The sequence below is a fragment of the Hirundo rustica genome, chromosome 5, assembly GCF_015227805.2.
Source record: "Hirundo rustica isolate bHirRus1 chromosome 5, bHirRus1.pri.v3, whole genome shotgun sequence".
NCBI lineage: Eukaryota > Metazoa > Chordata > Aves > Passeriformes > Hirundinidae > Hirundo > Hirundo rustica.
In genome coordinates, this window is record NC_053454.1 from 58,728,749 (window position 1) to 58,872,927 (window position 144,179).

Genomic DNA, 144,179 nt, shown 5'->3' on the forward strand with positions numbered 1-144,179 from the left:
TGAGAAACAGCCATGCACAATGAGGCCAAATTCAGGGAAAGGACACTTATTCCCTCCTTTACGCAGTTTGACCAACATATTAAAAAAACGAAAAAAACTACTCTGCAAAAACTATATCCATCTTTCAGCATCAATCTGCTGTTCCAGAGTAAGGCGAGGGATCCTCAGCCTCATTGCTGGGTAAAGATTGCATCAAACTCCTCTAGCTGATGCTTGCATGAGATGTGATCCCTTTTACTTCTCAGGGGCTTTGTCTGTGCTTCAAAGGTTCTCCAGCACACATATGGATATGTGTACATGTTGTTTTCCACTCAGATGTGAGCTCCAGCTGCCTGTGCCTCTCTTTGGACAGATGTGAAACAGCTCTAAAACAGGAGTCATGTTGCTGTGGTTAGTGCAGAGACCAGGCTTTTGTATCTCTGGACCATATTTATTCCCAAGCTAACTACAGCTACGTCCTTTCTTCTTCAGAGAAGGCTCACATCGTGCCACTTGCAGGACGAACTGTGAAAAGAAAAAAAAAATCATGATTTCCTACAAAGGGCAATGTCTGCTTTCTTTTATTTTCCAGTTATTTCTCTCCAGCATGAGAAGAAACTGTCTTTATCCAGAGAGAAATCTCACCACAGCCAATTGATAAGCAAAGAAGGCCTTGCTGCAGCTGTAGGTTATCCTGGTGGGTGTTTAGGTTTGCCTCCTGGCAGCATTCCAGCTAACAAGGCTGGCTTCAGGGTACGTACCCTCAGGGATGGCTGTAGGCGAGCAAGATCAGCGCCTTTCCAACAGGCTTCCTGCTTTGTAGGACCCAGGGCTACGTGCCCTCTCGTGTCAGCCCACGCTTCAGACAGCTCTCAGCTTACAAAATGCTGCAAATCCACGCTGACACCCCCCTTGTTGATGATGGTAAGTGCTCTCCAATGAGGTAAGCCCACTGACAGGCATCCACTTGGTCTGCTCAAGCAGACTCTAAAAGGCAAAGAAAATTTGTGTTGTTCTGCATGTCCATCTTAAAAAGAACGAATTGAATAAATAATAAATAGCAACAGGGGTTAGAGTGCAGCTACTCTGACTTTCCAGGTCTTGTCAGCTGGCTCTTCCTACACTGCCAGCTGACCCACTTGGTTGTAGTGCAGGTGCTGTGGGCATGTTTTATGGATGATGTTTTGTTTGCTTCTCTGTCATCCACTCTTGTCAGACTACAGCTAACTGGACACAAGGTCTTCTGACTGCATCCCCAGGAAATAATGGTCAGGACAGTTCAAACAAAAGTTTTCCACAGTTACCTCTTCTGTCCTTGCCTTTAGGTAGCTGTTTGTCTTTCCACCTACTTGCCCACCCACTTATGTTCCTCCTTCCTGGGCACGCTTTCCAGTGACAAATGTTTGTGAGGGACCTGCACTAATACTTAACATCAAACACCATTTTGCTATTGAAAGTACTCCACAAAAAAAAAAAAAAAAAAGGAAATGTGTCTACGCTTGCATGCAAAATAGAGCTATTGTTGGGGGGAATTGTGTTTGCTTGCATACAAAACAGAGCCATTATAGGGTGGGGGTCGTGTTTCCCTTTTATGTAGCAAAAGAAAGTGCTTTCCCATCAGAATCAAAATGCTTTGCAAGAGTTATTTTCCACTGAACCTTAACCTGTATAATCCCTCTTGTCCAGTGTTTGCTGCTTGCCAAAGGGAGAGTGGAGTGCAAACACAGAACCTCTTCTACCTGAGAAGCAGAAAAGTACAACACAGCCACTTCACCTCAGACTCCCCAAAGACTGATCTTCCACAGACCTACATGCTAGGAATGACCTTCATGCCCCACAAAAAGTCTTTGCAAATTTTGGACTCCATTCCAGCGAAAGGAATGGGAAGGAGAAGACAAATCTTAAATTCTGCTGTATGGGAAAACCGTTTTCTAGTCAGCTTAAATGCAGGCTAATGAAATTGCATCTTCCAGGAGTTAGCTCTTCCGTTTGCTGGTTTTGCTTGGGGGTAGTTAGGCACCTATACAGGTTTGAGAATGAAAGTATTGTAACCACTTATTTCGAATTTCCTCTGTCTCCCTGAATATTTTAATTTTTCCCAGTGATTGTTACTGTCTGCAACATATAGGAGTTAAGAGAGAGATCTTCCATGACTAAACTAAACCAAACCTACCTCTCAGGTTTATCTGGGCATGTTCCTGCAAAATTATTATTTTCTGTCTCTAACTGACTTGACAGAAACCTGTATGTTTCCAGAAGTGGTGAAATATCTTCTTTCTGGCTATAAAATCTTGGTCACAGAAACCTCAGGGGGTTAGTTCTAAACATAAAAATGAATAGCCTAAGCTTCAGTTATAATTAACTCCAAACTTCAGTTATTATTAACTCCAGCTTCTAGTCAAAGGACATAAATATATGTATTTTTATATTAATTTCATTTTGTTGCTTGATATATATCAAAATGTAATTTCTGTAAAAGCCTTTGCATTGCTTTACTTCCATAGTAGGGCAAATAACAGATTTGCTTATAAGACAAACTTAAAACCTAAATATAAAGGAGTGGATATTATGTCAAACTTGCCCTCTGCAAAGTTACAGCAAAATATTTTTAGCGTAATAATGAGGGCAGACTGGAGATTCTGGTCTAATCCATTTAGTCTCCAGTCAAATTCAGAGAATCCAAAATGGTCATAAGCATCTTTGTGATTCCTTGATCTTTGCTCATTACACAGCAGGCTGGACCCAAATTTCAACTTGAAAGACATCTGGGACTGTTCCTGTATGACTTTGACTGCCAGAAGACCATTCTGGCACCACAGGAGAGCACACAGTACAACAGCAAGTCAGCTACTCCCTCTTTTATATAGGTGCACAAAAGGAGTCCTGAGAGAAACTATTTAAGGCATCTTCAAGCTTATTTTGAGTCTTAAAGACCTACTGATTTAGTTGCCCTGACTGTAATTCCTGCTCTGAATATTCATGCTGGCTGTTGTCCTTTTTTTTCTGTGTGTGGCTCTTTCCAAGACACAAACAGCACTGAGCAGTATTTCCAGACAGCCTTTGATCTTATATTCTCAGTAACCTGGAAGCATCTTGACAAGGAATAGTCTTATCTCAATCTGTCAGACAGTCACTGATCCTGTGTCGGCATGGGGCCAATATGCAGCAGTGCCTCCATGTCCTGAAGATGCCACCAGCTGCCATAAGTCATCTTTATTCTCCACATAGTGAATGGGGTATAGCTGGAACATATCAATGGTCACTGAAAGAGGATGATGATGTCCAAAGTGGGCTCCTAACTCGATCCCTACGCTCCAAATGGAGGCGATTGCCTTGTGGGTTGCAGCCAAAGTGGCCATGTGCTGGGGAGCGGCAAGGGGTCCTTTCTTTTCCTGTCAAGTGTGAGTGAGTGGGTCTGAAAAAAGACCTAGAAAGAGTTACTCGCAGAGAAGGAGCTCTCAATAAATAAATTTTAAAACGTGGGCCCAATTTTCCAGTTGAGCTTTGCCCGTAGCCCTGGAAGGGGCACAGGAAACGGAGGCTGAGACGCACAGGCTGGTTGCAGCCCCAGAGCACTGAGGTTGGAGGTGTGGGACAGCAGAATCATAGAATAATTAGGGTAGAAGATGACCCCTCAGATCATCAAGTCAAACTATCAACCCAGCACTGCCAAGTCCACAACAGAACCTTGTCCCCAGGTGCCACAGGTGTCCTTTAAATACCTCGGAGTCTTGTGACTCCAGCAGTTTCCTGAGAAGTCTGTTCCAGTGCTTGACAACCTTTTCAATGAAGATATCTTTCCTGATATCTAATCTATACCTCTCCAACTTGAGGTCATTTCCTCTCATCCAGTCATTTGATACCTGGGAGAAGAGACTGACCTGGACGTGGCTACAGCCTCCTTCCAGGGAGTTGTAGAGAGTGATAAAGTCTCCCCTGAGCCTCCTCTTCTCCACACTGAACATCCCCAGCTCCCTCAGCCACCCCTCATCAGACTCTGCTTCAGACCCTTCAAGAGCTCCATTGCCCTTCTCTAGACATGCTCCAGCACCTTGATGGCTTTCTTGCAGACAAGAAATTCCCTGTGAGAGGAGCAGGGCCGGGCTGAGCAAGTGCATGGCCAGGGCTACTCCTTCGCCTTGCTTAGTTTGGGCTTTCACTCAGACATCTCCTTTAATCTGCTAACCATCCATGCACAAAAAGCTCTTATCCAAGGGTAATTTGGTCCTTTCAGACTAAGTTAGTTGGTTCACGCACAGCTACAGGCAAGATTTCCCCTCAGACTGTGAACATTCGCTCTGCTGAGTGGATTTAGGCTAAGTCATGCAAGTGCTGACCGACCTCCAATATTTTTACAGTCTCCTTAAGTGCCCCAAAAGTGACTTAACTTTTCCCGCTGTGGGAGGACTCATGCCTTGGTTTGATGCAGGTCGGGGACTCAGAGGCTCACAGACGCTCTCAGCACCAGCAGTGGCTGGTTGTAGCAACACCACAAGGGTCACCCCGGCGTGATTAACACCCTCATCTTGTAGTGCTCTTCTCCAGCTCCTAAACATAGCTGGGTTAGAAAAACTTCAGACCTTGGTCAAAGCTTGGGGATTGGTACCTTATGCCAAACCTGCTTTGGAAAAAAACCCGCAGCTGCACAGCAAGTGTCCCAGTGACGGTGCAGCCAATGTGGGACATGCACCACCCTGATGCCAAGGATCCAAAACTGTGGTAAACACTCTGTGGTGTTTTGGGATACCTTTGCTGGTAGCGAGATTGTCTTTGAGTGCCAAATGAGCAGCCGATCCACTGCTAATTGTTAATTTTTGATGCACATCTGGCCCTGCCCTTGTGCACGGGTGCCTTGATTCATTACTAGCTGTTGAAACAGTGCTCAGCCTTAGCTCTGAGGCTGTCCTTCAAAACACGGATTTGCACTTACAGGTGTTGCATTTTAGCTCTACGTTCTGTAGCTGTTTCTGGTCCCTTTTCCCTCCCAGGCTCAGTGAGCAGAGGGCACAGAGCATTTAGTTGTTCACACCAAGGGGTCTAGTGACCCCAATCCATATGCATTTCCTAAATATTTATTGTAATTGTTGGCATCTGTGTTCAAGTCTGGATTACTCATGTGTTAAATTCCTTGCATAACTTAAAACAAAAACAGAGCTGATGTTTCCAGGATCCCCTTTGGAAAGTTTAGGGAAACATGAGGAATGCTGTAAAAAGTGGGAGTAATTTCAGGTTCCTAAGGACTTAAAGCCTCTGCCACAGCCAGGAAATTATTTAAGCCAAAGCCAAATTTTTTCCTGCATATCTGCTACCATATAATAATATAAATAATGTATTGAAAAAGGAAAACCAAAATCCTGTCTGGAAAATGTCAAAAGAATTTTGATGTGCAGAACAGTGTGGGACAGGCCTGAGAAGTACCTGGAAGGGACTCACAGGCTGCATAAGACACAGCAGCACTTGCTGCTTTTTTGTCTTAGCCTGCCATTACAGAAGAAGAATTGAGCCCAAGTCTTCCGAGATTTCACCCCAGACTGCTGACCCTAGACCCCAACTTCCACTTCCCACCTGTGGAAAAAGTGGCCAAAATCTTTTTGAGCTGTTGAGGCCACCTGATTCACCTTTACCAGCACGGCCAGGGGGTCACCCTGAGCCACCCCTATATAAGGGTGTGAGGTAATGTCTACCAGTGGGTAGAGTCATGGCCATAGCACTGCAGGGAAATAACTGGACTGAGATCTAGCTACTAAAGTGACCCAGATACCATGACAAACTGACTGTCAGATTGAAGCAGTTTGCCAGCTTCAGATCTGCTGAAAAGCCACAGGAAACAGACTGGTGGCAAGCAGTGAGGACCCAGCTCTCCAGGGACTGCCACCCTGCCACCACAAACACTTGCACAGAAGGGATGCAGAAGGCCACCCCTCAAATCAGCAGTATTTTCTGCTCTGCAGTATTTTAGAGGCTGCAGAAGGCAAACTGCAGGTCAAGCTACAGAGAGGCCTTTCCCTTAATTTTTGAGGTCAGCGATGACTATGTGGTCAGAACCTGTACATTTAGATTTGTCTTTTAAATACTCTCTGCTCATCCAGCCAGAAGTCTCTCATTCTGACATCATAAGGCACTGCTGCAGGGTACATTTTCCTGTCACAGTGAGAAGATTAGAGATGAAAGAAGGCTGTGAAGAGTAAGAATTCAATGCGAAGAGGATGAATTTGCTCTGTAACTTGAGTGATTAGCAGAGGTATCTAGAAGTAAGACACAGAGGTTAGGATTCTTTCTTGGACCAGGAGCAAATGAGATAAAAAAATGTGGAACGGAGACAGTGACAAATCAAGACACACGTGTTCACTAAACACAAACCGGCATCCTCCCACCTTTTCAGCTTCTCACTCATCTGACACAGTGGAGAGCCTCGAGAGAGCCAGAGCTTTAAGCTGTGTTTACTCTGCCCACCCCTTCTGCACAAATGCCTGAAACGCAGGTAACGAATAAGGAGACTGAGCCCTAACCTTCCAGATGTGGATGAAACCTCATATTCCACAGCTTTGCCTTTATGCTCTTTGACTGTGCATGAGGGAATGCCTCTCCCTGTTTACCCTTCTGTTGTCATGTGAGTAGCCCTGCCGGGCTAATCACATATTTATTCAAGTAAACCTTCCTTGGTAGAAAACACATTGCACTTTATTGTTATTCTGAAGACGCTTGCATAAACATTGTGTCATTTCTATAATTACACACCTAAGTAATTAGGCTGCCTGATTGAGCAGATTGTTTACTGTTATTCTTTTTTAAATCTTTTTATTTCAGTAGTTTTCTTTTTAGCAACATGATAATATGTGCTTTCACTCTAATACCGTACAGGATGCATGCTAGGAGGAGCAGATTGTTGACTGTTGTTTTAATAAATATTTTTATTGAGCTAATTTGTGTTAAAGTGATCTCTTCTACTAGCAGGGAGAAAAAAGGTTTCTAGGATGACTAGCCAACATCAACAGACTAATAGCCGTCATTTGTAGCAGTACCTTCAAACAATTACAGCTGGAAACACAAGTTGTTTCACAAAAAAGCATGTATTATGAAATGCAAAAATTGCATCATGTTTTAGGTATTCTGCCTACAGTACGTGTTACTGAAGTGAAAGGGCACATGTGTGTTTTACTTATTCAGATGACTATTTTATTCACTGGATGACGGCAATTTATTCATTGATTTCTGGATCCCAGATTGCCAAGAAGATATCAGATATCTGGTTGATGTTAAAGAACAGTTGGATTATTTATTTGAATCTGGTTTCTTGTAGCTGTTTAAAAATCATAACTGAATATCAAGTAAATTAAAAATAACAAGGAAATACAAATAAGCCATCATGTATCACTGTGATCCCTTGGAGAGAACAATATGCACAGATTTACTCACGTGACATTTCCCACACACTGTAAAAACTCACTCGGCCTGTGTGGATACAGAAGTTAAGGTCTGGATCGCAACATGAAGATGTTTCAGGGGATGGTAATAATTCACATTTCTGCCTTGCGGCGCCAAGGGCAGGTTGCCAGCACCACAAGCAAATAATAGACATGATGGAGCCTTTATTTTAACTTTAATTTCCACCTTTTGCTGGCAGTCCAGGAGAGGGGAGGTCTTGTGGTCTCCTTCCCAAGCTAAGAGCAGGAAGATGAGCGGACACATTCTTCCTGAAAAACAGATGTGATAGTTGCCAGACTACCAGTACTTCACCCCAGTTCCACTTACAAATGTGTGTGGGCTGGGAAGGTGGGGAAGAATCAAGGCTGGCACTTCAACCATCATGTGCCAGTTTTCTCCTCGTGGTCTGCTTGGCCTCCATGACTGATTGTCACCTCTCTGTCCAAGGACCACATCCTAACACCACACCTTGCAACCTGACAAGCAGAGTTCCAATTGCAATTTTCACCTCTGAGGGATAACAAATGCAAAGGAAAGAGAACTGCCTAGAAACATGAGAAAATCCTGTGCTTCTATGCAAAGTATTCCTTTCGCTGTGGTAGAAAACATCAACGTTTGCTCAAGTTACTTTGTCCCTCTCCCTCTTGGGGAAAGATCATACAAAATTACAGGTTTTCCACACCAAAATAAATCTCGATGGAAGTATCAAAGGTAGAGGAATTGTTTCTTCTGGGGCAATATGCGACATTTTATTTACTTTTGCCTGATCAGCTCCATACAAAACACTGTTCATGATTAGACATACAAAGCCAAAATGGAAAATTATTCTTTTATTTTTCCTGGCCTGTGTGGTTAAGGCAATCTCAAAGCCATAGTGGATTGTTTCAATTAAGAGGAAAGATGACTGGTATCAATCAGATAATGTGGAAAACACAGTATCCTCACCACACTCTTCCTTCTGCAAAATCAAAGCAGACCATCCACCACCAATGAGTCTCCAAATATATTCACAGCTGAACAAACACGGAGGAAAACAAGGGGAAACAGGGAATAGCACTGGTTGGCTCCCACATGTGCCAGCGTGTCACACTGCAGGGAGGAGCCTCAGGGACTGTGGTGGCTCTGAAGGAAGGGCAGCAGAGAGGGGAACCTGTGGCACCAGAGCAGGCAGCCTCTGCCTGCACCAGTGATGGAGGGCAGGAGTTGCCAGCCAAAAAAAATGTTGTTTTCTCTCTCTCCTGCTCGCTTGCTCGTTCTCCCCTCCTTGTGCGTGTGCATGTGATTTAGCTCCTAGCTGATCAGACCACAGCAGGCTTGGCCTTGAGTTGTGGCTTTCTCCAGTACCGCCGCTCATCAGGGAGTTCAGTCGCCCTGAACAAAAGGTTTCTTGTTCACTTTAAACACATCTTTGACTGCTCCTGGACATGTTTACTATAAGCCCTTACCATATTTGAGCCTAAGAAGTGGCAGAAACATAACCTCCCCCACCTCACCAATAGTCAGAAGTCATAGCTACAACCAAGCAATCAGTGCTGTGCTGCTGTCAATGCTCTCTGCCCATTTCCTCAGGGATGGAGCTGTGATTATTAAAAAAATTTACTGGAGGGGAATCTTGAAGGTCACCTATCCAAGTCCCTGTAGCTCTAGCTCAAGTCAGCCACACCTGTGCCAATGCAAGACATGAAAATCCCCAAGGACTTCCCAATCTCCCTGGATGCCATGCTCCAGTGCTGGACACTCCTCCCAGCAAGGAGTTTAACTCTTGCTAATTTCTTTCCAATATTAGACAAAGCAAGGTACGAAAGCTGTCCCTGGAACAGCAGAGATTACCTCTTCCAGGCACTGCACATTCCTGGTGGTACCAAAAAGCAAGGAAGCCAGGTCAGAGACCCCTCTGGGATGTGTCAGCATCCTCTCCCTGGTGCGACTGCTGGCACGGCCAGCCCACACAGGAACAGCATAGGATGCCTTGCAGCTGCATGGTTGTGATCTTGTGCGTCTATTTGAGAGAGAGAGAGAGTAAAGAAAAGGAAAAAAAAAAAAAAAAAAAAAAGAAAAAAAAAATTGGCATCATAGAAGGAAGAGTGTGGTAAAAGCCATAATTTGGCTGGGATTAAAGAAACCACTGGAAGTTCCTTAGTTTTAAATTTTGCACAGATGTCAACTATACTTGTTCCTACTGTCTTTAATTTAACGTCTGGAATATTGTGGTAATGTAATTCAGATGACACATGACTGGGAACCAGCCAGACCAACAGATTTGTGAAATTTTCTTCTTATGTTTAGATTTAATAAAAAAAAAAAAAAGTCTTTCATGTGTGGCTTTTCTACACAGCAGTGAAATAAAATGCTTTAGAAAGCTATGAAAAGTATCTGCTAAGTGCACTTGAACATGTCTGCAGACAGACCAGAAGGCAGGGGTGCATCCTGGCATTGCTGTTTTCCCAGCCCAGAATACCATGCCTCTTCCGCTGCCCACCAAGGAGAAGAAAAAAATAACAGCACACTCTTCTTTTCCTTCAGCCCCTCAACCCATTTTTTCACCAGGACCTGAGTTGAAGAAACATATGGGCACCTACCCTGAATTGCTCCAGCTATTTCTAAAGTGATCACCCTGGCAGGATGCTGCGTGTTTTGGTCCATGTTATGCATTCCAAAGCAGTTTGGTATGATACAAATATCCTGAATATGGTGTTTGGTGGTGGTTTTGGGAATAAAAGACTCAGGGAGACCAATAAGCAGGTCAAACAACCATGATAAGACTTTTTTTCAGGAGACATGGATGAGCTAAAGCCAGGGTCGTGCTTATCTAACTTGGTCATGCTTAGACCTGTCTGTTGAGTTTCCACAGCAAACGAGAGCTGGTGTCATCTTAACCTCGTAGAGATCTAAGAATTTACCTGCCAATATGGAGAAAACAGATTCAGTGATTGCTTTTTAACAAATAAAGATACATGGCAAGAGCCAAATAGCTTTTTAAAAAAAAAAAAAAACATTCTTGGGGTTACCCTGCTGAGTTCTTTTTTAGCCTTTCGTCTTACATGATGTATTACAAAATATATTTAGAGGACATTCTGCATTTGGAAAAATAATGCTAGTTTGAAGAATCCTTCAGTAAATTAGTTTAAAATGCCAGGCTGGTCTCCCTGTGCATGCAAGTGATTCAAATTTTTTTGGATCTGTTTGCATTCTTGCATAATGCAACTGCAATAATACAAATTTCTCCTCAGAAAGCATCTTTGAGCCCTGCTCACATGCAGAAATAGGCTACGGGTCCTCTTCCTCAACTTTCTGAATTAGCTCCTCTTTCACTTTCTTTAAGTGGGAATTTATTGGCATATTTGTTGTCAAATCATCCTATTCGATTTAAAAATATACAGTAAATTATATGGTTCAGAATCTAGCCGCCAAAAGAAAACCATGGCAATCTCCCTGTATCTTTCCGCTGATCACTTTCAAGAAAATGTAACACACACAATGGCCTCAGCACCTTTGAGACTGAAACTGTTATTTCAAGAAATTTACCCCTTCACTGAATAACTGTAGGTCTACAAGCGCCTACGTTTTTTCACTGGAAATGTTGACTCGGCTTTAATCTTAAAACATACGGATGTCATTCTCCTCTTGCTCAGAGGCACTGATGCAACTGAAGAAAGACATTAAGTTTCTGGAGGGAGGCCAAGCTGAATAGCATCAGCGTAGAATATACAGTGCTTCCATTGACATCAGATCTGGAAGCAGATCAGATGTGAATGGGAGACCCACAGTGAGTCAGGTTTGCATGTAAACCTCCAGTGAGGCTGGATGAGCTCCAGCAGCAAATGTGATGTCAATGAAAGAGCTGCGCTGTATCCACTTCCAGATACTCCCGCTGCAAAATCAGATTGGTTTTAGTTCATGGATTAAAGTTCAGCCAAACTGCGGGGATAATTTTTTTTTTTTTCTTTTTCTTTTTGGATCCATTAAAATTTCATTAAAGGATTTTTGAGATATTATGCCAACCAATTAAAGCACAGAAATCCATGGTTAAAGAGGCTACTTAAATCCTACTTAAAGAGGCTTTAGTTAAAAATAAGAAAAAAAAACTAAACAAAGGAGATATTTTGGACTGCTATATCAGTTTTACCTTTTACCTCCACTTGACAAATATTTATTTTCAGCAGAGTTTTCTTGTTATTATTTTTATGTCCTATTGGCAACTGCAGGTGTTTTTATCCCTTGGTTTCTGATTGATGGATTTATTAGTTCCTGAAATCCAGGAAGATTTTTGTCTTGGGATTAGAACAATTTTGACTGAACAAAATGTAATTCCTTCCTGAACAGCTTTCAATTATGAACATGTAGACGATCAACTATTCCCCTGATTTTTAAAATACGTTTTCTTTTATTGTTTTCTGAAATGTATCTTTTATGATTACATCAGTGCTCTTCTCCTGATCTCTGAAATCTTGCACCAAGGTTTTGAAATAGAATAAAACAAATGGAGAAGACAGGAGGAAACAAAAGTAGCCCAATTCCCAATAATAAAGCACCACCTTCCCTTTTTTTTTGCTGTAAGCAACCTGCATACCATGTATGTACTGCAAACTCAAAGTAAAGTACATAAATGTTACCAGATCCTCACTTCTACTGGAAAGTTATGGCTCTTCCTTTTTATAACCTTACCGTCTCAGAACTTCTTACTTACTGATTTCTTTCTGCTTCTGCTGAAGAGGAGGAAAGAAATACGGATCTATTCTCATTTCAGCGAGGGGTTTTAAAGGTGCCTCTTACCCACCCAGGAATAATTCCTGCTCTGCAGTCTCATCCTAGCGCACCATGCTGAAGTCTGGCTGGGTATGAATGTCATACTGCAGAGCACTGTGAGCTTGATACTTGCTTTCTTGCGTGTGCTTTACTGTGTGTTAGTTGCATAACATCAAGGCATTGCAAAAATCTACTACATTTCATGACATCAAGTCAAGCTCAGAATAAATTTTGTTGCCTTTGCAAGAACCCAGTACAGTTTAAGTGTGGTTAATTTGGGTTAGATTTGCAGCCAGTAGGTTAAATATGAGCAGAAGGTATAAACTCAATTGCTTGTGCCCCAGATCAGCAGTGAGTGGGTGAATTCTACATTGGAGGGTTGCTCTCTGTCGATAATTATTTATGCCACTGTAACAAAAGTCTTAGGCTTACAAATAATCATAAGATCAAGCACCTCATTGTGGATGTAAGATGTTTGAGGCTGCAAAGTCAGATATATGGTTCTTTTCATCCAGACCACAAAGCCAAGGTGTTACTCTGTCCCCCCTTCTCAAGTTTCAGGTATACTGTAGGTACCCTCTTCTGTAGGTTTGTCTTGACCCCGGCTCTGGGATTGCCCAGGGGTTTTGCTGTTTGTTGTCTATGTTGTAGCATGGTGGCAGCCTCAAAAGAACAGAGTTACAGGATGTTATTAATAATTTTGGGTTTCGTATTTTTGTAGCATACGAAAGCTTCCAACAGCAAACAGAGATTAGTTCTGCCCTCAGGAGTAGACATTCAACACCACATTCATTTAATCATTCCTTTTTTCATCCTATGGCTAGGATAGAATTGACACCCACCTATTTAAAACATGCTGAACCTTAGCCATCTTCCTGGTTTTAGAACCATGCTCATAACCCAGTACCTGAATTCTGCTGAGATCTCTGGGGGAAACTCCCACTTCAGACTCTTTTTGGGAAGTAGCATGGCTCTCTGCTCTTTCCAGTTTGTGAATTTACTGGGTTCTCTGTTCCCATCCACCTCCTCTCTCCTCTTCAACTGTTATGCATGAGCCCAAGGATCACTCCTGACATGCCAGCTGGATGAAACCTTCCCCTTCCCTTCCTTGCAAGGGAACCTGATAAGCTCTTGTCACATGACTTGCTGGGAAGGTTCTATGGTGCTTGGATTTCCAGGCTCTCAGCAAATACCACATCTTTTCTTCAGTACATTCGTGAAATTCAGCTCACTGGTTTTAGAACGCAGCCGAGACAGAGTCTGACACTAAAGTCTTTGTATGTGTGAACCTTCTAGGTAAATGCCAGCTTGACTCATGCCATAATTAAAACTTGTCAGAAGGAGATCCCAGTCTATGTATTTGAGCAGAGTTATTGCTCAAGGGACAAGCATAAGCCATTCGTCTCAATTTGATTGAGATGGCAAAGGAATAAGTGAGAAAGACGAGCAACAGATGCACTTTTGTTTTCTTTGTGCAGTGGATAAACAAAATAGAAACTGAATCCCTGAGTTCTTATTTTTGTATGCATATGAAGAAAAGATATCAGACTTGAGTCAAGGTTTTATCTAACCAGTGCGTTTCATGCATTAACCCACTCCTTTTATGCACTGCAGGGTAAATGATGTCTCTCCTCAGTCATGCAGGAGCTCTGTACGCAGGGAAAATGGTTACAGCTCCATGGAATCAGAGAATGCCTTGAGCTGGAAAGGAATTTGATCATTAGTTCCAATTCCCCAACTTCCCTCTTCCCTGTGCAGGAGTCATCATTCAATTCCAAATATAGGAATAACCACCTGCTACTGATGACCATATCAGGGAGGCAGTTATTATTAATAAAATCCAAGGATGGTTCTACAGCCCCCAAAGCTATCCTTCATCCACAGGAATGTCTGTGTGTACATGACTCAATCCAAAACTGTGCCTTTTTTATCAGTTTCCCCATGCACACCTTGGAATACCCTGTGTGGGAAAGGAATAATGCCCTGGGAGTGACACCTCCTTTCTGTGAATTAAGAAATCAGGCTACCGCGTACACCCCCTGCACAAGAGGCTGATGAGTTGAGCAATAACCTTCTGGCGGTGTCAACTTTAAGGTGGGTGTAATCTGGACCACTGGTCCTTTGATGCACAGTTATTCCCATGTGGTTTTTATCCCAGAAAGTAAAGGTGTATGTGGTCTTTTTATCACCCTGGTAAAGGTGAATGTGGTCTTTTTTTCTGAGTTCCTCTGAAGTAAAATATATCACAATATATATTTCTAATATATTAAAAAACTGGCTGTCCAATTCAAATGCTCTGTCCCATTTTCCGTGTGCCTCCAGTGCCTCTTCCACATCCCATTTTTCTTTTAGGGCAGCACTTACTAGATTACTTTTTTGAGGCTCTCAGCTACACTCAAAAGCCAAAGAAAATGCACAGAAATCTCTGAAATGGATTATCATTTTTTCTTCGGGGCTCTTGATCTATTGACCTCCTCAATCTTAAGGGTCAGCCACCACAATAATTAGCTCCTACCTTGTAACTCAGTAGTGACCCTGACTGCATACAAGCTATTCCTTGTCGCCATTCTGGCAAGCACACTAAGCCACTTTGATATTACTTGCATAAATTCTCACATTTCTGGATGCTTATGGGATCACAGGCTCTGGGTGGGAAGGCATAGGTCCTGAATTCACCTCTCACTGCAAAGAACTTAGTCCATGAGAAGCAAAAATTAATGCTATATAAATCCTTCTCATAAATGCTTCTTATATACTTATAAATATTTCTTATAAATGCTTCTTATATACTCTTGATACAATGCAGTGTAAAAAGTATGTCCTAGTATTACCAACTGCTGCGGCCTCAGAAGTCAGAAAGCAGTTGTTATAAGAGGAGAAATGTCTGTCTGCACGTAATTGGTGTGTCTCCAAACAAGTGTGTTTGTCATTAAATGAATGTATTTCCACCAGTGAAAGAGTATTAGCAAAATAATTGATGATACTGGTAAGATCATGTTCTTTTTCATATGTGAGTGGAGCACGGAGTGACCAGGTGGTTGTTTCCAAATGGAGGTTTGTGAACGCTCACAAAAATGGTTAGACAGCAACACCAGTTGTTGATTCTGTTGACTTCTCCAGAAAAAAAGAAGGAGGAAAAAAGATGGATCCAGGCATCAGTCCCTACAAACACAGTTTAAACAATGTGATTTCACAGTTGCTTAAAAGTCACAGAGCAGCTGCGTTGAAATTGTAAAATCTGCAGTTTTATTATGCCAATGACTTTCTATTGGCCTCAGTCATAAAACAACATACTCTTCCCTGAAGTTCTGTGCTAAACAAAAAACACATCCAGACTGACTAAAAATCAAATTCAGACAAGCAAAAAACAAATTGGCCTTCATTTCTCTGGGCCCAATTGGTCCAATAATAAACAATTTTATTTTTCTTCCTCACTGCTGCTCCTACTGATAATTACCTTATTCCCAATGGAGAATGTAAAGTGTTGAAAAGTGACTATTGCTGTGAGGAATTCACAAAGAGTACCTTGTCCTCCTGCAGGAGTTAATGGCATGCTGAAATTCTTCTAACTTTCTCTGCTACTATTTTTGCACAAATTTTAAATCCGCCGACTGCAAAAGAAGATCTGCTGAGGAGGTTTCTCCCCAGCAGAGAAGACAAGAGAATCCTAATCATTCACTGCTACTTGGGAATTCAGGTGATGGCTTTCAAACAAATTCTTTCTTCTAGAGTAGTAACTATTTTTAGCCTACATCCTCTGTGCCCATGCCTGGAGTTAGAGGGTAGATTAAGGTCTAGTGTACTGTTTACTTTAGGCAGAATAAAAATAGTTTCTAAATATAGCACTAACTTGAATGCAAAATAGATGCTCTGGATAATACCCCAGGCAGTGAAACTACTACGACGCTGTACTGCTTATAATGTCAGGGAAATGGAGAAAACAGCCTTTTTCATGATTTCCATGACGACAGGTAATGTTTGATTCCCATACTTCAAAACAACAAGGATATAGGTAGGAATATTGCCCTTTGTTCAGTTAAAGCTGATGATCTAAATCTGGTTTCTTTGTGCTTTTTAACCTCGATTTTCTTATACCACATGTGGGTTTTTTCCTCCTTTGTACTCTCTGCCAGCACTGACTTGTCAAATATTTGAAGGACTGCATGCGGGGATAGATGGGGGTACAAAGCCTTCTTGAGGAGCCTGTAAACATTATATTATGACTTGCATCAAATTATTCTTGTATGGGATTGAGTCTGTTAATTTTGTATTTGTAATGGTATTTACCAGCCATATGACAAGATAAAAAGGACATGGTACACTGTGGCTGCGATCAGAGTATCAAATATTGAATCAGCAGGAAGCCCCAAAAGACATTCTGATTATCCATTTACATTTCTTAGATTTAATTCAGTCTGGTGTTATGCATACCCTTAGATTTAGAAAACAGTGAATATTAATCTTCTGAAAGTATAAATAAAATTGATCTCTGTGGACATTATCTGATGACTCATCTATTGGACTATGTAGAAATTCAGTTACTATCAAATAAATTTTATTTTTGGAACAGCTACAGCTAATGCAGTCATCATGCTGACAATGTGTATCATTTAACCTTAGGGCTTTACATTAATTTTACAGTGGGACTAAAACCAGAGACCACGATCATTTAATAGGCTGCCTAGGTACACAAGCCTTGAGCTGAATCTAGATTTTTGTGCACTCAGAAGGACCCTGAATTGCTGCTCTTCAGTTCCAGGGTTAGCAGCCTATTGAATGGGAAGGGGCCTTTCATACACATCAGATATAAGATTTCAGATTGTTTGCAGACTCAGCGTGATCTTCTTAAATTGTTTCTGCTTTTATATTTGGATGACAATGGCAAATGGATTACCTCTTTGAAGTCAGCCAGAATTATTTAGTCTCCTGTCTGCGTCCCACCTTGACCTTCCACTTCAGAACTGGCACACAGAGACTGAGAGCACCAGAAGAATCTCTGCCCTGAGACCCTGGTCACAGACAGGTTACTCTCCACCAAGCACCACAGAACCCTGCCGTGAAAAAACCTGACAGCTAACAAAATTTATTTTGCTTTTTAATTATCTGATGTGAGGCGTCACATCAGTTGCCAGACAGTCCACACCACCCAGAGCTGTTGTTCCAGGTATGTGAATACATGACCATAAATACATGATTTCTCTGAATATTAATGACTAATGCTGTTCTTCCAAAACCAGAGTTTCCAATACCAAAGAAGGCAGCTGGGGAGAAATGCTGGTAGGGTGCACCACCATGTGTTTCCATTTGATCTCTGTACAGATGGATAAGGAAGTGATCATGAGGAGCACAGGATGATTCCTGGAAAGCTGTGATAAATCACACGCAAAATGATTCAGAGCACTCTGGTGCTTGAAATTGATGCTTCAGTGGGTTGCCTTCTGGATTCTTCATTAACTATACGGGCAACCAAGGTTCTAATTTAAGTACCCAAGCTCTCACGTATAATACTTGTATTGGACATGCAAATTCTCTTGGGCAAAAATACTGAACTCAGGTTACACAGATCTCAATAAAAGACATAAGGTTTCTTGCCATCTTTGTTGATTTTTTTTTTCTTTTATTTTTTTTTCTTTTTTTTGAATCTGTAAAGCTTCAAAAAAACTCTGGATGTTTAAAAAAACTGACAATGAGGATAAGATTAAAATATTAGTTTGAGGGAAAATAATATTTTTTGGATAAACTGGGTGTTCTGAAATTTCAAAGTCTATACCAGAAATGCAGTATGATTTGCCTGCCTTAAAACAAGAGACAGACATATCTGAGCCTAATCCTGCTTCATTTTCCTATTTTCCTTCCCCAAATGTGACATTTCACATAATTAACCTCTGTTTCAGGTTTTATTTTCAATAATCAAAGAAAAAAACATCATATAGGAATGGACTGCAAAACAAGCTGTTGTCTAATTCAGTGAAACACAATGCATGATTTGCGTTTTCTTTAGCTGATTTAAATCAGAGCTGCATTGCAAATTCCTCCTTGTCAGAGAGAATGTAGTCTGGGCAGCTCTGGAGTTCTAGCAAACCTGAACGTTGACCTTGCACATCTTTTCTTTCACTTTTTGAATGCTCATGAACTTAATTTGAGTGTAAATGTTTCAAAGATCAGTCTGAAACAGTGTTTTTGAACTCAGCTGGGTCATAGGAACTTTCTCAGCACTCCATTCTAATTTGCAGTTTCACTATAATAAAAGCCCCAAATATATTGCTACTGTCTAGACATTTTATCTGAAACAAGTGTCCTTTGTAGTCTCAGAGGACTTTTCTATTTTATTTCCAGTAAATCAAAGTCTGTGAAGAGCTTTGGTTCTTATTAAGACATACCCTTCACAGTCCAGCGACTGCCAACAGAGACAAGTCATTGACAGTTCATTTACATATAAGTGATGACTTCCATCAGGTAGCTGGCTCAAAAATACAATGGACATTTAGAGCATATCCAATATTTCTTGTTCTTTGATGAGCATCAAGTGCCAATTTATACGTAGAAACTGACTATTGGAAGGTGAAGTCTTCTCTTCACTGACCTTACACCGCTTTTTTTGCAGATCTGGAGGAGTGACACATTGTCATTCCACTAAACACCATTTAATTCCTCCAAAGAGGTGTGTAAAGCAAGCTGGTACCAATAAATATCAGAACAACTGCAAGTTTCACAGAAGATATGCCCTGGCTCCATTAATTTGCAGTACAAGATTCACCAAGAAGAGGCCAGTAAGGTCCAGTAAGGTTTGGATTTAGGGGAAATGGGAGGAGATGGACCCCAGCACCTGGACCATGCAAGGCAGAGGTGTGGGGGCTGCTGCTCTCTGGGAACAGCTGGACAGACAGCTGTGGGCTGCAGCTGGCTGGGAATAATGCAGACCAGTGTTCAGTCCTTGATATGGCATTATTTACAAGGTCAAGAGTGCAGCAGCAGATTTTTTAGAAAATAATAGATATATAATAATAGAAAATTTTAGTTCATAGTAAAAAATAGGAAAAAAATATTAGAAAATATAACAACAAAAATAATTAAAAACTGGAGCAGGCAATTCCTTTTAGTAGATGAACAGAGCCAGATTGTGTCCCAGAGCAGCATCTATTCACAAGATTGAATTTTGCATTTCTTTTAAAAAGCACGGAGGGAAGCAGAAAAGAAGATTTCCAACCACCCTACTCTTTCCACAGGGAGGAAGCGGGCAGAATCCACGCAGCAGCAGCAGCAGCAGCAGTGGCAGCAGTGCTTCAAGTATCCCAAATTTCTCTCTGTACTCAAGTTATCCTCAAAACTGAAGCACTGGCTTTTCATATGCAACCTGCTTGCGCCTTCAAACTAACCAGCAGGAGGGTGGTTAACTGGTAACCTCTCAGGCCATTTTCAATTTCAGACATGATAATCGATTGATTTCCTTCTGCCAGATGCTTAAACATCTTGTTTTGGCAGGATGAACACGAACAGCAGGGGATGGACTGTTGGAAACTCCTAAAGGGCATCCGCTCGCAGAGGATAGATACTCATCCCCCAGCAGCACATCTCTTTTAGGGTTCCCACTGCCTCTCACCTCCAGGTGAGCTGGACGCTGAACCAGCTGCTGGTGTGCCTGTGTAGCAACGGGGAAAAAAAGAAATCTCTGTGAAAACAATATCCCTTAACAATATATATATATATATATTTTTTTTTTGTGTGTGTGTGTGTGTCAGTCATCAGCTGTACATGCAGGAAGAAACAAACTCGTGCAGTGCTCAGTACTTGCCTCCATGCTGCACAATAGGCCAATTTCAGAGACTGAGGCAGAACTGCACCCATGGAGGAAAATTAGGGATGCCATTTACTCTTTTAGGCCACAGATTCTGGAACATTTACTGCATTTTCACAGAAGGATGACTGTCAGGATAAAGGTTTGTCCCTCACATGGCTTAAAGAAAAAAAGACCTAAATAGACTCACTGACTTACAGGTTTCTCTAGGAATTGTACATTTTCCTCATCAATTCACTATAAGAGCTTTGATTTTTGACCCCAATATGTACACTGCACACTGATTCACCCTATCATATGCAAATTGATAAGTTTTTTTTTTTTTAAGTGCTTTAATATTTTGTAACCTGCTTGATTTTCAGTTTCGTTTTTATGTCCTCATTAAGAAGGTTTTCAGCATGAAGAAATCCTGTGTCCTGCTGAATCTCAAATATAGTATTTTTTCCCTGCAAAGAAATGTCTCTACACTGGAATTGATTTCTAAAGACGTCAGCAGTTACTTTTCACACAGTGGCACCAGAAATCCTGATAAGAGAGGTGATTTTCTTCTCTCACTGATGAAGTTGTTAATGCAGCTGACACGTGAAAATAAGCTTTCTTTGGCTTTCAACTGGAAAATGCCACAGTAAAGAAACAGTAAATAACATTTATTAGTTAGAATAAAATCATAAGTTTAATAATTAGAAGCTTGATAACAAAGGTCAATAATTTTTTCAAAACCAAAACCCCAAGTGCTATGTTATTTAGACAAAGATAATAAATTTCTTTTCCTAGCTGAGATTATTTAGAAAAATCAGGAGGACTTTTCAGGTTGTTTTCAGTAAGATGAAGCTCATATTCTTAACAAAGAAATCATTAGCCAAAGTGACGACTTGACTTCTTTTATAGAACCATGCTGTATCTGCAAGCAAACCTCATTTCCACTGCCCAACTAAGATGTGAAGCTTCTAAGTTATTCCTTGTTTCAGTTACTGGATTCTTCTAGGGCAGTAAGTTTTCAGGCCATGTAGAACTCTTTTCCTAGTGATCAAAGAGGAGCTAGTGCTGTTTTGGATTGCTCTTAATTATTTTTAAAACTTTTCTTTTTCACTTTATAAACACCCTAACACATCCTTAATTTGGCCATGTTGTAACAATCAGTTTATTCAGTTTTAGGATTTGCTAACACAGTTGCTCTGTAATGTTTTTGACTATTTTTAGAAAAAGAAAATTAGAGTCAGACATGTAAAATGCAATCCTTACAAAAAGAAAAAGAGAACATTTTAACATTTTATGAAGCAAAATAATGAAGAAGGAAGTGATTTACCATGTGGTCCTGTAACTCCTGAAGTCTCCCTATTTCATTTAATCTTGTCTGATGTTCAGTCTTACTTCAGTGTGCAGTAAAGGGACAGGAGATCTTGTGTAGGAAATTTTTCCAACCCTGACCAAATCAAGGAAGAAAAATATTACCAGAACATGGTAAGAGGAAAGACTTATTAGTACCCAATGAGAGGGAATATAAATGGGACCAAAAACACACCATTGTACATCAGCCAGTCATCTACAGAATGATATTGGAGTTGACACAGAAGGTCTTGAGTGGTAACCTTTTATTTTCCCCAAACTGAATACCCTCTTCTTTATGTACCCTGCAGGAACACTCCTGAAACGCAAGTGAAAAGGGAGTGCTAGGGAGCCAGGTACAATTACATTGAGTACATAAGGTCATGCTTCACATTCTTCTTCAAGAGTACCAAGAAAACCCATATTTTTTACAACTGAAAGGTAGATTCACAGTACTAGGAGGGTTGCATTCGTGAAGCAGCCCCTTACAAACTCAGCTTGGTGCACAGAAGTGCCTCAGACAGTAAATACTCACTTGAAAATAGGACCAATACCATCCAGAGCTATGTTCTTGGTATGTATTTTGGCTCACTTTAAAGTAAAATAAAATTACATATATTTAGCTTTAAAATGGCACATATTTGGCACAGTTGTGATGAATAGGAGTTTACCATGTGGATATTACTTTCTACAGAAAATAGACTATTCAAAAGGAATAACGAGAGCGGGATGCTCTCTAATATGTTCCAAAAGTAGAGAAAACAAACACACACACAGAGGCAGGCAAACAAACAAACAAACAAAGGACTTTGTTCTGCAAATGCTTTCACATGTGAGGAAACAGCATCTTGCTGCTTCCATGACAGTGGTTATTTTTGCAGGAAGTAGGACCAATTCCCTTCCAACAGGATTAGCATTATTGCCATCACAGTAAAAGGTAGTCAAATGACTTCCACAGCCATAAAATAAGATAAATAAGGGGGGTGAGTTGTGTTTGCTCCTTTGTTTTGGGGTTTTTACTTGTTTGGGTTTTTGTTTCGTTTTCATTGGTTTTGTTTGTTTGTTGGGGGGGCTTCTTTGGTTTGGTTTTTGTTTTTTAGCTATCTGTCGTTACTAGAGCAGAGGATTCAAATGATGCACACTCCTATTTCACACTTTCACCCAGCACCACCCCATGGGAGCAGCTTGGGCCAACAAGTCCCACAAATGCCATGGTTGCTGACGGTGAGCTGCCAGGGTGAGTTTGGCGGGAGGTTTTGTGTTACAGACAGACTTTGTGGCACAGGTTAAGGACTAGGCAGGAGATGTGGAGCTGAATAAGAAGTTTTCCTTCCTGCATCGCTCGTCAGCTCAGCCAACACCGTTTTGGCGACTGCGTTACTCCTGCTGCGTCTCGATGTCAAACATGTTCCTGATGAACCCTCTCAAAAGATTATTTGCACCTTTGACATTCTGGCTGAGCAACACAGCTCTCTGCGATGGTCTCCAACTGGAAAACACAATTGGAATCGCAGGAGAATAATTATAAAGAGTATAGAAAGAAACAATTGCCAAGAACATTTATATTATGATTTCAAAGTCTAACCAAGCCTCTCCTCCATCAGTAGTGAAAACAAGGAGACAAGAGGAGAATAACAACAGAAGGGATAAGAAGGAGAAGCAGCTGGAAGAAATAAGCAGGAAGCCCCAGAATGGAAAGTCTTTTGGCAGGATCTGTGGAAAATACACCCATATCCATAGAGCTGAACTGTATAAAATAATCCATTACCAAATAAAGATTTAAATAATACACATATTTAAACTTTTCTATTATCTATTCTGCCCAAGTAAAAATAATAATAATAATAATAATAAAAATAAAGGACCTTTGATAGTTTGGAGAACAGTTCAAAAAAAGAAGTGTCAAGAGAAAAAGATTTCTTCCTCTGCAGGGTACACTTAATCTCTTCAGGTTTTGTGCATGGAGACTCTCCCATCAAAATTCCTCTTGCTGGGTACTGTCCTGGTGACTTGTCAAAGTCTCATCAGCACTGGGCTGTGTCAGAAGTGGGGCTGGATAGTAGGAAGCCACAGGAAGCAACAGCAGAAACATTTTTTGAAAAAAGCCAAAACCCACAAAAACAAACACATTGTTAAATCAACAAAAGAACTGACCACTCAAAATATTCCCAATTACTCCTCAGGGTAATTATAGAACAAATAAAGAAAAAGCTTCCATAAGCCAGCTCTCCAAGGTAAATCCATGCTGCCTGAAAATTGACTTGTAGTGCACAAGTACACTGCTCAGCAGAGGAAGCCACTCAACAATAGTGGCACCTTTTGAAGGGATCCTGATGCCAAGTATTCTTCTTGTTGGCAAAAAACATAGGAAACTCTAAAACAGATCATTAACTGGATTTGAAGTGGCCATTTCTGTGACCCTTAGTTGCTTTTGCTAAATGCCTTGAACACACTTCATGGCTGTGGTGGGACAAGGTAACATTGTCTTGGTCACCTGCCTCTGTTTCCTTATCTTGAAAGTCAGGAAAATAATGTTCTGAAAAAGTTAATTAACTACAAAAAAAATTTTAAAATTATTATGTAATTGGTGTTAAAAGCGCATCAGCAAATGCATATATTGCATTTGTCAGCATCAGAGGTACAGCAGCCTAACCACCCCTGATGGATGTTACCTTGAACTCAATGAAAACATAACCGTATGACTTTGTCACACAGTCAGCTGCAAACCTAACTGAAACTTATAGCCACATAGAAAAGACAAAGAAATACAGATTATTTGTAAAGGAAAGAATTTTTAGGTAGAAACAGGAATAAAGGCATTCAGGCTTCAAATAGCCAGCCACTAAAAACTGCTGAGATGGAATGTGAAATCAAGTATGATTTCCTCCGGATGATTTCCAACCTGGAACACTGGCAGATGAAGCAAACTGGATAGGTTGGATTCCTTTCATAAGAAAGAAGCTAAAGGCTGAGATCTTTAGTGATACTTGAGATTCCTGGCTAAGTCTTGTTAACATGAATGAACCATACTTGCTGCTTTTCAATTTTACAGTATTATGTACAATACAGATGCATAAAGCACCTTGTCTGTTTAGAAGGATGCTGTTGCATCTGTTTACTTCCTTTAGACATTAAAAGGAAAGTTATACTCATTTAAAGGTTAATGAAGACATTTTTTGAACCACTAGTATTCCTGTAACTAGTTGTGAACACAACTACTTTTTTTAAATAATAAATAATTTCTTGTTTGTTTGGAGTATTTTTCTTTTCTTAGCTATTTCCTTTTTTACTTCAGTTCTTTGCAGAAGCAATGAAGATATGAAAACAGCCTCAGTCCTATGCTGGCTCAAGGAGATAACAACAGTATAATGTAAGTTTCCATTGGAAAAAAATCATTAAAAGCAAAGACGACAGCTTGACTTTCAGATCACAGGCAGAGTTACAGGGCTGGCATGTAAAGAAAAAAATAATAATATTCTTACTGGAGATGGAATTCTCTGAGATAATAAATATGGAAAACTATACTGACATTTTCGGTCAGTCTCTGTAATGAATAACCAGATACTTTGCTGTTTCACAACCTTGGCTGCAATTTACAGCAATGCATAGGCAGATTTCCCAAATCACCACACTGGCAACACAAATAAACAATGAGATATACAAAGGGATGTGAGCAGTGGGGAGAAGGCAAAGAATTCTAGTACACAAGCAGACATGGGGGAACAATAGAAATCTTAGACCTTTTGTCTGCTTTTGTTAGCTAGGTTGGGGGTTGAGGAGCATAGGGGTCAGGGAAAGGCTGCCAGCCCATGGAGACACAGCCTCACCTTGACTCCAGGGAAGCACCAAGGACCAAAAGTTCGGAAATATTGCCTGCCTTCAGAGAAGAAACATTCCAATACCCTCAGCATGTCATTTAAAGTTGGTTAATCCAATGGAATAGCTCTTGGAGAAAGGTAATCAAGTCTCTAAAAGCTTATGGGAGACAAATACAAAAATTTTAGAGGTAATTTATACTTAATACTTACTATAAACTGCGTTCAGATTCACAAATCTTTAATACATGCATTGATAAATGCATGTGGCATACAACAGTGTGTGTTAGCCATTAAGATCTTCCTAAAACATGTCGTGGGATCTTCGTAAAACATGATTCCCTTAAAAGCCAAGCATTTGGGAACCAGCTCTCTCACTGTACAGTTTCCCCAAAGATTTCAGTAATTACCAGGTATATAATATTGCACTGTGATCTAACAGCTTGGAAAAACTGTGGTCTAAAATAATCCATTATGGTTTTAAATCCAGAAGCACAAAATTTGAAAGAATGCAATTTTAAAGTGAGTCAAAGTGAAAAAAAAAAAAACCAAAATCAATAAACAATAAAAGACAAACTATACTGAAATATTAGCTAAGCCGCAAACTTGAAAATAATCTATTCTATTCTCTTTATATATAATACAAAGCCACATCATGACTCTTAGCACTTCCCAGACTTAGCTACACTCTATGTATGCTGATATGGGATTATGCTCCGTGCATTATGACTGGTTACATATTTCTCAAAACTTAATCCACTCTGAAATTTATTAAGCAGTAAAACTAAAATTCTATTAACCTTAATGGGATTTACACAAGGGAATTCACACTTAATATGGACGCAACACTGGCACTTAAGACTGTTGCCTGGAAAAAAGAAGAGACAGGCTTAGTGTAGTTAAAGCAAAGCCATTATATTTTCTATTTATGTAGTCCTTCACAAGGGTAATCCTCTGTGTATTAAGGAGAGAGAAGAAAGAGCCGCAGCCTGGTTGGTGTTTAAGCTCCTCAGATGCCAAGTGAGATAACTGCATTCGCCAATAAAGGGTGATCTTACTGCTGTGGGACCAATAAACATTGGTAGGAGGATGGGAAGGCATTTTCTTTGGTTTTCTTATGGGTCCCGAAAGTGCTACTGCTCACATTTTCTGTGGTATAATTCTGTACCATCACGCTGCTGTTCAAATATGTTCCCTGTATTGCAGTATACGTGGAATGGAATGGATATAAATTCACATTCTCCCGTACCAGCCATTCCTCAAAACCAAACTAAAGTGAAACTCATCAGATTTTTCTCAAGACAGTATTGATCCTTACAGTTTCCAGGGTAAAATTAATTGTGGAGCAGCCTCTAAGTCATCTAGTGGGAGGTGATTGACTTGATTTTGAAGGGCTGAATGTTATCTGAGTATGTGATCCTGAATTCAGTTTTCCGTGAAGAAATTTATCAGACCATATGTAAGCTTGCTGCAGAGATGAGATTTCAGTGGGAAAGTACAGGAGAATCCTGAGTTTTGTTCAAAGGGGATCACTTAATGATGGGTGCACCAGAACGAGGGCTGCAAAGAGAAACACAGGGTCCCTGGAACTAGATGCTTAAACTTGCTTAAACTATGCAAAGGAGGAATGGCATTTGGACAGATCCAGGAGACCCTGCAGAATCAAGAGAACATTTTGGCTCCTGCAGGTACAACTGGAAGGCTCCCTCAGCTTTCAAGCTGCCCCAGCAGCCTGATATACCAGTCTCAATGAAAATATTTATAACACCGAGGGCTAATCTTCTGCAGAACCAAGTCAAGCAAAAGACCCTGTGCCAATCATGAAGGAATTAGAAAATGAGAATCTTGTGTAAATTAATAGAAACAGCTCAGATTTCACAAGGTTCCAAATTTGGATTCCCTGATGTAAAAATAACAGCCTGAAAGAAAACTACTGAAATAATGCTCTAGTACAAATAAATTGTTACTTTTAGGATAAATCACATTGTAAATGCACTTGGGTATACTGACATTTTCATGCAGTCTGAAATGATGAAAAAGAATCTCTTCCTTTCCTATGCTACTTTTCTTTCCTTAGGAATTAAATATTCACAAAATAAAGCTTTTCCTAAGCTCTTACCATCTTTTCCATTCCTTGACAATGCAACCCTGATGTGCTAGCACCAACATAAAGCTTTCTAATATAGATTTTCAGCTGGAAATCTGTTTTGTTATTCTGTTTGTGTCATTCTGCCCAGAAGGGTTTGGAAAACAACCATTTTAAAGACAGTAAAGTTGAGTTCCCCTTTTCATATCATGATATGCTGTGCCAACATTCTTCATTAGTTAAGATAAACTATGCAAGAATCTGAAAATGAAATTAGACGGTGCAGAGATGAATTTAATGTTAACTATCTTCTGAACACAGAGATAATTTGATTTTGGTCTTACAGTAAGATGTCTCATACACAGAATAAGAGCCAGGCTGTGAATCTGAGCCTGGATCTTTTCTCTCCATGTGGGCAGAGGGTTCATTTGCAAGGGCATTTGCATTTGAGGATTTTGGGCTTCTGTATTTTGGACTGCATTCTCCTTTTCATCACATAATTGCAATAATGGAAGCATAACAGAAAAGGCTTCATCTTTCCTTATGCATGCCAGGAATCTTAAAAAGGTGACTGAGTCGGATCATAGCAACTGGTCTGGAAGAACAGGAAGTACAGGAGGAAAGTCCTGAGTCCCGAGGCAACCTTTCAATAAAATGTCTGAAACTGGGCAGTCGGGTACCCAAACCTTCATTTGAAATCCTCTCGACGCAGCATGAAATAGAAGAGATTCTTTCCATAAGCCCACCAAATTTAGTAGAACCCTTCCCTGCCATCCAATAACATACATGTCTGTGGGGTGGGTGAGGTCTCTGCTCCCTTGTTGCTCTCACAGGGGGGTGCTCGGGCCCCTTTAAGTTTCCTTAATTCTGAGTTTAATACCTCACCCAACGGTGGATGTGAACAGCAAGTAGTTCCCCATGGTGGCTGAAATCCTCAGCCACGGCTTAGAAGTAGTGTCTACACACCAATCTGGTTTGGAAAAGCAGATTAACAATCCCATAGAGCTGAACCTCCTGAACCTTCTCACAAGTGGGGTGGAAAAGCTGAATACTGCTGAATATTTATGTCATGGCCCCTTGTGGTGCACTAAGATCATTGAAACAAATACCACATTGCTCATCTGGTATTTCCATTTCTTTTTGGTAGTGATATTGAGGACTATTTTACATTCAAATGCTATCTGTCTTGAATTAATGAATTAAAGAAGCATGTAAGTACATTGCTATATATTTTCAGTAGCCCTTATGTTGTTTTTACCCTGTGAGTGTTCTTGAGGGGAAATATACCACAAGAAAAGACATATATGAAAGGAAAAAAGTAGTTATGCTGAGTTCTCTCTCCCTTCCTACTCATATATCTCTCTTTATTCTTTCAGCAAAATATCCACGTGGCTGACAGGCCACATGAGAAAGGATAGAGAGAAATCTGAGCGAGAAAGAAATAAATCGAAAAGGTTTGTTTCCCTTAAAAAAATGTGCATCAAGTGTACAACAGGCACAGTAATTCTTCCCTAGTATTCTAAATTCCTTATTGCTTCCAATCATATTCAGTGAGGAAACAGCCACTGCATCTGTACCTCCTCGCTAATTTATCATGCAACTTCCCCAGATGCTCAGATCAGGCACTGGTCTGGTTAAACACATACCCAGTCATCGTTCCATGCTGCTGAAAACCCACATACAAGGAAATGGAGGTGCATCCAGGTTTAGGCACCAGGATGCAGAAATTCCGTTGTCTGGATATGCGCAGATGGGACATCTGAAGGCTGGTTGCCCAAGATCATTTAATTTCTGCCTTATTTACTGGCTCATCAGTCATGTTTTTATATGTACAAATATGTATGTGTGAGTGTGAAATCTACACATCCAAACATATCTATATATGATTTTTTTCTCCAGCTTGCACCTGTATTACCTTTAAATACACAATAAAATTATCGTAAGTTTCACTGTATTATTTAAAATAATAATTACAAATTTCTATGCATTTCACTGCAGTTCTTGTAAAAATAAAAAGAAATTAATTTTACATAACATTGTAATTTATTTTAGTTGAACATTCAACCTTAATGTAATTAATATTTAACATATTTCTGCAATATGTCCAAGACTGTTTTCTAAAGAACAATATTATTCCTACTGCTGCATTTGAAGCAACAATTCCTTTAACTCTGAGAAACTGAGAAAGTTAGGAGTTCACAACAGAATATTACATCATGTCCTCATACAACACTCCTGAAGCATTCAAACATACCCACACATCTGGGAAGCTGTTGCTATAAAAACTCTTTCACACAAGTAGTCCTTACTCAGCCTTTAGTCAAATTCCAAACATTCAACAAAGCTCATCATTTCCTGAAAAGTCAACATTTTCTTTCAGAGGAAGTGGCCGGGGAGTCAGGTGATGAAATAGAAAAGTTGAAATAAAAATGCTAAATCAAGAATTTCAGAGATAATGCATACAACTCATTTTTCCAAGTTTTATTTCTCAATAATTTTTTATATCTGGGAGCAAAAAACTCCTGATCAATTGAAAGCCAGTACATAGTTAGAAATAAAGACATCTTTTGTCCTGTAATGATTTACCATTTTCTCTTGGTAAATCAACACTGACTTTCCCTGTCAGAATCAGCTGATCTATGTGAATAACTATAGATAAAACTATTTTATGCTTTTGGGGCTCCTAAGTTTTCTTATTCTCCGTATTGTCCCTCTCAGATACAGAAATTTACTTAGAATAACTCCACTCTGAGAAGGTGGGAAGATTAAACTTTGTGGTCCATAGATTCATGACATCAGACATCCACCATCAGAAAAAGGGAAACTTCTGTGCAAACTGCAGAGACTTCTGGCAACTACTTTTATCATTCCTGATCTTTCCCGAGCAAGCAAAGTAATGGAAGCAAGGTGCAAAGTATCCAGGGTTTTTTTGCAGGGATAGTGTTACTAGTTGATGGCAAATTGTCTACAGAATTGCTATGATGTTTATGAGCCTTGCATGGTTATAATGCACCAAATAAAAATATGTTCGACTGGGGTTCCTTGTCAAATCTCGATGCACTTTGTTTATTTTAGCTGACCTCAAATACCATTCCAATTATGATCCATATTTAGCCCTTTAAATAGGGCCATTGAAAACATTTCCATGCAAATTCTGTAAAGAAATTTAGGATCCTTCCCTATTAACAAGAAAAACAGAAGGTAGTGCTATTTGAGGAAAGGGAACGATCACCAAAAATGTAAACTGGGTAGTTACTCAGATCCCTGCTTTCATGTGCAAGTATTTTTACCCTCTTTAGTCCCCAGTAATATTTGTTATATCCTGGCCATGTTCTCCAAAGCTAAAAAAGTAGACTGAGACTAGAAACTGAGATTTTCCACTCATCATTGTTATTAAGGAAAGCTCCTGAAACTTTTAGTCCACCCTGGCCAAAGGTGCAGCAGGGAGCCCACTTCTTTCAGGACCATCAAAATATTTAGAAGCCTTTTCCAATTTTCTCATTAGCTCACAGAATCATGGAGAGGCTGAGGCTGGAAAGGGCCCCTGCAGCTCATCTTGTTGAAGCTTTGTTACAGGAGATTGTCCAGGACCGTGACTTTTGGATATCTTTGAGGATGCAGGCTCCAAAACCTCTCAGAGAAGGCTGTGACACAGCTCAGAAACCCTCACAGTAAAGAAAGAGTACGTGGATTTCCCAGAACAAGTCAGGAAAGGATTCCCCATAATGATGCTTTGCAGGCATTTTCTTGCTTTCCTGCAAATGCTTGGGGTGACTCTGCTTAAGCTGTTTTGTTGACTATCATAGAATCATTTAGATTGGAAAAGACTTCTAAAATCACCTTTTGAGTTAATGGAAATCCATCCATTAACTCAGCACTGCCAAGTCCACCACTACACCAGGTCCCCAAGTGCCACAGCTACATGCTTTTTTAACGCTTCCCCAGTTGGCAGCTCCACTACTTCCCAAGTCATCCTGGTCCAGTACTGTTCAACCCTTTCAGTGAAGAATTTTTTCCTAATATCCAAGGTTAATCTCCCCTGGTGAAACTTGATGCCTTTTCCTCTTGTCCTGTTGCTTGTTACCCGAGAGAAGAGACTGACCCTCACCTGGTTACAGCCTCCTTTCAGCCAGTTGTAGAGAGTGATAAGGCCACTTGAGCCTCTTTTTCTCCAGGATAAACCCTCCCAGCTCCCTCAGCTGCTCCTCAACAGACCTGTGCTCCAGACTCTTCCCCAGCTCCTTTGCTCTTGTCTGGACATTCTCCAGGACCTGTGTCCTTCTTGTTGTGAGGAGCCCCAAAATGAACGCAGGATTCAAGGTGTAGCCTCACAGTTCTGTGTTCCATCACTCACATCACCCCACACCTTTGCAGAAGACCCAAGCAGCACAGCCCAGCCTTGTCTTTTAGCTGCTCTAGTCCTTTTCTTGCAAAGGCCCTGAGTCCCAAGGTCCCAAAGCCCCTGGAAACACCTTTGCCAAGCAACTTCCAAGCCTCTCCCAAAAGATATGCCTTGCTGCCGCATTTCAGAGCTCTACCCTGTTCACAGTAGTCATTGAGTCTTTGCAATAAAATCTCTTAATGCCCATATGTGGCAAGCATTTGCTGTTTACACAGCCATTAGCCAATCTTTCCAGAAGATTTCTTTCTTGCATGCTATTTTCTAATTCGGGTTACAAGAGCAAAAAACAGAGGCCTGTAGTAATATGTTTTAACAGGCAAAAACTCAAACATGAAGTCACAGCCATATTTTTTTTTTTTTTTTTCAGATGTGCTTTTCAACATAGTCTAAGGGCAACAGAAAAAAAAAAAAAAAAAAAGCAATATTTTATTTTCTGCTTTCATGGTAAGATTTAGTTTAGAAGATCATTTCTTCAGGCTGATATCTACATTGCAAGCAAGATTTAATCAAGAATTACATTGCTTAATACTGTTTTGCAGAGCTCTGATGGATTGATTCAGCCTTTCCTGAGTCATATGACAAGTGACTGGAATAAAGGATAAACAGCCTCCCTGTCTGGTCTCTCCATGCTCCATGGCATTCACACCAGCCTTAGCAAAACAGATTTTTAAGATCAGTCTAAAAAAGAAAAAGGTCACAGCCTGTCACAAACTACTGTATCAAAGAAATATGCAAATCTTTCCTTGTTCCATATTCTCCCTAGCCGCCCACTACAATTATTAAATTACAGGGTATTAATAGAAACTAAATGAAGTGCTCTGAAAAGATGAATTCCAAAGATGCAAAATTCAAATGCCAAATAGAGAGCATGCAATTAGGTTCTTAAATAATTCTTATCACAGCTCATGCTAATATTAGCACTTCCAAAAAACAATAGAAAACTGCAATATTCCCAGAGACATCCCAGTGAAACAGCATAGTGAGGCACAGCGAAAGATTCTTGGTGAAATTCTGTATTTTGGAGTTATGCAAAAATAACATTTATCTGCCATTGCAATAGGAAAAAAAATATTTCACACTCCTAAAAGAATTTGTAATGTTAATGTGGCAATACTAAGAAAAAAGGTTGTGGGTTTTCTTTATCTGAACCAATGCAAAAATGAGGCTTTTCTGCTTAGATTTTTCAGAGAGCACAAATTAGCTCAAACTTTTACCTAATTGGGCTCTTCAAGTCAGTATTCAGCAATAAGCATTAGTCTTTCTTCATTGCTTTTTAAAACCTTTATGTCTATCCAGGTCCCATAGCCTTACAGATTTTAATGGCCTTAATGAAGAAAAAGAGCATTGTTATTCAATTTGTCCAAGCAGATCTCCATTCAGAATGACAATGTCGCCATTCACAGTGGTATTGTTAGAGTTGTGTCATCCTTTCTATTTTAAATCTTGTTTTTCAGGAGGTTTTAAGTTGCCAGAGATTTCTGTTCCATGAATCTCAGGCTTAGCAAATAAAGTTGGTCAGCGGGTTGGTCAGTCAGCCAGTCAGCCAGTCAATTATCTACACACATAATCTGAATTCCTGCAGTACACTTTGCCAAAAGACAGGACCATCCACCTGGTGAGTCATTCAGAATCCCGTTTCATACAGCTCAAAATCACCATTCTCCTAAAAAAGAGGTTTGGCAATTGATTTCCCTTCCATACAGTCAAATTAATTTTGAATTTCTGATGACAAAAACAATCTCTGAGTAGAGTGATTCAAAACAGAAATTTACCATAACCTGGAGTTAGATGCCAGCTCAGCATGATATGAAATATTCACTTTAGGTGACAATTTGTAATGACACATGCCAAGAACCATCAGGAACAGGAAAAGGAAGTTGGGTATTAGCTGAGTATCCTCAGTGGTGCAGCTCTCAGTGAACAAATTATTATGGAAGAAAATATTGTTTTCTACATGCTGGATCAACTTCTGTGAGGAATTGGAAGGTGAGAGGAACAGATGATCCTTGTTCAGACCAGGGCAGGCAGAAGGGAAATAGAAGGATTGAGAGAGAAAGAGAGTGGAAAAAACTAATACCAACTCCTTTCACTCTTCTCTGCTCCCTCACTTCTCAGAAAAACTGAGTAATGCAAGCCTGGAACAACTAGTGTGACTGCAGAAGTCACCAAAAGAGTACCACAGCCTGGAGAGAAAGCTTTCAGCCCATGAGAACTGCACTAATGGAACCACACTGGAGCCACCCAAAATGCTCAATAATGGGTTTCTGAAAGAAAAATACTACTTAAGAATTTAGGCTTAGATTCCTTCCCTAGAGCCGACCTCAGAGGTTACACCTACTTAGATATACACTTCTGTATCCTCCTTTCCTTATAGGTGCCTAGGGTGGAGATTTAAATAATTTCTTCTTCTCTGAAGGATATTTTTAATATCAGATCACCAGTGTATCAAGATAAAGTTTCTACGCATGCAGATCGAGCACTTACGTAGATCTATTGCTATATCGGTCTGAGCTGATTTTCTAATCAGAAAGTTTTTAAAACATGTTTTCTTGCTCTAAAAGGTGATCACTTTTTTTGCAGAAGAGAAAGTTTCCCCTTTGCTAGTTGGCAGTGCAGTCAGAATATAGTTAGAGCTGACTAGATGTATTATCACCTGTCAGCTATTTAGAGCTCCTATTAAGTTAGAAGATAGACCCGCACTGAGTCGGGGAAAACTACATCTGCTTCCAGACATCAAACTGACATTTCCTGGAAAGAAAACACCCCACCTGTTCACTGTAGTCTTTGGAGCTGCCAGTAGGGCAGGCAGACATTATTTTCAGGTTAACCAAGTGAAAACAGATTAAGGAACATTAAAACTTTGCCACTCCGTCATTAACTCCGGTGCGTTGCTCGGGATTGGGAGCATGTTTATTAAATATGGCACCTGCTGGAGACTATTCAGGAGAAGAAAGCAGATCGAGGAATTAGGCCAGTAACAATTACTCTGGGGGAGGAGAAATGCCCTGGCACAAATAGCTTCCTATTTTCCCCAGTACTTTGACTAGAAGCTGTCCTCTCGTTGGTGCTCAGCACTGTGTTTTAATGTGGCCAATGTTTTATTGATTTTTGAGCCTATTAATCCACGGGCCTGGTTTTAGGGGATGCAGCAACGAAAATAACTGCATGTATGAAGCTTCTTATGTGTCTCTGGGTAATCTGTCATACTCTCTAGGTACTGGGATGTCATCAGTATCTCAAACAATCTGTTCACCAAAATAATTGGTTCAAATTTCTTAATTTGAATTAGATGTCTTGAAATGTCTTTGCTGCTGATAAAGGGAGGTGTTCGCTAAGCAACAGTTTCAGAAATTCTCTTTGTGATTGAAATCCTGAGAGCAGTTATAAATACTAGAAGTGCCTGAGCCATAGAAGATATTCAGCAGACTGATTTGCTAGATTAAAGAATTCCATTGGCAGCAAAAGAAATGGATACGAGTAATGTTTTGCTTGTAGTACCCAAAGCAAATGCAAGCAGGCTTTTTAGAAGGATTAAAAAGCATGTATCCTACATTGATTTCAAAAGCAGATGAATATGTTGCATATTTTAAAATAATTTAATTTTTAAGTGTTACAGAAAAACAATATAAACATATTTGTGAAAATTAGCACACTAACTATTTAGAACAGGGAAAAAGAATATAAATAGGTGTGTGGTAATTAAGAGCAAATATGTTTCAAGAGCCAAGAGAGAATTTGTAGTTTCAGGATTTTAGAAAGCAACCTTGCCAACAGATTCTACATTCTAAGGGCTGCAAGCATGAATCACAGATTTGACAGTAGCAAATTTCTTGACTGCACACATGACATTATATTTCTGTTTGATTAATTGAATAAGTGTTTTTTAAAACAAAAAATAGCATTTAGCATTTCTAGTGCAATTAAGCTTCTCCTCAACACCCGACACCCTCTCCACCTCCCCATGCACACTAGCTTTGTTTTCTTAACCTTGTTTTCTTAAAATTATCAGGGAGATGCTAAGCTATCTCCAGATATCTATCTCAGAAGGGTAGGTGGCAATTTTGGAGTTAAAAACCATTTTGAAAATCGTGAAACACACTGTCTTGCTTACAGCTTCATCATTTTGAGTATCGTGTTATTTAACCGTAATATTGCAATTTCAGATTCTAATGGATCTGGTTTCAGGGTTACACTTGTAACCCATTCCCAGCAGTATTTTGAAATACAGCTGAAATACATCTCTTCTTGCTGTGGAATTTCAAAGCTTTTAAGTCATTAAAATTGCATGTCTTTTTATGTTTGCTATAGATATAATACAGTGCAATAATTTCTTTGAGACAATTATGATCCTCTGAAGTCAAGGTTTTGTTGCAACCACTGGAGTCCAACTTGAATGCCTTTTAGAATTTGATCAGAATTTTCTTCCTCTACCTACCCTGATCTGAGAAAAAATGTTAGCAAATCACCTGATTTATTGATAACAAATCTATGCCAGTAACTACATAAGGCAAATTTTGTATTTTCCTTTCACGTGATGTTGTAGCATAGCGACTAAAGGATAATATGGTGTTATTAGTCTACCAGTCCTTCATAAAGAACTTTATGCACTTTATTATTCTATGTGAATTACGGAACCTTTATTCAAGGGAGCTCTCCAATGGTAGGCGAGAACTATAACAAACTGCTCATATTTTGCTAGTATTTCTACTGTGCGTTGAGCTGACCAGTACCATAATTAATAACCACAGTTAATAAATGGGACAGCTTCATTATTTTTTCTGTTTGGGAGAAGTAAAAGCAGAGCTTCTTAGATTAAACTAACTTTCCATCATTCTGGTTAATGTGCGAGCAAAAATTATTTTCAGCCCTTTCTTTCATAGCAAAGATTTCTCCATGTAACTGTGGAGTTGTAAATTACTTCCAGAGCCTTCACAGAGTAAGACAAATATTTCTTATTCTGCCATTAACTCATCCACAATGTCTCTCAGAACTTTAAATCTTAAAATTAGGGGCAGAATTCCTGTGAGATTCATACTGAAGTCCTTGATGGTATCCTTGTAACCTCCTTGCAGACCTTTAAGATACTTTGGCTTTATAAACTCTCTAATGAAGTTCTCTCCAGATTTCAGTAAGGATTCATGCCATTGGCCCACTGGATTACTAAATAATTTCATTTAAACATATAATTATATTTTCTAAAAAAAAACCCCAAAACCTATTTTTTATACTATCTGATTATCATTGTGTAGAAAGGCTTATACCTTGTTTCACTATAAGCAAATCATAATCCAATAATAAACAGTGGTTAAGAAAAGAACATACAAATAATATTGGCTGTTAGCTTTGATATTTTTAAGATTGGTTTTAATTTACACGGAAATAATGACACTTCAGTTAAGTAGAACTTTTTAAAAGTGACAGCTTGATTAAAATTCTTCTCCTTTATTTTGAAGGGTTTGAAATTTGTGTTTCAAATATATTGAAGGAAATTTTTAAACAAAAAAAGTATCATTGAAGACTGCTGACATCTTTCACTCAAAGGATGCTGAAAAAGTGGTGCTGACTACGTCAGTCAAAAATAAAAATATTTTAAAAACTGGCAGCTGCTCTTTCCTTAAAGATTTTGATGTAATAAAATAAATAATAATTACATATGTACAATGTTTGTTTATTACATACTTATATAAAATGCATGTACATAAATATTCAGTTCTCAGTATTAAAGTGCTTTGGGAAGTTTGCTCTTAACAGATGCATCATATTATGTTTGTTATCAAAAACATTGAACGGAAATGCTACGCAAATACCAGTCCTCAGAAGTTGCAATGAATTATGCTTTACATCTAAGAAACACTAGTTAAGTCTAGCAGATATAGAGCAGTTTAGTAATGATCAAAAGTCTATTATTTCTAGAATTTTAGATAATCCTAGAACACTTCAACATGGTTCAGGCTTGATGTTGTGAATGCATGCCTGGAATAATTTTAATATTTAGTGGCACTTTTCCGTAATTACACCCTGGCATGCCTCTACATCTTTTGAGTAAAATTCCAGGTGAACAGGCCTGAGCAACAAAAATCCTATTTGAAAGTCAACGCAAAGTCCTCATGTTCCATTAGTTGTGTTTCATTGGGCTCCGTTAATCAAACCAGGAAACAGAAATAGAATTTAAGGTGAGGTTTAATCGAGTAGTCACAAACATGCACACAGCCCTGATTTCAAACTCTGGCTTTGCAACGTGATGCGTGAAATTTTAGAAAAATGCTGCCACTCCAGGAACCTCTTACACACAAAATTAGACAAGTGTTGACTTTACTCAAAATAATGGGTGTATTTTATCACTAGTTCATTACCAGCCTGAGTGCCACATTCCCAGAATCATATGAAAATAGGACTAGAAGAGATGGGACATTTCCCTTTAGCCTTCTTCCAAAAAAATGTCTGACACTTCTGTTCACTTTCAGTGGGGAATTTTTTTTTAAAAAAAAATCTTCCTTTTTGAGCAGCCAAGTTGTCATCTCCAATATTTCTAAAGGACTTTAAGGCTGAATTTCACTTCAGAGTCTTTTGATATCCAACAGAGCTCAGGAAGCTAAGGAGTGCTGTGATGTGAAATGCCACTCTTTTACATCACTCTCTGATGTAAAAGAGCCACAGTTGTCACCTCCAGTGAAGCACTGAGATGCCCCTGCATAAATATTTGTGTTGATGCGCAGCTTTTATGCCCTGCTGCATACGCTGAAACCATTTTGAAAACAAAGCCTTTGCAGTGGAGAGCTTGAGCTTTCATTTGTGGGTCCGAAGGCTGCATTCCAGTATGCTTTTTAGGGACGGCTTCACAATCCTCCACAGTACAGAAAGCTTTGCTGCCAGGCTACGACAGAGGAAGACGCAGCCTCACCAAAAAATGCAAAGGAAAAAACATAAACACTCAGTAGATCTTGCTGGCCTGGCCCACTGGGCAGATATTGTTGGTCACAGCATGGATCTGACACCGTGGGGTGTGTTTACAGCATGGGGTGAAGAGAGCTGCACACACAAACAATCGTGAGAACAGTATATTTTTTCTTATGTCAAACGCAACGACAATTTAGCCTGTTGGGATATAAATGGGGGAACGGATTGTTGTGGAAATTCTACTGGGGTTTTTTGTGCCTTTTAAGTGTTGGATTTTCTTTTTGAGTGATCAAAAGTGTCTTTGAGTCACAATAGTCAAAGATGGCAAAGACCACATATTGCTCTAATTCTGGTCTTCAGGACATCTTGTAGAGATTAATGCTTGAAAGATATTATTAGAACTTTTTATTCCTTTATCCCAAACTGACACCATATGAAATGCTCTGCAATATCTTTTTTTATTATTATTTTTGAAGCTATCCCATGTAAATTAAACTGGTAAAATCACATCAAAGCTAAAAGAAAGAACTAATATGCACTGCATACAGACTTTTACACACCTGTCATATCCTCTGATCCTCGGGTAGAAGAATAATCACTCCACCTCTTGAAGTGTCAGTGCTTCAGCCTTTCATTTTACATTGTTTCCTCTCTGCTTCTTTCCTTCCCTGTGGAATTTTTAACCCCCTGTTTACAAAGCTTCTTCTCACACAGAAGACCAAGCAACATCACAATTCCTGTAACTGGCAGGACACGGGACTTTCAGGACCTTCCTATCACAGGAGCTGGGTCTGCCCTGAACACCACCAGGAAACCATCCCTGGAGAGACTCTAAACACCCATGAGAGGCTCTGGTACTAAACAGTGGATTTCTAAATCTGTTTCTCAGTGAAAGGTTACTCTTCAAAAATCCTTTACAATCTTATTTTCCATTTGAACTAATCACTCTTAGCCCATTGTTGTACTATCAATACTAGTAATTTCAAGGTGAGTGCATATTTCCAGGTAGCAAAATAACTTTTTTTTTTTTTTTTTTTTTTTTTTGACATTGCTTCCTTGTTGCAGTAAGACATTGGGGAAAAAAAAAAAAAAAAAAAAAAAAAAAAGGTCTTATTTTACAGTAAAACCAAACAACAAACTCAAACCCCTTCATGGTCTGGTTCCATAGAGGAAAAATTTGTCTGTAATTGATAAAGCAAAAAAATTGTGTCATTCCTTGAACTATCAAGATGAAATATTGCACCACAGGTCTAATGAAGAACAGTCGACTCTATGTCATCACTGATAGTGTTATACTGCTTAGTGTTTGCTTCAAATTGCTCACCTGGCAAAATAAAAGTATTGATCAATCACCCACGCCATTATTTAAATAAGGAAACCATGCCTCCTTCTTTCACCCAAAGACATTTCAGAAAAATGAATTTGAAATACTGTCCTATTTTCAAATATTGAAACTGGCATATATGAAATGTTGAAATGCTTACAAAACTTATCACAGTGACAAAATTCAATGTGAATTAAACCTTGATGTCCTGGCTCTCTAATCAGTAAAGCAATCTGAACATAAGAGCTGGCAAATAAATTAAGTGGGAAGATGCATTTCCATACAGTCATTTTTGCCGAGGGGAAATGAATCTTATCTTTCATTTTCCAGTTAAAAAATACTCTGAAGATTACTCATCCTTAAAAGAGATGTTAGCACAGTACTTACTGGTAATGTAGGAGCAATAATAGTTGATACAAGTGCAGAAGTGTTATGAAAACATGCCTTGTATATCGATGATATGAAAAAGCTATTGTGTTTCAAAAAGCTTGAAAGCTTAATCGCAGCACATTTAAACACATTTTCTATTCTAATTCTTAGATTAGAAAAAATCCATAATTTACGTATGTGCTGTCAATATATATCCGTGGGAACTTCTGCTTGTGAATTAAACGCAATCACAGCTGAAGGATTATTTCCCTCCGTTTAGGTCTGTACCAAATAGTAAAAGCCCTGCCTACAGATGAGCTGGTAAGGGGATGCTCACTGTTTCAGAGTTACCCACTGAAAAGCTCATGGCATCTCAGAAGCCTTAAAAACAGGCACAGTAAGCAAAAAAGGGGGAACATATGAATCTTGTGGTGTTTATGAGTATTAGTGGTGGAACACACAATAGATTTCCAGGCCTATCCAGAGCTAAAATGCTTATTGGAAGAGGAGACTCTGAGCTACAGAAAGTCTTCCTTCAATAGATTGATCTCTTTTCAAGGCAACTACTGCATCTCTCTTGTCAACCAGCTAAATAACTGCTGTAACTCAGGAAAACACAAGAGCCTGGTCACTGAGCAAAAAATCTTGACAGCCTCCAGAGGCAGATCTTAGCATATGCATCATAATCCAACTTGGAGATCTGTTCTTGTCTCCTCCGTTATTTTTTGTCGATGTTGCAATCAAAATCTGTCAGGCCAATATGCTATCAAAGATCCAAATCAGCATTTTAAATGAAAAGTCAGTATCTAGAGTATTGACCAGAATGAGATGAGCAGTTAAGTGCTTCAAATCCTGACAGATTTCGATAATCTCATGCAAATGGCACCTGTCTATGAGTGTTATATACCAGCCTTGCTGCATTATAATCAACAAATACTTCCAGCAGACAGGGATCTGCCCCAAAGGAAGTATAATTCAACATGCCATAGCACCAGTCCAAGCATAGTTAAAGACGGTCCTAATGGCACATCATAAACAAGGAAAAGCTTTTGCATGTTTGCCTTAGAAGTATTTTTATGTCTGCAGGTAAAAAAATCCTTTGACATTTCATTTCCAATCAGAGGTTTACAGTTGTTAGAATCATGAATTATTACCTATGCAAAAACAGTCACAAAACATTAACTCAAATTTTTAAACTTATCTTTAAATATGCTTAAAACATATCTGACAACTTAAATTTTGAGTGAGATATAAAGTTATTTTTGAATAATAATTTCTTCAGCACAGCAGCTGTCATAAACACTCTCGTAAAAACTGATGGGAGAAAGAGTCTATCTTGTTAACATATCAAAGATGAGTATAACTCTCCTAATTTCAATCCATGCCTCTTTTCATCTGAACGCAGCACGAGAACACTAAATGTCTGGGAAAGGAGTGGCTCCCACTGTCCCTGTCATTTATTACTTCTTTCCACCAATCTTCTGACTTATGTACACATTTAACAAAAAAAAAACACCTGTAGAGGTAGGGGTTTGAGTTTAAATGTCCTAAAATTCCACATTTTGGGGCAATCTATAGAGAGTGATGGTTTTGGGCCAATATCCTAGAAATAAGTTTAGAGCATAAATGAATGGCAGGAAAATCCCATGAAGATGTGGGAGTAACCACCAAAGGTTTTCATCTTGAATTTCTAAAAGCATTCCGTTTAGATGCTATTAAATGACAAAGTAAGGGAGAAGGGTATAAGGACAGTAAATCACAGGCCATTTACCACAAAGATTTTATCTGAACCCTAACTTGTTGTAAGGAAAAATATTCTCATACTAAGGACTGAAGCCTGCTACACACTTCAGAGTTTTGTGGAGGCTTTTAATTCATTTTTTTCCTTTTATTTTCCCCTCCCACCTACTCACACAATCCCTGATCACATTCATCATCCACTTCTTAGTGGAATCATGCCCTGGGACAGATGAAGTGTATCAGCTTGGACTTTGCAGTAGCTCAGTCTGGAGGGACATCCTTCTCTCCTCTACCCTTTCCATCTCCTCTCTTCAGCACACACTGTGGATTCATTCTGCACATCCAGATGTAAATGTGGAGTTACTTTGCACAGGATCCTGACAGAAAAGTGCCATAAAAACTCTTCTACCACTGAATCTGAACCTTCAAAGAGATAACAACAGAACATGCCCTGCTTAATATTAACACACAGAGAAAAACTGTTAAGATTTTTTAAGAAAAAAGGTTAAGTGTGATGCTGAATTAGTTGCTGAATTAGTAGGGTTTGTGTTGAAAACTACTGAAAACTAAGTATTTTATCTCATCCCATGGAAAGCTAATAAGTAAACTAACTCAGTTTTGGAAATTACACAACGGTTCTTCAGCAGCAAGAGTGATGATGGCAAATTTGCTTGTGAAGCTGTATACACCACATACACAGGTTCCAGTCGATGATGTGATGGCAACTTCATGCCCTTCATTGTGTGAACATGCTTCTGAGGGGTCGAAAGCTTTACCCAATATCTTAGATCCATCTTTTTCCATCCATGAGAGGATGCATCCACAGTAGCAGCACTTCAATTAGGTCCTTCAGTTTTGCAGCAAGAAAAGGAAATTAAGTGAAAGCCATTTCAAGTGCTTGATGCTTTTTGTTGAGTGTTATAGCAGCAGTTGAACCTGAAGAATAGGGAAAAAAATGCATAATGACCAACAGCTTTCCTCTGATATACATACAAATGCAATCGACTTTCACAGTAATAACCTGTACAGATAGATTTACTTTTGTTACAAAAGCCAAACACATTAGGTGGAACTGGGAGCTCCAGCAAGTTAAAAGGTTGAGATGTGTGTAGGGTTATAAGTTGCGGCGCTGCTGGATGTGATTAAAAAACAGTACCAAGGTGTCTAGAATGGAGAGATTTAATTGATTGCTGTTCTAATACTTCAGCTACTTCAATATGTAGATGGCACTCACTAAATAATACAATTCAATCTTTTCTGAGTAGGGTCCAGTGATAGTCATGACTAAAATTTTCAGCAGCATTCAGAGCTTAATGGGAGATGAATGTGTAATTATTCTTCAGACCCTTTGAAAATCTTAGTCTTGATACTTACTGCTTGTTGGTCGCAAATTGATACACATCTGAAGTCAGACCATTATATTATTTGGTTAAATCAAATATTTGTTAACAGAATCTTATGAAAAAAAAAAGGCAAAAAAAAGAAAAAAAACACCCAAAAAATATGAGAAGCAAATAAAATTCCTAGTAAGGATCTCTTATCACCACACCTATCATACACTGATCTTCAATGGCTGCTAATCATGACTTATTTCTAAAAATGAGACAAAAAAAAAGGAGTCCATAAAGGAGTTTGCCCCTGTAAGTGTGTCTCACACATGTACTTCTGCCCGTGGGATGCCCGAGACCTCATGAGACCAAGGAGCTGTGGCTCTCACATATGAAGGGCTCACTTCCCTGGAAACAATAGCCTTGCTCCTGACCACAGGAACAGCTGAGGCAATGCAAATTTCTGGATATGACCTTTTTTGCAGCAGAAAGTAGAATAGCCCCTGTAGTGTCAGAGGTGAGAGGGGAAGCAGTTTTCCTGTCTGATTATCATCCAAGTGCAATACAAAGCCAAGACAGTGATACTGATGCTCAAATACCTTTGGAAAAGGAGAATGAATCTGGCTCCTTATAGAACTGCACTGCTGGGGGTACAGGTCTTTAACTGAGCACATCTGAGCCAACATCTGGAGGAAAATGGATCTATATTAGTCAAGAAATAAATTTCAAGGCCAACTCAACGCTGAGCTTCCAATGTTTTGTTGTTACAGTTCAATAAAACCACTTTGCGTTACATTCATTTATGTATAAAATAAAGTGAATGTCACATTTTTTGTCATATCATTTTTATTTAACAGGGTTTTTTTCTTTATCCATTAGTTAAAAAAGTTGTAACAAGGCAAATCATTTATCAAAATGAAAAATGCTTTACTCCTTGAGCAAGGAAAGGGAGTCTAAATAGAATGTCCCTGCTCTTAAATTAATGGAACCGTCTTACATTTAATATTTTTTCTTAAGTAGTTATGTAAGCACTCCAAGATCATTAATGAAGAAATACAGAATCACAATTTACAGCTGAAGGGCAAAACTGTTAAAAAAAGAATTTCAAAACCTTGTCATCGAGTGATATAGTCTAAGCAAATGAATGTAAGGATCATTGATCTCCGATATCATAATTAAATGTACATAACTCATGACAAGGAGAAAGGACAACAAAGTTCATTGAAACTTGACTTCAAGATGAAGATGCGGAACTAATCAAACCAATGTACTAGGGGAGGGTCAGGTTTATAAACAAGAAACACTTTCATTTTGACAAAAATAATTTTTTTAAAACCTTTTATTTTGTAAGTATTACAATTTTTAATAAGAGTAATGGTTAATAGTTGTTAATAATAAAGACAATTTGTATGTGTGCTTCTCCAAATGTACCCTTCATGTGTTCTGGTGAACTGGTGAAGTTGGTTCTGGTTCTGCTGAGCTGGTGTTGTGATATTTTATATTTCTGTCCCTGTGTTTCAATTGTCTTTTGTAAATCTAGCTCTCTTTTTGCCATCTAGACACTAACAAATACATTCTTAGCTTTCCTCCTAAATAATCCATCAGAAGAGATTTGCCTAGACTTTACTAAGTAAAGCAATAACAGACTTTTAATGTACAGAATGTTTATTGCAACAAAAGAAAATTCACAGAGATCAGATGGAATACATCCCAGAGTGTAATGGAACTTGCAGAAATACTCTTGGAGTCACTGGCTATTATTCTTCAGAACCAGTGGAGAAAAGCCAAGCTCCCAGAGCTGGAAAACTACAAACCATATTACCTATTTTGAAGAGACAACCACAAAAGCCAGACATCCTACTAGATAAATTGCAGAAGAGAAACTTCAAATTTGAATTGCCAAGTCAGCTAGCAAAGCAGTCAGTTTGCAACCTGCTACGAAGGCATGTCGAAACACGGTGATAAACAACAGGAATAAGAATTGGCAAAAGCAAAACATGCCTATGATATAAATATTGTTGAACATGGGGCTCCTGTTCTGTGCTATTGTTACCACTCAACAATTTAAGACACTTTCACATGTCGCAGCAAGTACAACAATCATTTTTACTGAATTTCAGAAGTGACAATCTCTCAGTCTAATTCTTCATTTCTCCCCACCACTTGCACAGGAAACCTGTATTTTGTCAATGTCTCTTTATACCCTTCAAATATTTTCATTAAACTTCCTTGCATTTTTCCAGGTTAAATTGCATGCTGAGTACACAGAAAGACTCACAACCTAAAATAGAAGACGGATCGTAGATCCATCACACTTAGATGTGGAATGTGGAATATAGAATATTCCAGTGTAGGGACTTGGTCTTCAACAGTAACAAAAAACAGTTCAAGAACTGTTTGTGAGGTTTTGATTTGTCATGTTTTAGGAAGGTCACGTGCCTAACAGTTTTTAAATATTTTTTTCCATTTTAGTAAATACATATTTATATATTTTAAGCTAAAAGTTAAACTCCCTTAATTTTTAAATCCCCTTCTTTACATGAACATGCATGGAATTGTATATTTTATCAGACAAACTATTTTAATTTTGCTTCCTCAGTACTGATAGCCTATTTTCTGGCATAGCATATATTCCTGTATTTGCCACATTGAAGTTCTGGAGGTTGGTACTCAGTCTGGACTAGGGACTGTAATCCTAACTCTTGCCAGAATCACATATATGGTGGAAAAGCTTATACGGGGACTACTTTTTTCAGAAAAAAAGGAAAAATTTTTCTTCTTCTTCAAAACAAGTGAGGCAGATAATTCCAGGCATGAACAATATCATAAACTAGAGAGAACACAGAAACCTATTAAGGTCATTAAAAAGTACATATTTAACCAGGGAGAATTATGCTGCTGCTAACTCAACATCTTTCACCTCATTCCACAAGCACTGAGTTAGTGCTATCTTCGCAAGAACTAGAGCATTTACTCTGTAATTCTATAAAATATAAATGTTTTCTACTACTGGAATCACCTGAATATAAAAGCCACAGCAGAATATTTTATTCACACTACTTCCTAGTGCTATTCAGAAATATTTTATTTACTGTAATTCTTTTTGAAGATGTCATTTTTTTGAAGACTTTCCTTCCTTCTTCTGTTAGCCATCCTGTATTCAATGAGAATACCTAAAGAAGTCCAGATATATGTATAATAAAAATAAAAATAAAAATAAAAATAAAAATAAAAATAAAAATAAAAATAAAAATAAAAATAAAAATAAAAATAAAAATTAAAATTAAAATTAAAATTAAAATAAAAATGCTTAATATAATAAAAAACAGCTAGGATGATTGGAACTGATGAGAAAGACCAACAGTACAAAACCCACAAGAATGTATGCTTGATTTGCTTGCCATTAATGCTGCAACTCTTTTGAAAACTATACAGTCTTGTATTGGAAAAAGAATTTATCCATTATTGTTTTCTTTTTAAATTTTTATAATTATTCTTCTCCTAGATTTTATTTTTTTCTTAAAAGGCTATACCCTTGCCATTAGAAAGCCCAGGTTTTCTTCTGAATGTTTTTCTGGACTCTGATTCAAATCAAGTGGAAGTATTGGGGCCCTTTTGCCACACCACATGCCACTTAGCATTTAATTTTTAAATAGGAGGAAAAATATTGGATTATAAAAATATACTAAAAAGAAATGTAAACAGGTGTGTAAGAGTGACCCAAGTTAATTCAAAAAAATATGCAAGTGAAACAAATACAGGTTAGGCTGAAATCTCAAAAGTGACATTTCTTAAAGGTGTACCCTGGGATTTTATTTTGCTCCCCTCTGTTTCTTTTTCCTCAGTTTTTCAAAACAAATGTAATTAATCTGTAGAACCAAATAGATTCTTCAGCTAATTTTAAATTACTTTTAAATGTTAATCTAAGGGGCAAAACCAGGACCCTTCAAAGATTTTGCTTCAAAATGGAGCGGTGTTGGAGAACTGCTAACCCTTCCTCACCCACTGGGCAAAGAAGCAGGTAAAATAAGACTAAAATGACCCTGAATCCTACATAATGGTGTCTTCTGTAAGTATTTAGAAATACATTCAGAGGATGAAGAACTCAAAAAAAAGCCAACACCAAAAAGAAAATCCAGCACTGGAGCAGAAATTTAAGGAAATCCACAGAATTTTCCAATTGCAGACCAGAACTCCATTTATGAAGAGAAAGCAAGAACATAGGTAAAAGAGAAAAGGCAGGGAACACAGATTTCACGTTGAAAAGGTAGATTTTTTTTTTTTTTCCTTACAAACTTTAGTCTTTAAATCTAGAGCCATGGTAAAAGTTTGGATTACGTGTGCAATGCAATGTGTAACTAAAATACATTTCATACAGTGAGATATTTGGAACAGATATACAATACTCCTCTAAATGAATTTTGCTCCTGAAACTCTGGTGGAATAAACTTTACATTTATTTTCATCAACATGGCAGACTTGTCTCATTAACAAGATTCATATTTGTTTTCCAGAAGATTTCAATTGTAAGTATTTGGTAGCCAACTCTGAAAAAAGAAAAAGTGTATTAATCACTCCCCTAATATAGACATATGAGAGCCTGGGGTGCAATAAAACTTGTATTCCCTCTGGTTTGGGAAAACTCTATTAATAACAGGCGGGCAGAGCCGTAAGTTAGATGTATGTATTTTTCCCAAACAACTGTCAACCAAAACTTTGTAGAATCCTCCACGTAGAACTGTGCTCTCATGTCGATGATCAGGTCCCAAGTCAAGCACTGCTCAAGCATCAGAACTCCTTTTGCATGTGCATTATGGTACAGCCCTTAATTTCACAGTCCTGTCTCCTTCGCTGCACACAACTGATGGTGTTCACCTCATGAGCAGTTGTTCAGGATGTTTTTTTGTCTCCTTTAGCAGTGTTATGCTAGGGCTTGATTACCATCCAGTACTCATGCTCTGGGCGGAAGAGAGAACTGGCAATTTCCTACTTCTTCATGGGACTCATCATCAGGGTATCAGATGTTCAGAGACATTAAAAAATTTACCTTTGTGACAGCTTCTGGGAGAAATAGATTTTATTACTGCCATTTTACAGCTTAGGAGTTAAGGCACTGAGGGTCAGATTTTTCACAGTTAAATAAGTACTCAAAAACGCATGAAGGAGCCTAATAGTTTTCCCAAAAGTGCTAAAACACTTCATTTAAAGCACAGGGGTGCTTTGTAGTTTCTTCCATGAGACTGTGCCCATCACTAGCCATGCAAATAAGTACATTTTAAAATCTGCCCCCAAAAAATTAAGGATGAGGGCATCATGTATTGTGCGTTCCAGCTCTCTGACCTCTCGGATCTCATCTTCAGTGTCTTTGGAATTCTACTAATATTTAGTATGCCTGAAACACAATCTTCAAGCTGCAGCAGAAATCTAAATATCAGTTGTAGCTCTGAATCCTCAGCATTTCTGCGTATCAGTCAACATGATCCCAAGTCAGGCATCCAAAAATACTGAAGACCTCTGCAAACACTTCTGCATAAATGAACTCTCAGCAAAAAGAAACCCTGTGGAGCTGCTGCAGGCAATTTTTGAATACTCTAACTAAGTAACCATTCTCTCCCTGCAATTCTCATCATCATTTGCTGCATACCTTCCAGCTTCTGCAGCAAAATGGAGGCGTCCTGGCTGCAATCTCTTTCACTTCAAACTCTGAATCTCTTGTACTGGATGGGGCAGCAATTTTTCACAAGGATACACATGATTGTGCAACTGAAAACCATTACTCTGTGTATATACATAGCAGCCAATTTGCATTTGTAGTGCAGCTGATGGGCAAAATACAGATCACTTGCCTTTGCAACTCCAACTGGGTTCTTTTAATGCTCTGCAGACTTGTTGTCGGGGGGCCGTTTTGTGACATTTCAAATATTAGGAAGAAAATACAAACAAAAAAATTGCTCTCATGATTTAATGCACTGTCACTCTGGAGTTCTAGGCAGGCAGCGAGCCATTTGTTGCCCCACATATATGTGGGTGCCCTTGATCGTAGTTTCCATGATAAGGAGGCAGAATTTGGGGTATTGCCTTTCTGGTAGATGTGCTCAAATCCAGCTTTATGATTCCACGGTCTTTAGAAGAAAACTGTCTCTTCAAGACACTTCATTTCCTCTATAAACACAAAGTAAATTCTGTTCTGTAGTTAAACAGATAGCCTTTTCTTAAGATAACAAATTTTTTGTTTGTTTTTTACAACTTTATTTTCCTTGACATATATGAGTTATCTTGAAATAAAATTGTATTTGTCATAAGGATACCAAGTCAATAGATCTAGCTCTGCACATGGAATCCAATCCAAAATTCAAGACCTGCAGTAGTTTCTTAATTTATTTTTGTCTCCTCTTGTATAAATGAGCTGAAATATTCCATCATATAAACTCTTATATTACACTAGAGATGTGCTGGCTTTTTACAATTACATAAGTGGTAATTATGAAGTGTTATTTCCACTAGCTGTTGCAGTTATTGCATTAAACTAAGATTTATCATATAAAAAGACCTCAAAACTTGAAGGGCATATGAGGACATTTTTGTTCCTGTAAAAGTAATTGCTTATCACATCAATTGCACTGACATAGATGTACAGAAGAAATAATAAATGAGAAGTCAAAATTGAAAGCAGCAGAGACTCCTGAAGTGCCGTGGAAGGATACTTGAATTGTTGGCTAACAGAAACAGAGAGTAATCATAAGCATATCTCCATCAACACTGAAATATGTGTAAGGACAATAAAACTATATATATATTCTTTTGTTCAACATCTTTGATGGAGAACTATCATTTAGAAATAATACATAATAGCTCTATAATGTATAATATATAATTATGCAAATAATTAGTATAATCTTGAGATGAGGGCTATTAGTGGCAGTGGATACTTTGAACCTTGCATATTTAGTCAAAAAGACCAATGACATCCAATCAAAGTTCCTTAAAATGAATTGCAACAAACAATGGCTGCACAGCTGCTATTAGAATTATAATTGAGTTTAGGAGGGAAACAGCAGCTGAATGCAAGGCAGATAATTAAGGAGCAAGCTTTTGTTAACACTATCAGTAGGGTCATGATTCTGCAGATTGTGAACTTATTATAGCTGAACAAACTGGTCTCTTTTTACAACAGAGGTATATTTCAGCTTTTTAAGCCAATAAAGAGTATTCTGGCTACTAGAAAACTGATTACTTATTTATTTAAAGCTATCCATTTAGAGAATGATAAGCATTTACAGAATCTAAGATTACCATGGAAACATTATTCTTAAATGCCGAGGATTATGGGAACAATTGGCTATACAATTGGATGGGTAAATAACAAGCCTCTGAGTATGACAAAGACTGTAGCTACAGAATTACATTAAGTAATTTCTCTCTTTCAGGCTAATATATATTTTATAATAACCCAGCCCTGAAAGGGAAATAGTTTACTTTCCATGGATAAAAAGTGAAAAGAAAACCTTTATGGTAAGCAGAAAAAAAAAAAAAAAAAAAAAAAATGCACTGTGTTGTTTTGGGTTCCTAACATCTAATCCAAGTGTTAGGGAACTACCAAACCCAAGACAGGGAATCAGAAAAGAGATTTAGAATTTGTGTTTCCTATTGTATGTTGACTAATGTTTGAACTAAGGTAGAAAAGACAAGCAGGCAAGAATCATTAAAGGATCCACAGTCACTCCGAGCTTGCTGCTTGGAGCCACAGTCAGGCAAAGCAAAATGCTTGACCACTTATAACCATGAGTCGGGGCTCAAGAAAAGGGAAGAGGGACATTAAAATCTCAGCAACAACTTTACATGCTGCAAGCAATACCACTGTCATAATAACATTTTTTCATAATAACTCATGCCCTTTAAGCAAACTGAAGGGTCTGAAGATTTACCAAAGATGCTTTCATCACCGTTGCACTCGCAACCCCTGTAACTCGCTTAGCACAGACTCAAGAACTTTGGTTTAAGACAATCCTGCTGACAACCAGAGGTCGTTTCACCAGCAAATCTAAATTTGTTAGGCACAAATGAGTAATCCTACTTCAGAATTTCATTGACCTCCATGTGTAAATAAAGCAAGCAGAATGTGTCTCGCTGGCAGCAAGCCATTACCGTGCTGTGTGCAATAAAAACACTAATATGTCAAAGGGATTTTACAAATAGGCCTTGGTATTCCAACCTGCTGAAAATTCTATTTTTGACCCTGAAACCTCCTGAAACAACATAACAAAAATTTTTAAAAATATTTCAACATTGCTAAACACTTGTACAGTACTAAAGTAATTTGTAGGTTTTGTGTTCCTGGTTTTGAATTTCCTGAGGTCTCATTTCACCTGGCTGTGGAGAAGGTAAGCAAAATCTTGTGCAGATTTGAAACTATTTTTGTCACTTTTTCTTTAGGAAATCCATTCCCAGCGTCAACATGGAAAAGCTTAATTTGGTCATTATTACAATGGAATTCAAATGTGCTTCAGTAAGACGTGAGAATGGGGACATTTCTGCCCATTTCCTTTTAGGGGAATCTGGAAGAGATCAGGTACCAGCCAAGAATACAAACATACTCTTCTGATCACATGCACAATGTGCTGTGAGCTCCACTTACACATTAGTCTCAGATGTCAGCAGAAATCTGAAGCACTTTCAGATTTTATAAAAGTTACGGTTGATAACTTACTACAAGCTTACTCTCTTCCCATTTGCAGTGGGAGTAAAGGCATGGATGTTTATCTAGAGAGGTAAGAGACAGAGCCAAATAGAGGTCAAACAAACGCAGTTTTTCCTAAGCATGCTATAACAGTGACCACTCAGCCCAACACCTCTCAAGAGCAGGATCTGAGTATATCCTGACTTCTACTCCATTTGCTAAGGAAATTTCAAAGGATTATTTGACTATTATGCCTTACTCCCTAAAGGTTCATAGCAGGTTTGGTATCCTGCAGAATAAAGAGCCCTGACAAACTGGCCAACAAAAAGTTTCAAGATTACTACAGATAAGGACCCTCTTCCTTAAAGGGCTCTAAAACCCAAATGAACTTTGAGCCCTGGCATTTCTTCTCATAGGTAAATTCTGGAATACTCTTGAAATGGATAGTTTTACTGGTTCTTCTTTTAAAACCTACTATATATTACAGATGAAAAGGCTCCTGAATCTGAAATTTTAGGAATTCCCTATCTAGGAAGTATAAGGAATTGTGAAAATAACTAATGGGCTAACATTTATATTCTGAACAGTTCAGAGAGTCAGTGTGATTGAGATGTGAATGAGGTAATGGCATATAAAATATGAAGTTAACATTTTTCTAAAGGCTATTAATAAATATATTTTTAGCACCTTCTGACTGGAAAATCTGGGAGTTTTCCTCAACATGATCAGATTTCATTAAGGCAACAGCACTGAGGATCTGTCCCTGTAAAGCAAGGCCTGTTTTCTTAATCAACCTCTGTAATAATAATTTCACAGTTTGCCACTTCAAGGACTTGGAGCCCAACAGAAAATCAACATTATCTCTTTGGCAAGAATTTTTGCTAATTTAAAATTAAAGACTGTTTCTATGATTGTATATGTTGTTATGATCACCAGGGAAGACAGTGATGCAGCGCGGAGAACAATCTGGAGCGGCACCATTTTCCAACTTCATTAGACATCACTCTATTGCAAGGCTGATATATTTGAACATTTAGACACACAAAACCCTCTAAGAGAAATATGTTGCTCACCAACAAATGAAATCAGCAACTTTTGAACATATTTAGAATTTCTTTTCTCTCCAACTGGATATGGTTTTCACAGTTCCTCAGGTAGAATAATGATTTCAAACATTTTGCACAAGTTTCGCTGTTGGGGTGCCTACCAGAAGCAATAAGCTCCTCAAACCAAACCCTCCTCATTCCTGTCACAATTTCCTGGTATCATCTCCAAAATTCTCCCACTGAAATACCTTCTACTTTTTATATGATAGCCTGATTTAAAGTGCAAATGTTTCCTGTTTACACTGAGTACAGTTATGATAACGGAAATTCAGCATTTCAATAAGAAAGTGAGTTTCAAAAGAATTAACAGGAGCACTTTTTTTTTTTTTTTTTCCTATTCAAAAGAGAAAAATAATCAGCCTTGCTAACTAAATAAGCTTGTAAAACTTAATCTGATATAGTAGAAGCACGTACAGTAGCTAATGAAGGCAGAATGTCTGCAAGCAGAACCAGCGTATCGGTAGGTTCCATCTAGCAGCGCAGTGCCCTCCTCAGCTGGTCTGATGTCCCGTCGAAGGGTAGGTGAATGTCGCCTGTGACACTTCCTTTTCTAATTCTTCTCTTCAATCAAGAATGTAGGTTAAGGGCTCTCCCTCTTGAAGGGTCTTTAGTTCAACAGAAAAGAGCCTGAGTAGTGGAAAATTCTGGAGATTTATCTCTCTTCCTATCTGTTGTTTTTTACCTTCTCGAGGGGCCATGAGTGAAAGGTCTGTCATACTGTGAGTAATTTAGATCTGGAGGATACCATATCCTTTCTTGCACGGCTGCAATGGATGTGTGCTGGCACCCCAACAGCAGCATTTCCCCTGAACAGATATCAGTGAGAAAAGGATTTGGTCTTCATGATTTTCAATACCATGAACGCATGATTTCTAATAATGCAGGACGAATAAAACCCAACCCCGATTTCCTTTGCTGTTGGGGAAATAAAAATAGATTTTCAGGTAAGCAGCAAAATACCTGACACATGATTAAACATGGAAACCTTCCTAATGCAATGTGACAGGATGATTTCTCAGCTGAAATCCTTTTACCCCTCCCTTTAGTCCTGAACAACAGTTAACACTATTGAACTGAACAACAAGTCATATCTGCAATTTTCTTTTTATTGATGAGAGCTTTCTCTCCCTAGTGATGTAATTGCTACTCCACAGGATGGTTAGGAGCAAAGTGTGGGATTGGAACGTCCCTGATCTTCACTGAGCCCTCAATGGATGCAGAGGGCTGCAAAGCATGTGCATGTCCAAGGAGAGCAAATTTTGTGTGGGAGGCTTGCAGGACACAACTCAGACAGAGTGGAGGGATGAGGTGTAGTACAGTGCAGCAATATTTGTAACTTATAGATCACTTTATTATTTTAAAACATCTTATGAATACTGATCAAGCAACAGCTTTAGTATCCCATGGGGTGGGATAACACCCACTGTCAGCAATATTGTGTTGGTTTATCTGATACATAAGCCCACATATAATGCTTGATTTAATAAGATTTACTAAGGACCTTGAATTCTATTCAGACTTTCATTCTACCTTCAGCTGTGGAACTGAAGCCCAGAAACACAAATATATTTAGGTATGCAACTTCCATGGATAGCAGTGCAGGTGAGGCAGATAACCTCTGAGAATCTGAAGTCAAATACTTTCAAGATATGCATTAGAGGACAGGACGAGCATTTTGTTTCCCCTTTTCATTCTCTCAGTATTTTTTCCCAATGGGAAAATTATGTGGCAGCTTTCAAAATTATTTTTCATTTTTTATTTTATTTCTGCTGTGCTTCACATATTTGATATTGAGGCAAGGTTAATGACATGCAGCTTGCATTTGGAATTGAAAGTGGAGATGTTTAAGGTTGTTCCTAGATCCTGTGGGTATATGGTAAGTATTGCCAGAATATACAAGAGATTAAATGATGCTTATCAAAAATCAATGTATACTAATTTTTTCCTATCTGTGCAAATTTGCTGGGTTCACAACGCAGTGGAGGTAATGCCTGCATTCCATACATACTAGCTACCCAAATTCAAGGTCAAATCCTAAATTACTTCTTGAGGCAAAACTCTCAGGTAGTTGATTAATGTTTTGGCTGTGGTAGCACGTTAGGTTTCACCTTCTGCAATGATTATATATGAGGCGTCACTGAAACCTTGTATGGAATCAAGGATGCTTGATTGATTCTCTTAATGCCTTTGTTTCCATTTAAAAATACTTCTGAAAACTGTAGCTGTAATTAAAGGTAGGATGATGGTTCTCTCTCTCCATAGAGAAGCATAAGATGAATAGCATCGGTGAAAAGAGACTTCAAATGTGTTTGTCACATTTTTGCGGGAGATTTGTAAACTTAATGTGTGCTAAAAAGAGATATGAGAGAAAAAAACTCTGACTGTTAACACAGTCAAACACCTGATTAGGCCACAGGGAAACCACATTCAGAATCTGTTTCTATTGATGATTTCTTGTGTGACTGTTAGTAAACCCCTGATTTTTCCATGCCTCCATGTTCCAGTAGAAAACCAGGCATAAGTCCTCATCTTTCTTCAAGAGATTATTGCTCAATACAACTGTGGTCGTGAGGCATTCACAAACTACGATTATGTAGGGGAGGGCAAATGAGGTTTTCCTTGACGTTTTTTCCCCTCTCATAACTGAGAGCCAGGCTACCATCACCCAGGAAATTTATGTATGTCTGGAGGCCCTCCGAGGGCTTGATTTACACTGTGAGCGTGGCTGAGCACAGTGCATATCTCAGATATGAAGCATATTGACCAAGGAAGCCATCGCAACAGTAGAAAAAATTAACTGCTCTGTTGGAGGGCTCCATAAACTCGTTTGTTATTGCTGCTGCTCCGCAGAGCCCCAACTGTCCAGCACAATCTCCTTCTGCCTGTACAGTCCGCTGGGAGCTCAAGAGCTCTTCTACTGAACAATTAATCTTTTTAGGGTTGGGGCTTTCTGAGTTTTTTCAGGTTTTTTTCTATATAATAGTGCACTTGAAGCAACGTGTTGGGCACTGTTATGCATTTATTTGCCGTGGTGGGTTAATCTCATCTGGGGAGGTATAGAAACCCAATCATGAGTGCTATAGTATATAAGCTAATTGCCAGGATAAAACGAAATGAATAATTACTTAACTTCAGAATGAGGCCTGGGGGAATTTTTCTTTAATAAAGGTTTAATTCACCAGTGATAATGAATGCAATCTCACATACTACTGAACAACACCATTAGCATAATGGCTAAGATACAAAAACTATAATTAGAACAAAACAGAAATGTTAATTACAGCCATGAAGGTACCCAAGAAAAAGGGAGTTATCCTTTACCTGTCAAATGGGTTCCTGCCTGTGTAGCTTTAGTAATCCCTGCGAATGGGTCATCAATTCTGCTCGAGTGACTGACAGGCAGAAATTAAAAACTGAGGCTTGCTTTGCCTCTTGATTCCAGAGGGGACTCTGATTCACACAAGAGACTTAAACAGTTAGGAGTACAAGTGAGGGCAGTAGAGACTGCACCTCTAATCACAAAGCTTAAAAATTAAGCTCCCATGTATCCGAATCCCATCCTTCAATTCCTTTTCACACAAAGGCAGCCCCATCATGTCGGCTGAGGAATATGAGATCTCCACCGAGTTTATTTGCTACCCCCAGGCGCACTTGCTGTGCACAGCACCGTGGTGCTGGATGAGGAAACGTGGGAGCCTCTTGGCTAGGAGCTGCTGGGAAGTTTGCTGATAACAAGCAGCTTCATTTCCGGCACTAACAACAATAACCAAAGCGCTTTTGTAAATAAAAATTTTCACAAACTCTTATATCTGGCTTAAATGAAACCTGGGAGATGTCCTTATGGATGAGCATTCTGTTGTGCTGTTTCTGGTGTGCATTTTCTCTAATCTCATGCTACTCAAATATTAAATTTGTCGACTCAAGAACTCAGAAGTTATAAAATATGAGAATGAACATTGCATTTTTTTCCTCTTACAAGAGTCAGTGCATAAAATGGACACCAGCTGAACGGGGAGTTACTCAGTTTTTCTTTTTATCTTCATCATTCTGTGTTTCATTCCAGACTTTATTTAGCACACATCACCAAAACCCTGCACTGAATGCAAAATTACCAATTTCTCCGTGGGCTTTTTTTGTGGTTTTCTCAGGGATTTTTTTGTTTGTTTTTTGTTTTTTTGGTGGTGGTGGTGGTGCTCTCAACTCTCACTATAATTAAGCTATCCTTCCAACACCTCTAAGAAATCATATAATTGAAGCACAGGGAGATGAAGGCCACTTTGCTAAATATTCAGTAATTTGGGTGCCTGCTTTGATACAAATGAGTTCTAATTCACGCAGCAGTACACACATTTAAAATACAGCCCCTATTCACTTGTACTTTACACATGAGCTTTTAGCATGTCCGTAAAAAAGAAATATCTGTAAAAAATCAATGAAAATTCTGTTTGAAGAAATGTGCAGATGATTTCACTGAGAACATTGTGATGAAGGCAGGAGAGGAACTCAGCCCCCCACAGTGGCATTTGGCCACCTGAACCATGAGACGACCCCTCAGCCTGAACAGTTCCGTCTCTTGCATGCTACAGTCTCTGCAACAAATGAAGGAGCAAACAAAAAGGTTGGGAAGAAAAAAAAAGGAATAAAAAAAGAATAATAAAAACCTGAGAAATCAGAGAAATTTTTATTGTGTTTTCTATAGTTTCCTTGCAAATTGGAGAACCTGGAGGCAGATGTTGGTGGGAAAAGCTCTTCTGCTGTTCACCTAACATTATTGCCATTAAAGCCATTGAAGGCTGACTTCAGTATTTATAGCTGAACTCGATCACAGCCCAGGCAGGGAACAAACCTTCCTTGTGGTGGTTGCAGCCAGCAGCTGACAGGGAGCTGAGAGTAGCTACAAACAGGGCACTTTCACTGATGTCCAGGAGAGAAGTTAGTAAAAGTGGTCACTGTTCTGGAACAGGAAAGTGATCAAAGCCCTGATGCCAAAACATCGGCTAAACCAGCTCAGAGGGAGGAGACTCAAGGTCCATCTGTTTGAATAGATCTCTCACCACCTGGCTATACAGGAAATGATACCTTTCCTGTTTGAGCTGGACAACCTCAGCAAAATGTATTCAAGTCTCATTAGATGAACCTGTGGAAAAAAACAAAATCCAGCACCATGATATAATTTTTAATGCAGTAAACAGGATGCTTGTGTGAGTGGTCGAGGGGCAAGAATCCTGGATTATATTTCTGTTCAAGTACTTTATGTGGTAAATATTTAGCATGAAATGCATCGTAACAATGGTTACAGTTTGGATCAGACACCAATTGCCTCTTCTTCCTGGTCCCTTTCTCGAAATTCTATGTTCCAAGCATAAGAAAAACTCAGAAACCCAAAAGCCATCAACCAATGAAAACCAAAACCAAAACCAAAAAAACACACACTAAAAGAAAAGAAAACAAAACAAACAAACAAACAAAACACAACCAAAACAAAGTATATTAACTTGATAAAAGGGAAAACGTATTTTCCATGAAAGTAGTCAAGGAGGAGAAGAGGCTGCCTGGGAAAGTTGTGGATCTGAAGATCCCATCCCTGCAGATTTTCAGGATCATACCAAATTAAACGCAGACCCACATAATGTGACCTCGCAGTTCAGCCTTTATTCAGCAGGAGGTGGGACCAGAGACATCCCGGGGTTCCTTCCAACCAGAATTATTCTCTCTCACAAGAAAAGTGCTTTCACAGGAAAGGTGGTTGGTGGTCTTCCTCAGGAGAGTCTGTGGAAAAATTACTGGTTTTTTACCTCCTTAATGAGGAACTCAGAATTACCTGCAGCAGAGTAGGAATGCTCACCAGACAGAGCCCTTCGCTCTTACCCCTCTGTCTCATTGTTTCACAATGTCTAGAAAAGCTATTCTCAGGCAATTTCCATGCACAGTTTTTGAAATGGATTTTTATTTTTTTGTTTTATCTCAGTAATTCTGCTTTTTGAAGACCTGTTAGCCTTACTAGACAATGAGAATATATCTGTCTAAGCTGATTTTCACATTTCAGAAAATACTAGTTTTTAATTTTGGATAGAAATTACCTCTTAGCCTAAACTGCCCACTCCATCAGAATCCTGTGCAGCTTTAACAGATTTCAATTCACTCCGTTTAAATTATGATGCACAAAGCTAAACAATCTTCTCATATGAATTTGTCTTTCATGCAAAGTAAGGTTTTCTGGAAAAAAAAAATGCTGTAAAACTAACAAAAAAGAACAAAGGAACAGCTGTAAGTCAAGAGTTCTTATGCCAACACACTGTTCAGCTGGGTTCCACATTCATTTCCATCCCCCACATCATGCTGATTACTAACTTAGATGCAGTTCTAATGTTTTCATTTAATTCATTTTTTTCCATATTTTAAATTCATTGTATTTAGCAAGCATTCAGTTTGAAACATGCAATATCAAAAGAAACCCCCACAGGTGCAGGGAATTTGAATAATCAGGTCCACATGATCCCTGAACCTCAATCCACTGAAGTCTCCCTGGGACCATTTTAAATGTGCAGAGGAAACAAATGTCCAAATTACCCTAAGCAATTGAGAGGTAAGAGATTAAATAAGGCAGATGATTAAAATATTGATACTTTTATTACAGTAATGCCTTCAGTCCCCCACAGAGGTACTGGCTCTATTGTGCCAGGCATCGTACAGGTACACAGGATGGTGCTCTGCCGAGAAGGATTTACTGTCCAAACCCTGATTTCCCATTAACATCCATCTTGTAACATCAGGACAGGATTAGTCAAAATCGAGGTTTGGAAACAAACAAAAATATCAAACAGCTATTCAGGTTGCCCAGTAAGACTGTGGCAGAGCTGGGCACAATTCCCAAGGCTCTGCAGTTCTGTTTTTGTGCCTTGCTTCCCAGACCTGACTGTAAACTAATCCATTTCTGTGTTCTTCTGCCATCCAGGGCAGCTCAGCACTGGCTGGCTGCAGCATATTTTCCACCTTTGTAGGTGCTTCATTTTCCCTCAGACTATTGCCATGTGTCACAATTACTCTTGTTACTGGAATCTCTGAAATGCCTCCTAATTTTAGGATTTTTTTTTTTTTTAACTTTCCTTTTTTTTTTTTTTTTTCCCGAAAAGTTCTCAAGTTCACAGTTTAACCTACCATTAACTAGCAGAGTCCTCTAAGGCCCTACTATATCCCAAAGACAAGGAACAAACAGAGATATGCAGAATGAACAATGTAGTGCACAGTCTTAATAAATTCATCTTCCGTGCTCACACTGCACAATCCATTTGATGTATTGCTGAAATATAGCCAATGAATGAATACAGGCCAAAGAGCTGAAGGACAGCTTTCTCCTAAAAACTGGCATGGTCTGAAAAAAAAAAAATCAAAAAGAAGCATAAAGGAAAACTTGTGATGGTCTTGAACCCTTCAGTTCTATCCTTTGGTGTGTTGTAGGACCTCCATGCTGATGCACTGTTGAAGGCACAGCAGTGGGAAATCATGCATCCCTACATTACACGCCTGACTGACACCTGGGAAGGAGACTGTTGAAGAAGTTTCTCTTGACAGCTTTATCAATGGGCCTGAAAGTGCTCACAGCTTCATATCCTTCAGGAATGTCCAGTCAAATCTGATTATTTTGTGAAACAGAGGTTTTTATGTTATCCATTTGCCCTCTAACTGAAAATTCCTCTTAGTGACATGGGTGCAAAAGAGAAAGACTCTGCTGCATGATAACAAATAAGATCTTGATTACTCCAAGGAATGAAGTCTTTAAGAGCAAGGACTGCTTTATTGAGGTGAAGAAATTTTATGCAACCCAATCCTTTGCTATCAGCCCAAGGCTTTACAAGTGAAAATATTAAGCAGGAGTTTATTCAAACCAATTTTGAACTAGAAGTCATCTGCATAATGCACACGTCCTTCTCTACGTCCATATCAGAGGCAAAAAATAGCAGAGGTGCTGAAAAATACCTGCTGATACACCGTGTTCCTTATTTATCAAGAAATTCTCTTTAGATATGGCTAAACCCCTACTTTTTATTTGGTGCATTGTTGCAATATATCCAATGACTGAATACAGCTCACACCCAGTTTGCCTGTAATGCAGCTAATAACTCTCTCTTTTTCGCAGGGTAAGTAAGAACCCAAACAGCTAATTTCCTTACCCTCTACCTGGAAGCCAGGATATATCTATTTGTTCCTGACTATGTCAGGTGTTGCCATTTTTATTTACTCAATAGGCCAAAAAAAGTCCATTACATGGTATATTTTGTTACAACTTCTTAGACTTCTACAGCACTTTTTGTTTGGGAATTCAGGAGGGAGAATTAGATTGGCAAGGATGTTTTGGATCTGAATTATTTCATAAAAGCAAGAATAGAAAACCACTATTCCTCTCTTATCTCTATATTTATTTTATTATACAATACATTTTCCTTGACTTTATACTGGGCTCTTTTAAAAATCTGCCATGTTCCGAGACATGGGTTTAAAAGCCTAAATTTAGGCTCTCGAATCTGAAATGTATTTGCCTGCAGGGTGCCAAAGCTCAAATTCACCCTTCATATCAGGGAGTGCAGTTTCTCTGGCTTCACTTTTACCATCAATGAATAAGTTTATTTAGTCTTGAGAATGTACTTTACCACCTGTCAACACCATTTTTTGGTTGTGATGTTTTTATAATGAAGCTTTACCACCTTCCACTAATTTCCAAGTGAGCCCGACCTTCTCTTAGAACAAGCAGAAGCTTTACAATTAGCTGGTGTTGGTTTGTTCCTTTTCAGCAATGTATCTTTCATCTACACTGATTGCTGGGCTTTGGAAAGAGACTGAACATGTATTTATTGACTAATCAAAAATACAGTAAAAGGAGAAAGACACAGCAATATTTAAAATCTAGCTGATTACCCTTTGGTGGCAGATGACTAACAGCTTACCTCAGCAAAGCAAAAATTGCTGCCAAAGGTTTCTTCATAGAAATAATCCTTATTTATTATCCAAGTTCACAGCTGTATACACTGCAGGCAGTAACTAAAAACACTTAAAAAGCACGATGCTAAAAAAACAAACCCCAAGCTTACGTGACCATGATGCTTATTAAAGGTCCAATTCTTCCTCATTAAAACCAACAGGAGGGGCCCTGCCAATGATTTTAATGGTAAAGGAAGTCATCTCAGGGAAAATATTCAAAGTCATAAAGCTGCATTCTGCTCATTAATAGTAAATGTGTGATTCTCTCTGGCTTGAACATGGAAAGTGCTAAACAGCTCCAAGAGTTCTCAGGTTACTCAATAGTCTCCTTTTTGAAATAATAGGATAACAATAAAAGTAATTTTCTGTCCTCCATGTACACATGCAGCCCCAGCTGTCCGAACCCCAGTACATCTTTCAGGAAAAAAGTGATTATACACAGCTGTTGTAATAGTTCTTTTGGGGCTAAGTCAGCAAACTTTACACGGAATATTATTTTTATAAGACTTATTAAAATCTTACCTATTATTGCTAATCGCTATTCACTCTGGTAAAATGTATGGAATAAGACCAGATGAAAATACTAACGTTTACTAAGCAATTCAACCACTTAACATTGTTTCTTGGAAGGAAAAATACAAGGAAATAAACTACTATTCCTCTCCTGCCATGTACTCCATCTTCCCCTCACATAGCTTTAGTTTTCCTTCCTGAGCCGCACTCTGCAATATTTTCCTACAGTTAGCAGGAACCAAATATGAAACTGAGCACGGCTAGGTGACAAAATACCAGCCACTGATTCGAAACAGACTGAAATGCGGTAGAATCAAACAGATTCTCCCCCTTTCTTCTTGTAGCACAACTGCAGGAAATAATTTCCTTTAGACAAAAAGATCCGATCCCGCTTTTCCTGATGCATGGTTGCTGAAGGATGCTGTGGAGGACACCCATGGCAGCTGTGTGGTTCAGCAGTCAGACCTCGGCACTGCTCCAAAGTGTGAAAGGTGGGAGCAGTAATGAATAATGTCCCCTGCCCCCTGCACAGAGCCTGGGGCCCTGCCAGGACTGGAAAGAGGACTCTGACACTGAAGATCCACCTGCCAGGGCCAGCGAGACAGTGAAGAACAAAAAGCTCAGGAGCCTGGGTGAGCAAACAAGCCTCTAAACTATGACATGAGCTAAAGAACAGGAAACTTGGCAGACTGAGTAGGGAAAAAAAGAGAATTAGACTAAGGAAAGTGTGTGGGACACCTTTGTCAGTCCTTTGAGGTTAAAGCTGGTGAAAGCCTAAGAGCTTCTGTGCCACAAGGTCTCCCAAAAAGAGACCCATCTGAGGGAGTAGCTGATGATTCAGTCTGCTCAGAGAGCCCACAGAGGCCTCTGAATGAATCAGTAGGCTGACATGCATCACGCAGCATTACCAGCTCAGCTTCCAGAAACATGATGAGATTCCTGTTAAGTCTGGACTAATTATCCATGTCTCCAAGCAAGGCTAATTAGTCCACGTTCCACATGTGTGCTGACATGGTGGTATTGTCCTGGTTGAAGAGCAAACCCTGCCGTGCTACAAACTCAATTCCATCACGCAACAAGAGCAGCCCCTAAAGTAACAAACGCAAGACACTAAAAATTTTACAAGTACAAACTACTGCTCTAACCCATACTGAATAAAACCGAGTGATCAGTGCTGGTTATGAATGAGAGGTGCCCTACTCTTGCCCACACTGCATCAGCCCAGTTCTCCATCAGGGAATTTATACATAACCATTGCTGGGATCAGGTCCCTAGTCAGAAACCTTCTGGAATCTTGGGAAAGAACTCACTGGGATTCCTGAGACAGTGGGAAATATGAGCAAACAGGACCCCTTCAATCCAGTATCTTTCCTACAAATTTTCTAGTTCAGGTCTTTTTCAGCACATTTTTTTCTGTTCTCTAAATTATGTTTACAATGGTCAAAATGTCATTCAGTCCCACAACTCAGCATGTTGCTGTAGCAGCTGGAAAATGCTGTCCAGAGGTTTAAGGCCAATTTTCAGACCTTGTGTTCACACCTCTGATGAACCACAAAATTCCTTACTTTCTCACCCAGGAAGCCACTGATGAACTCTAACAAGGGTTGGCAGTTAACAATACAACAACAGTATACTTGGAAAACGTATTTTTAGCGATTTTTAACCATTCCAATTCATCCCCTAGTTATTGCAATTGTACTCTTGTTTTTGTATACATAGGGTAGTGATTTCTGATTTATAAGTAGTTCTTCATCTAGAATATATGCTTCATTTTTTATATTTAGTTTTACTAAGTCACAGAATCACTAAATGGTTGGGGTTGGAAGGCACCTTTAAGATCATCTTGTTCCAACCCCCCTGCCACAGTCAGGGACACCTCTCAGTACACCAGGTTGCCCAGAGTCCCATCCAGCCTGGCCCTGAACACTCTCAGGGTTGGAGCTTCCACATCACTGGACAACCTGTGCCAGCGCCTCACCTCCCACCCAGCAAACAATTTCTTCTTAATATCCAAGATAAACCTAATCCCTTTCAGTTTAAAACCATTCCTCGCTGTCCTGTCACTTCTTGCCCTTAGAAATAGACTCCCCATCTTTCTTATAGGCTCCCTTCAGGTACTGAGAGGCTGATATGAAAGAGTCAGCTCAGGTAAAGAATATTTTTTATGTTGCAGGATGCATATAGAAAAAAGAATCCCAAATTCCTGAAGGGGAAAACATGCTTATTAACTGTTGAAATAATTCTGAGACTGATTTTCTTCCAGCAGAATTCTGGAGTACAAAGCATCTACATTGTAACTGTGTTGCTTAGCAGGCATTTCAAATATATATGTTTTCTTTAAAGGTAAGTATAAACAAAAGGGCTCTGTGAGAGTAAATTCATATTTGCCTATTCTCTCATTATAAATTATGTGATCTTTCCAAATAGAAGCACTAGAATAATTAAACTAATTTTCCAAAATTATTCTAGTATATTCAATTACAGATTTTAATTATTTTGGAGAAATAATTCACAGTGTTAATGAAAGAGACAGTAGTTAGAATCATGGCAGAGTATGGGTTTCATGTCTCTGCATTCCATAAGCCTTATTAGAAATGTAAATCAAATATTTGATGAATACTAAGAGTCTATTGGGACATTAAAATGAATATTACCATTGTGACTCTGAGAATCAGGTTGAAGTATAACAGAAGTCAGTTAAGGTAAGTGGATTTCGATGCCAAAGGGAACATTAGCTGTTTTATAGAGGCCTCTAGAGTATCACCGGGTATTAAATGTGAAAAAATAAATGTTTAAATAACACTCAGGTTATGACATAAACCAAAAAAGGTACCAGAATTTTAAAGTTTCAGCTATTACTTTATATATATTGACATTAACTCTCATGTAAAATTAACTGAGAACAGCAGAATGACGGGGAACCTATAGATGGCATAGGGGAGTTGACTCCGAGTCTTCCAATTCAATATTCCCTAATCATCCACTAGAAGCTAACGAGAACTTTGACACAGCTTTTGAAGACTGGCCCTGGTATACATGTTAAAATATTACTTTGTATTCAATGTACAGCAAAACTGTCCAAACCTCACCATATTCCACAAAGGGCATTTTGGGAGCCTGAAAGATTGGACAGCTTTCAGCAATTAGTCAACTCTATATATTTATGGTTTATATAGTGTATAGTATTTTGAAAACTGCGCAAGCTGAAATCATTCTTTTTAGAAGATACCACATTTTGGAGAAGGGGTAAATGGGAAACAAAGATGAGCTGCCTCTCTTAAGCCAATAGACAAAACCTCAGTCAGGGAAACAGCTGTCTCACATTTTATTCCATCTCAGTTTATCCACAAAGCACCATGTTCCATTACTTTTTGTGAACATTTAAGCCATTATCTATCTCAACTTTATGCTCCTTTGAAGAGAAGGAGGAGTTACACCAGCTAGGAAAAAAGCACAGTAATTCTGTGTGCTTGCTCTACCACATCCTAAGTGAGATACACAAATGAACACAACTGGTATTCTTGGGGTGAAGAGATAAATGTGTGCCACCAAATTTGTATAGGCTATGGTGAAGTCTGAAGAGAAACTGTAAATAAATGCATTTTTGTATTTGACAGAACCAAGTTAATGAAGAGTGATCCCCTAAATTTAAAGAAATTTCTACACTTGAAACATTCAGAAGATAAGTTCTATGCCAAAATTTTCACTACTTGAACAAAATTTCCTGCAGGTGATAGTGCTTGGAAAGTTTTAATTATATGTGGGCTGAACTTGAAAGAATAAAAGCATTTCCTATTGTTCCAAATTGAATTTTCGTACATCTTGTACCACAAAATCTATTTACTTACTAGGACTCATATTCAGACAATTCTGGGTAGTTATCTCCATTTTGTACATTTTAGCCTTTCCCTGTCATTTCTATAATTATATCTGTGGCCAGTACATTTCATGACCTATTATGTTAAGGTATTACTGACAATATATTTAAAAACAGAAAATGTAGATGCAGATTTCCTTTGCATCATGTATTGCTCAAAATATTCCATATTCAAGGGGAAGGGAAAACCAGTGTAATAACACCTTTTCCCCCCTGCTCCCCGTGCTTTTACAGAAGTTCTGGAAAAGGCAGTGGTCAACCCATTAATAAAACAGAATATTGCCAAAACACTTTCTCATTTTAGACTGCCAGTTTTCTCTTTGACCTGAAAATATGGATGAAAATGATAAAACTTCTTAAGATACCAAAATTTTCCAGGGACTTTGCTGCATTTTTTTCCACAGAATCTAATGGAGTGGAGCATAAGTGAATCTGTGTGATGCACATGGTCTGTCCCTCCTCCCCCCCCCCCTTTTTTTTTTTTCCCCCAGGATACAGATATTAATAAATTGTTTAATTTCTGATTATTGGGGGTTTACCTAGACCCCTTCTGCTTAATTCAAATAGCCTTCCACTACTGGAAAAACCAAACAGCAAAAGCAGATTTAGTAACTGCATTCATTCTGTTAGCATAAAAGTTTCAACTTAATTTTTACAGAGGTTCAATCATGAACTGTTTCAAAACAAGGGTATAAGTGACTTGAGTCATTATAAGTGACTTAAGTCATTATTTAATTAGTTTTACACAAAAATTTAACTCAGTGTGACAGCATTATGCCAACATTTAAAAAAAAGTTGTTCTCATGTCTATAATCCTATGACTAAGACAATTACTTGGAGTGATGAGCTTAATTCGCATTAATTTTTCTATTGGTGTCACTGGCCTCTGGTTTAAACACTACAAGAAAGGCCCTGTTTGTACATTTAGAAGACAACAACATTTCAAAGGAAATATCTATTTGGGATTTAATCATTTATTCTGGAATGTTTTCTAACACAAGAGCTACAGTCATTATTGCATGTTCTTGGATAAGAAGTTAGCATAACTAGGATATAGGAAATAGCATTTTCTCTTTTCGTTTCACAAGAAACATTTATTGATATACAAATGCAGAAACCCACCATTTTCCACAGCTTTTTAAGTGGCAAAAATATTTCTTCCCTACAGTGTTGGTGACTTTCCTTAAGAGAATGTAGGTAGACTATTAATGGGTATTCTATTCAGTCATCTAGGACACAGAGATTTATTAGATGCTGTCTTCAGCTACAGCAGAGAGACATCTTGGATCTTATCCTCCACATCTCTTCTAGAGACTTTGTTTCTGGAAGGTGGATGGTTATCACAAAGGCATCCAATGCTCGAGGTGCAGTTTCAAACAGGTTCAAAAGAAAATACCATAGATGCACAACTTTCAGCACAACATAAAGAAATTAGAATAATCCATAACCCAGAGGAGAAAACTCCAGCAATGGTGGTCACGATGAGAGATGTCCCCTTCTTGCTGGGTGACAGAGAAAATCAGCAATAATACACTGAACCTCAGTTTCAGACAGAATAGCAGAACTGAGATCACTGTGATCCCAGCAAAACAAATAATAGAAAACCTAGAAGTTACTCATCATCAAAACTGACAGCCAAGTCTGCTTTCTTTAGGAGAAACACAAACACTGCCAAATCCCAAATCCCACACTGGTAGGAAGACTGGTAATTCTCTAGGAGAACTATAAAGGCAATATTTCATGGTTATTTTAATCAAGCTGGTACAATAGTTGATAAGTATTCAATCATTCTGCTGAATAGAATGAAAAACATCATTTAGAGGAAGGTGAAATGATTATTCATTAGATCAACTAATACTTCTTCATTTGGAGTTACTAAAACTGAATGAAAAAAGATCATAATCTGAAAGCAACAAAAAGCTCTTGATAAGCCTTGATACACAAAATGTTTAAATGATAGAATTCATGTAACTAGAAGGCACACTAATAAGATTTTTTTTTTGTAGCTGTGTCATTATTAAATCAGGTGTGGAAGAGGCAGAATCTTAACCTATAAAATAGTTGTCTGGACATGAGCTTAAAGGAAATGGAAATCAATTGTTGATATCCCAAAGGGTTGATTCAACAGCAAATATATTTGCTATAAAAGTTGGGATCTTGTTTTACTTTATGTTTGAATGGTGGATTACTAGCTTTATAGAGGGCTGTTGTACAAAAAAAAAAAAAAAAGAAACATAACTAGGTAAATCAAATTATTGATTTATTTTATGCCATATACTTTAGAGCGCTTTAAATGCAGCAATGGACTACATAAGGGTGTGACAGGACATTTAAAATAACAAAATTGTGTTACTCAAATAACTTAGGTAGGAGTACAAAGCAAAGACTCCTTTTGCTGAGGTAAGGAGGAATTTAAACAAAATGTCAAGATGATAGCATACAACCATCTTGTTATTTTAAATATAAAGTAGCATAGACAAATTTTACAGTTAAAAACATATCACTACAAATATTAGTTTTTCTATTTTACAAGATGAAGGGGTTTTTTTGCCACTTCTTTCAACTGAAAAAAAAAAAAAAAAAATCTGTGTAATAGCATAATCAGCAACTTAATTTCAATGCAGCAAAAACCCTGTGCTCCTGCTTTTGTAACTAGGACAAAGAGTTGGATGTTTTATTCCAGATAAAGTGTAATTTGCCTAAAATGTGTCAAATTATCAAAACTTAATGGGAAAAAAAAAAAAAAACCAACAATGTTAAGATTTTAGGATTCTATTTAAGAATTTAGGTAAATTCTATGGTAAATATTTTGCTTCAGAAAGAACAAGTTGGATTTTGTTGAAAAACCCTTTTAACTTAATCAATCTCTCGCACATATTGCCTATTGCAATAAAGAATTCAAGGACTTTTTTTTGTGAGTAATATCTTGCTCAAGAGGCAACAAGAAGTTGAGAACATGTTAGGTAAGTTCCTGGGGGAAAGGACTAAGCATGAGTGTGTATGTGAACACACAAGTAAAAGACAGATTAAAAAATTCAGCTGCCCCTTAGAAAGTGCCTCTTTGTTCAGTATGGGCATAAGAACCAGTTTGAAGCCAATTTTAAATAATTCAGCTTAAATTTCTAGCATAAATTCAGTATACAATCAGAAACAAATAACTTCAACTGTTCTTTATTTCTCCATTTCAGTAATGAGAATAATATATACTTGCCTACAACATAGTATAGGAAGTATCCTTGCATTTTCAAAGTATAGCTAAAATTGCTGAAAAAGAGAAGACACTCTATAATAATCCATAGAGTAATACATAAACTGGATATTAGAATGATCCTCTCTTCATAGTTATCAAGGAAGATGTTCAAACTCTTTACATTTGTTGCCCTGTCAAGACATCTTTGAGTATGGGAACTCATGATTATTTCTTTCACTGGATAAATATGTATATATGTATATGTGTGTGTGTGTGTGTGTGTGTGTGTGTGTGTGTGTGTATATATATATATATATTTATATTTGAAGACATATTATGCAAATTTTCAACTTTTCTATTATATATGTACTAGAAATACATATCCACGTGCCTGTGTAGATGCATTGTACCGTGCATATGCCGAAATATAAAATATAAATATGACAATACATATTTTAATAGGAGCGGTAGTTGAATCAATTTGTATGGCCCATCTCTTTGCAGCCAGCAAGTTCTTCAAACTTTTAAAACCTAATATATATCTTTTTGACCAAGAGTACTGCAGTGATAAATCTTTCCATGTACTACTGAAGAATAAACCTTCTTGAAACAAGTGAAAAACATCTTTGTAGCAATGAATTGTGAGCATTTAATTTCAAGAGCCACTGCTGCTCTTGTGTTCTGGAATCTGTGAATCTCTTAACAGCCACCAAATCTTTAAGCTCATATTTTCTGCTGACTCATTTTTTCTTATTACAGATCAAAATATATTACTTAAAGGGTGGATAAATACTCTCCTGTCAAAGCTGAGGTGAAATATAAAGTGAGGTCTCAGAGAGGTCTGTCCTAAGTCCGGTTCTCTTCAATATTTTCATTAATGACTACTAAGATAATGGAATGGAGAAGTCACTTTATAGAGCTTGTAGGTGACCCAATGCTGGAAGCAGTTACCAGCACTTTACAGGAGAGCAATCAAATTCAAAATTGTCCTGATAAGTTGGAAAAATGGCCCAAAGTCAATAAGAGGAAATTCAATAAAGACAAGTGCAAAGTAGTAAACTTGGAAAGAAATTAAGTGCTCAAAAATGGGGAAAACTCTCCAGGCAGGAGAAAGATTTGTGCTACAGAGAACAACCATCAGAGGAGCAGTAAACAACACAACTGCAAAAAAGAGCAAGTGTCATCCTGAGGTGTTTTAACTGATATGCTGCTATTCAAGTATGTGAAGTGATGAACTTGTTCTATCAGCTCTGGTGAGCCCTGAGGAGCAGCTCCTGCAATTAAAGGACTAAAGTCAAAATCTACTTAAAAACAAGTTTGAAAAGCCAGTGCCATTAAGATACAAGGGGAACGCAAATGTAAAATACACAAAGTAACATTATAGTTATTTGTTAACCATTTCAGAGTGGCACATATGCTAATGTACGTATTCCTTTAAAAAGCTGTTAAGACGTGTGCACTATCATATGAAGGAAATGAATTGCACCTACTACTGCACAAAATATATTAGCAAACTGAGACACTGATGCTTATATAAAAATACAAATTCCCTGTAGTAACATTAATGAAAACACAAACCGCCAGGTGGAAAAGGATGTTGCATGGTAAATCATAGAATCATAGGCTGGTGGAATTGTTTGGGTTTGAAGGGACCTTTAAAGGTCATCTAGTCCAGCACCCTTGCAGTGAGCAGGGACATCGTCAGCTGGATCAAGTCATGTAGTGTCCCATCCAGCCTGATCTTGGATGTTTCCAGGGATGGGGTATCCACCAGCTCTCTGGGCAACCCATTCCAGTCTTTCACCACCTTCATTGTAAAATGAGCTTCTTCCTTGTGTTTAATATAAATTGACCCTATTTCAGTTTAAAGCCATTACTCCTTGTCCTGTCACAACAGGCCCGGTACAAAGTTTGTGCCCATCTTTCTTGTAGACTTCCTTTAAGTGCTGAAAGGTTGCAATGAGCAACCTTCTGGGCATGGGAAAGGCCAAAGGGCTGAAGGAAAAGACAGGAAGTTTGATCAAGCCACCCTATTGCAGTGACCGTAAATGGTGTAATTGGAGAGAGGAGGATAAAAACCGTCCCGAGCTTCAGCAAGGAGGTTACACCCCACAGATTTGAGATAATCCCTTGTAAAGAAAATTGCTGGTCCAAGGGAGGACCTTTCTCCCTGACACTCAGTCAGATGGTCCCAGAAGAAAACTGCTCTGTTTCCACTACTGGCCATACACTGATGGATAAGTACTGGAAGCCTGCTGTGCTTCCCACTCACAACCTGCCATGGATTCTCTGTGATGAGAATCATCCTTCTTGTATTTGGGGGTAGGGAGGAGGTAGCTGGCATAGAAAACTTGTCAAATGTAAGGATATGTACCCCATGTATAAGTGAGGAGAAAGTCCATCCTTTAAATTTAAACATTCCCCATTTTCCTTTAGAGCAGATTTGACACTCCACCATCATTTGTACAACTTATAAGTGCAAGGATAGTGCTCAGGAGTTCTAGGCACAGAATGAGACCCTCAGTGCCAGTTTCTAACACAGCTGGAACAAAAGGCCAGTCCAAGATTTTGTAGGTTAGGTATAGCAGGAAGAGACAGCACAGGAGAATGAAAAAAGAAAGACGACATCAGCCTGGATGACAGGCGACAGTGTCAGCGCACTGCTTGTTCAACAGTTGTCAACTATTCTACAGACATTGTAGCAAAAGAGAATTTTAAGGAGGAAGTTTACTTTTCAGGTGGTTGCTCTTACGCAGAATTTTAGATTAATTGTAAACATGATATAAATATGAACAGACCTGAAAAAACTCTCTTCATCAACTAAGTAGGATATTTGTTTTGTTTAGTTCTCAACTTATTATCAAAACATCTTTATAAAAGCCGTAATGATACTTTAGAATATTATTAATAAGGCCATAATGATACTTTGAAATAATATTACTGCCAAAAAGAAATAACATTTTAACCATGTTTAAAACAGGGTTGGTGGCTGGACTAGGGTGCTCTGGCTGGTGTGGGCAACCCAAATTGCATTTTCTGTTTCTATTTGCCACCCTCAGGAGGAGCATAGTGATCATAAGTGAAGAGCAAAGTACTCAAGCAAATTAAGTTCTTAAGTACAAATTCTATCTTGCTTTAAAAAGGAAACAGAAAAAAGAGAAACACAGGCTTTTCTTTGTATGTGGAAGGTTAAAACAAACATTTATTAGATAGCTTTTGCATCCAGCAGGGATTCTTGCATGCTTGTTGACAAACATTCCAGATGTTGTGGGAGTTCTTTAACCTTTTAAACCCAGATTATTCTGTAATTCTCCTGGGAGAGCATCGGCAGTCAAGGAGAAGGGTATACTCTGTGTATTTTATTTCCTTTTGCTGCAGTTGATGGTGAATGACCCACAGTCTTAAAGACCTGAAGGAATCATTAGATAGATTTGCATTTAGCCTTGATCCAGAAACCATTATGAAGGAAATGCAAAGCTTTACAATAGCTCTATTAAGACATTTTATTAATGCATCTATTCATTATCAGTAGCTCTTTTGCAGAGTTCTTACGCAGTGGAATTTAAATTTCTTGATGTTATATTTGGCTTAAATGGTCATAAGGATAACCTCCATCTCCCTCAGGGCTCATTACTGCATAGGTGTGGAGAACATTACTAAACAACAGTACAATGGAAGAAACTCCTGAGTATTGTGTTCTGCCAGATGCATGAGCGCTATTACACCTTTGTTCCTACTACAGTATGCACACCTCTCTGCTGCTTGTCCTTTAAGATTTTGTTTAATGAAAAATAAACAGTTTTAGGAGGCAATTTTTTGCCAGTGATGCAGGAAGCATATTTTTCCTCAGAATGTGCAGGGTACTCAACACAGAGGGGTCCGGCTCTATAAATAAGGCTTTTGTGGCATGACTGCAGCAAAAATTGCTGTTAGGTGTTGTTTATTTAACAATTTATGCATAGTTACACATGTAAACCACAGTAAAGAAGAACTGAGAGAGAAAATAACTTCAGGGTGCATTGGTGATTGCTGTAGTCAGCCAGTGCCATTTCTGAGTTGAACCACTAAAACCATGAGAGTTTTCCAAAAGTCCCAGGAACAGGCACCAGTTACCATGGAATTGCCAGTGGGACTGCAAACTGATGAAGTTCCAGCATGAATCAAGCCCTGAACCACAGGTGGTGACAAGGGACTGCTCTAACATCCTCTGTTAGCTTCATGCAAAGAACCAAATCCCAGGGACCTCCTGCATCTCTCCTGCCTATCTGCAGCTTGAGAGGGAATTGGCATTGACTCTAATGAGGACACATTGCTTTGAGACGTCTCTTAGAGATCATTGTTTTGCACCCTCATTTGTTGTTCCAGTTCAAGCCAGACCAGTCTGCAACTTAAAAGCTCCTATAAAAACATTGCCTCCCACTAATATGTGAGTAAATTAAAATAAATGAAAAATCCGGGCCCTTCTGTGCTCTAGATGAAGAGATGGTTTACTACAAATACAGAAAAACCTACAGTGAGGCAAGGCCAATATAAATTGAGATAGCTTAAAGGCAATGATTCAAATTCTATGCAATATTGCATATTCTTAGCCTCAACACAAGATAGTTTGTGTAAATACAGGACTAGTTATCAAGATCACAAAGATGAAAAAAACATGGATTTTAGTAGAGGCAACTCCAAAGGACCAATTGTAGAGAAAATCCTTACTGTGTTTACATGTTATTTGAAAACAATCCAATTATTAGAATTCTGCAACTGTGAACAGTTTGCCTTCACAACATGTAAACAGCTACAACCATTTCCTCAATCCAGTTCCAACCATCATTAATAGCAGTAAATTCGGAGACTGCAGAATACAACAAATACCAAGATATTGTGGCTGGACTCTTTAGCAAATAGAGAAGCAAAATAACTAGCACTCCCTAACCTCCAGGCATGCATGGTCCCTCTGAACTCAGTGTAAAGTTTTACCTGAATAGAACACACAGCACTTTGAATCAACTAGAGGGAAGAAAAGAAAAGGTATGTTTAAACATAGGCTACAATGCTGCTTTCAAACAAAACAAAATAAAACAAAAAAACAAACAAAACAAAAACCAAAAAACAACAACAACAAAAAAAACCCCACAAAAACATTTAAATAAATATTTTTCATGACAACTAGCTACGATGTGGATGGATGCTTCAAAGCATTTGGCCAAAATTGATTGGCCCATTACCTCTGTTTTTCCTGCACAGCAGCGCTGCACTGAGACTTTCTCCTGACTGCACAGTGCATGGCATTCTGCTTTTCAATAGCAGAATGGTGTAGCAACACACATTGGCTTGAAATATGATGAAATGGCACCATCACTTGTGTATGAAATCTCAAAATCACTGCACTATGACCTTAATTTTAATTGGGTTTTTCACAAAGCCAGCAGCTAAACCTCACCACTGATGGAAATTCATTCAATTGTTCCTAGGCAGTTCCTAACTCCTCAGCCAGCAATGTGTTAAGTAGTAACACAGTCACTGATTTTCCCTTACACTGTGGGGACCAGGATATGTATAGATACATTTAGAGAATCATCTGTGGTTACACTCATCGGACCTAAAGAAAGCTCCCTTGGTTTCCCAGAAGCTGAATAAGGAAATCACAAATATGTTTGTCTGTGTAAGCCTCCTTTCAGGACTCCTGAGTCCACTCCAAGTATCAGTCTCCTTTTCAGTTCCTGACAGTGCCATTATTATAGTTTGGTTTGGTCAAATTATTGTACCAGCTCTGCTGGTACAAACACAGACACTCAAAACAGTGTGTTGAGTACAGCATCATATATTCTCTTTTATTTTTTAATCCCACCTATTTATTCTCATACACATTTCAAGGTAATTTTTAACATATAATATTCTTTCTTATTTTGACAACAAGATCTTTGCTATTTAGTGATGAACATCAGCATTTTGCTACAAATATTATGGTTTTATTCTGATAATTTTACTACCAGTGTCTAACCTTTACAAAAAATAAGCAGATCTTTTCTTAGTTATGAATAGTACTGATGTAATTAACACTCACAAAAGAATACATAAAATTAAAAACGTCAAGATTTTTCTGTCTAAATTATTGTTAGCCAAAGACAGTATTCATTCATGACTGAAAATGGAGAATCAACAGGACATTTAACATACGGGCACTACTTTTTCAGAATTGTCTAGCTTCAATTAAGAAAAAAAAAAGAAAAAAAAAAGAAAAAAAAGAAAAAAAAACCCACCAGTAAGAGTAAAACGAGATGGGAAAATTTTTAAGAGGTCTGATTTTTTTTTGACCTATGCTCAGACTAAGTTGCCAAATTCTCCCTTTTCTTGTTTTAACTTCCATGAATCTGTCCATGGCCATGAAAGATGCAGTGTTAACCTGAAAAAGTTCAGTAACTATCAGTAGATCTCTCCACCATTCTGCCTAGATACATAAACCACCTCTTCTCTCTTATCTTCCCACTCCTGAGTACGCAGGCTGATGCTATGGGAGGCTTTTGCATCAGAACAGGGTTGCATCAAATCAGTATCCAGGGAATCGAAACATCCAACCAGTTGCAAGCGATTTAGCAAGGTTTTACTCTGCTCATAACTTGTCTTCAGAAATAATGACATTTATATTATAAAATCGAGGAAGAGGGGCACTTTGCAGATAAGAGAATTTATTCAAAATGCTTCCATGTTAAAAATCACTTTATGGGTGGCCCTTGGACTCAGGCACATCTCCATGTTTTAGCAATTATTCATCATTTACATGTTCACAATTTAGAAGAGTTTTAAAATCAAAATGCATTAGAAGTCTACGCTACCTCAAATGGCCGAACAAGTCTTGATAGCACTTCACACTTCAGAGACTCTAAATAAATTAAATAATGACTAGGGAAGCAAGAACCTTTCCTGGTGTGTCTCTAAACACAGTGAAAAGTAGCAATAGTCTCCCAAATCTAGGATATAAGACAAAAATCTGTCTCACAGTCACAAAATCTCCTGTTACCATAGTGATGGGGACTGAGCAAACGACTAAAAATACCTGGTCTTATTCACACTGTCTTAGGAATGTGACCTAAATGACACGTGACAGATGATTTTCCATGAGAAATTGATGGCATTTACAAGGAACCAACACCGGAAAGGAAGTCCCATGTGTGGTCAGACACTCCAAGAGACCACCTTCTCAAAGATGCAGCTTGGGAAGCAAGCTCTCTGGGACACGGATTTCAAAAAATTATGACCAAGAGAAACCACATGTGGGTCATTTACAAGTCAAAAGCATCAATTACATGTGTTTTTTTCTCACTAAATAAAGTTGGATCTTAAAAGAATTCTTTGGAGCTGCTAATACATAAAATTTACCGTAACCTCCAAAGTAGCACACTGTCCACAAGAATCCCCCAACTGTGACTGTCAAAGTTAGGACAACTCCTGTTTAGCCTAGCTTTGCTTCACAACACCTGCATGTGTCATTACAACCCAAAGGGAGGGCTAATGAAGGGTGCTACAGGAGAGAAGCTGCCAGTGGCATCTCCCACATCCTCTTTTATATTTACAAGCAGTCATCTAAGAATGTTTTCATCCCTGAATGTTTCTAAAAGTTCCCTGCACTCGGCCGGTTAAGGCTGTTGGGAGGCAAACACCACAAACACCCCTGAGTGTACAAAGGGGGTAATGTTTGCCCGGAGACATCTGCAAGTGCAGGCCTGACACAGAATTGCTCTGCACCCTCTTAAAGATATTTTAAAATATATGGGATTATATTCCAGCATTCTTAGACAGGGTGGAATTCTGCAAATATGTACTTTATTTCAAGGATAACAATAAAATGATCAATTTTGAAAGAGATCATCAGCATCAGGTAAAGTCTGTCCTGATTATACTTCTAAGAATAGTAGTTTCCTTTTAATGCAAGGGGAAAAAAAAAAAAAAAAAAAAAAAAGGAAAAAAGCCCAAAGTCTGCAGCACCTGCAGATGAAATTTTGTACCACTGTAAAGCATTAAAGAATTTACAAGTAATCACTTACCTGAACAGGCCAACTGGAGTACATACTGAATTCCACTAGGAAGTATTGAGTATCCACAGTATCTCAAAACTTCAGACAGATCATTTCTGTCCATCTTTTTGTCAAATTCTCCCTAGGAAAAAACAATTTCACAAACTGAAAAAGAAAAGCTTTTGTCAGATATATCTTTACAGTAAGGTATTAGGTACTGGAGGGGCTTTTTTAGAAATGTTTTCTTCAGAAACCTTTTCTCATTTCTTTAGAAATACTTCTCCAAAACCAAGGTAGCATGCTTGAAATTCTTTGTATGAAAACATAGGCCTGTGCAGAGGTTACATGATGGGGTACTTTGCTCCCGACTTACTCTTGCACTGAAGAGAAATTCATGCATCATCCTTGTTGATGAAAAGGAGAACAGCTGTGCTGAACCACATCTCTTTCCCGTATTAGAACCTCTCAATATGAAAAAGGTGATGGTCAGCAGAACTGGTAGAAAGGGGTTGAGGTAAGTCAGAAATTATAGTGGTTAATGCTCTTTTTTTACCTGGCAGATACACTCAAATCAGTGTATGAAACCTCTCCCCATAGGGTAAAGGCAAGAGGAAAACTCAGAGTGGAAGAAAATTTCCCCAGTATCACTGTAATGGAAATGCCCATAGATGCCTTGCCACAACTACTTAAAAAAAACCCAAAAAACGAACAACCAACAACAACAACATCCCAACCAAACAAGGAGAATTCATAGCAGCAAGATAACTGTCAATCATTTTCTTGAGAAATGTAATATATTAAATAATATAACTCAAGGAGACTATACAGTCAAGGAGACTAACTCAGAAATAGGTGTTATATGATTTATTTTGTATTACTCAGGAAAAGTACAAAATGAAAAAAAAATAGGTTTCACAGTCTCCTGTAACGTAATGTCCACAAAACATTTCAGGTATTCTACTTCTAACTCACAGATATTTGCAGATTTGGTGAGTTTCTGCAAATCTTTCTCCCTGAGAGGCAGAGGTTAAGAGCCTAGCTGGTGTACTATTGATTAACGAAGCCATCAGGCTCCTGTAAGGGTTAACACCACTGGATCACATTACACCCCACGTTGTGCATGAGCATCTATAACATGTTTTTTTCTGTCTTCAAAGCAGAGAAAATTAATGTCACTTTAACATTTCAGAAAAACATCATCTGCCTTCTAAGGCAGAGTTAATGCTCTAATATTTGAAGACCGTAAAGAAAAGACAGAAAAAGAAGAAAAAAAAAAAAGGAAAAAAGAAAAAAAAAACAATACATTGGGCTGCAACATCTTATTTAATGGGTGGTACATTTCTATTTTTCTGAAATGTCTTTTTAAAGAAGATTTAAAAAATCAGTACATTTCTAACTCTTAGGTGTGAAGAAATGGTTCCCTAAGTCCAACTTGCAGTATTGTGTTTGGATGTATACTTGATGCCAATTCTCTTTCTCTCATTTTTCCTATTAGGGAAATTGTTTTCTAATGTACACTCGACTAATCTTGCTAATATTCTGTGATGAGATGGCCACCTCTTATTTTGGAAGAGGAATTTGAAGGGTGATGGATGATACAAAAAGGAAGTTTATATTTAACTCTGCAGTCTAAACTTTTTTATTTTCCTTAGCATTGTCATATAAGCCTTAAGGTGATAAGGGCCACGTAAATAAAAATATTCAGAAGAGTGCAGATGGGAGCGAGCAGAGCACTTGGAGCTAAAGAACAGGCAGGTTTGGTATCAGTCAGCTATTTTCCCTTCTTTTAACACTTCTCTGCTTATGTATCAAGATAAGCAGCCCATGTCTCTACTTATATATGTGTATTTCTATTCTATCAAATACATGATTGTGTTTTTTTAGCGACTGAGAAGTAAAAGAAAGTGGGGGGAGAAGAAGAGTGTAATGAACATTCTGTTAGTTTCAGGCTGTTTCTCTACCTGAAAAGCTGCAAACTCCAGCATCAACAGTACAATATGCAGGCACACCACACGCTCTGGAGGCAGAGGGATCAAGTGTCACACGCAGCATTCTCCTCTAAAAACTGATACAGAGCCTTCTGGAGATGAGGGGATGGGAATGGGCACCAGCACTGCACTCACTCTCGCTGAATTCTCCCTAACCTTGAATGTGCAGAGCAACCATGACAGTCAGACAAGCTGAGCATGGGGTTTGTTAACAGCAAAATCACAGTAATCAAGAGTTCTGGCACTACTAAAATGTAAGTGCTGAATGAATTAAACAACCAAAATAATCCCTTAACCTTTACTGTCTTGAATGCGCTGTGTTCAAACCACCTTCTGATGTATCTTTGTGAGCAAACAACAGCTTCAAGTACTTCTCTCTTGCCAGGGTGCTTTCTACTGTTTCAAGAAGCTGCAAACACTTCCCTGTGAGTCACGTTTTTCTTGTGGGTTGGAAGGTCAAGGTGTTTGTCACTAGAAGTTAGAGGACAGCAGATACATTTTTTCAGTTTGATGGACTACAGGTAAATTGTAGAGGGCAAATTGTGATGTGCACCTGAAATAGTTACAGAATCATGTAGAATCCTCTTATTTACATGAATAGCTCGAAAAGATTGAAAAGGAACTCTTGGTCATTTACCATCTACAATTACAGAACTGTACAATGCCCTTGGCTTTGCAAACTATAAGGATTAAGTTTTTTTCAAAATTGTTAACATTTACAATTCTTATTCAACTGTACATCTTTGATTTTGTTTTGTGTTTTTGGTTTTTTTTAAAATAAAATATGAAAAGTCATATTTTTGTGTGCATATACACTGTAATTTGAGTAAGACTAAAGAAATATTTTACCTGCCAGCTATTGCAATTGAACTGGTGATACAAGCTATAGCTGAAAGCATTGAAAGCTTTAAGTGTCTCTTCCATATGAATGCAAACTTTCATGGATTTTATCAATGTGTATTCATTAAACTTGCCAGGAAATTTCATACACACAGTCAAAAAAAAAAAAAAAAAAAAAAAGGAAAGATTTTAGGAGACAAGAGAAATGTATTGAAACCAATCCTTTTCGTAAGAACACAGCAGAAAATGCTGTATTGGAGATTTTCCTGTCAAAACAAGATAACAGAAATGCCAGAAGAGTGAGGATATTCAATATCCTGGAATATATGTGTATTTGCTACAGTAAAATTACTAGAAGTAATTTTAATACTCTGAAAGCTCTCAATTTTATCTTGATACAGAATGAGTAGAAGGAGCTCTTTGAAATTTCATCTCTACAGTCCTCCTATGTGATTATCTGACTGAGGAAACCATCACTATGTATATGATAAATAACAAAAAATGTTAGATTTTGCATTTCAAAATGCGTACCTGGCAGAAATGTAAACCAAACCATAGCTGGAGATTTTCCATCAATGGCATTTAGGTTTTCTTTTTGTCCTGAAGATACAATTCTGAATAGAAATAGCCATTTTATACTAAAGGTCATGAGTATCTCTGTGCATAAAGTCAGTTGAAATTTTACTTAATAGAACCAGATTGTGCCAAGACTAAACCAATCTGCTTGAAATAGCTTTGAATTAAGAGGAAAATGGGGGGTTAAGCCTGGTCTTCATTCAGCAAGGTGCTAATAAGATAAAAATTCTTGAGAAATGGCGATCTGGGTATTTCCCACAATATTGTCTCTTGATATTGTTTGTTTGTTTTGGAGGTTATAATATATTGAGGTTTTTCAAAAAGAAAATTACTTAGATGATGAATTTCATCTGAAACTGATTGTCTTCTGGCATTCTACAGTACTTTCTCCAGGCAACCAAAAAGCCTGTAGGATTTCTCTCAGATCATCTTCTTATAATTAAAAAATACCATTTTCACTTATTCCCCACTCCCCTCCATGCCACAAAGACAAATCTGTTCCATCAATCTCGATCTCTCTACTGTCTAAGAAATCTTCTGGGTATTCCATACAGCCTGGCTATATGGGATCACAATTGCATCATTCACTCATAATCTGACAGACCCTCCAACCTTTCTCACTGGACAAGGAGCTGAACCCTCCACCAGCTTCATTCACCTCCGTATCTGCAGAGACCGTGCATTTACCATTGTCCCCAGAGAGTCTATCAGAGAACAACCTTTTAATTTGTCTGTAGCATTTCGAGGAGATTGCAGCTTCCTAGGTTGCGCAGGGAACACCCTGAGTGGATACCCATCAACAAAGTTCTGTCTAGACAAGCCTAGTGGGGCCCTAGTGATGCACATCTGCTCTAAGACAGCAGGATGTGCCAAGGATGGGGATGTTCGTGGGCTACAGCTCTGGACTGATCAAACCCACTGATGCCAAAGACCAAGAAACAACCTTATGTTAGACAGAAAAGAAGGGGAATACCTGACTGATTATCTGTGTGGATATATAGAGTATACACAGCGTCTCTACAGATTGTTTTTTGGTCATATTTTGAGAAAAAGTGTATCTAAGGCAATTATATGTGTTGCAAGAGCAGGGCCCATTGTGCTGTCTTGAAAGAAGAAAAGCTTGAAAAGCTTGAAAACATTATTTGTGGATTTATTTCAGATTCTACTTAAAGACTGGCTCTCCAAAAAAAAAAAATCCTCAAATCAGTATTTAAGTTGGGGAAGAGTGAAATTACTTGAGGAAGGGAGAGTACTTGGACAGAAGGAGAGAAATCCTTCTGAAAATCAACACATTTAATTATATCTTTTATTTAATGAAAATGTGTTTCAGAACAGTTCTGATTAAGTTACCATTATATTTTTTGTAGATCCATGATAAAAAAAAAAAAAAAAAAAGTGAAAGATATGGACGAGTGGCTGTTTGAAAGATCAAGTGTACAATCAAACCCTCACTTAGGTACAGCAGCTGTCTGCACTACAGATGTCTTTGTAAAATCAAATTCATGCTGCAGATCTGATGGGAATGCATTGAACGGCTCTTCCTACTGAATTATACATGGGGTAATTTTTTTTTTATAATATCACAATTTAATTTCATGAAATTTACATATTCTGATTAATAGTGCAGTGCAAAGATATATTTAATATGCTCTGGCACTGCTGTATAAATAATGTCTGATATCAGTATTTTGTGCTGTTCTTTAAGATTAATTAATTTTAAGGTTGTATTCAAGTTACACTTCTCTTTCTATTATATGCCACAAAAAATGTATTCTGAACTACCTTTTGCTTAGTGTAATTTCTTTCAGTTGCACTATCTCTAATAAGAACTTTTACAGGAAAATGTGTTGTTTTAATGAAAGAAGATAGCTAAATATGAAAAAAGTGGTTTTTATTTAATAATTGTTTAGAATATACTCAACCAGAACAAATACCAAGCATGATGTTTGAAAAGGAAGTTCTATCAATTTATCTGCATTGATGTATATTCCACCACTTACAAATTTCAGTTCAGATAATGCTACTAATTAGTTTTGGCTGTTATTGGAGTATTTTGTATGCCCCATTTATAAAAGCTGTTTGCCCATCTGTTAATAGGTTGGAAGTGATTAAAGGACACTTATTTTGGCTGTTGCAAAGGCCAAATCATTTTAAAGCTGCAAATATGTGATAAAATCAGCTAAAGGTTTGCCAAGTTCAGGACCTGATTTTCTTAAAGCATTGTGGTGTCTGATTCCTTTCCCCTCCTGCCTAAAACACCTCTGTGTTTTCAGTATATAAAAGCAAAAAATTCATTCTACTGTGGTGGGCTACTTCTTTTATCTATTTGTTTAAATTGAGGTTTTAATGAACTTTGAATGTTTTTCAGATCTTTAGCATTTCTGCTGTTTATCTACTGGCTTTGAAGCATTGCTTCTGAGAGCTTAATTAAAATGGGGCTTACAAGAATACTCAGTATCACTGTATTTTAATACCTGTGCCTACTCTTCCTGTCCATTGTTTCATCAGTGTGCAAAAAAGAACAGGAAAACCAAAGGAAAAAGAAGAAAAAATAGCATAAATAATTTGGTTGACAAAGACAATAATGGACAGCGAGCTGGGAACCAACAGAAAATCAAAACCTCTAATGACACAAGATTCATGTGTGTCATTATTAAGAGATAATTATAAACTTCAGTCCCATCCAGGGAAGAGTATTCCAGTCAAAAGCTTAACTTCAATGAAGATAAGAATTAGCCTTGTCCACAGGGCTGGAAAAAGTCCCCCATGCCATTTACATCCTATGGCCTACCTGAAGGCAAAGCTCACATTTAAATTACACTCTTTTTTCTACATATATTTAACTTAGTGCTTTGCACTATGAGGACAGAACCCAAGCTGATCCTTACTCCCAACGAAAAGTAGTAATGGAGTTGTGAAAAGGGCGTTCACACAGATATTCTACCCCTGTTTTTTCTGCAAACTCCTGAATACTTTTTTCTTGACTGGGTTAGAACTGTAATACCAAAGGGAAAAGACCAATAACAAACTCTAGACTTACTCTCTTCATCTGCAAATTTAGTTTTATAAATGAGCAACATAAAGTGCTACCGACATATATTAAAGAAATACCACCTGCTTCGAACTGCTTTAATGGAAAATCTGTCTAGCACTTTCTTTAATGATTATATGTCTTAAAAATTCAACAAATGAAAGGATTATCACTGAAATCATATTAATCGGCAAAGGATTAACAGCCTACTGTTGAAAGACTTCATGAACTGCAATAAGAGAGGATCTGAAATAAAAATGCAAAGAGCTTTTCACATAAATAGTGCAGAAAGACTGTTAGAGGTTGAAGCAGCAAAAGTGAAAATGGACTGAAATGAAGAAAGGGGATGTGAATCAAACACATCAGCAGTGAAAATAAAAGAAAATCAGAGAAAACTTTCTGTAACATCCTTAATGCCTGTATATGCATTTTATTTTGCGAGTTTCTGTGACTGGCTGCACTCTCATTATCATTTGTAATTTTGGACAAATTCAGATACATTATTTGAAATGTCTTGTTTAAAGAATGAAGATTTTATTGAGCATTCTGAACTTAATGAAACACTGAGAATGAAGCCTTGGCTTCCTATGGATACAGTTCTTTTGAAGGTTAGAAAGGCCTCCCACAGTCTGCAAAATACTTTATCTTCCGCAATACACAGTTTAGCTTCTAGAATTTCAATACACAAAAAGAATGTTTTATTTTTCTGTTATATCTTCCCTGCCTGTAGGACATTAATGGAATCGTGGCCAGGCATTTCTTGTTATTTAATGGCCAACAGAGTTCATTTCATCAAACCTCATTCAGTAGTTATCCATATTCATGAAGACACTTAAGGATGTGTTTGATTTTAGCTTTAGTAGGATTTAAGGATATGTTCAAAGTTAGGCACATACTTAAAATGCTATGCTGAATTTGGATGGAGGCAATCTCATGCTTACCTGAGCTAAAGCTAAAATTAAGCATATGCTTAAGTATTTTGCTGAACACAGATGGAGTGCTGAACTGCATCCCAGTGATTACTCATAAGTGTCAGTATGTTCTCAATCCAGAAATTATCACTTTACAAATAAAATCTGAAGATATGCATATACATAATCAATGTATGGCTGAGTAGAATTTTGATGACCAGCTAATTACAATTCATGCAGACATAAATTAATAAGGGGATGAAACACTGCTCTAACTCAAACATACATCCCAAATTATTCACTTGGGATGCACACAGAAGATAAAAATAGGACAGTAAAACAAAATGGAAGCATAGGACAAGCCATGATGACAAGCACAACAACAGCTTTTGCTTGCAGTTGAAGACACCAATCGAAACCTCAGTGGGACCAGTTGACTTGGCCTCGGGACCTGATACTAAAGCTTGCCTGGTTTTCTAAGGCTGCAGTGCTGTTATGGGGAGGTTTATATGCACATCAAACAAACAGAAGCCAGAGGATCATGATTCTGAGGTTTTGCAATTTAATGGCATAGAAAATCTAAGGGTTCTACTTGGAAATAATCTAAATGTATGACTGTGACTGGCTTATGCTAATTCCTCTGTCAGTTTTCAATAGTAATTACCAGAAGGAAAACATTGAAAAACAAGTTTGAAAACAACTACTTCATTTTCAACTGTACTTCATATTTCTCCTTTCTGACTTAGCATTTGATGCAGAGCTTTACCTTTAGTTGGCTTGGAAGGCTACTGTAGCCTGGAAAGACAGAAATAAGACCTTAGAATTAGATATGTAAAATCTCAGACAGCTCATGACTGCCATATATTTCAAGAACTCTACATATATTTTAAAAGGTTCCAAACTTAGACAGGACTAAAAAAAGTTCAGAGAAATAAATCTACTTAATCTGTAACCACAAATGCAAAGGATGAATACAGTAATACTTTGTTTTAAACTTCAATGTACAGGTTCAGAAGAGGAAAATATTGCTTTCCCCTTTCCATCTCCTCAGTGACTATTCTCTGCCCTGCTATCCAATAATTCTAAAAGTATTTTCATTTAATGAATTATGAAAATTTAAATCCCACTAATATTTGCCATCATTTTATATATCAGGGTGTTTGCATTTTGTTGTGATGTATTTTTGATCTAGCTACTTCTTAAGAGGGATATACCAGCAGAAAAGGGAGAAAAAAGCCCCAACAAAATAACCCAATATATAATTGAAGCATGTCCTTGACATTTTAATTCCTGTGTTCCCAAAACACAGCACTAAAGAAAGCATGTTAGAAAATGGATATCTGATATCCTGATCCATTACCTCTCTTGCCATCAACAGATGGTAAAATTGTATTTGAGATCCATTATCATTAAACCTTTTCCTACCTGATTATTCCCATCCTATCTACTCTGTTTTATGTCAGAAACTATTCCACACCTCTGGCAATTCCATACATTACCTTCTAGATTTCTTTTCTTTTTAGGACAGCATGACTGGCACAATGTATTTTGTCACTAACTTGTGTCTAGCACAGCCACACCACCTAGAGGGACATAGGCATGGTGATGTTTTCTGTTCAGACCTAAATTCTTTTCCTTTCCATATGCAACTCCTACTGTGTTTTGTACTCCTCAGGATTAGCAGTTTCATAAAATTAAATGGTGATTTTAAGCTCCTGCCTGTGTGGAAATGTCAAATTCAGGGCTCATTCAAGTGTGCATATGTAGAGCAGTTCTCTCCACCAAACATTTACATCACTTTTCCAATTATCAGCATGTTTGGATAAAAAAATATTGTTTTAAAAAGTCAGATGTGATACATGCTAGACTAATGTAGGCAACTACATTACAACTACAACTAAACCATTCTTTCAGGTATTCCATTTAACAAGTTTACCCACTGAGTCTGAATTCTATAGGCTGATTATCATTTTTTTTAATCTAAGAATGTGGGTTTTAAAGGCTGCAAGTCAGTGCCCTTACATGTATTGCAGGTTTCCAGCAGGGAGGTATGAGTTATTCAACTGTTAAACACCTTTTTCATAAAACCAAGCATGCAATTCAAGCAACTGCTATTGCAAATAGAAGATCTGGCTCTCCAAAACCTTGTATATTTTAGGATCATGGGGCACCACTGTTATCTGGTGGGAGAGTTAAAATACATGCAGATGCTCAGGAATAGCCCAATTTAGAACCTCATTTTAAGGGTGTATAATTCTTGGGTCATTTATTTAGTAAATTCTATGTCACCACTGAGTAGTCCTGTCCAATTTAGTTGGTTTTTATATTAGCTAGCTATATATTGGGTTTTGCTTCTGGTTGTGGTCTTGGGATCGGAGTTTCGATGCTGCTCCTCCCAGAACCAGAGTGGCTAAAGCCTACCACTTTATCAACCCCAATCATCTACTTGGAAACCCTGTCAGCTATGTAAGGTACATGCTGGAAGATTATCCACATTTTAGTTCGTGTGGTCTAAAGCCGAGACAATGCCGACTAAAGTCACCCTCCATAATTTAACATGAAGGTGAAATTATGCTTCTTGTGCAATTGAGATGTGAATAGTTATTTAATGAAGTCTGGATGCTAACATCAAATATCTGAGGAAAAAACATGAGAAAAGAGTGGACATAGAGGCGCAGTAGGCATATGATCTGCATAAAAACTTCAAGAGCCATTCTCCAAAAATTACTTTCTGGGCAAAAAATCCAGCACTACAGTAAGTGGCTTTTCCACTTCTAGGCTTAAATGTATGAATTCAGGAAAGGACAGACACATGAAGTAACAGAGAGAGTTACTGAGTATTTCAGCAATTCACATGAACTTTCCCAAATGCTATGAAGACATTGTCTGAGGCAGTCTTATATCCTCCAACTGTGCATATCGGTATGATTCTGATTATGAGCTGATAATGGAAACTAAAATCCTGCTATGTAAGTGACCAACATGGGCCAGATTTCTGAAGATCTCTGATATTCATGACTCAAGTTTCAAACACATAACAATGTTCTTCATTTCAAAAATGCCACACATAAGACTTAAATCAGCTGAGTGAAAACGAATTTTTACCTTACTTTCTTAAGTATCCTTTCTTTATTTAAATAAAGGATGTTGTAACTTGCTTTCCGTAAGTTGACCACATAACTTGAAGTATGTCCCCCTTTAAAAATGAGGAAAATCATATCATCAACCCCTGAGAAGTGGGAGCTGAGAAGTACATGCAAAGGTTCTTCACAATTTGCCCTGCCAGGGGATTTGATACTCTGCTGTAACAAAGGAGGCAAATGGCTTTGTCTTCTCAGAGTCTTCCAGGTAAAGCAGTGCAGTGCAGTGAAGCATGTGTTTAACCTGGAATGCGCTGTTCCCACTTTACACTAGGATGAGCCACTTGCCAATTGAGTTCAGTCTCCTGCCTTCCACTTGCAAAAGGAATTTAATTGGTTCTAACAGCAATCTGCATCCTGATAAGGTTGCTGAGAGAGACCGAAAAAAACCCAAAACAAAATAAAACCTCACACAATAGCAACAAACACATCTAGCTGAAGACCTTGTAGGTAGAGCGTATTTCTTCCACAGTCCTCTATTTGTGCTGGTCCACCACTACCCCGATGTGTAGTGACCCTTTGAACAGACATTCCTCCCTCTAGATTTCCAATTTTTACCCATGGCCATCCAAAATTTCACAATTCCTTCCCTTTACTTCCCAAACCATTTTTTAAGTCTCCCATATGTGGTCCAATGGATCGGAAAAGCCTCCATGTGAGGCTATCTCTCCCCCTTCAAATTCCCAACTTAATTATGCCGGAGACAAGGGTGGCCTACAATAAAGACCTTGCTTCCACTTCACAAGCCACCTGTTATCTTCCTCGCCAACCTGCCAACTCCTCTGCTGTTTCCCAGTCCTGCTGCTCGCCAGCCCACTGTGCCATCTGCACAGCAGGAATTCAGAGATAAACTTACCAAGTGTTAGAAGTCTCAGCTTTGTCTCCGAGCCGGTGCTGCTTTGTGAGCAGAATAATTATTCTGGAATAAAAGTAAGTTTCTTTTAAGCATGATGTCTGCATGGAAAACTACTCCAGAACCAGGGATAACAAACTAGTTTATTCTATTCTAGCTGTGCTAGTTTGTTTCCTCTTCAGTACAGGGCCCAAGACTACCTTAAATTTTCCTACTCATACAAGTTATATATGGATATAATAATTACATTAATCTACAGAAAAGAATAAAAAATTACTCAAAATGGAATTTAAAAATTTACAGCTCTTTTGGAGAGTGATGTTTGAAACATTTCTGAAGCTGGGGAGAAGCTGAAATGCAAGAATCTGCTTATTCAGAAGACTATTGAGACTTCTTTCCCACAGGTTATTAAAAACAAAACAAAACAAAGAAAAGTAAAAAAAGAAAAAAAAAAATGCTACCAACCAGAGATCACCACAGCTCAGAAATTGGACTGAGTTCTATATGAAAAACTGGAAGAGATGGCTAGTTTTCAACCCAGGAAAAAAGTTCCACTCATCTGTTATGGTTACTGGCACCTTGTCACAGAAACTGAGGACCTTGGTATTGGTCCCAGTGTCCCACAGCACTGGGCATGGCCTGAATGCATAAAGTATAGAACAATTACCATCCCAGAAAATTCAAAATTGCAACAAAGATCAAGAGACAACAGAATCACAGAAGACAGACAGATAAAATAATACAAGGAGGCTATGGAGTGGATTCAATTGACACGACACAAAGTGGTCACAGTACACCAGGAGCTTAATGCTTGTTACTTTAGATCAGAGAGTGTGGTAAATGTTAACCTTAAGAATGAGCATAAACATCAAAGAGCATGGTCTGGACCATCTACGAAGTGTTTCCCCAAAGCCTACAAGGGAGCACAGAATAAAAGTCACCTACAATCCATGCTGGAATATTGAAACTCTTATCATTCATCAATGGGAAGAATAAAAGTTGATCATTCCATTGTGAATCAGAGATGATAGAGGGGAAAAGATGTTTCGTATTTTGTTCAATTCAGTTTATTGTGGAATCCTGTCTAAACTGGTGAATTTGAGCTATGCAAGCACTTTGCATGATAAACGGTAGAACTCTTTATCAGCCTTCAATCATGATGCAGAAATGAGTAATTCACAGCTAGCTTTGGAAAGGCTTTTGATTTAAATGATGATCTCCTGTTTTAGGTCAAGTGCAAAATCCTACTAAAGTGCAAATCACAAGCAAACAATCTCATCTCTTTAAACCCCACAGATATATTCTATTGCATCCCAAAGAAAATAAATCAATAATCCAAAATAATGGCATTCTGGCTGTGGAACACCTTGTCTATAACGTATTCTTCCTCATGTGTCTTTTGGGGAAAGATTTTTATTAAGCATATTTTAAAGTTCAATGAACCATTCTCATGTTTGTGTTTCTGCCAATTTTACAGGAAATACATGAAAGTCATTCTGAAACAAGAATACCCTTTGTGTGCAGATGCAAGTAAAGCTGCAGGCATCTACTGAGCACACTCACTGTTTTATCCAGATTCATAAACTACATTATCTCTGTTGCCTTTTCTCATTAAATAAAATATAATCAGACACAGAAATACTCTGCAAGTACTCTGCAAGATTTCCTTTCACATGAAACATTCAGTAACAAAGATGTCTTTGTGCATGACATACTTTCTCCTTCTTCTTCTCCACTTCTTGTCTGCATTTTAATCCAGGTTACCTTTTCTTCTTGGTGGTTCAGATTTTGTAGCTGGGTTTAATGACATAAAAATGCCATGATGCAAGCACAAAAGTTTGCATGGTGACTTAACTACCAGAAACATGGGTATAGATGAGTTGGAGTTGAAAATAATTAAAAGAATGGGTTTAGGTGGGAAAACAATGTAACTGCTCTGGCAACACTGGCGCATCAACAAATCCTCATTCAGGCGGGTATTTAACTACACATATAAAGAGTATTCTCATGTCTCTGGATAATGTGTGTTTTGCAGACTCGCTCATAATTTCACATGGAATTTCAAGATCTTGGAATTCAGTTTCGTTTTGCTGCAGAACAAAATCGAGAGGTTCTACATGTAGCAAAGGCTATCACTTGTGGCTCCAGAAACAGATATGGAATAAAATGCCTTGAATGGATAAGCACAACACCCCCTTGCATGCTTGGTTTTCTGAGAGGGTTTGAATTTCTGGTTTTCTCCTCCAGTCCCCACAGCAGACACTACCCTAGGCCTGAGCAATGTCTGCTCATGACACTTTGCTTCTTCCACGGAATAGTAGCATTGCATGCTCTTCTCATCCTTAACATCAAGCAAAATTAAAAATCAAGAAACTCTTCATTTAATGAAAGATTAAGGTCAGGCATTTTGGTTCCAAATTAGAAATAACACACTTCAAAGAAATAAAAAATGGAGTTTTAGCTTAGACTTAATGATCAGGTGTCTCTCCAGGGAAGAGGTAACCTGATTTATCTAGGCTCCCCAGGACTTCTACTCTGTCAAAGCTAGACAAAGTTAGACATTTACTTTTTGAGAACAAAAATAATATTTAAATAGAAAATAAAATTCCCAGGTTTTTCTTGCAAAACCATCAGTCTTCGCAAGGGTTTTCAAACAGGCTAAAATATGTTTACAGTTATTTTATTAAACAATAGTATTTATACAACTCTAAGATCAAACAGAAAACTTTTAGTAGGTAAATTACCTGCACCAGGTGCTTGCTATTTAAATTGCTCTTAACACTTAATATTATCTCAAAATAATGCAGTTCATAAACCTTGTGTCTATGCATATGTGTCTAAACCTATGTGTTTATGAAGCGAATGCATAAAGGTTTGTTAATTTTTTCTGTTGTCTTCTGACAATAGAAATTTACCTCATTTTAGCTATATGAATTTGTGAATTTGTAATCTCTGCCTTGTTCAGTATCTTTCACAAAATATTTACTGAAAAGCATACCTTTACTATAAAGGTATGAAAATATGTCCTTTATCCAAATTACTTCACATTCTTTTATTTGAACTCTTCTTATTCTCTCCCCTATCCCAGCACGGGGAGTGAGCGAGCTGCTGGCTGGTGATAAGCCATGACACTGAGCCATAGGTGCCTGTTTAAATGTCCTTTTTTAGTAGTATAATCAGTACTCTTTTTAGAAGCTTTATCCAGGTAAATTTTGTCAAGGCCTTGTACTGTAAAGAGGCCATCCTGCTGCTGCCATGTGCTTTTGGGATGCTGTGGCCAGGACTGCACAATATTTCTGATGAGGCTGCATTTGTTGTTTATGAAGAAGCTTCATTAATTCTTTCTGCATTTGTTATATTATACTTTTACTTTTCTGCTCACAACCCTTACATTTAGTAGCACATGAGAGCTCAGACTTCTACCCAAGCTCAACGAAAATTCTGCCAAGTATTCACTAGTGTTAAAAGATGAAAAATGCTACAGAAAAAATGAGCATGTAAAGAATTCTGTGATAAAATGACTCAGGTTCAGGCCATGCTTTATCAATTTTCCTACTGTCAGATGCCTTCTGCAACATCTGCCTGTGTAGGATTTTGCTTCATTGACTGCTAGATTCACCATTCTCTCGGATGTAACATCATCATAACTCCTGCAGGGAACTGATGGGAGTCTTATGGCTGCTACCAGGAGAGGTGAGTTTCCTAACTACTAAGTTACTTAGGACTGAATGACTTCCAAGAATATATTGGGAAAAACAAACAAACAAACAAAGCAGATCACAGAAAATTCTGACCTGTATTTCATTGCTCAGTCACACCATACCACAAGGAATCATGGAGATAAAGAGTCTTAAGCCTCTACATGCAAGAAAGAACAGTATTAAGATATTTCTGTCCATTGCATTATTTTGTTTAGTTAAGCACATTTCTGTTTAGTGGCAGGGATTGCACAACTTCTTACTCTGTCTGTGAATGTCTAACTCAGGGAATCCATTAAAAAATTTAGTTACTTGAGTCACTTCCAAAAACCTTGAACGTTTCAGACATGCTTCAGAATCTTGCCTATTGCCAGTATTGGCACTAATCCCTCCTCTAAGATGAGAAATTATATTTGAAAAGTATCTGAGACACTTAGGTATGAAAGGTGAAAGACCAGTCTGCTGATCACAAGTAAATATCTTAATGCAGAGACATTCAGAGTTCCCAATATACTGGGCTCTCTGCTCCAATTGCATATTCCCACAGCTTGGCAATAACCTTTTTCATTAGGTACAACACTACTTACCTTGGAGCCTGAGAACTTAATAAATATCAGCAATATCAAAAATAGATTGGTGGGGAAAAGAAATATGTTTATAAACCTTTGAAATTCCAGGTGCCAGTGAATCAGAATTAAATTTTAAAAATAAACAAGTTAGTATTTTTTTATACCTTTCCAAATTTTCTGACTCTTATTGGACTTTATCAGTCCCAAATTAACTTTCCTTCTGAACTGCCATTGTGTTCCATTTTTATGTCAGGATTTTTCATCTAGCTCTTTCCCATAAAGAAGATTTCTGCAGGGTCAGCCAGGTGTGCTTTTAAAGGTTTTTCAGGCAAAGGCTGTTGCAGGAATCCCACAAAAGATACCTCTATCTGATAAATCAGTGAGAAAAGACAGAGTTTAAACCAAGCTTGTCACAAAAGTCTCTTTACCAGTTATCACTGAACTCCAAAAATGAGTGCATTGAGGGAAGAGAAAGAAGCTGATGAAGATTCACAGCTAGCTAATGGCTTTTTTAAAATAGGACATTCATTTTAATCTATAGGATTCACAAGCAATTATTAGCTAGACTATAGAATTAGTGATTCATAGTTTATTTGTATGTTTACTAACTTTTTGTTACATTAATTCAAAGCATTTGAATTTTATCTATGGAATCAGTCTGTGGGTGCTTTAAAACAGTGAACAAGAAAAATAGTTGTCAGGATCTAGAAATATAAATCAGCCATAGAAAGAGGTTGAAGTTTGCATCCCCTTTGATGTCTTTTACACTGCCAGTATATTTTCAATAAGATTTTGTTTCATCCAAGCATCAAAATAGGAGAATGAACTCCATGCCTAGATTGCAACTCTCATTACATTTATTTTAAATAAAGGTAAATTACAATATATAAATTATAAATAAGTATTTTCTGAATGTCTCCAGTGGCTGAAGTCTTAACAGAACTAGGATATTTTTGCTTTGTTTGGTGGGAACTTTTAAAGTATACAAAGACTTCGGTATTTGTCTAATGGAATTTTGAGCAACCTATAAAACTTAACTCCCACATAAAAAAATACTATTGAAATCTCATGAGTTTTCCTAAAATACCCAGTGCTTAAACTGTTTTGACAATAATTTTTTAAATTAATACTAAAGTCGGAGGTGTAATTTTCAGTTTTTGGTCTATTTTGTGAATACATTAGTTTTACTCACCATTTTTGATGTGCAGAATGCAAACTTTCTGGGGCAGGCACTGCCTATACTCTACATGTAGGTACAGCAGCTATCTATGCAAAAATTACTCTTTTGGTTCCCAATCCCTTTTACCTCCCAGCTTCACTCTTTGTCACTTCTAATCCAGCTTTCACCCTATCCTAGCTCCTCTGGACTGCTGCAATTTTACTTTTAGTTTACTTTCCTATGTAAACTAGATTTAACTAACACACCATGACAGAGCTCATCTTCATTTTCTCTGGCAGATACGTACTTGGGCTACCTCAGGGCTTAAGAGTTTTCAAATGCAAGAATTCTGCTTTCATAATCTAAATAGCATAAAAATTCTCAGCCCATTTCTTTTATTTCTACTACTTTGTGAAATTTGTTCTTTCACTTCATTTTTGTTGATTTACATGTTATTGCAGACAACGGATTTGGAGCAATGAAATTAGTTTTCTTTACTCAGACCTCTTTTTCTCAGCAAAAGGAGGTCTGTTACTCTTCCTAAGAGTGCAGCTACTGCTGGTAGCACATTTTCAGTGCCAAGCAGCCAATGTAAGGTGCAATGATTCATGGTATAGAAATAGCCATTTTATCAGCAGTAATTGTACTTTTGGTGTCAGGTTCAACAGCAATAACAAAACCAATCCCTGCTAAACCACAAAAACAAAACTGGTCACTGCCAGACATGGAGTATTTTCTAGAATTCATTTGTTGTACATCAAAACCACATTTAAAAACCAGATTATTTAAAATTAAAAATAGATTCTTCATTATATTTCATTATAGCATTGTGAAACATCCTTCTATATTTTAAACAAATAAATATATTTAACAAATAGTTTTGTATCATTGGAAAAACATGCATTTTGTTTACTAGAAATATACCAGAGAGATGAATAGAGAAGAATAAGACTTCTGAAAGTGCACCCACAAAGGTTTGCTTTTCAGGTTTGATATTACAAGTAATTAGCTTGACATTTAATGAATGACATTTCTAAGAACTGCTAAAGCTGACTTAACAGGCAAACAGAACAACATTTTGTTGTTGTTGTAGTTGTTGTTCAGAGACAGTAGTGGCATTGTTGCACATTTTATGCAAAGTTGTTTTGCCAGCTAATGTTGAAAACATCTACATTCATTAAATAATTGAAATAAAAATCCTCTCTGTCAACCGAGTTTCTGGTACAGAGCTATCTGCTTAGTACAAACTCTGATAAGAGTTCCTGTGGTAAAGATGAGTGGGCCCACGCTAGAGTTAGAATAAACTGGCCCTCAATTGAAGTTGTGGGGTCTTTCCAAGCAAGTTCAAATCATAAACAATTCAGATAGCATTTCAAATTTTTGTAAAAAAAAGAGGGGGGGAAAAAAAAAAAAAAAAGGAGATCTGTTGAAATTAAATGTTTTTAAGCTTTTCCTAGGCTTTAGAATTTAATATTATATTGGCAAGAAACTCTTTGGAAGGATCAAGAATGCATGTGTTAGCCTGGTTATCCAACCCAGAGGATATATTTGTTTACATGCAACACATTTCAAGGGCACTTAGAAAACCACAGTAATTCAAGAAATACATCTGAAATTTGGTCTCATTTCCTGCTTATATTAAGAATGAAATTAAGTGTTTATGTCATGATAGTCTCATCAGCTTTATTTTTGCGCATTAAAAATCTGGAAATCTCTTCCAAGTGCCTGTAATATCAGAGTCTCATTCACCCTACTCAGCTGCTGGGTTAGCACACCCACACCTCACCGGGGAAGAGAATGGAGTCTTCAACCCAAATGGCAGAAAACTGGTTATAAATAGAGCTCCCATTTAGCACCTTTTTCTTCTTTTTTTATTTTTTTTTTTTAATTTCCGATGGGTTTTATTTCACTGCTTAAACAAAATAAGGCAGAAATACAAAGTTATAGAGCTTAAAAAGAAATGTGAGCAAAGCCACTCTTTTCCCAATGCCATGAACACCATCAGTGACGACATGGTCTAATGAACTGAGTGGCCCTGTCTTGAGGCAGTATAAGCATGTCCAGAAAAGTTTGGTTTAGGTATGGAGCATGAAAGAAAAAAAGTGAAATACTAGAATGAGTGAAAACAGTATTAAATGTCTCATCTTCTATATTCCTAAGATTTTTGAGATACAAAAGATCACATATTCCTTTTGCTCTTTCATTGCTTCTTTACTAATTCCTTCTATGACCTATAAGAAAAGGACAGTAAGCTACATAAAGGGAAAAGATTTTTTTTTTTTCAAAACCAAGTGTGATACTTTTCAAGAAAACTTTCATTTCTAAAAAAGATAAATGCTTAGTAAAATCAACAGCCCACAGTTTGAAGCAGTCTTGAACGAGTAGAAACATAAACTGAGAAATAAATACAAGTTTTTCCACTGCAGTGTACAACTAGAGCTTGCAAATAATCAAAATATGCCACTACAAGGGCTCATGTCCACAAAAGCAATATTTATTTTACAAAAAAAAAAAATAGAGTTTATATTAGCACACACCTCAATACGTTGGTGGTCCCTTACTGTCATTGCACTGGCACAGGGACATTGATACAGTATAGCCCTGAAATTTCCCGTTCAGAGAAGACACTTCAAAAGTGTTTTCACTGACACTCCTTGACATCTCTCCTACTACATCTCTTGTTGGCCCTTGCTACTCTCTACATCTGATCCCACAGTTGATATTCTTCCTTCAACTCCTTGCGTACCTGATCGCCTCTCAGCTGATCCAGCTCATTTCCAGCCTCCCAGTAATACCCTGTTTCATGACCTTTCTTTATTTCAGTCATATAAATCTTTCCATTAAAGAACTCACTTTCTGTCCACAAGACACTTCCATGGGCCTATTTTATTGTAGTGAAAATGCAAACAACAGGGAAAAGAAACTTGTACACACATGAATGAATTATACTCCCTCAGAAAAAAGCCCTTTGAACTGCAGTTTCTCTCTCTTCTTCCCCAGTCCTTGTCACCATGGGTTATTTTTCAAATGTGCTTTCACAGCAGCTCTTCATTGAAGTGAATGGTACCACTTTTGGACCTTGGCATTCACGCAGTAATTACTATTGTTCAGCCCTGTTTTTAATAGGCAAGTGAGAGGACTTCTAAAAATATAGCAGCCCTCATAAAGATTGCTTAAAAATCCCTTCAGAAATACAAAGATGTGGTCCCAAACAAACCCTGTTCCATTCAGCAAAGTTTTCTGTTCAGCTGTAAAGCAAAAAGACAAGATGAAGAAGAAGTAATACTGCGTCAAAAGAAACAGAGGAAAGGAATAAAGACTGTAGTTCAAACAACTAAGGCCTTAGCAGGGAGAGTGAAAGTCTATTTTATCACTGCTGCAAACTGTTGTCTTTTAAATTGCGTCAAAATCAAGATAACTCTAATTTGCTCTAAACAGCTTTTGATTTTATCAGCAAAGCATCAAAGGGCCTGAGCAATACATAGTGTGAATATATTTCTTAAAGGTCAGATTGTTTTCCTGTCTTAGAAAGCAAAATACCCTCACCTTTTTTCTTTTTATTTTATGATTCAAACATTATTTGAAAATACACCATTTACTTTCAGTGCTACAGCTCTTCCTTCTCATTTCCTTTCTGCAAATCTTGTTTCCAGCTAATGCTGTCCTTTATGAAATGAAACAGTTTACATATTTTCCCTTAAAAAAAGCCCCATCAGTTCTCTATCTTCATGTTACTAAATAAGTATTGGGTTTGGGGTGTTTTTTTGGTTTTGGTTTTTTTTTTTTCCTGATAGATATATAAGCATGAATTGTAATGAATAGAGAAAGAAAAATAAACAGTTCCAGAGTTTCCTGTTGTAGCATGGAAGCAAGCCATCATAAAACATAGCCCCCACAAATTGTTCTAAATGGTTTGAAATTACACTTGTAATAGTGTTAATTACCAATAGCCCAACTATTTTAGGAGAACGTAATTGAAAACCAGTTATGCTGGAATCTAAAAAGGGTAACATCCCTTCATCTGACTCTATTTTTCTTCTTTTTGACAGAAAAAAATGTCATTTCTCTTACACAATAAGGAAAAAAAATAAGTGAATGTACCTGAAGCAGACAGGAGTAATTTGATTGTTTCTTAAAAACAATTTATACTGAGGATACAAATCGAATACCAGCCTTGATTTTCTCCATTCTACCCAGGTGTGACTGACTATAGGTCAGCTAAAATGGTGATGGAAAAGAGCAAGACTCATGCTTCTGCTGGAGCTGAGCAACTTGCCAATGTCCCTTCAGAGAAGAAGAAAGAGCGCAGATGTTTTTATACCGAGAGAGCTCAAGAGAGAGTGTGATTCTGCAATCCCTACATTTAGTAATGAGCCTGAGCAACATGTAAAGACCTCCAGCTTTTGGCAGTTCTTCAGCTCTGAAGATCAGATTTGCAAAACATTCAGCTGTCCTAGATAAAGCAGTACCATCCAACACTTGGCCTTTCAGCTTCTGGCCTCCATTGCACCAAGTCTTTAATTCAGAAAACAGATTTCCTATTAACATCATCTGTTAAGCCAGGGGAGGAAAACTGACTTTCATTGTACCAGCTAATTTTCATCAAGGCATTCAGAAGTGCTAATACTAACGTATTATTTCATGTGGGACCTATCTGTAGAAAATATAGGTTTGGCACATGCTGATAGATAGATGGCTTCTGGGATTCTCTTTTCTTTCCAACACCAGATCTGTCATAGCCTAACTATGAAAATATATATACTAACACTGACTTGGACAAACTGAATCAGGCCTTGTTGGGCAGAATGAGCCATTCTGGAGAGAGCAATACTCTCTTATTGAGTCAGGCCAATAACAGATGAGTGGTCTTGCAAGTGTTTCCAGCACAACATTATTTTTTCAAAGTATAAATCAGCTGCCTAATTTGCAGCACTTCACTCAACACTGAGATATTTCTCAACCATGCTTTTACATGAATGGGCAACATGAGTGTCGTTACCAGCCCTTCCCATCAAAATTGGTCACTGATTCTCCTTTACAGTACTGCTTTCAGCTGTTTTGAGAAACTGCAACTATTGACTCTGACATTTCCTCTGCTGAGCAAATGCATCCTTAGAAAAACAAACCCGACTAAGGAAATTTAAAAAATCAAAAACTCAAAAACAGACTACTAGACAAAAACTGAATTTATTCTTCTGGTAGAAAATCATTATTCTGTATGACAGAAATAGAGGTGGGCAACAAAACAAAAAAGCTGAACTAAGTTCAAACCAGTGCCTGATTGTGACTCATCTCTGTTCATGAATAAGGATGAACCAAATCAATGAAAGGTTTCTGGCATTATGTCCTTATCATAAAATATGTTTGATTTCTCACATATTTGTCATCAGCTCCTTTGGCTTGGCTTGCTTTTTGGCTGATAGAAGTAAGTTAGACCCTTGAACTAAGTCACATCTTGAACTATCTCACTGAAAGAGAAGCATTCTGCATTCCATCAACTTTTTCTGAGGAATAACTCATAGCAGAAAATAAAGAAACAACCCCAAAGTTTTGTTCAAAAGATTTTGCTGAGAGGAGATAGAATGAAAAATGGTATCCAGGTCAACCTGCAGGACATTTAGGCCCTTGCAGGCAGCGGTGGACAACAAGAAGTAAAGGATCAGGGCTTTTCCACAGTTTACTCTGCCTTAAAGCCATCTAGTCCCTCTATATCCTCTCACTCATATGAACTTTATATGAAAAATGGGTAGATACAGGAAAAGAGGCATTTTACTCTGCTTCCCTCGGTCTCTCCTTAGCCTCAAGAGGACCACATAAGAAGCTGACTTAAACTCAGAATATTAGTGAGAGTGGTTCTTCTCGTTATGAAAGTTTTTTTAAAAAGGCAGGTTGCTATTTATTTGGCATTAGCAAATAAAGAATTCATATCAATCCTTAACAACGTGTCTGTGCCAACTTTTCTGTATCTGTAAGAAAAATGGCTCAGTAGATCTTAGGAATTCATATTTACTTTTACTTATATCTAGCAACAAACACATAAATATTGCTGTTAACACAAAACAATTGGTATTTGTCCATAGCAATAGAGCTTTTGTTTCATGTTCTTATTTGAATTAATTATTTAGCTTTTCTAACAGTATATCAAGTCTCTACTACAAGAGGAATCACAATATTCATAATTTAATATGCAGTTTGAACTCAGAGGAATACAACCAAATCTGTGCAACCATTTACAGAATTAGTCAGGTTTTTTTCTCAGAAGATATGGAAAAAGCTGTGATTGTCTTACTTTACAATTCAGCTGAACTAATGTCATTTGCTAGAAACATTTTAGAATTAATCCTGACATTTTTAATCAAAGAATGTTTTGTGGTTTGGGGTGTTTTTACTGAAGACTTAGGTATTCAGCTAGTTTGACAGTTGCTTGAATATGTTTTGAGGAATTTTGGCACTAATCATTGAATAAATTATTAGAAAACATATCTTTCTTGCACAGTGCCAGCCATTTTCACCCCTGTTTATCAGTTACTAGCTCTTAATGATAAAATCCACTTATCTTAAGAAAAGAATCCCTTTTTCCTCAAAAAGAGAGATAATGTAGCATTTTGTGTTCTTTTAGTGTATTAAAAATATATATTTTTACACGTTCATGATCTTAGAAAATTTAAAAGCATTAAATAGATTTGAAAAGAACTTATTTGAAATTTGCACTGTGAGGACATTATTATAAGGCCTTTCTATGAAGATATGTAACAAACATCATCTCACAGCTCGGCTTCAACTTCTTCTACCTAGAGTACAAAGGTATAGGCAGTTCCAATAAGAATCAGCCATTTTGACCCAAACAGGAGAGTATCAGAAACTAAAAGCAACTATGTCATTTAAAGAGGATAGTTGCAACCTGTTTGTTTGTTTGTTTGTTTGTTGCACAACTGTGTCACATTTTTGCTGTTCCACTGAATGACACCACAGCTCTTGGTGACTCCCCATCGCACACATTGATGTGCACAGCACGAGTGGTGGGAGCAGGTTTCCCAGCCTTGTTGGCCAGCAGATCTGGACCAGATAGCAAGAGTAATCCTGTGTGAATAGACTGTAACAGACTGCTTCCTCCTGTAAAGGATGAGGGACCAAAGCACAGACCACAACCGCGAGCGAGCTCCCTGCCTCCTCTCAGCCTGGGGGTGGACAACCGCAGGCTGCTGCTGAAGCAGCTTAAGGCAAGATGTCATGCTGCAATTTAATCCTGGAGAACAATCAAGCACAGGTTTTCAGAGCCTTTCTTTGCTTTTCTAAACAATATTTTCAAAAACAAAATATGGGTAGAGACTAAACATTCCCGTTCATTGAGACAGAAGTATCCTATTGATAGTAGCTTAAAACAGTTCCTTTTTTGTTGGCTTGCATGAAAATTTAGGTTTCGAAATGAGAAAAAGACTTAAACAGAAGGCATTGCGAGACAGAACGGATGTTAACTCATTCTCGTTACCCGATCACTTCAGAATCCACTGGCTATTCACAGCCTTGCATTTCCTTACACCAAGATTATAGAGTGCAGAGAAAAGAGAAGATCAGAGCAAACAGATCATTTTGCTGCAAGCAACAGCCTGTTTGGAGACTTTTAAGCGCGGTAGATTGAGAAAATGTTTAGTGACCATCGGCCTAGTTAAATCTGTGAAAGCCCCAAGAGGCATTTATGGCAAACAATTTTATTACCGTTTCTGTTTATCGTTGAAAGCTTGGGTCAGATAAGTGCCCTATTTTCACAAGAATCAGACCTTTTTATCTGCTTCTCAATGCCCTTTGACTGAAACAGATGGAGTTGCGTAAGTTCCTTAGATCTCAAAAGCATTATGTCTCGAATTTTGCATCAGGAGCTTTTACTGCAGATCTCTTTTCAGGCAAAATACTTTTACTCATTTTCCACTGGGGGAGAGGAGTAAAGGCTCTCCGCTGTCCCTTATACTACAGCATCTTAGGCCAGTGAAAAGCTGATACAAGCTACATTTAGGATTCAAGCAGTAAATGCAAGGGGAGAATCAGCTGAGTATTACAAGATCCATCCTACAAAATGGAGCTGTCAAACAAAGAAGGCTGGAGCAGGATTAGTCTGACTGTTCAGCTGCAGGATCAGGCTGGGACAGCAGGCAGTCCAGAGGGATCTGTATCCAAGAGACAGGACCAAAGGCTGGAGCAGATAGGAGCGGGTGCTATGTCTCAGGATCACAGACCAGAACCACACCTAAGTCTCTGATTGGAAACCCGGCTGATGGAAAACCATGAGCTAAGCTTTCAACGCAGTACTCGAATCCTGAGGGACAGACTGTGGCCAGGGGATCTGACTGCTGCTCGGAATCCCCAAGTCATCCAAGTCAGTTTTGGAAGGGATTTGGTTCATGCTAGAAGTGTTGCTGTCAGTCAGACCTTTGTACATGTTCATGCACACAAAGAAACAGGTGTAAAAACTCATAGGAGAACAGATACCTTGCACTTTGCATTTGAAAGGTTTCAAGTAAGCTAGGATAGCCTGTTCAGTAGGCGGGCATTAGGAGATAAATATGGAATGTTGCCCCTGAGATACATGGATTTACAAAAAAAAATATTCTGAAATAAAAAAGAATATATACATATAAATTTTTCTAGCATCAGTATTGGAAACCTTTCAAAGATTTGCAGAACATGAGGAAGAATACACTCAACACAAGGAATTTTATAAAAATATCTCTCCAACCAAAAACTCAAGATAACTTTTCTTTTCTAATACTCACTCTAGGTTGATCATGTTCTATCTGTTCTCTGTACCAGAATAGAATTTATTTCTCTTTACCTTTGCGTGTGAACTGAAACCCAGGAATACCATACGGTCTAGAAGAAGTGCACAGTAAGTCCCAAGATCCGCTTTATAAAAATAAAAACAAAGCAGCATTTTATTCTTATCTATCTCTGCAAACTTACATTGTAAGTTAAAGTCTCTTACTGTGTAAAATATCGATTCAAATTATGTTTTTAAACATCTAAAAATAATCATTTAAATAAGTACTAGCTCTTGAGCTTGTGACTTTTTAATGCTAAAGTCTATAATTTCTAAATTAACTGTTCTTATTAATGTGCTTAAAGTCATTACAATCGAAAAATTGCCTTGTCAGAATGGAAAATAAATTGGAGGCTTCCTTCTGGTTGTTCACAGACTGACTTCTGTCATTGTGACTGCAGTCAGCTGCTGCTCATATTGGCATTGTGGGTGTAGAAGTCCAAGAATGAAAGTAAACAAGTATTTTCTATGGTAGCACGGCAAAACACAAATTTGTCCATACTGATAAAGAACACTGGGCAAGGGCATTGCCTGTAGAGATGCTGTAGCTGTTGTGTGAATCATGACTGTCACTGAGATCAGGAGAACCACTTCCATGAAGCTTCATTTTCTCTTGGATGGGAAGGAGCAGGTTGGCCTGGCTTTTGCTTCTTCACAGCAATGCCAGTCTGTCTCCTCATCTGTTCACTTGCTGCTCTGCGGTATAATTCTCTCAGTTCCAGATGTTTCATTAATCTTACCATTAAAACAATGTGGTTTGTACACATGGTGTTGGGTAATTTTAATTTTCAGAAATAAAAAGCATATTTGATTTGAAAAATCAATTCCTAAGAGCTACTCACTGTTCATGAGTACCACTCTCATATTAGCTGAATTTTAATTCAGTCATGGATGTAGGAGAAAGGAATACAAGTGATCCCACCCCTGGAAAGTAACAGCTATGTTAATTAACCAATACAGACTTGCCTCAATGGGTCATAGATGTATCCAACAAGGACGAGTGAGACAAAAAAGGGGATTAGCAGGTGAGGGGGGCAGGGCATTATCATGGAGGAGGAGCTTTGAGGAGCATGAAGGAGAGAATCATGAAGCAGGGTCCTGGGGAGGGAGAATCACTGCTGTGAGGTCAGTCTGGGTCTGCAGTCAGAGCTTGTTGTTGGAACCTGCAGTCACAGTCTAGCTGGGTAAATCAGGCTCTGCAAAGCAATACCTGCAGTCACAGTTTAGTAGGAAATAACCAGCAGTCTGAGACTGCAAGGGAAACCTACAGTAGGAGCTTGCTGCCGCCAGAGTCGGTGAGTGGTTGGAGTCAGGATGGCTGAGCTGTGAAGAGGAATAAACCAGGACCCTTTTCATACCGTGGTAAACAAGAAGTCTGTGCTTTGGCTCTCTTTCACTCTCTAATAGGAGGTCTGCTGCAACAATGGAGATTGTGCTTTGGGGTTCAATTAAATATATAAAAACATTATAATAATATAAATAAGTTCATCTTGCATGTTTTAACCTAGCTGCCTGACAACTTAATTTTGCATAAAGCTGTACACATAACACATTCTTATCCTTGGGAACAAGTTTGCTCCCATGAAGAGCTTCTAGAACTATTGTGCAGTAACTAAGAGCCACAGGAGCCTCCATGGCCTTAGCTTAGTTTCAGTTCTGGCTTGGAAAAAAGACTACAGAAAGCTGTTGTAGTCAACAGGAACACAAAATGCTTTTAAAACTGGAGCACTTTTTTTTTTCCCCCACGCCTATTGTGCAGCCATGGTCACAAGGATTCAGATATTGTCAAAAGGTATCAGGAAATTCACAGCCAGGAAAATACTATCACAACTCATGTATGTAATTGAGCTTGGTTTTTAAGTATGACATCTTACAATAAATGTTTTGTTCCCCCTATTTTACTCATTTAATGGCCAAAATCATGTTCATGAAGACCTAGGTTACAATATGTATGGGAAATTAACAGAGGCTTATCAGAATTCATCAGCGATCAATTCATCAGTATTTAGCCTCTTGCTTACCTCAATACCTTGTGACACCAACTAAGGAGAGTTGTCCTCCAGAAGCATGGTACCCAATTCTGCTTATTACTGAGATACGTTACACTTCCAAAGGGTAAAAAAAAAAAAAAAAAAAAAAAAAAAAAAAAAAAAAAAAAAACCCCAAAAAAAAAAAAAAAACCCCACTTAATTATTATTTGAAGCCTGAATTTAAATCTCACATATTCTTTTACGATGCACTCTGGAAGTGGTCAGGAGGCTGATCTTAAGTTGTTTGTGAATCTCAGGTGAGAGGGAAAGGTTATGTGAGACTTTCTGGCTGAAAAAGATTACATTGAAAGCAACACAAAATGAATTCACAAGTATGGCTTATAGTTTATTTTTCCTTGGGAGCATCACCAGTGAAACCTTACATGAAGTCACAAGGATTTTGAAAGGCTAAATGAGCTTTCCTGAAATTCTTGAAGAACCTTAAGAGCTTGATACAAGAGAAGGCAAAAAAGAAAATTCAAAGGAGATTGTAATATACACACACAAGGATTTTCAGTAAACAGTGTTATATCTGAAAAAAAAAAATTGTCACAAAGGTGCAGATAAACTCAATGTAAACAAACAAAAAAAAAAAAACGGCCCCCAAAAAGTCAGGATTATTGACCCCAATGCAAAATAATGTTGCCTGATGCTGCCTTCCCCTGCTGTCTTTTCTGCTTTCTAGTGGTCATCTTTTTTGCTCCCTGCTTCCTCCCCTCATTGTGATTCCATTTCTCTTGTTTATCCAGGTCCACACAAGAAGTGCAGGATATAGAGGAGATAATAAACAATGGAAACCCTTCAAAATCATCAAATAAATATTTTAGTAAATATATAAATATTTGTGCCATTTGGATGGATGGAAGCAGGGGCAAATGCAAGGTCTTGCATAAACTAAAATTTTCTCTCTTTTTAAGAATATCTGAAAAGAGGAAGCCAAAGTGCTGTGTTACAGCTAAAATGTTTTCTCTGAGTAGCCAATTCATTGTACTCTTGCAAGGCAAATATAATTGCCCTGCTAAACAGATTAAATAAGTGTCTAAAATCACGCACTTAGACCTCTATATTCTCCCACTGATATTTCAATATTGAATTGAAATCAAAAATGTTCCACTAAGAATGTTCCCTCAAGCACTAGGATTCAGATAATAAAAGGAATCTTTTGTCAACAGTTTTAAAACATTATAAAAAAGTGTTTAAAATGGTTTGAAAGGACATTTGATAAATCTTTCAACTTATTAAAAGCATAAAGAGTCAGCTTTTCTGCTGCTGTAAATTATCATCACCTTGCTTAACTCAAGGGAACCTCAGATCTTGTTCTTTTTTATGAGATATGGTTGATTATTGCATAACTGATAGTTTTAAAAGGGTATAATTTCTGGGTTTGTTTTATTTTTTTAAGTTTTCTCTTCAGTAGTGTTTTGCAGCACTTCAGTCATGTTTTAGTGTAGGGTCTGGTTAGGGAATTAGATATGAGTTTGACCACTAAAATCAATAATAAAGTAAACCCCTGGAGTTTAGATTAATAAGTTTATATACATGGAATTGAAGGTTCAGTTCATCTATAAGAGTGTAAGTCTCTCAAATATGACATTGCCAAGATAGGTCATCCTGCATTTTTCAATGAAATCTTGGGAATAATCTATATATTGAAAAAGCAATAATGAACTCCATAAAAATAAATGTAAACAACACCTATTTCTAGATTTTGCAGAACATTATGATTTCTCAAAGAGTTTACAGTAAGAAATTTACAGTAAATACAGCATATTGCCTGTAAAAGGGAATCAACTTCTTATTTGGTTTTGAAAGGAAGAACAATTAATAGTCCAACCAGTCACCCCAGGTCTGACCTGAAAGATAAGAAGCTCTCCAAAGCTCTCCTCAAGAGTCAGTATCAGACAACCACTTATCTTCTCTATAAAAAAAGCCAGTGATGCAACAAAGATTTAAAATATTTTTATTCTTGTATACATAAAGGCACACTTCACATAGGTCTGGTTTATATTTACCAACCCAGAGACAGCTAGACCAATTTTAAGCACAAAAATTGCTTTAGAAAACATCACATTAGGAATGTATACATTCAGCAGTTGTTTCAGAAGTACCAAAGATAGCAAAAACATTTAGTAACCTTCAAGTATGTACATGTAAGTACCATCTCTTTCCCATTGCTCCTGTTAGAAGCTTTCCTTAAGCAATAAAATTATTCTCTCTATGCTTACTTTTACTCCCATTTACTTCCCCAGATGCACGTATTCTAACTTTAGCAATGTTTGGTATCTTGTGCTGTGCTGATGAATTTGGAAGCTTTCTACTTATTTTAATATCCACATAGTCATACCACAACTACAGTATGAGCAAAGTATAATTGAAGGTACTCGTTCCTATAAGCCTTATCATGCCAGTTCAGCACATTGCCAGAGGTGAAAAATACTGGGAAGAAAACAAATGAAGCCCTTTAATTTTAGTAAAATAGTGTGTGGAATAATACAGGTGTGACCTGAAATTCGAAAGTAAAGTGAAAAAAAATGCAGCTCTTTTGCATTCAAATTGTGTTCTTGTTTGTTTAACAGAGATAAATGTTTGTTTCATTCCAGTGTCATCAGTAAATTCACACATTCGACAGGGGAAGTTAGGCAGGCTGTATATTTTGGTCTCTATTTCTGATAACTTCCGCAGGTTTTTAATCTCTTTTAAATAGTGTTACCCTAAACTCATTCTCCTACAAGTTGTACAATTTTCAGTCTCTTAGTTTTTGATTAGTAACATGTCATTAGCTCCTCAATCAACTGACAATTTTCCTTGGAGACTTTGAATTTCAAAAGTGGAAATCAAGCAGAAAACTTTTTTGTTGGCGTAAACTTTTCAAGATTTCTGTATGTATCATCAAGTACATGGAAGAGCTTTACAGGACATCCCGAACTTCCCCAGGATAAACTGCAGTAAACTACAGTTCCAAATATCAGGTACACATCTGTTATTAGACTTAATATTAGCATTAATTCCATGGCTTTTCCAGCTGATACTGTCTGTGTAAGTACAAGCCATCTCCTAAAGAAGGGGTGCTTTAGGTCACTTTTCCCTGGGATCTGTTCTTTCCGATTCTCACTGCTGTCTTCAAGCCAACCTTTTCTTCACCTCTACAGCTTCTCTCCCTCTTGGTCTCTTCCCACCTCAGCCAGCCACCATATTAGATGACAAGCTGAAATATTAATAATAGTAATAGTAATAATATTCTCTGCGAGAATATGTAGAGGTGTTCACACCCAGAAGCATCATTGTCTCTAAATGAAGGTAGAGAGTAAAAAGAAGGATTTGGTCACACCTTGTGGGGAAAGCAAAAGTTATATAGCTTATCACTCACCTCTGAATGCACGCAAGTTCTAAACTAACACGTACAAATCTGATAAAAGCAGGTCTGTTTCTGCAGCATTGCTGCTGTTCTGCTCAATTAAATATTCAGTAATTGCATTCTCTTGCTTCTTGCAAAGTGCAGGGACCCTGCACTTTGAAAGTACAACCACTTAGCAGCCAGAAGCATTGGCCAAGGCCAACGCTAAGGCAGAGCATGAAGTCATAAACATGCACAGATGTTACTATTTGAAAACATTGAAGAGCTACTGAAGTTCCTGAGCACATCCCAAGTTGTGTTGATTTCAGCAGTAATGAGTCATAAGGGAAGAAGACGCTACTAAAATTATATGCCTGGACACTTTTCTTTGCCACTTACATTCAGGAAAAAAACAACAGTGTCTTTAGAAAATCTTAATGGGGAGGAGAGCACTCTGGAAATGAATAAATCTGTTTGCTTCTGTTTATGCAGTAAAACAAATACAATCCTGATGCATTACACAGTTCTGATGATTTCATGGAAAGCTCAGGAGATCTAATTTCACAAGTATCTAAAAAGGTTAGTGCTGAAGGTTATGGGAAGTTATGAAACTGATTATTTTAGGGAAAATTTTACTTAATGGAATTTGGGCAGTTTTACAAATACAGCAAAGAAAAGGAGACTACTCACATATTCTGTGCCAGTCCAGCACTGATGAATAATTGCATTGAGTCTACTGAAATATTCAGTTAGGTGAGTGAATACACTCAGGAGGTCTTATTTTTTTTTTTTTTTTTTTAAGAAGTCCCTGAACCTTTTCTGAGTTCACTTTAGTAGCAGCTCAAGCTTACTCCACCATGTAGAAACAGGGATTTCATGACAAGCATGAAAATTTACTACCGAGTGCTGCTACATTTATGCTCATGCTAACCTTTCTGTAGTTACCTCACCCTTCTATTACAGAGGAATGGACCCTCAAATTAAGAAAATACTAAAAGAGATGCAAACTAATAACTCTGTTCACCTTGGCAAGTATAATCCAAGGTTTCAGAAAGCTGCCTTTAGGGGAGAAAACTTAATCTCTGAGATAATCCTGGCCCCTTATCTACTAAAGGACTGTAATTTTAACTGAGGCAGAGTAGAGCTAACAGTGTGCATTTTACATTTTTACCAGTGCAAGGGTAAAGGTACACAGAAAAAGAGATAATTTAAGCTACCACTGCATTTCTAACTCAAGAAATAGGGTACCAAAACTGGAAGAAAGTAGAAGTTCCTAAAAATAGAAATTTCAGGGTTTTCCCCCTTTGTTGTTGCCATTCAGCAATTCTTTTCGTCCCTTTTCTCTGTTGTTTAGGAAGTGCTGTTGTAGAAACAACTTTGCCTTAGACACTTTGTCTCCAGAAATGTTCTCTGTTTGTCTTATTCCTAGAGAAAACTACTCAAACCATGCAATAAGTTGGCAGGTATCAGTCAGCATCTCCTTGTTGGGCCCAAACTCAGCTAATGAAATGAACCAGTGCAAGTTCCATATCACCTTTTACAAAAGGATCACTTATATATGTAACTATGCATCACAGTATCAGTCTCCTCCCACTATTATTTGCTGAGGTTTGGCTCTAGATAGTTAGACTTCTAAATTTAGTTAAATATATTTAGTTTTACATCTAGATCGGTAATTATAGGGAAGTTGGTTTGATTCAGAGTGTTTGAAATGAGGTGCAATCCTCCAAAGAATAAGGGAAAAAGAATGCAGTTTTGGTAGTATTTATGATTCATAAACAAATCTACATTATAGCTTATAAACCATGAAGATTACGATGTAGCTCAAGAGCTGCATAAATCTATTAATGGACATGGAAAAGTAGCAATGTTAAGCCACATGAGAATGTGGCCTCATGACAAAAAGGGCAGAAGTGGGCAAAGTTTAAAGCATTGAATTTCCTCATGTTTAAAAACTTACATGTGAAAGAAAAAGCTTTTTACCTCTTGGCCTACATCTATCTGTGGAGATAGGTGCATGCAAACCTTGCAAATCTTGGCAGGTTTGTCAGGAAATGTAGGGCTGTTACAGAAGGCGGTCTTTCAGGCAACTTGTACAACTATTTTTCTAACTAAGGCTCTTGCTGGAAAACTCCTACAGCTCATCTTTCCAAAATCTTTGGGTGTCACAAGGGTTGGTGCTGTTTTCCAAAACCAAAGGAGCCCTCACTACAGTTTGAGGTGATTCCCAGCTGCAGTAAGGTACAGAAAGTTGCTGGGAAGAAATGGGCCTGTTGCATTTCTATTGATAAAGTGAATCTGTTTGTTATTAAAGTTTATAAAGTTTATATAAGTTTATAGTTTATAATTATTTCTGTTGTACTGAATTATCTCCAAGCTCTTGATATTGAATTAAGATAACAGTGAATCAAACAGCTATCTCAGAAATGTCACAAGTCCATTATGCAAAGGAATATCATCACCTGACTTTTTCTTCTTTTCCTTTCCATTTATGAGAAATTATTGATTTTGTTTGTGATGAAAATAATCACAGCTTGTTCTTGTAGAAAAAAACCCATGAAAAATAAAAATTAATAAATTGAGCTGCAATTTTCAGATCTTGAAGATCCTTCTGGATACCAAATTTGTATTTATAGGGTTAGTCCCCAAATACGAAAATTTTTACCAAGAACCCATCCATCTTTGACCCAGAACTCCGAGATGAGACTTTACACCTATTTAGCAGTTGGTAACTTAACATCGGCCTATTTTATGCAAGTAGTCTTCTATTTAAATAGCAGCCATTTCCATTTATTAGAGTAATCCAATTTTCTAAGGACAGTCTAATCATACAGCTGCCCCATTAGGCCATGGATGAATGTCATCAAATACTTGTAATTATATTTAAAATCTCTTACTGCTGTTTAGCATTCCATCACACCTGCAGCACTATCAGTGGCTCACAGATATGAAGTACAGAAATCCCTGTCTTTTCTAGAGAGCATGTGGAGTACGTCCCTGTTCTAACAAGGATCACTGCATTGGTGCATTTTGTAATGCTCATAAGGGGAAAATTACCAGGGCTTTAATGAAGAAAAGTCGAATTGACAATCATTTTGCAGACATTATCTATAGGTAGTTCAGCAGAGGTGAATTACTGTAGTATTTGCACAGTATTTTAGAGAGAGTCCTTCATCCATCTAAACACTGAGCCTGGTTTTGCTGCAGGCTGTTATACCACAGAAGAGGGGTGCATTTACAAGGCCTCAATTACTCTTAGATAGGAGAGAATAGCCTAAAGGTCTTTTACAGCTAAGCTCATCTGAGACCTCCCTTGAGAGGTTTTTCCTTAACTGAAATTTGTTGAAGGCTTCTTGAAGCTTGTGACTTCCTCTCCCACCAACACTCGAGTCAAGATGCAATAAGAGAGATTTTCATTCTTCTGTTGACTTCATCCCTTTGAAAGGGCCACATTCTTTCCTTTATCCCTTCTTTGGGGCTCAGCTGAAAATCTTTTCTATGGTCAGAAACAAAGTTGTCTTCTGCTTAGTGAAATACAGGTGCTAGGTGACATTTACACTACAAGAGCTTTGTTGGCTTATTGATGCCAACAAACAGAATTATGTAAATCAGGAGAATCGTGAATTTTCAATAATTTCAATACAAATTGCCGTAACACCACACTCTGAAGAAGGCAGCTGAAAGTTATTTGGCTGTATGTACTTGTCATGGATTAGTACAGTTTAGTTTTTTAGTTATAAAAGAATGTAAAATAATTCTCCAGGTCAGGACTTGGGAATTGCTTTAGAAGAGACAGAGACCTATCAGAGAGTTAGTTAGAATATTGACATCTATTCTGACTACTGAAATTGTTGGCTGCAACTTTGGGAAGTACCATATAAAACCCCTTGATTTCCTGTAGGTGGGTCTTTTTTCCTCTTTCCTTTGGCCAGAGAGAGACAGGTAACATCGAGCTGGGCCTGCTGCTCCCCCTTTTGGGGGGAGCTGGCCTGAGGTCTGGCCAGATTCCATCGGCTCCCGGGTGTGGGGGGGAAGGAGAGGTTGCTGTTTTGCAACAGCTGCTTTCTTCAGACTTCTTTAGAGCAGGGAGAAATCTCTGTAAGGCCCTGATAAGAGCTATGAGCACCATTTGAGCTGAGGCCACCCCAATTTACACCAATGGGGGGGGGCCACTGAGAAGGCATTTATGATCCTGCTTGTTTTTTTTAAGATTCCAGGCTGCCTCACTTCTTCAATCTCTGATGTTTCTGTGTGAGTTCTTCCTCCCTCATCAGCTCAGCCTTGAACATCTAACACCACGAGCTACAGAGAGAAAGACAAATACTCCAAGCAGATTTAACTCTTTCTTAACAGCATAAAGTCAGTAGCAAGAGTAAAAAGACTATTAGGATAGAGGGTTGAAGAGTTAGTTGTTCTATTCTTACTTGAGCTATAGAAATGAACTCTACATTTAGGTCATTCCTTTAAATCATGAAAAAGATATCTCTGTACCTTAAAGTGAAGAATCCTTTGCTTTAGAGCTATTCATCTTTAAAAGGTGACACCCCAGTATGCAAAAGTCTAAGACCCATGACCCATAAGCAGCTTAGGAAACTGCTCCTGGGAGGGTCACAAAGGCAGGTTTCTCTGGGCAGTTGTTTTTGTGACAGTTTAAAACCCACTAGAGAACTGTTCTAAGTTGTCAATGGGACCCATGACTCAAAAAGATACTCTTCCCCTAATAAATTGATGAAAGACTATTATCAGATAGTGAAACTGACTGAAAATTACAAGTTTTGTCTCTTTATGTTGTTTTGTAAGAAAGTGAACAGTTTGTAAGGAGAGAGAAAAGTGTTTTTAAAGTTTCATTCCATTTTTGGTTTTTTCCAACTTTCTTTTTTTCTATTCTTTTAGTGTATGTTAATAAACTATTTGTTAATTTTAAAGTTAAGCCTGCTTTGTTTTTCTCCTAGTCTCTCTCCCACAAAAATATAAGTACCAAGACCAAAATTTAATAAACGTGAAACCACTACAGTACTAAACACAGCAAGTAATAGTACTTTAAATATTTAAATACTGTGATGGAGTTTGCTCTTCATACATCAAGAGAATCTTTTCTATAGGCTTTGTTTCCATTTTAGGCTATTCACTCTGCAAAGTTGTGTACAGGTTCAATCCCAAATTCAAAGCACCTACAGTCAAAGATGAGCAACAAGAAATAGAAGGAAAAAAGGAAGAAAATGCAGCCATCCTCAACTGCCTTTTCCCTGAACATTACAAATTAATTATTTATGTGAGACATTTTATTTGACACCAGCTCTAGGAGTCATGTGTAAGAAGGAGAAGCTTCGTACATAATTTGTCTCAAGAAGGATATGATCTCGTCGGCATAAGAGAGGCACAAAAGTAGCACTCATCACATTTCTTTTTATTAGAGAGGCTTAGAAATCACCAATGATTTAGCTGAGGTAAAAGTACATAGGACAAAAGTACAGCTTTGGAAGAAACTCAGAGGTAATGAATAGAAACAATTTAATTTAGCAAGAAGGAAAGAGACAATGAAAGGACTGAAAGGATACGATAGTCTATATAGATGATCTGGAGAGATGCACAGTCTGAGGTCAGTAAAGCTGGAGACAGGAATGCTGCTCAAATAGGTGATGAGAACCAAGACTGTTATTTCTGACCCATCTCCTGCAACCAGCAGGAGATGGGTCAGAAATAAGTCACCAGTATGAAATGAAATAGGGGGAGCCGATAGAAAACCTGTGGCACTCTCAGTGTGCAAAGGAAGGTACTGAAAGTAACGCTGTAGAATTAAGCAGAGGGGTGGGCAGAAAATCAGAAGAAATTTCACCAAACTCTGCAAGGGATAGTATTTTGGAAGGAAAGATAGGATTGAAAGTGGCAGTGGAATAAAGGGGAGTAAAAGAGTGGAAGACATTCCAAGCAATTCCAAGATTTGGCTGGCTGAGAAGAGTTTCAGGAAAATTTTGAGACTGAAAGCTGATTAGAAGTGACTCAAGACGTAGTTACAGAAAGGAATTAAATACTTCTGTTAGCAGAGCCAATGAATTTATATTTCTAAAAAGAGAGAGCAGGGTGAATCACTGAAGAGAGGCTTGCCTGAGGCTTGTGGTATCATGTTGGTAATTATGTGGCACATAATATCTATAAATTATTAAATCTGATTGAACCACTCTTTTTAGGTTTCTGTGGAAAAACAACAGCACATATTTAATTTCTAATCATCTACCTGCAGAAAAAATTACCTGTGAATGCATGTCACTTCCCTTTGTAAATGCCCGCTACATCATGCATTTCTGCATAATTTGTTTGCTCAAACTGCTTAGTTTTGTTGATTACAAATAAAAAATCATCACCAAGATGGTGACTGCATGACAAAAATAATGTTCAATACAATAAAGAATGATTTATCTCTTCTCCTTACAGCTGTTTATGCATTTGAACAATTTTATGAGCACAAACTTTGTAAGGAAATGTTGTAGTTGAGTAAATAACTCCTTCCCCTCCCATCATTGGCAGGAAGGTAAGTCCCATTGACTCCAGCAGAAAACAGACCTAGACAAACCCAAATATTTTTTAAGACCCTGCTAGTGAGAGAACTGAAAAATTATGTGATTCAGTTTACAAAATGGAGAGTGGCAATAGCCTAAAAAAAAAATTGTATAGGCTGCTGAATCAAATTTGCACTTGATGCTGACCCTCTTCAGCTCAGACCGTACTTTCACAGTCCCACTGCACAGCTCAGCTGTCCAGGTTCCTGCCTCATCATCATCATCACCATCCTCGGGTCTTTGAGCTGGTTGAATGCCCCAGGCCTGTTGCGTTGCATTTCCCAAACCCAAGCAAATGATTCTATATAAGGAAAAGAGCTTTGGTTTACTTCTGAACTTAAAAGGAAAATGGACTGGAATTTTCTGTGATATTCACACCATTATTGGCTCAGTGCCAGGACAGGAGCACCTATTGGACCTTCTAGCTGCTCCTCAGAAATGCAGGTAGTGTCTATTGGGCAGCAAGCCAAATTATTCCTCCTTGATCGTTGTATACTTAAGAACAAGCTCAGAGTTGTTTGGTGCTTTTTGGGGTGTCTTAGATGGTACTAGGGGTTTCTCTGCATCGTGCCCAGCTCTTGTTTTGTTTTTGTATCATTTGTTATTTTCTCTTTTATTAAAATCTTTGCTTTACAAAAACATGCCTGAAGAGTCATCTCACAAATATTATTAAGTCATTTCTGAGAAGTTGCAGGCCAACACTCAGAGCATGCTGAACTCTTGTGAAGCTGATAACACACTGGCCCCATGCAGAATTTCATCACAGGCCTGCTTCCATGGGTGGACACTGGCACAAAGCACACAGCTCTGGGCAATGGGAGGGACAAGGGTCTGCAGCAGCTCTGTCTTAGGTCAGTTCTGGCTTAGGTCAGCTCTGTCTTAGGTTGGCTCACTCTGTTTTGGAACTGCTTCATTCAGAACAGACCAACAAGGAGACAGAGGTGCCACCACCCCCATAACCAGAACACCTGACACCATTTTCTAATTTCATTTCTCACAGTACGGCAGGGACATTATAATGCACTAATCTCATGCAAGCTTAGAATAAACTGCTGCTTTAAAATTTAAATAACATTCTTTCAGCTTATATCCTACTATTAGAAAAAAGAATTGTGAAATGTGGCTTTCTTATCTTCCCCAAAAGTTTAATTGATTTTATGGAAATGGAGGATTGTACCTTGAGCACTCTGCCTGCAAGCTTGAGAGAAGAAAATTGGTTAATATACTGTACCTACATGACTATAAAGCATTTGGCTTATTTCCACATTCTGAGCTACCATGTTCTTGCTGATTTCTCAGAGTGAGGAGTATTAAACATATATTAAAAAAAAAAAAAATTAATTGGGTTAAACAAAATGGGCTAAAATAGTATTTAAATAATTAAGGTTTATTTTTAAATTATAATTTTAATTTTTAATTGCACATTTTAAAAAGGATAAATTTGTTATTACCTAGTGTTTAAAAATATGTTCTCCATCCCTCTTCAGCTATAAAGGAGTCTATAGGAATGCCTCTATAATTCACCAGCATTTTGAATATGGACTAGTCAGCCTCTAAAGCTTAAGCATTGTTTTCAGTGATCTGGAAGAAAATACAAAGTGATTGCTGGTGAAACTTGAAGAGCGTGCAAAAATTGGTGGAGTGGCAAGTAATAAGGCAAATGTTCTGTAGAAAAACCTGTCTCACCTGGCTAGGTGTCTTCATTTGAACGGGATAAATTTTAATAAGGACAAATGCAAAGACAGAAATCTAGGAACAGGGAATGTGGGTCATATTTATAGGGTGGAACACTGAAAAAAATTGAGTCTGAATCTGTAGGGGGTTAAGGAATTTTCTGTGAACTCCCAGTGCAATGCTGTAGCTAAATGAACTAATTTGATCCTTGGCAAAGTAAAGGGATATCAAAAAGAAGCAGGTTATTTTCATTATTTCCAAATTCAAAAACTCACGTCATCCATGTTGGAACATTGTGTTTAGTCTGGGGTTTGAATTTTTAAAGGCACATGAAGATACTGAAGATATTTAAAAGTCAATTAAAGCATATTTTGCCACCTGAAAAATCTGCCTTAAAGTCAGGTAAGATTGGTATGCTTAGTTTAATCAAGGGAATGCTGGAAAATACTTGTTCATGCTGAAAGAAGCTCGGAGTAAACTAGCAGAATCTATGGAAGGAGATAACATAAAATCTTAGCTTAGTCTAGAGGAACTTGTTCATGATACGTATACAGAATTCACACAGATAGATGGCAACTTAAGCTCATAAATAGTTTGAATCTGTATCTGTGGAGGGTGCTTTCCCTTGCTTCCTGTGAATATCAATATGAAGGACATCATTGTTCTTAGAGTTAGATTGGAAGAAGTCAGGAAAGCAGCCAGCGGCAGAGTTAGGGAGAAAATGTTGCCTTATCACCAACTATGTTCAGACCAGACAGGAAAGACACAAGTTTAATCACCACCTGAAAACAATATGAAGAATATATTTTCTTTCGCTATCCCTTCATAAAGGAGGGACAAAGGGATATGGAGCAGCCAGTCAAAGAAGGATTAAGATAAAATGAGACCTGAATAGATGATGAAACTATATATGGAGACATTAAATGGTGGAATAAGACATTAGAGGTGTGGGGTTTGGGTCTGTTGGTTTTTTAAACCACAACATTGGAAATAAAGAATACAGAGAAAATACAGAGAAAGCTGGAAGGACGATTCCTTTTGAACCACTTTACCAAATATAGCCAATATCAATTTTCAAAAAAAATTGAATTGCTTGTTTGCTTGCAAAACAGCATCACTAATTATATTATTCCCCCCCCAAAAAAACCTCTATAAACCTGGTGTGCTCATATCAACTTCTTGTTTCCCTACTTACAGGAGGAGAGAAAATCTTCAGTAATATCAGAAGTTTTGTGCAACAAATCACAGTCTGTGTGAGCCTACAGGAGAAGATTTCAAACAGTAACTTTCTTTTCCATCAGACAGCAAAACCCAACACATAGAATTGTAATGAAGTGCACTTGTTTACACTGAAGGTACCTGTTGCAAGATAAAAGATAAAAGATTTTCCATAATCTGGAATCTTTAAATCAAGATTTGATTTTTTGTCTAGAAAATACATTTGAAAATAAAGTCACCATGCAAGCTTTCTTAAAAATACGTTTTATAAGCAGAATGGGAGAATGAAGACCCAGAAGAGTAAAAGGGGCATCGAAATTAAAATGAACATCCATATATTTGTCATATTTTTTCAGACTGCATCTCTTAATTCCAAGGACACTAATAATTAATCAAGGATAGAGCATTTCCTTTCAAAGTACTGTACACACAGTGACTAATCACCTAGAAATTCTTTTAATTTGTTAGAGTTTCAGCATCAGCTTCATTTTTAAAGGTTTAAATATTGTTTATTATTAGCCTGAAGTATCCTGTGTGGTGTTTCCAAATAAATTCTTTCTGTATCTTTAAAACATTCTCTGTTACAGAGAACAGTATGAAATATTAATCTGTAGTAATTTACTTTAGATTTTGCTGATTTTATTTTGTCAGATACACGGTAATACTTATAGCAATAAATAATAATAACGATGTAGATAATTTCTGCAGGGAAAGAAAATATATACAAAGAAGAAATCTATAATTATGTAAAATATATAAGGCAATATTTTTTGTGACAGCAGGTTCCATGATAAATAGCTAGTAGGAAGCAAATTGGAGGAAAACAAAGGAGCCAAAATAAAAATTATCAAATTATTTAGATGTATGGCGCAACCATTTTCTTCCTGAAAATGGACTTAACGATATTTGAAGATAAGGTTTTGGTCGATAGCAGTGACCCTGAATTTAAAGCTTCGTGGATTATTTTTATATATAATCATCTCAGAATTACAGCACAAGTGAAAATAATTTTTTAAAAAGTGAATTCATAAAGAAAGTTCCCCTTCAAATTGAAGTTCCGTTTCACATTTTGGCAGTTCCAGCCAAAATCAGCACTACTTTCTGTGACTGAATTCTGCAGAGCCTTTACCACTCTCTTTCTCAAGGATGTTCAAAAATATAACCTGTTCACTTATCCTCCTGTCTGAACAAAGAAAGAAACAGCATTTTCTTAAGACATCAATTTTTTACCTCTTTCATGATGATTTATAAGATGGCAGTTTCCCTTTTATTCTGTCAAACAGACATCTGTATTCTCATTGCAGCTGACCTCTGGATGCACTGTGGGAAGCAGAAAAGTTTGATACCCTCACTGCAGGGTAACCTCTTGTTACAGAAGCAATGACTGCTTGAGCAGTAGGAGACTCTGCGAGAAACTTCTTAATTCCAATCATTGAAAAGATGACTTCTTCATCAAAACCATCCTGGAGTCCCTGATATGATTCTTGAAAATGAAAATATTAAAGGAGCAATGTTAAGTCAAAGGACGATTTTGTTAGAGCAGATGCAGTAAGCAGGGCATTATTTTACTGGGATATCTCCAAGAAATAAACCTTCAACTCTTTGTAAATTGACCACACTGTTCTTACCTTCAAACTATTATTTTAACTCAGGTTAGACTTACTCTCTTTGGGCTCCCTAGTGCATTCCTACCAGTTATTAAATAGCAAGGAATAACCTTGGATGGTGTCATTAAAGTTATTGCTTCTCACAATATTTTTGGAAGTTAGCTGGTGGGAAGGTACACAACAAGGAAATTCTACAACGAACGCAACATTTTCAGAAAGCTTGGATTATGTAGTATATTTAAACAACTAATATTTTAAATTAAGAGGTGTCAGGTTTCTCTTAAATGTTCTTCCAAGAAAATTGTGCCCAGGCGTTTGGTTTGTTTTGAGAGGAGTCAGGGAAAGGTGGTTTGTTTGGTTTTTTTGTTTTTAATGGGGAAGCAGAGGCAAGAACACTCCATGGCCCTTGCAGGAGAGTACAGCGAAGATGTCACAGCAATGCTGCTTTCTGCAAAGTTGCAGATCAATCCCAAAATGGTATTACCTCTGGCAGTCACTTGGGAAATAAAAGTATCAGCTTGACTTATAACTGCAAATGGTAAAGGCTAAGGAAAAAAGAAGAAACTGTAGGGTCAGCTGCAAAATATCTGAAGCTGCTGAAGAAAGAAAAGCATCATGTCAGTCTAAAGATAAACGTATCTATGGAAAAGAAAATATAGGAAAAAACAGTGCTGCAGGAAAACATCACAACAGAATAGATACCACATCACAGACACACCTGAGATGGAATGATGTTAGCAACAAGACACATAACTAGGAAATGTCCAGCATGAGAGAAATACAATTTGAAATATAATATATGTGGCTGACGAATGGAGGAAAAGGAGAAGCAAAGGTACTCTGAAGGGAAAAAAAAATCTATGACAGATTTTAGTAGCAGCTCTGAGCATCTGTAGTTTAATCTCTCAAAACAGAACTTCTGTAGCCTTGCTAAGAGATGGTAAAAATCATCACTATTGTCAGATGTGTACAGTTGTTTCTGTTTGACATGGATGTTTGTTATCTATGCCATAGTGATATGCAGAGAAATTCTTCAAAAAGAAACACCTAATTCAAGATATAACATGAAAAAGCTAAATTTAAATTGTTCAGAAACAACGTTCACACTCAAAACCTTCTGACACTGGGTGTTTCAATATTCTGAGGTGCAGAATAATCTTCCTATCAAAACCTCAATTCTGAGATACTGCATGTTTGCACCATTTTTGAAGTCAACGCTTCTGTTTATCTAAAGATTGTAACAAATTATAGTTCTAAGAAGTGTGAATTTGAGATTTACAGATCAGTTTAACAAATCTTTAAAACAATATTACTTCCAAAACTCTGAGAGCAGTACCAGAGTCCAGGATAGCACATCATACTAGTAGAGGAATCCCCCACAATGAGTCATTTAGCTACTTCTGATCTTCTAGCTGAAGACTTACTAAGCATGTTGCTAAAGGGAGTAGAAATTGTTAGTCATAAACTGCCAGGGACAAGTAGACATCTTAAATCTAATTCTCAAACAATGTGTAAAGAAGTCTATCTGGTTTTGTCCAATTAGATGCCTTTAGTAGCCATCCTAAAGAAAGACCATTCATGTTGCCCTACCATAAAATGTGGGAAATTGCATTTATTTTTGTTATCAATTCTCTGGGAATCAAAATGTCTCTATGAAGCCACAATAGCTGTAGACTCACTCTGGAGAAACCTGCATTGTTCGCTTAACAGATCCTCTACCCCAAAACTATCTAAAGACATAGTTCTGAGGCATACTCCCAAGAATCATAAACTTCTGTCTTCTAAAAATGTAGCTCATTCTTCATTTTTCCCTGCACCTTGTGACAAAACCAACCAAACACACCAAAAAAACAAACCAAACAAACAAACAAATCCCACCCAAACCCCCCTTAATAACTATAACAAAAGAGGATTAAGACAAGAGCAGTAGTACCTGTCTCTACTTGGAGAGTAGGATACTGAAAGACACAAAGTTCTCCAATTAGTTCTGGAAAAGAAAGAGAAAAACAATTAAAAATGTTAGTTTTCCTGCTCATCTGTTACAGCTTTAACCATGGTGAACTTTTAATTAGAATAACTCAGAAACAATTTAACTTATTAATACCTTCCAATTCAATGTCTCAAAGCCAAACATCATTTAAATTTGAAGACCTAAGAATTAATTCAAATATGATAAGATTTCTTTCGTCAGAACCTCTTTGCAGGTTCTGTGTTATACCTGAATGCTGGCCCGACTCACTGATAGTCCAGCTGGCTACCTCCAATGGAATTTTCATGATCTAAAGTATGACCAAAGCACTACTTTGACAGCAAAAAAACATGAAAAAGCACAAGCCCTCTATTAGTCATGGTCACTGATCTTCTGTACAGCCTTACAAAACAGGAACATGGCTTTATACACCCTTGTCTTATCTAGCTCTGATGCCTTATTTAAAAAACTCCTTGCAAGGCAGCAGAGCATTTTTCAGTCTGAGACTTCCAAATAAACAAAACATACTCCTATACTAATATTCCGTTTTACCAATCCTTGTAAGTCTTCCCTTCATTTATTCTACCTCTCTCTTATTAAACCACCAAGTATGCACCTCACTCTGCTGGTGTCATACTATGGCTTAGTTCACCATAAATTTTTTTCTTTGCCAACATCAAAATGCATGAAAAAGATCAAAGTAGCTACAGCATCTGACTTCACTAAGAATGCAAGTTCTGCTTCCGAAAAGGTTATGCACCTTCAGGCTGGGGTACAGCTGGACAGAGACGTGCCTGCAAAGAGATGTGCCTGCAAGAACAGGTCCCAGTCCAAGGAGAAGTTGGCATTTAGGACAGAGAAGCCATGGACTTGAAACATTACAGAGATCCTTGGGGTTTTTTGGTGGTTTGTGGTTTTTTGGTGGTTTTTTGTTTTGTTTTGGTGGTTTTGGGTTTTTGTTTTGTTGTTGTTGTTGTTGTTGTTGTTTAATTTATACCCATAAATCAGCAACTGTTACTTTCAGATCACCATTCTTCCCCACAAGGTAAGAAAATGTTAATGTTTGATTAAATTACTGCGTAAGGACTTCTGCTTTCTTTGCCATTCTTTACCTAAATGGCTGGATATTGTATGAGAGTCTAAAAGGCACTTAGAGGGGTTTTCTTTGCATAAAAATATTAAACAAACAAAGCCTGTAGAGAATGCATGACCCTGCTTCAACATCTCCATTATTTGATTCACCGGAGTTGAATCAAAAATTGACAGATCCAACTGAATATTCACAGGCACAGTGAGCTAAAGTTTGTAGCTGCAAGTTGGAAACATAAGAACATCTTCAGCTGATTTTTACTCTTGTGTTTGGCAGAAAATATCACATGGAAAGGGATATGAGTCAGGGACTTAACATCCAGAAGGGTCAGCAATGGAACCTTGGTGCACAGGGGATGGCATTGCATCTTCAAAGCACTGTACTAATTTTTCAAATTAAAACCAGAAATTTACATCCCTAAAAAGTGAAAGGGTTACCTAAAGTTTCAGCTTTTAAATTGCCAGTTGGCAAGAGAGAATATATATGGAGAACATTTAAAAATATTACCATTTCTACAGCAAATTAACACTGAGAAGCATTAACAGATCATGTTAACCCGTTTTCCATCTTGTTCCTGTAACTTCAACAAGATATGGCCACTGTTGCTTATGATATCACCAGAAAACATCACTGGAATCAGAACCTCCCAGAATAAGTCCTGGGAGATTTAAGTTAGAAGTCAAGTAGAGCTTCCTAATCAGTACATTTCTTTTTAAAAGCTACTTGGATTAATAAAAGAACAATTACTTTCACTCTCAATCTTCTTCTAAATTGTCGTAATCTTGGATAAATAGAGTTTAATGAGATCACCTTATGCTAAATTGATTTTTCTGTTCTACAGAGCAAAGTGCTTTTCAGTTCAAAATTCAGCAATACACGCAGTGAAGTTATCATGATCAAAATACTCCTTTCAGTATGGGAAATGTGAGACAGGCGCAGTATATTGCTTTGCTGTAAAATTCTGATATAAATGTGGGTCACTTCCATATTCAGATTTCTAAAATGAATATTCTGTTCCTTGCAATAAACTAAGGGGTTTTTTTCCCCTTTCCACTGCAGGATCTTTCAAAACCAGATACATTGCTTTTGGAAATCACATATATTCTCATGAGACAGATAAAGTCATCTTATGTTGAATGGAAGTCGGGACCTACCAAATCTAATACATCTTTTGAATCAAATATATGATCTACTAAATCTTAATGGTATTATGTATATTGAAAGCTAAACTGATGAATCACTGGATAAATTAGCTAGCAAATGCATGACAATACAATATTTATTAAAATGGATCAGCGATTTTTTTTAGCTCTCACAACCTCATATATCAACTCTTGAAGAATTCTCTAAAAAATGCAGAGATTTTTGAGAAAGGCAAGAGACACAGGTAAAAAATAGACCAGAAATGGGCTATCTGTGCATGATGATATTGTGTGTTGCTGTTTTGCTGGTAGGGCGGCATCATTAGGACTTCCAAAGAAATGCAGCTTCACTATTAGTCAGACGTGGGCATTTATCTGGAATTTTTCAATTAACAGGTAAAGACAAAAAGGCAAAAAATCCTGAAAAATTATTTCATATCTGGGGGGAAAAAACCTAGACTTTAATGATAGGTTCACTGAAGTAGATATATTCATTGAAAAAAGTAAGAATAAGGTATGTAATGCACACATTTTTTATTTCAGTTTCTGCAAATATTATTTGGACATGGTTTTTAACAAGGTAATGACCATTACTAAAAATTACTCAAAAAAATCCTTACAGTGAATTCTAACTAAAACAGCGTGGTCCAAAAACTCTACTGTCACTCTACTTCCAGAATATCTGCCCTGAAAGTTCCAGAAAAGATCTGAGAGCCCCTGTTCACCTAACCTCCTTTCTTTTCCTGGGAAAACTGAAATCCATTATTACACTGGAATGTTAGTTTCCTTAACATCACTCTATTTGCACTGTTGTGAGGATTCAAGTATTATCTGAATTATCTGTCAGACAGAATATGTGGTCCAGAATTGATTCCAATTTGCATACCTATTAATTTTTTTTTTTTAAAATTTTTTTTTTTTTTTTTTAATGAAGAAGACAGTCAGATCACAGAATCACAGAATGGATCAGGTTGGAGGGAACCACAGTGGGTCATCTGGTCCAACCTCCCTGCTCAAGTAGAGTTATCCCAGAGCACATGGCACAGGATTGTGTCCAGACAGTTCTTGAATTATCTCCGGCAGGGGAGACTCCACACCCACTCTGGACTATCTGTTCCAGTGCGTGGTCACTGCACAGCAAAGAAGTTCTTCCTTGTATTCAGGTGGAATTTCCTGTGCATCAGTTTCTGCCATCGCCTCTTCTTCTATTGCTTTTCACCACTGAGAAGAGCCTGGAAACCTCCTGTGACACGTCCCTGCAGGCACTGACAGACATTGATGAGGGTCCCCCATTTATCTCCTCTCAAGGCTGTACAGGCACAGCTCCCTCAGCCTTTCCTCATAAGAGAGATTCTTCAGACCTTTAACCATCTTTCTTGTCACCTGCTAGACCCAGTCCAGGAGCTCCATGTCTCCCCTGTCCTGAGGAGCCTGGGACTGGACACAGCACCCCAGATGTGCCTCACCAGGGCTGAGTAGAGGGGCAGGATCACCTCTCTCAGCCTGCTGGCAATGCTCTTCCTAATGTCCTCCAGGATACCATTGGCGTTCTTGGGCACAAAGGCTCACTGCTGGCTCATGGACAGCCTGTTGTCCACCAGGACCCCCGGGTCTTTCTCCCAGAGCTGCTTCCCTGCTGCACTGGGTCTGAAGTCCCCAGGTGCAGGGCTCTGAATTTAATTTTCAGATAGCTCTTCTCTTCCCATCTGTCCAATCAATCAAGATCCTTCTGATCACCAACTTTAAACATTAACCAAGACCCACCATGTTCATCACTAAACCAAATCCCCTAACCAAATCACATAAGGAATGCAAGACAAAAATAAAAGGGGGGCTTGAGAACACTGTCACTTAAAACTTTCTCAAATGAGATGATAAAAAAGCAATATACCATGAGACAATATTCAAGGCTGTAGGTGTTTCCATTTACCAGTTGATTTAACTGCCTTAATGCAAACTTTTATTTAGAAAGATCTGCAGGATGTATTTATGACTTAAGAAATTTTTTTCAACTCATTTGATTTTTGTGGTTATAATAGCCATATATTCATATACATTTTGTGTATATATATATCTAAAATATATATCTATTTATACATACATTTATGTACACATATTTATATATAAAATACATGTATGTTTTATATGAAATATAATATGTATTATATGGAATATGTGGAATTCAATATCCCTCCCTGCTAAGAATTAATTTACTTGTGCCTTTTTCACTCAAGGTCTGTAACAACTTGCTTACACATTAACTAATTTAACGGTCTAATAATATTGCTGAGTCTTTGCAAAATGTTATTCCTTTAAAATATTTTTTGTTTTATGGCTTCTACTCTCTTATTCTATGATCAATTAATAACACTCACTTTTTTTGGCTTAGTCTGCTTCTGGTTTTTTTAGTGTGGCAGATATTTGAAATTCATTCTGATTTCTGATAACCAGGGAAAAATTTATATTTGTTTTATTGAGATTTTGAACCCCTATCTCAAAAAATGCAGTGTATGATGTGTTTCATGATTCCACTCTCATTATAATATTGGGATGTATCAGTCTATCACCCTGAGGAGCTTGTACTTTTCATGGTCATCCATGGCTAGAGATTTTTATCATATTTTTGCATCTATGTCACATCTTCCAAATGCAGCTATGAGTATTCGAGTCTAATTCTATTTGCTCTTAATTGATGTTAGGCTTCTTTATGCCCTTTAAAATTAGGACATTGGATACTTCTGAAAATTTTATTTCATGGTCATTCTTGTTATTTCTACCACTTAATAATTAAGGCAATTAGACTTTTTCCCCACTGTCATTACCATGCATTTGATATACTCAACTTATTATTGGATATTGGACTGCTTTACATTTCTGAATTCATACCACATCACTAAAAGTAGACTGTTTCTGATGAAAGCTAACAGCAAGATTTGAGATAGAGCAAACTGATAACACAGGTCCTGGTCACTGCATGGTAAAATTCATAATGCTTGAGGAACTATGCAGCCAAAAACTTGCAAGTGTTGGGACACTCATTCATGTGTTATGAATTTTTTACTTTCTCTTATACTAGTTTACAGGTTTGGGGTTTTTAGGATGAGGCTGTAAAAAAGCATTTGCATAAGAAACAGCAACAATAGCTCAAGATAAATCTTATCATAATACCTTTGTCATAGGTCCTCCGAGGCAAACCTTTCTAGAGGTCTATTTCTTTAAAAATCCCGTAATGCAGATAAAGTAAAACATATGCAGTAATGATTTAGCTGAGATGCTACACTCTGTCTACAATAGAGTCCTTCTCTGACCTTGCCAAATTTACAGCCTGTGCCAATAACAGAGCTGGGATTTGAAAACTGACTGATTAAAATTTTGCTCACTAGGGTAAAACACTTGAAATGAATCATCTAATTTTCCAGCACGTCCTTAGGTTGCTGCAGGCACAATAAATTACATCCATATAATAGCAAACAACTATAAAAAAATTAGAGTTAATACATTGCATATATATTGTTACACTTTGTCCTCTTTTTAAAACTCTCAAGTTTCTTAAATTTTGATGTTCACAAAGAATAAAATAGATGATCACTGTTTTTCAGGGTGAAATTTCAGAACCATCAGACTGATCCAAAATACATAGAACTCCACTGAAGTCTTTCTCCTGGCTCAATAGACCCCAGAAAAATTCATATCTGCACATTTCTGATTGACATCAAATGCTGTGCCTGGTATGTCCACAAAGAACAGACTTGGAGAGATGCTGAATGCTCTGTGTATAACCTTGCACTCCTGTGAAATGAGCAGAATATGAATAGAAAACAGCAACAAGCAGTTGCAATGTAAATTAATCAGCAGAGGTAGTAATGGATTTAATGGCTGCCAATGCCTTGTACACCATGGCAAAAATGCCATGTATCATATGGCAGCCTTGCAAGGGGTTCCAAAGGGCTGGGGGTCCCCTAAGGAGGCAAATCTTCGGATTTTCTCTGTAGGGGAGAGATGTAGGCTTCTCCTCCAGGGGGAGATTAAGAACACCCTCTTCCTGTTTCCTTCTCAAGAAAGAGAAAGATTAATCACATAATTAGCAGTGTGGTTTAGGTAAAGACTTTTAAAATCTAAATTAACTTCTTTCACATAACTAAAAATATTATTTTAGATTCCATCTATTTGTACTGTATTTGTTACCATAATTCCCGGAAGTTTCAGAGCGAAATACAGTGGATGCTCTATAAAGACATCAAAAAACCCCACAGTATCTCCTCACACTTGTCTTCTTTTTCTGTTCATTTGATGCTGTGAGTAACTCCCTCAATTACTGAAAGGTACAGGAGTTACATTTTGCACTCTGTGCATTAATTGGATTTGAAAGCACTTGAACACATATATATGTCAGAATGCCAGCTATCAGGCAAATTGGGGAAGCGCCAAACCTAAAAGAAAACTGTAAAAATGAGATCATTGCAGCAGTTCTCAGCATGCTCAAAATTTATAATAGGCTTTTGAACCGGATTTGAAAGCATATGGGCACTATTAAAAGGAGCATCATAATTCTTTAACTCCTGAAATGCAACCTGCACTCTTCAGAATATCCTGCCATTCCGCTGCACTGGTGCCCATGAGGTAAGGCAGATTTCTGTACCATGAAATACTGTTATTAAATTGATTTTTTTAAATTGCAAATTGCATTACTGTATCAAGAATTCAATATATTCCCAAAATAATGCAAAAGTGTTAGCAACTTAAAATTGTCCTACTGTTGGGCAACAGCTGAAAATATTTCATTTTTCACACTACAAATATTTGCCTTCAATTTTAAAAAATGACAGCCATTGTTATCAGCAGACAAACAACAAGGTAATCCTAAACAGCCATTTTTCTCAGTAGTAATAAGATACAAACAGATTACCTTTAAAAAATGTATTTAAAAAAATAAAAAAACCACTGTTCTTTCATTGATTTGGCTATATATAACCTTTAAAGTTTTATGAATGACTGCAGAGGTGACAAATGAAAGAGACTTCTCCAAAAAATAATCAAAGGTAGATCATAATATCCCTGAAACAAAACTCTAATATTCATGTAAGTTAATAAATTTATAGACCAATTATAAGATGCTACTACATTTAAAAGAATATTTCTTTATTCCTTTATAGCCTTGAATGAGAGGTTTACTACAACTAAAGGAAAATTATACAATTAAAAAAGGAATTCAATCCATGTGATCCTTTTTTTTTTTTTTTAAATAAAAGAAAAATATATTAATCAAAGCTCAGATTTTGGTATTGAACCCATTGAACAACTATGTGGAAGAGGATGTTTCCTTTTCACATAAGGTTCATTCCCTTTAAGTTTACTTATTCAGGAAATCACTTAAGCACATGCTTGACTTTAAACACATGCTTTGGGCCCAGCGAAGCAAATGGGATTTAATCACATTCCAAATAATGACGGATGCAAAGCCAAAAGATATTAACATGAATGGTTTTTGGATTCCGGCTCGGCATTTTTCAAGTCTTAAATATACACATACAGACATGTACATACACATATACATACACCCACACGCAGACACATACACAGAAAGATCTGTCTCCGAACTAAGCCAAAACATGCAATAACCAGAATTCAAAAGATTATTTTCTAAGATATCGGAGTTAAACTAAAAACAGAGATTTTTTTTAATACAGGGTACTTTATCTTACTGGCTCCTTAAATCACAAGTACATTTACTCTGAAGTCTGAACATTTTTCTAGCTGGAATCTTCCTTCCATACTCTCATGATCCAGGTTTTAATCTCACAGAAAAGAAATAGTTTGGCTCTAACAAAAAGTCCAGTTTACATAGCTTTTTTTTAAATCATGCTTTGATTCCAGGAACAAGAATCAATTCCTCTTCTAAAGAGATGAGTCTCCCGATAAGAGATTCATGTTGGCAAAAGCACAGACTTTACATCACAGATTACTTTATGGGCTTTTTCAAATGAGATACAGAATTAAAAATAAGTCATCCAATCTTTATAATTAGATTACTATAATAATTAATTATTCAATCACTTATTGGGTTAATCATTACTTTTCTGATAAATCAAATGAAGATTTCTTCATGTTTTATCTCCCAAATGAAGAAAAGAAGCATTTTCAGTAGGAATTTCTAAAATAGGGGTTGGGTGAAGCTTCATTGAGAATATGGTGCACATGGACATCCTTTTTTTGGAGCACACTAAGCAGGCAGCTAAGCTCTTTAAAAGCCTGATAACAACTGAAGTGTAAGACTTTCCCCCTAAAACACAGCACTTGGACCAGCAGTAAGGCTATGTGTTTGAGGAGGCTTTTCCTGTGGACTGAAGATAATGACCTGATTATCACTTGATGAAGATCTACAGATGTATGGAGAGAGGCAGCCAAACAGTCAGGGAAGTCAGGGGAACAGCAAGAGAAATACCCACCATCTGACTATCAGATCATCTCTGCTATTTGGAAATCAGAATGAAACACAAAAATTAAAATGCTATCTCTTTCATTCCTGTTGTGCTTGAGGAAATAGTTTGCTATTTCCTCAGCCAACAAGCAAAATGGTGCCTAAGAAATACTGCCTAATACTACTGATTACTACCCTAAACAAGAAAGAAAAAGAACATACAAAAAAAAAAAAAAAAAAAAAAAAAAAAAAAAAAAGTAAATAAAACAAAGAAAAAACAATAAAAAACAAACAACCCAAACAAACAAACAATCCAACAATTCCCCCCTCCAAACCAAACATTTTCTTAGTGTTAAAAAACCTCACAGCTGAATAGAAGAACCTGCTTTGACAAAATACTTACAAAAATAACTGAAGAAAGTTCAATGCCTTGATATTATGTAACACATCGGTCTAATGGTTACCTGCACAACTAAATCAGGATATAAATCTCCACAGCCATGAGGAACCCACTTCAGCCAAAGCCTATCATGATGGGATATGGAAGCTCCACGTTGGGGAACACCTAGTCTACAAGGTGTTGGGGCGTGACTCAGCACATACAAAATGACTGCAACCATGCCAGGACTACACACAAGAGATTTTTCTTCTTACCTGTGGCAGAAGACCTCCATGTCCAAGAAATAGGATGTTCAGGGTTCTGTCTAAAACCCCTTTCTACACTGCTGTTTGTAGGAGAGAGCAGCAGGGTGCCCATTGTGTTCTAACAGCCTGAGAAAGAAATGGATCAAAAGGAATGCAGTAAAATTTGTCTGATTTCCTTCCCATGTTTCCCCAGAATCAAAAGATGAACTTGTGCCACTAATCTCCCTCTATCTGGAGCACAGATGAAAAGCTGATCCTGGAATCTATACTAATTTCAGTAAGCTCTGCAACAGGATGTCTTACATTTCCTACATCCTACAAACTGAAGTGAATCATTCCCCTTATTTGCAAAGCTGCTAACTTCCAAGGGTGGCTTAGAAAAGATGTAAGGAAAACATAGCTGAAAGGCATCCAAAGCACATTCTACACCATGCATGGAAAACATACCAAGATGTCCAAGTTGGTAAATTCATGTATCACACAAACAATAATAATTTCCAACTTTGGATTCAGAATCTGTGCTAGAAAATATCTATGCTTCTCTAAGGACTGAGGTGAAGATACTTCCTGGAGATATGAGAGACTTTTCTGCTTGCTTTTAATATGTTTGATAGCTCCTAATACACAGGAGTTATAAAACTTAAAATTGTAATGGTTGTTCTGTTAAGATCAGCATTATAAATTCTTATTTTGGCAGGGAGAAAGGGTTGGACTTGAGAAAGGCACAAGAATGAAGATGAAAGACAACATTTCAGATACAAATTAAAAATCTGTCATGTTTGGATGACAGATTTTTCCATTTCTATTAGAAATTGCATCTGATTTTCTGTTTGATTTGATAATCACTTTCCTTTATTATTTATGTTACCATAACCTAAAAAACAGTAAGTTTTAAAAATAATTTTCTTGAATGAGTTCATATTATTCGATAACACTAGCCATTACCCCAACATTTAATTTTATTGATTTTTTTTTAATTAACTTAAGCACTTTTACAATAGTGTAATCTAAGTGTCTTTTCTTTTTCATACAAACATGTGATCTGCTATTAGACAATCCAGAATTTTACCTAAATCTTCCATTTGCCACTTGTATCTCAAGTATTACTTATATGTATCAGCAGAGAAGCTGGACGCACCGCCCACAGCCAGCTTAGATACTCAAAGTGACAAGCTAAAGGAAGGTTTCCACCTGGAGAAGCAGTTATCACTTGTCTCTTTCACAGAGAGAAAAATTTAGATACTCTCCGCAAGCATAGCATTTTACAACTTATCCAACTAAAACCCATACTATTCTCCTTTATTTCAGATTTCTTTTTATCCCAGATTACTTTACGGAGGAGGATTACTACACAAATCCAAAATATTTTATTGAAATATATCTAAATATGTTTCAAAGGGTTTCAGTCTTACTGAAATAAAATGTTTCAATTAATCTTTTCAATATTCCCGGAATTAAAGTTTCTGCAATCTTTTTATTAGGTTTCTAAGTTTTGATTCATGATCACTAAAGAGAATTTTTTTATTTGAATTTTTGACCAGCTTAAAACTAGCTAAATAATGTTTCTTATCATTCAATATTGCCATCATGATTTCATATCTATAGAGATTCCAGGAATAAAGCACTAGGAAATGTATAAATACCATTTTGCTTTTCATCATCATAGATTCCCCACCTACTGACAAAAACCTCAGCTTATCAAGATAATTTTTTTTCCCTCAGAGAAAATTTTTCAAGCTGTCTTGCATTTTAAGTTCGAATTTAACCTCAAAACAGTGAGGACCAAGGAAATTATTTACAAAGGCTCATAAGCTATCCCTAACCAGCATCACTAATATTTTGCAGAAGTTTATGACGTTTCATATACATTGCTTTCATCTCAGCTCCAGTATCTCAGTGCACATTTCAGATATGAAGAGGCAGTGCTAACCTAAGCAATGGCTGCACTAAAACAAAACAAAACAAAACAAAACAACCAACCAAACAAACAAACACAATTGAAAATTAAAAAAAAAAAAAAAAACACAGCATCAAGATCTTTTATTTCTGATAACACTTGTAAAAAAGAAGATTTTCTTTGCTTTCCATGCAGATTTATTGAGATCTTATATCCTTGACTGGTGACCTTGACTAGAATTTCACTTGTATTGCCTCCCCTCTCTCTCTCAGCCAGTTTGGAAACAACAGAATGCAGCGGCCTTTTCAACTCTTTTAGATGTATTTTTGTAACAGCAAAGAACATGGAATATTTGAGCTCTGTTAGGATGAAAAGTGGAACATATTGTGCATACCTTGAAAACTGGATACCCAGTGTTTACTAGTTGAGCTGTTGTAAGGATAATCAGGGAACTTGCACCCAGAATCTCATAATTACATGGATATCTCCTCTGTTAAGCATAGCAGATTACTAGGAAAGAGAGAAATGGAAAGTGCTCATACTGCTGGGAAGGAAAATAATTCAACAACAGCATTTTATTTAACTCAGCATCCCTAAAGTGTTTTAAATCAAGCCAGTCATTAAGGTCTTATAATTAAAGCCTTGCACAATTATAAAATAATTAGGGCCTGATCTTGTAACGTTTTCTCTCTGGAGAGCACACACATCAGATTCCCTTGGAATACTTGTACACTAGGCACAGTTGCTGCTAGGATGGATGTATCTGAACTAGCTTTAACCAAACTAGCCTGAGTACTGTGCAGAAGTAACAGAGCAAAGCTCAGAAAATACTGCCTTTATAATTACTTTTATGTCTTTTCAAACACATTTTTGTAGTCCACACTGCACCCTGTCTCTGCAGCTACTCTGCCAGCACAAGCAGGAATAGACCATTTCAAACTGCTGCTTAGTTCTATATCACTCTGATGAGTAAATGCTATAGTAATAATTCTAAGCCTCTAATTTTCCCAACTGTCTAAGGACATCAGATACCAGCTCTCACACTATTAAAAAAACCAAAAGTATTTTAATAATAAGACCCATGTCCAACTAATCCTTAGGGCTTTACTTACAAAAGCCAAGTCAGAATTAAGGAAGTGTAATTGAATTACGCTTGCCAGCAGCCTTTCTTAGCTACTGTGCTAGGCTTGGCTGGGGTAGAGTTCATTCTCCTCACACTAGTCAGTAGGGAAGCAATTCCGATTTTTTGCTGGAAACGGTGTTTATAACACAGGGATGTTTTTGTTATTGCTGGCAGGGCTCACACAGAGCCGAGGCCTTTTCTGCCTCTCACCCCACCCGAGCACTGAGGGGGCTGGGGGTGCACAAGGAGCTGGGAGGGGACACGGCCGGGACGGGTGATTCCAAGTGACCCAAGAGATATCCCAGAACATATGGAGTCATGCTCAGCATGTAAAGCTGGAGGAAGAAGGAGGGTGGGGGATATTTGGAGTGATGGTGTTTGTCTTGCAAAGTCACTGTTACCCATGGTGGGGCCTTGCTCTCCTGCCAGTGGCTGAATGCCTGCCTGTCCATGGGGGGTGGTGACTTAATTTATTGTTTCCTTTACCTGTGAGTGTGGCTTTTGCTTTACCAGACGACCTGTCTTCGCCTCAGCCCGCTAAGTTTCTCACTGTTACTCTTTAGATGGTCCCTTTCCTCCTGCTGTGAGGAGAGAGGCATCACCTGCGTGGTGCTGGGGTTAAACCCAGCGGGGGAGTTCCTGGAGGGTGGTGGGCCCTCCACCCTGCAGCAGATACACCCTGAAGCATTTGTGGCTGTGCCGGAGGTAACATGGTGGGCCACCTGGAAGCCTTTGCCATGAATAAGCCGGTGGCAGAGCAGGAATGCCCCTGCAGGGATGGTAGCCATGGGGGAGGCCTTGCCAACATGGGTTATCTGTGCGACTGTGGCTCGTAGATCAGGCCCTGCTTCGAGCAGGTACGACCCTAAGGTGGTGCAATCTGTGGATAAATCCAAGCCCAAGTAGGGGCAAGGGGAAGAGCTCATTGCCGTGTTAAACCTTATCTGCTCTAAAGGGGCCAGGTTGGAGATTGTTGTGGAAATAACTTAAAATTCTGATATCCATGAATTCAGAATCCCCACAGCAGGAGACCCTTACTATGGGAAGGAGTCAGAGTAGGAGCAAGAGGAAGAGTTCACTGCAATGTCAAAGCCTATAATTTAGCCTATAATTTAGGACGAAGGTTGGAGATTGTAATGGATTTATATTTAAACTGTTATAAACCATCATTTGAGTTGCATGGTATAGGATTTACTACAGCAGGAACCACTCTGGAGCAGAGAACTGCAGTGGAGGACAAGTGATACAAGAAGCAGTGCAGGTGCAGCAGTGGCATGATCTGAGGGTGGCTTTGGTGCCGAAGACTCCATCCATCACAGCATCTCTCCTGTCTTGAGTGACCACCACACAAAATTTTACACCTCTGACTCTCTCTCATTCAGTCAGATGGCTGGAGTTAAACCACAACAGCTACAACAAATGTCAAGACAGGAGAGTAAAGTGTCTTCACTTTACTGCACCATTTCTTCAGGATTCTAACAGATTTTATTTGAAAAAAAAAGAATTTAAAAAAAAAATCAATGTCTGTCTACATCTAGCTAGATGTCAGGTATCATTTTAAAAGCTTCACTGGGCATTCAATTTGTAATCATACTTCAAATTATGTCCTTATTTTACACCACAGGAATGGCTGCAAAAATTTGTAGTAATAGCCTGAGAAATTAACTCACGTTCCCCTGAAATGCTTCGGGAATCATCAGTCTTGCATATAGATTTCACACAATGACGTTAGACTGCAGCTTTATAAGTGAAAATGAAAATATTAAAAAAATACAGATTAACCTCTCAAAATCCTTTCAGAAATTATTAAAGATGCCTTACATAATGTTACTAACAAGGTTTTGAAGATGCACGATACTCCAAAGAGCAAAATACTGTTCTGAACTGCCCTGTGTGTAATACTGATGCTCGCACACACTCCTCCCAAGTGACTACCCAACCAGAGATTCAGGCAACTCAGAATATATGCCAAAAAACCCTACTTTTCACTGCCTAAAGTTTTCCCCAAGATGAGAATAACATTTTCCATAACTGTGGAAATGACTGAATTAAGTTTGGTAATAAAATAATCATAGCTACTTTTTATGTATGATTCAACATTTCGTTTCTCTTCTGAAAAATATGGGTAACATTAATTACATAAAAAAGAAAGCTCATATTTATTATTCAACAAAATGATTAACAGTCAAAATCCCACAATATTTTAAAACACTAGGGACTATTTAACTCAATGTTTAAAGCATAAAATTTGCTTATTTTAACCTACTTTTCATCCTGGAAAATTATTTATATTATTACAGTTTAATCTTACAGAATTTCAGTTACATATAAAATATATTGAACACAATTTGTATTAAGTGTTTCTAATTACACAGTGGATATTTTGTCATTAAAATAGCTTAGATCTAATTTTCATGCAGTTCTGTGCATAGAACAGTTCAGCAACCACCAATGAATTCAGGAAGAGAATACTTTTTCATGTTCTTTTCCCAAAAAGAAATATTGAGGCAACTTCTCGTCTGTGGTGCCCAGCATTCCCCTGAGATTTCACTGAGATTCTCAAACCTCTACTTTGCTTTTTGACCTTTCTGGCCATAAACATCTCTACTGATGTTGGCCACTCTGTTGTTCCCACCAGAATAAAGCCCTTACAGGAGGTGAAAGCTATGCACAAAGGCATCAGACAGGAGGATTTTCAGTAAATTTTCAATTAATAGGAATTGATGTAGCAAAAGGCCTAAAATTATGAAAACTCAGTGCCTGAATTTGACCCAGTGGATTCAGAGAAAACAGCAATGAAATTAAATATAGGTGAAGGGAATACAGGTGACCTCGCCCCTCATAAGTAATAAGGATGAGTGAGATAAAAGGGGGGGGGGTTGGCTGTTAAGGGGATGATCATCATGGAAGAGGAATCTTGTGAATCATGAAGCAGAGAATCATGAAGCAGAGAATCATGAAGGAGAGAATAATGAGGCAGGATCCTGGGGAGAGAGAATCACTGCTGTGAGGTCAGTCTGGGTCTGCAGTCAGAGCCTGTTGTTGGAACCTGCAAACACAGTCTAGCTGGGTAAAAGCCTGCAGTCAGAGTCTGCAAAGCAATACCTTCAGTCAGAGTTTAGCAGGAAATAACCAGCAGTCAGAGGCTGCAAGGGAAACCTACAGTAGGAGCTTGCTGCAGCCAGAGTCAGTGAATAGTTGGAGTTAAGATGACTAAGCTGTCTGTGAAGAGGAATAAACCAGGACCCATTTCATGCTGTGATAAATAAGAAGTCTGTGTCTTGGCTCTTTTTTACCCTCTAATAAGAGGGCTGCTGCAACAATTAAATATTTTTGGTGGATTTAACTGCTGAGAAAAAGCTCTGAGCTTTCATGCCCAACTTATCTTGCCAATTTGTATGTGTATCATTTGATTTCTATAGATGACACATAGATGTCCACAGGAAAGCCTGCAAGTAACAGCTGCTTGAATCACCCTACTAAAATCCAACAATCCAGGAGAAAACAACCTCTGGCTGTTAGCTGCTAATTGTTGACATTAGATTTGTACCTTCACTTTCTGTGTAGGAAAGGTAAAGGTCAGGACATGAGCCCTAAGTGTCAACAAGATGACACGGGTCCCCATCACACTGTGAGTTTGTGTAAGTTTTGCTTCTGACTGGCTTTCCTCCTGAGCCCTAGGAAATAAGGACAACCTGAGATCTATAGAGTTGGAGGTACGCAGGTGATGGCCCACACTGAGACATGGGAATAAAGTGAGTTAAATTAAGCATTTCTTCCTCACAGTAAAGAAGGTGACTTGAAAGGATAGAGACGTGTTAAAGGAACTTTACAAGATATTAAAGGCAAGTAATTAGTCTTGCTTTTTTCTTTATTTGGCTGTTTATACAATTGTGTTTACTTAAAAGTGCATCCTTCTGGGAAGATGATGAGCTAATATTGGCTGTAATTAAACTGTGCTTCTCTGCCTGATGTAACACTGCTGAAGTCAATAAGAAACTTTAAAGCTTCATTTCTGGATCTGTTTGTGAGCTTCTTCTTCCATCCTGAACCATTTACTTACTCATCTGCTCCTTCTCCATCCGCTCTCTAACTGAAGTTTAATAGGAGGAAGCCATGTAATTAGCTACTTTCTTTTGAATTCCATGTCTTTTTAAAAAGACATTTATTTTATGCTATGAATGTAAAATAAACTCTATAGCAAGGTTATGTCACAGTTCATTCAGAATAAAACTAATGAGCTTTCACATTCTAGTTTTACTGTTTGCAGTAAATTCTGCTCATGAAGCACTTAAGTACAAATACAGGCATAATTTTAATTTATTTTTAAAAGTGGTCAGAATCAAGATAGAAATATCAACAGCAGTACCCTTCTAGTCTAGCTTTCTCCATGAAATATGGAACAGCTAAAGTATTCAAGCAATTCCTCAAATTTATGTGCTGAAAGCTATTCAAATATAAAATAAGCACTAACAAACGGGCAACCTTGTCAGTTGCAATGCTAATAAATCAAGTTCACCAAGGTAAGTTAGCTACATTTTCAGTGAAAGTGGATATATCATAAGAGCCTGATAATGATACAACTACCAGGAAAATAAATGTGCCTTCTCTGACCTTGACAATAATTCACTAGCAGCTTGCCTCACGATTTTCATAACACTGAGCCACTCTTCACAGGCCAAGTGTTTATATTTCTGTGGATGGAGAGTTTCATCTGTGTCATCGCTAGTCTATTAGGGATTTTAGTGCCCTGCTAAGATTAATTATAGAAAACAATAAATTTCAGGATAATAGCCTATGAAGGCACCCAGGGAAATTTGGGGGATAGGGATCAGAGGAACACTAGCGGGTTTTGTTGTCTTGTTCCTTTTTTTTCTTTCAGAGTACTGATCTGATGCCCTTCACAGCATTTCACATCACTCTAAAACACCTAAAGCTGGATTTCTTCTACTGATTTTTACTCCCTAAAAACAGGTAATGAGAGACATAGCTGTTGGGCTAACAAGGAAGAAGCACCTAACCAGTGTTAGACCCTTCATAAATCTTACCAGCTTGTAGGAACAGCAACTTCAATAAGGGAAGACCAGAAGAATATATTTTATTTTAGATCAGTGAAATGATGGGACATGCATTTTATTATTGCCTTATATGGTAAATAACAGACAGGACAGAGATCTATTTAAGCTAGAGGATAGCCATGAAAAAACTTCAGGTTCAAAACTAGAAATAGAAGAATATAGATCTTGACAAAGAAGCTAAGCAGTTAGAAGATGGAATTTGATATCTTCATTGAAAGAATTACGACTTGGTTGCAGAAGAGGCAAGAAACCTGAACCTGGAGATTTTCACATCTCCCTGTCTTGCCTCCCTGCACCTGCAAAGCTCTGAGCACTGTCCACAAAAAGAAGAAAGAAAAAAAAAAACTATCAAGGCATAAATATCAATACTGTTATCTCATCCAGATGTAGCTACTCTAAAGATGTCTGTTATTTAAAACTAACAGGTAACCATTAGTAACTTATATTGATGACCGTTGCTTTCAAAAAGCTAGAAAAACTTTGAGAAATGTATTCCCATTGCTCTTTGAAGAAGACATGCATAGAAAAATACCTTTATTTTAAATTATAAAATTTTCTTCCTATAGAAATAAACTTTAAGGTCTGTGTCTCTGCCCCAACTGGAAATATATCAACATATGCAACCAGCTTTGGGGATACAGAATGCAACTACATAGGGTGCTTGACTTACTTTATTACAATTTTTTTTCCATTGTCTAGAAATCTAAAGCAATGGGAGAGAGAGGGAAGAAAGTGAACTCATCTAATTATAAGATTAAAAGAAAAAAAAAAAAAACAAACTGAGTCAAAAAGCACTGCTTTTCAAGAGAAGGTTAGATTTTTTACTTTCCAACAAACACATTTTTCTCTTGCAAAGTGCAATATGTGTGGGAGTCTGCTCACGTAGAAAGTGGTTCCCTGATCAAAACAGATGGCATGCTGGCAGGGTAAGTTTTAAATGGCAGAGTGTTGATGTTGAAAGATTTCAACAGCAGCTTCCATGACAAGGACAGAGACATAAATGACAAATACAAAATACAAAGACATTTCAATAACTTACCATCATATCACTTTGGAAGTTAATACTACTCTCTCTCAGTTCTCAAGATGTTAGCAGAAGACTTCCTAGCTGTGGGCATGAAACTGTATTCTAGCTCAATAAATCTCAAAACACTAATGAGGATTCTATTTTTAGGACAATGAAGCATGAAAACTAAGGCTTTTACTGGCATGGGGAGGGAATAAGCTGGCTATTGTAGCAAAACTCTCAGAGGAACAGAGTGGCCAAGTAATTCCTCTCCTGACTTAACCAAACTTTTCAAGTTATTATGAAAGAAGCCTTTTATTAGACTCTGAGGTTTTGTCACATGCATTTTAGTTATCCATCAACTAATATCTGAGGCACAATATATCAGCGTGATCAAACTGGGGAATCTATGAGGGGTTTTTTTAATCAGTGTGTGAATACAATTTTAATATTTTCCTAATGTTTAAAAATATTTAACTAGAGAAATCATTTTAGAAATCCAAATTTGTATAGCTCCTGTCCTTGCTCTTTTCTCTTCACATCTCATTCCTTTTATACATATCTGTAAGTCAATATTACTTTTTGGATATTAAGTCGTATTTAGACAAGTTCTCAAGTTCTTGATATTTGTTATTCTCCAAACTTTCCTAATCTCCTCCCATGTTCACTGTCTTTTTTTAAGACAAGGCACACAGTTTAGCTTTTTTTTTTTTTTTTTTTTTTAAGGCAGAAATAGAGCAATTGAGCCTTCATTCAACTCCTGGCTGCAGTGGGGGATGCTCAAGATGGAATGTCAGCTCCGTGAAGCAACAAATCATCAAAAGGAGGTCAATGATTCTCTTCTCTGCAATGAGAAAGGTGTGTAGATGTCAGCTTGTACAGGAGGTGCTTCCTGAACAAATATAGTGATATATAGAAAAGGCAAATTTGAAGTATTTTACAAAAAAACCCCAACATTTTTCTCATAAAATAATCTTGGAAGGAAATTATGCAGAATCCTGGCATGGACAGCAACATTAAGTAGATCCTTTGCAGCTTGGTCAAAGAAATAATGGCAGAGGGGAGATGGGGATCACATGACAGATGTTAATTAGTACTTAATTTTTGTATCTGGCAATGATTGTAGTCAAAAAAATGGATGCTGCAGATTCTGTACAGTCTCCAAGGCATTGGCTTTATAACTTTGATGGAATATAGATGATGAGGCTTTTTTCTAACCTATACTTGCTATGGACTAGATAAACACCAAACACTGAACAATATGTAGTAAATAATAGTAATGCATAATATATACTAAAGAAGATAATGGTCCCAATTTAAAATTGCTCTGAAAGACATTTGTAAACCACATGTAAAAATTAAATTACTAATGAAGGCTGGATACCTCTTCATGTGATAAAATATGTAGCCCTTCCAGGTAGCTACATCCCAGAAAGGGAGTTGTGCCTCACCAGAGTAACAGCACCTCACAAAGAAACTTGAATTATTTTGTTAATAAGATTCTAATTAATTGACACTAAGGAAGAAGAAAGTAATGAAACTTCCAGTAAACTTTTCACTTTCAGTTCCAAAATAATTTGCTTAGTTCTAACAAAAATATACAACTATAATCAACCTCCACATTTCTCTCCAGAGCAACTGAGAGCAGTTCTTAAATTCAGATGCGCAATCACACAAATAAAAGGCTTTGCCTTTATATATTTATGCACAATAAGGTTGACTCAACTTGAAATGTCCTTGCCAAGTGCCTGCCCAGGTAGGAGTAAGAACTGCTAACAACTACTTCAGACAAATTTGGATAGAAAGAATCAGCTAAGTGTAACAAAATATTAGACTTCACATTTTTCATGCCTAACCAGGAATTCATACTCTAGTTTTCAACAGCTAGGTTTGAATATTTAGGCCTGCATTTCCACTTTTGCACATAATTCCACTATTTTGCTCTGACTTCAAATAACGGGCCACCCTTTCTACAAGAATGACCTGAACCCACAAAAATGGCACCCACACACTCAATGGCCAAAATTAGTGTAGTTTTATCCTTATATGTTAAGGATAGTGTTATATTGTTTGCGGACAATCTTGTAGAATGATATTCAATGAGAATCTTTACAATACAGTTTTATTAATTTATAGGCCATATTTTATGCCAAATAGAACCTTTTTTCATTTAAGTAAAAGAGGAATTAGTGATTATGCTCTCAGTTTACTACTGCTAAATGTCCTAAGGAAAAGCAAAGCACTTCCTGAGTAGACTTTAAAGGCATAAATGAGGAAATTAGAGGCAAAATAAAGTGTGTTTACCACAAGTCACTGCAATTTTTATAGTCACAGCTATACTGTTTGGCAGGATATCAGTATGCCATGAATACTCCTTGAAAACATGACTGTGTCAATTAATGTTCCACTATTCTTTTCAGGATTGTGTTCACTGTCTGCAGACCTTCCTCTGCTAGGAAAAACTTAGTGATTCACACCAGTGAGCTCTCTAGTTTGTCCTATCTACTGCAAAGCAGCTAACAGCTGAGAGGAGAGAAGCTGACAGTATAGAGTCTGTCTGCCTCAAGTACTCAGAATTGTGAGTCACAGTCCAATGTCCTGAGCTTTAGAGAACAATCTGAGGGATCCTCTTATTTGCCTTCTGGTCTTTGAGACTTTAATAGTACTTTAATGCTTCTCTCTGCAAAACCAGAGAAGCTTGAAGAGTAAATAAATAAAACACAAATATAAGTTGTGAATGTAATCCCTTTGCTTTAATAAAAACACAAAATATCTGTAGGCTGTAAGATGTCAAGGTCTGGATACTATGCTGAACTGTTCAACTTCAGGCAGCAGCACCTCTTCGGAAAGAAGAGCAGTGCAGCAACCCAGGCACTGCATCCCTCACCCTTCTCGGTGGAAGAATGAACTGCTAGTAAAACAAAATTAGCTGCCAGCTAAAACAACCACTGTGGGACAAGCAGAGAAAAGGAAAAAAGGTTAAAAAAAAAGCTTCAACACCCCACCCCACCTCAAAGAAACCAAAACCCTAATGACTTATTCCTAACATTTGCACCCGGATGTAGCAAAGTCTAACCAAAGAATAACCATATAATAACTATGGGAGACCTCGAAGTCTAAGATGCTGAACTGAATGCTACCCAGTTCACTGGTATTGAGGGCCAGTGTTAGGAAAAGCTTACCTTGCAACTCTTGGTAAGGTAATGGTTACTTCTGCTTCTGATATTGCAGAACAGATTAGTGGCTATTTCATTTGGTTGGCACCATTTTTTACTTCAGATGGCCTCAAGGTCTGAACTCATGTCTGTTGAGACGGAAGGGCATTTTAAGGTACTTTACTTCCAACCCCAGCTGCCCAAATTGGACAAAGTTGCAACCACTGAGCCTCTGACTCACAATCACCACAAACCTCTCTGCAAAATGAGTCCCTGCACTTGTCACAGTGGCATAAACTTCGTTGTACTGTTACCCAGACGCCCCATCTGTTCAACCCCAAAATTTTACCTGACAAAACCCTACAGATTTTGAAAAAATCCCAATGGAAAACTGGGCCAGGGGAATGGGAGATACACAGAATCAGACACCTGGCTAGCAGAGCTATCATCACCAAGCAGATGTGTAGTCAAGCTATTCAGCAATGAACTGGGTGATGGCACCTGCTGATAATTTCATCATTAGCCATTCTCATGACACTTTAATATGATGACATCCTGATAATGAACAAATCATCCAGCAAAGAAAAGAGAGAAAATAAATAGTATTAGTTACAGTGAAGGGAGGAAAAACGAGGCAAGACTACACAAAGGGAATCCCAATTAACATCTGGAGCAGAGTAATGCACACAGAGAGCCTGTTGACCTGGCACCTGGAAATAGAATAAATGAATACTGGAATGCTTGCAAATCAGCACATAGAAACAATGAAACACACTGAGAAACATACTCCTTTATAGCATTTTTTGTCTCTAAAACAGACTGATAAATTCCGTGAGTGTTACAAAGTTAGTTTAGTATTCTACAGGCTGATTTGATCCCTATCTTAACAGCATCATAAGGGAGACAACCACCAGAGAAAATGCACCTATCCCTCTTTAAAGACAGCTTACCTGTGCCAGTGGGATAAAAAGAATTCCTGAGCAAACGAAATTTCATGTTTCATGTTGAATTGAATTAAATAAATGTGATAGTTGCTGTTGAAACAACATGAAGAAAGCTATGATTCACTGTTTCAATGTAAA

At 37.7% G+C, this 144,179-nt stretch overlaps 1 pseudogene; it reads right to left on the reverse strand.

Annotated features, from left to right (window-relative positions):
* Positions 1-42,688: 42,688 nt before the first annotated feature.
* On the reverse strand, positions 42,689-111,258 carry LOC131378568 (uncharacterized; annotated as a pseudogene).
* Between the last annotated feature and the right edge of the window lie 32,921 nt (positions 111,259-144,179).